Raw genomic sequence first — 144179 nt, forward strand, 5'->3', positions numbered from 1 at the left:
AGCTGGAGCACCTAGAGCCTGCCAATGCAGGGCACATGGGTTCGATCCCTGGGCCAGGAAGATCCCACATTCCCGGCGCGACTATGCCCGTGTGCCACATCTACTGAGCTCACCACGATCTAGAGTCCGTGCTCCTCGACAATGAGGAGCCTGAGCACAGCAAGTAGAGAGTAGCCCCCGATGGCTGCAAGCACAGAAAAACTGCACACAGTTAACAAGAGGCGGCACAGCCAAAAGTAAACAAATAATTTTCATGAAAAAAAATTTTTTTTTAAAGAGTCCTTGTTTCCAGCTATAGCCTTCTCAGACATGGACGATTTCAGTTCATTAAGTTCATCCCACACTAAGATCTGCTCTGGTCCTAAAGAGCCAACCTGAAAAAGTAAGACCCAAAAGGATCAAACTGTTTCCAAGCATCTTAACAGGATTTCACAATAAAGCTCAAGAATAAGTCTAGGAATAGAAAAATATCAAGCATGCAAGGGAAATTCGATAATGCTTGGCATCCAATGTAGAATTACCAGGAGGCAAAGAAGCAGGAAACTCCAATCCATTATAACAGAAATCAGTGTGTTGTTGTTCAGTCGCTCAGTCAAGTGTAACTCTTTGCGACCCCACGGACTGCTCTCGCTAGGCTTCCCTGTCCTTCACCATCTCCCAAAACTTGATCAAATGCATGTCCGTGGAGTCGTGATGCCATCCACCTATCTCGTCTTCTGTCATTCCCTTCTCCTCCCACCTTCAATCTCTCCCAGCATCAGGGTCTTTGGCAATGAGTCGGCTCTTTGCATCAGGTGGCCAAAGTGCCGGGGATTTAATTTTAACAGAAATCAGTTAAAATGCATCAATTAGAAAGGAAGAAAGAAATGTGTATTTCTTTACAGACAAAATGATTGTCTATGTAGGAAGGTCAAAGGGATCGACGAAAGAGCTATTACAATTAGTTAATGAGTTTAGCATGATTTCAGGATACAAGGATACTCTTGAGAGTGCCTTGGACTGCAAGATCCAACCAGTCAATCCTAAAGGAAATCAGTCCTGGATTTCCATTGGGAGGACTGAAGCTGAAGCTGAAGCTTCAACACTTTGGCCAGCAGATGCAAAAAGCTGACTCACTGGAAAAGACTCTGATGTTGGGGGAGACTGAAGGCAAAAGGAGAATGGGATGACAGAGGATGACATGGTTTGACAGCATAACCCACAGAATGGGCATGAACTTGAGCAAACTCCAGGAGACAGTGGGGACACAGAGCCTGGTTTGCTACAGTCCATGGGGTTGCAAAGAGTTGGACACTAGTTAGAGACTGAGCAACAACAGCGACGTTCTGGTATTATATCTTAATATATAAATGTAACTATAAAACTGACAAAATATTCCAAAATCAATAGTGAATGGCAATACACAACATTCTTATTCTCCCACTTCTTACATTGTCTTCACTTATGTTGTGCTCCTTGAATATCTGGATCTCAGAACCTCCCCTCCAACCGGAAGATGAATGCAGTATTAGGAAGTGAACAAGCTAAAACTAAAGTCAGAGACAGCACAGTAGCTCACTTTTATTTTCTGCAGTTAGCAATCACCAAACAAACCATGTGGACCCTGAGCCCCTCCCCCACCCCCGCCCAAAACAGCACCACAGGCACAAGCTGAAGCCCGATCAAACTACTGCAGAAAGCAATGCCCTCAGGAAGGACACTTGAGGCTAGGGCACATAGGCTAGGTTTAAAGCCCTCTTCTGTGCTGAGGCTGGGCAGGCACAAAGTTCAGCAAGGTCCACATCACCACGGAAAGCTGCTGCTGACAGAAGGCGATGGCCGTCTGGAGCAAGGCTTGGTCTTCAGCAGTCAATCGGCTAAAAGGGAGGGAAAATGAAATTCAAGTTCCCGCCGAGAAGGAAGAAGAGGAGCATGTCCTCCCTCTGTCCCCGCACACCAACAAGCCCAGAGCACCACACTTCTCCTCTAGGCTTAACCCTCCATTATGGCTCCTCCCGGGCCGAGACTGGTCACCACCCACCACCCTCCCTCGTCCCGGCCCCCTTTAGAACTGACAGAACCAACATGCGGCCACAAACGTAGAGCTCCCTCTGAACCGGCCATCGCAGTTGAGTAAGTCGAGTCAGGAGGTAGCGGGCGTTGTCCGCCTCCGCGTACGATGAGAAAGGCACGGCGAGGTTGCTGGTGGAGATACAGTTAAGGCACCATCCACACGAGTCATTTTGCCTGTACGTCAGGCTTCCTGCTCACGGAGACCTGCCTTCTCCCACAAGGCAGCCGCCGGACACCGGGGACATCACCGCCGGATCCTTTGGCTCCCTTCAGATTGTTTTTCCTCACCACCTTCCCCTGGCAGCCAGACCACCTCTGACCCATACCCTCCAGCCCCCCAGAGTACCCACGTCCTACAGTTTAGGCCCCACTGCCTGCTACCCCCCCAAACCACCCCTAGCCCACACCCCGACCCGCGCGGCCCTTTGGCCCCACCGGGGCTCCTGAAATAGGATACAACTGGAAGACTCGGTTACTCAGAACTCCAGCTCCGGGTGCAGTGTCTCCGCCAGGCCCTGGTGCGTGGGGTGCCCCCGGGGTCTGCGGAATGGCAGCGGCTGCGCCACCTGACTCTCCGGCAGTGCTGGGGTCTCTGGGATCAGCCATGTCGCCGGAGCCGGCAGGGACTCCTCGACTGACAGCGTCTCCAGGGCCAGCTGGGTCGCCAGGGCCATGGCGGCCACCAGCACCACCTGGCACACCTTGGCCACCATGTGCTGTGCCCGTTGCAGAGGCCACGGCGCCTGCGTCTTCATCGGCTGCCCTCATGGCTCCTCCACCGTGTGCCTCAGGGTCCATCTTGAACCGCTCTCCCCTGCCCTCCGTGGCGGGAAAGTCTGAACCGTCCCTACAGAACCCAGCCCTGTGATGAGACCTGCAATTCAGGATCGGCAGAGCGCCTGAGGAAACACACCCTGGTCCTGCCTCAAGATTGGTTCCCACCGACCGTTGGTTCCCGCGATGACTGCAGGCTCTCGGGCAAAACGGCGCCCCCTGCTGAAACGTCACATGTTTGCGCGCCATGTCGCCCCAATGTGCGTGCGCAGACGCCCACCCACGTGGTCTGGGCCCTCTGTGTCAGCCCTGCCTCGGGCCTGAAAGCTGGTAAACCACTCAGCCCTGAGGCCTCTGGGTGGCGCTCCACCCTTTAGTGTGGGGGCAGCTTCTCAGTGCGCATGCTCAAACAGACCCCGCCCCACTCCTCAGGGCCCCTGACTGTTTCCACTCCAAGCCTGCAAACCCCAAGTGAGCCCCGGTCCCCGTGCACCTCCAAGACTGTGTTGCTGCCAGCCTGGCGTCGCTCACAGGTGACCATCCTGCTGAGCGCAGGTCCTTGACATCGACTCCCAGAAGGGAGTCGGGAACCCCTGGGTCAGGGCCGGTCTGTCCCTCTGGTGTCTCACACATAGCTCACGTGCATGTATGTGCGTCTGTGTGCGTGAGCGCATGGGCAGGTGCATGCATATGGGCACGTGTACACGTGTGTTTGTGAGAGAGAGCACGTGCCCAGATGCATGCACATAGGTGTGTGTATCTGTGTGTGCGCCCAAGAGAGTGCCCTTAACACAGGTGCCTGCCCGTCGGCATGTGCATGGGTGTGTTTCAGAGAGAGAGAGCACAAGCACAGATTCATGCACATAGGCGTGTGCATGTGTTTGTGTGTGGAGGTGCTTGCACATGGGCATGTATGTGTGGTCACGAGAGAGCGTGTGGTCAGGTGCATGCACATGGGTCTGTCCCTGTGTGCAGGTGTGTGTGTGTGCGTGTCAAAGAGAGCACGGTTGAGTTGCATTCACATGGGCATGTGTGTCTGTGTGCATGCTTGCACAGGTGGCTTCACATGGGAGTGGGGTGGCCTGGCCCTGGAGGCATGATAGCAGGGATGTGGAGCCTGCCGTGCCTGCCTGCCTGGGGAGGGAAGCGGGGACTGCTGTTGGACACACTGGGGACGGCATGGGGCTGGGCTGCCTGGGGCTCCAGGCACACAGACTGCAGGGACTCCAGGCTGGGGGCTTGCCCGGGGCCCCTCAGAAGCACCGGAGGAACCAGATACACTCAAGGACTGGGGGAAGGGCAATGTTCCCCGGGACCCCGCCCAGTCTGTTGCCCTCCCCCGTCCCTGATCCCCATCCCCTGGGCTGGAGAGTCCTCTCAACCCTCACATCTAAGGCCTGCAGCATTCCCCCTCCACCAGCGCAGGGAGAGAGGCCCCGGGAGTGGCTGCCCAGGGGTGGGGCATCCCTGTCCTGCCTTCCCACCCACCCAGTTTCTCTCCATTCTGACTCCGAGTCAGTTTTAGGGTGTGGGTAGATCCTGTCTACTGCCTGTGTCTGTCCCCTGCTCCGTGGCCTAGAGGACCCCAGCGGGGAGCCTGGACACATCTCTCCCTCAGGGGCCCACTGTCAGGTTGGGGGGACATTTGTAAGGGCAGTTGTGCTGTAGAAGGGATCTCACAAGACTACGATGGACTAGAGGGCGAGGGGCTAAGCCACATGACCCACCAGTGTCCTCCCTCTGCCCTCTCCACATCTGCACCTGTGCTCTTCATCCATAGTGATAGCTAACACTTGCTACAGTCCATGCACTGTTTCATGTGCTTTCCATGTGTTCGTCCATCAGGTCAGCTTTCAGACATTATTGCCATGTTGATATCCTGTCTCCCATGATGCAGGTCTCCTCCACACAAATCACACACACCCACTCTCTCCCCAACACCAGCGGCTCAAAGTCTTGTGCATTTTGGTTTCTGCATTTCTCAAAATATGATGACCGTAGTGCTCCAGCAGGCACTGGGCTTAAGTTGGGTCTGAATGGTGAGATCTGCAAATGAAAATGATAGTGCCAATGACAAATAATGTGTGTGACAAGAGAGTGACAGAAGTATGAAGGAAAGACACTGTATGATAGAATGAGTTTCTCAGAGAGTTTACCACTGTGACAGGTGCATGGTTTTGAGTGAGTGTGACAGAGGGAATGTGTGATTGGGACAGGGATTTAAAAGGACAGAATGCGACGGGAAGAAACTAAGATGCAGTGATAGCAGTAGTGAGCGCCCAAGATGATAGATGATAACTTAACGTGTACGGAGAATGGTGAACAGTGCCGCCGGATTCGTGGTCTCCAAAGGAGAACTTTTAATTCTGGAACCAAGAGACGCAGTTTCAGTCACTCAGTGCTTTGTGTAGTAGAAATTTTATTAAAGTGAAAGGGATAGAAAAGGCTTCTGACATAGATATCAGAACGGAGTAGAAAGAGTACCCGGTTTGTTAGTTTAAGCAGAGCATTATATACGCTTCTGCTAGCTGCTGAGAATAGGTAAAAGGATGACTCAAGGCTACAAAAATGTTGCCCAGACCCTTTCCCATAACATACATCCCAGGATTTATCAGCAGGATATTAACCAGAAGAAATGGGTTAACCCAGAGCTCAAGGCCATGGAAGTTTTACCCAGACCTTCTCCCATAACATAGGTTCTGAGCTAAAAAAAAAAAAAAAAAAGCATGTCCTTGAGCAAGAGATTCTGCTGCCTACCAGGCCTCCGTGTCTAAGGAAAAAGAATGTGAAAAAGAAAGAATGTTCACCTCCTCCTTAAAGAGCCTTGGTCTCCCTAGCAACCTGACGAAAATAACTCTCTCAGAGATACCATGAGAGCATAAGTGTGTGGCCCACAGAGTGTCAGAGAGAGAGAGTCTAGGAGAGATCGGGTGTAGGGTTAGGGTTAGGGATAAGTGTGATGGAAAAGGCATTATAGAGTGACACGGGAATATGCCAGAAAGAGTGTGTGTGACAGATAATCTGACACAGTATGAGAAAGCAAATCTGAGAGATAATGTGTACGGAAGAAAATGGGTCTGTCACACATGGCAGAGTGTGACAGGGAATGAAGCGGACCATGGGAGGCAGCAGCCTGGGAAAGTGGATCAATCCTCGGGGCCCATGTTTTCCTGAGGCCGGCCATCCCCAGGTCTCCGCCAGTCTGGAGGAAGTCAGCAACTTGACTTGGCTCAGATGCCCAAGCCACGTTCTTCCCAATCAGTTTCATCAGTAATAAAGCTGATATTTAGGTTGAAACACATGCAAGGGGGGTGTGTCAGAGGCTGCAGATGCTAAGCTGGACCTGTTTGAAAGGAGTGGGAAAGGACTCGCAGCAGGCATGAGTGGATGGTGTCAGTGAACTTGTCGAGGAAATGATTCAGGTGGCCCAGTTTGTAAGTCATTTCAGTTCAGTCGCTCAGTCATGTCCTACTCTTTGCGACCCCATGAATCACAGCACGCCAGGCCTCCCTGTCCATCACCAACTCCCAGAGTTTACCCAAACTCATGTCCATCAAGTCGGTGATGCCATCCAACCACCTCATCCTCTGTCATCCCCTTCTCATCCTGCTCTCAATCTTTCCCAAATCAGGGCCCTTTGCAACGAGTCAGCTCTTTGCATCAGGTGGGCAAAGTCTTGGAGTTTCAGCTTAACATCAGTCCTTCCAATGAATATTCAGGGTTGATTTCCTTTTGGATGGACTAGTTGGATCTCCTAGCAGTCCAAGGGACTCTCAAGAGTCTTCTCCAACATGACAGTTGAAAAGCATCAATTGGCATAAGGCTTTGGCTAGTCAATAAAGCAGAGGTAGATGATTTTTTGTAACTTTCTTGCTTTTTTGACAATCCAGCAGATATTGGCAATTTGATCTCTGTGTTCCTCTGCCTTTTCTAAATGCAGCTTGAACATCTGGACATTCACGGTTCACATACTGTTGAAGCCTGGCTTGGAGAATTTTGATCATTACTTTGCCATGGTGTGAGATGAGTGCGGTTGTGTTATAGTTTGAACATTCTTTGGCATTGCCTCTCTTTGGGATTGGATTGAAAACTGACCTTTTCCAGTCCTGTGGCCACTGTTGAGTTTTCCAAATTTGCTGGCATATTGAGTGCAGCTCTTTCGCAGCAGCATCTTTAAGGATTTTAAAAAACTCTACTGGAATAGCATCACCTCCATGAGCTTTGTTTGTAATGATGCTTCCTCAGGCCCACTTGACTTCGCATTCCAGGATGTCCAGCTCTAGGTGAGTGAGCTCACCCTCGTGATTATATGGGTCATGAAGATCTTTTTTGTATAGTTTCTCAGTGTATTCTTGCCACCTCTTCTCAATACCTTCTGCTCCTGTTAGTTCTGTACCATTTCTGTACTTTATTGTTCCCACCTTTGCATGAAATGTTCCCTTGGTATCTCCTATTTTCTTGAAGAGATCTCTAGTCTTTCCCATCCTGTTATTCTCCTCTATTTCTTTGCATTGATCACTGAGGAAGGCTTTCTTATCTCTCTCTCTATTGTTTGGAACTCTCCATTCAAATGGGTGTATCTTTCCTTTTTCCTTTGCCTTTAGCTTCTCTGCTTTCCTCAGCTATTTGTAAGACCTCCTCAGACAACCATTTTGCCTTTTTTTGCATTTCTTCTTCTTGGAAGTGGTCTTGATCATTGCCTCCTGCACAATGTCAAGAACCTCGATTCGTAGATCTTCAGGCACTCTCTCTATCAGATCTAATCCCTTGAATCTATTTCTCACTTCCACTGGATAATCATAAGGGATTTGATGTAGGTCATACCTGAATGGTCAAGTGATTTTCCCTACTTTTTCATTTGAAGTCTGAATTTTGCAGTAAAGACTTCATGACCTGAGCTCCAGTCAGTTCCCATTCTTGTTTTTCCTGACTGTCTAGAGCTTCTCCATCTTTGGCTGCAAAGAATAGAGTCAATCTGATTTCGATTCTAACCATCCAGTGATGTCCCTGTGTAGAGTCTTCTCTTGTGTTGTTGGAAGTGGGTGTTTGCTATGACCAGTGCATTCTCTTGGCAAAACTCTGTTAGCCTTTGCCCTGCTTAATTTTGTACTCCAAGGCCAAGTTTGCCTGTTACTCAGGTATCTCTTGACTTTTGCATTCTAAGACTGGCCCAAGAATTTACTTTAAATGCTATCATCAACTAAAAATAAAAGGAGGAGGTTAGGGAATGGAAGAAGCCATTTAAGGGATATTATTAGGTAAAGCACAGTAAATTAGGGTATGGTGGTTTTGCCTATATGCATAGGTCCATATCTTAGACAAACTTTTCTTGATACATATTCATCATTCAATTCCTCACCCAGAGAGGGACACACCCTTTCAGATGGAGATATCCTTAATAAGTGTAAATCTGCTTCATACAATCTCTTTCTACTTGGTTTTCTAAGATTTTCCTGGTGCTGCTGTTTTTTAAAAATTAATCAGTACAAAATAATCCTTTTGTCAAATGGGCATGCTTTCAGTGTACTGTATTGGGCTCCCTTTGGTATGTCTGTGTCCTAATTTACTTATGAATGCATCTATAGAAGGACATGCTGATATCTTTAAGATTTTAACTATTATGAATAGAGCTCTCGTACATTACTTGATGATAGTTTTTCTTTCACAGTTTTGCTTACCAGTTGTCTAAATACAAGAGGTACACTCCTTGGATCTTAAGGTGAGAGTGTTTAGATTTGGAGAAAAGTGCCAAACTGTCTTCCAACGTTGACTGTCCATGCATTCCACCAGCATCTTGAGTGACCTCTTGTATGCTTGTTTACTATCTCTTTATCTTCTTTGGCCAGGTGTGTATTTCAATCTTTACCAAATTTTAAAGAGGTCATTTGGTATAATTTGAATCAGATCCTCATTCAGATATGTGTTTTGGAAATGGCACTAGTGGTAAAGAACCCACTTGCAAATGTAGGAGACATAGGAGTTGCGGGTTTGACCCCTGGGCTGGGAGGATCCCCTGGAGGAGAGTGTGGCAACCCACTCCAGTATTCTTCCCTGGAGACTCCCATGGACAGAGAAGCCTGGCAGGTTCTAGCACATAGTGTCACAAAGAGTATGGCATGACTGAAGCAATTGAGCATGCATGCAGTATGTGCTTTATCTTTTCATTTGCTGAATAAGGTGTTCCTTAGAGTAGAACTATTTTTTATTTTAGAAAGTCCACATTACTTTTTTTCTTTTGTTGATAGACTTTTTTAAAATTAAAAGTTATTTTTTGTTTTATTTTTTCTTTTTGGCTGCACTGGGTCTTTGTTGTACACAGGCCCACTTCCACTTTCACCTACTGTCCCAACTGTGTGAAGATATCTTTTTCCATCCAGATCCAGTTTTCTTTTCCTGGAACCATTCCTGAGTTTTCCCCTCATTTTTTGGCCTTGATGGATTTAAAGCAGACAAGATGAGTATGGGATCTTGGTGGCCTTTTATGCTATGGCTTTTCTCACTAAGGATGTTTTCAATATTCATTTATGTTGTAACAATTATGACTACTACACTTTTTTTCTGATTGTCGTTAAAAATACAAAACATGGCATTGACCATTTAATTCATTTTAAGTATGCAGTTTTGTGATATTAACTACTTTCACATACCTGCAAAAATAAGTTAAATAATGTGTGTACCTCATGTGTGCATGGGAGATGCTCATACACACACACACACACACACACATATGTATACACACACACATGATGATCACATGCATACATCTTTATCCATTCACCAGTTGTTGGAGAAGTAGGTTGCTTTCACATCTTTGCTGTTGTAATTACTGCTGCTATGAACATAGTGGTGAATGTATCTCTTTGAATTATAGCTTTTTCTGGATATATGCCCAGGAATGGGATTGCTCATTCATATGGCAACGTTTTAGTTTTTTGAGGATCCTCCATACTGTTTTGCAAAGTGCCTGCACTAATTTCCACCAACAGTGTAGATTTTGTTTTATCCACCCCCTCACCATCATTAATTATTTATAGACATTTTATCGATGCCATTCTGATGACTATGACTATCAAAACCACCTCATTGTGGTTTTGATTTGCATTGCTCTAATAAATAGCAGTGTGGAGTTTCTCTCCATGTGCCTGTTAATCATCTGTATGTCTTCTTTGGAGAAATGTTTATTTAGACCTGCCCACTTTTTGATTTTTTTTTTTTTGAGAAGCATGAGCTGCTTGTGTAATTTGGAAATTAGACCTTTTTGGTGGCATCATTTGCAAATATTTTCCCCCAACTATTAGCATAGGTGCTGGGACAACCAGATCCCTCATGCAAAAGAACATAGTTGGACCCCTATTTCCCTTGCTGTACAAAATCAACTCAAAATGGATCAAAGGTCTAGATATAAGAACCAATATTATACACCCCATAGAAAACAACATGACAGAAAAACTTCATGACCTTTGATTTAGCCATGATTTCTTAGATCTGCTACCAAATGCACAACCAACAAAAGACAAAAGAGATGAATTAGACTTCTTCAAAACAAAAGTTGTTGTGCACAAAAGGAGTAAGGAAAAAGATCCGCCATCCAAAATGGCACAAGATGTTTGAAGATCATGTGCCTGATAAAGGTCTGTAGCTTACCAGCCAAACCCCCACTGGTCCGGTGAGGTGCCCGTGGGGCCACTCGCATCCAAGGTGATAAGGGGGTTTCAGGCCCCACAGTACCCTTGAGGTGGACGCTGGTCATCCTCAGCACACTCAAGGAGTGAGTGCTGGATGGTTTTGAGCCCCATTCCTTCTCATCACTGCCCTCAAAGCCTGGAGGCTTCAATGTGCCTCCAGAACAACACAGAGTCTTTGCAAGTCTTTGAGAACCAAGAGACCATCCTTCACTTTCTTGAAAAGTACATCTTACTTCATGGCAGGGACCTTTTCCAATGTGGCTCCCATCGTGTTCTTCTACCTTCTTTATTTCTCTGAAAGTGGCCAGGGCAGTTTGGTCCTCACACCAGGTGACAAGGCCCATGGGGCCAGGTCCTGGTGATCCTTCCTTTCACCGGATACTAACTCAGACTCTCAGGTTGAGATTGAACATGGATGCCCCTGCTTATCCATCAAGAATTCTCATCTCCTCACCTTCTCTTTTCCTCTTGCTTTGCAGTCTCAGATTTGCCTGATAGTCCCCACTCACAGTTCCTGAAGAACCCAGAGATTTCTCCTGAAGGAAAGTTTCTGAAAGAAGCAGAGGGATAAATAAAGAATGCAGATAATTCCTACCTCATGCTGATGCCTAGAGGGTGATGAGAGTGAGTGTTTTCTCATAAGAATTGTAAAATCACCCAAGTAATAGATCATTGGGGGGGACATCTTGTGTCTTCCTGCTCATTCTAATAATGTTGTTCCTGAATTTTAATTTTGTAAAAATTTACCTTATAAATATTCCAAGGGGGAGATCCATTTAAAAATGTTATTCAAGTAACTCCATGGGTTTTACAACAAATAGGGACACAGAACCTGAGGTCAGACACTGGCTGAGAGATTCCCACCCTGAGCCACTGCCCCTTGGAGGGTGGGATGGCCGTGACCGTCCTCCTGTAGGTAAGCCACCTCAAGCACGTCTTATGTGGGACCACTGCATCACAGAATCTTAGACTGGCCAATGGCAGGCAGCTGGTGAGAGATGAGGAAAACAGAAAGATTGGAGCTTCAGCTTCAGCACCAGTCCTTCCAATGAATATTTAGGACTGATTTCTTTTGGGATTGACTAACTTGATCTCCTTGTAGGCCACGGGACTGCCAAGAGTCTTCTCCAATAACACAGTTCAAAGGCATCAGCTCTTCAGTACTCAGCTTTCTTTATGGTCCAACTCTCACATCCATACATGACTACGGGAAAAACCATAGCTTTGTCTAGATGGACAATTGTCAGCAAAGTAATGTCTTTGTTTTTTTTTTTTTTTTTTATGTCTTTGTTTTTTAATGTGCTGTCTAGGTTGGTCATAACTTTTCTTCTAAGGAGCAAAGGTCTTTGAATTTCACGGCTGCAGTCACCATCTGCAGTGATTTTGGAGCCCAAGAAAATAAACTCTGTCACTGTTTCCATTGTTTCCCCATCCATTTGGCATGAAGTGATGGGACAAGATGCCATGATCTTGCTTTTCTAAATGTTAAGTTTTAAGCCAATATTTTCACTCTTCTCTTTCAATTTCTTGAGAGGCTGTTTAGTTCTTTTTCACTTTCTGCCATAAGGCTGGTGTCATCTCTGTATCTGAGGTTATTGATATTTCTCCCGGCCATCTTGATTCCAGCTTGTGCTTCATCCAGCCCTGCATTTCACTTGATGTACTCTGAATAGAAGTTAAATAAGCAGGGTAATAATATACAGCCTTGATGTGATGTACTCCTTTCTTGATTTGAAACCTGGCAATTGTTCCATGTCCAGTTCTAACTGTTGCTTCTTGACCTGCATACAGATTTCTCAGGAGGCAGGTAAGGTGATCTGGTATTCCTAAGTCTTGAAAAATTTTCCACAGTTTGTTGTGATCCATACAGTCAAAGGCTTTGGCATAGTCAGTAAAGCAGAAGTAGATTTTTTTCTGGAACTCTCTTCCTTTTTTGATGATTGAACGGATGGAGGCAATTTTATTTTTGGTTCCTCTGCCTTTTCCAGATCCAGCTTGAACATCTAGACATTCATAATTCACAGACTATTGAAGCCTTCCTTGGAGAATTTTGGGCGTCACTTTGTTAGCATGTGAGATGAGTGCAGTTGTGTGGTAGTTTGAACATTCTTTGGCATTGCCTTTCTTTGGGATTGGATTGAAAACTGACCTTTTCCAGTCCTGTGGCCACTGCCAAGTGTTCCAAATATGCTGTCATATTGAGTGCAGCACTTTCACAGCATCATCTTTTAGGATGTGAAATAGCTCAACTGGAATTCCATCACCTCCACTAGCTTTGTTCATAGTGAGGCTTCCTAGGGCCCACTTGACTTTGCATTCCACGATGTCAGGCTCTAGATGAGTGATCACACCATCAAAATTATCATGAAGATCCTTTTTGTATAGTTTTTTGTGTATTCTTGCCACCTCTTCTTAATGTCTTCTGCTTCTGTTAGGTCCATAGCATTTCTGCTTCTTTTGGAGCCCATTTTTGCATGAAATATTTCCTTGGTATCTCTAATTTTCTTGAAGTGATCTCTATTCTTTCCCATTCTATTGGTTTCATCTATTTCTATGTATTGATCACTGAGGATGGCATTCTTATCTCTCCTTGCTATTCTCTGCATTCACATGGGTATATCTTTCATTTCTGCTTTACCTTTAGCTTCTCTTCTTATCTCAGCTATTTGTAAGGCATCCTCAGACAGCTATTTTGCCTTTTTGTATTTCTTTTTCTTGGGGATGCTCTTGATCACTGCCTTCTGCACAAAGTCATGAACCCCATCCATAGTTCTTCTGCCTAGAAGAACAGGCACTCTATAAGATGCAATCCCTTAAAACTATTTGTCACTTCCACTGGATAATCATAAGGGATTTGATATAGGTCATACCTGAATGGTCTAGTGGTTTTCCCCACTTCAATTTAAGTCTGATTTTGGTAATAAGGAATTCATGATCTGAGTCACAGTCAGTTCGCAGTCTTGTTTTTGCTGACTGTATAGAGCTTCTCCATCTTTGGCTGCAAAGAATATAATCAATTTGATTTTGGTATTCATCATCTGGTGATGTCCCTGTATAGAGTCTTCTCTTGTGTTGTTGGAAGAGGGGGTTTGCTATGACCAGTGCATTCTTTTGGCAAAACTCTGTTAGCAGGGCAAAGGCTAACAGCAAGAGTACCAGGGATTAACATTCTGCAACAGGACATTAATTAGGGCCAGAAACAGGGCCTTAATTAGGGACAGTGTTAGGACCTCAGAGATAAGTTCATGGCCTGAATAAGAGATAGTTCAGGCTGTTAGTTGGATGCACTTCAGTGACTTTCTTAAGGACATAGTCAGGGCCTTTGTTCTAGGATCAAGGTGTTATTTTGTGACAGCTTAGGCTATAAGGGACAGTATTATGGCCTCAGTTGGGGCAGTGTTAGGGTTAGGGATGGTATTAGGGCCTTCATAAAGTATAGTTCAGGCCTTGACTAGGGAGAGTGTCTCGAGGTTACTTAAAGACAGTTTCAAGGCTTTAGTTTGATATAACTTGAGGGCCTTAAAGAAGTTCAGGCTGTTACTTAGCAGCCATTTCAGGACCTTAATAGGGCTAGTGTCGGGGTGTTAGTTACGGACAGCATCAGAAACCTACTTTGGTACATATTCAAGGCCTTAATTAAGGACAGATTCATGGGAAAAGTAGGGATATTGAGGGTTATCATGGACATCATCAGGACATTAGGATGAGTATCGGGGTGTTATTTAGAGGAAAAACGAGGATGTTATTTAGGGAAAGAGTTAGGGAATTAGTTACAGACAGTATCAGCCCCTCAGGCGGAGACTTTTTCAAGGCCTTAGAAATAGCATCAGTGCCTAACTGAGGGAGGGCATCAGGCCTTCACTTAAAGACAGAGTTAATGGCTTAATTAGAGAGACTGTCAGGGCCTCAGAGAAAACTTGAAGGCCTTAGTTAAAGACACGTTAGACCATTTTTCCAAGGGATATTGTCAGGGTGTTCATTACAACCAGCATCAGGGCCTTAGAAAGAGAGAGTTAAGAGGACAGTTTGGGAAAGCTCAGGCCATCATAGACAGCTCAGGGCCTTATTTAGGGTCAGGGTCTGGTAGTGAAATCAAGCAGGACCCTGTGGGGCTCCTGGGCCCAGAAGCCTTTCCCATGTCTCCTGTTTCTTTGTTGGGGATAGACTTCCAGCTCCATGACCTACCCTGAGCTCCAAAGGGCAGATTGGAGGAGGTGCTAATCAGGGAAGGGAGGGGATGCAGAGAGAAGCAAAGAGCACTCAAGATAGACTATTTTGCCTTGTGTCAGGCTCCTGTTTCTGTCAAAGGGGATACACATAAAAATATCTCTAAAGTCTTTACCCAACTAAACATCCTCTCCAGCAACATGGAAAACTGTAGCATTCTTCATTCCAGAGAAGCTCACCAAGAGACCACCTGAGGCCAGATGAAGGGAGTTCAGGCCCTGTACACACCCTAATCCTTCTCAACAGCTCTGTCTTTTAACCATTGCTATAAAGTGAAAGTCGCTCTTCCAACTCTTGGTGACCCCATGGACTATAGAGTCCATGGCATTCTCCAGACCAGAATACTTGAGTGGGTAGCCATTCCCTTCTCCAGGGTATCTTCCCAACCCAGGGATCAAACCCAGGTCTCCTGAATTGCAGGTAGATTGTTTACGACTGAGCCACCAGGGAAGCCCAAGAATACGAGAGTGGGTAGCCTATCCCTTCTCCAGGGAATTGTCCCAGCCCAGGAATTGAACCAGGGTCTCCTGCATTGCCAGCGGATTCTTTCCCAGTTGAGCCACCAGGGAAGCCCAAGAATACTAGAGTGGGTAGCCTATCCCTTCTCCAGGGAATCTCCCCAAGCCAGGAATTGAACCAGAGTCTTCCAGATGTTCAAGCTGGATTTATAAAAGGCAGAGGAACCAGACATTAAATTGCCAACATCTGTTGGATCATGGAAAAATCAAGAGAATTCCACAAAATAAAATCTGCTTTGTTGACTACACGAAAGCTTTTGACTGTGTGGATCACAAAAAACTGAGAAACATTCTTACAGATTCATATACCAGACCACCTTACCTGTCGCCTGAGAAACCTGTATGCAGGTCAAGAAGCAACAGCTAGAACTGGACATGAAACAACCGACTGGTTCCAAATTGGGAAAGGAGTATGGCAAGGCTGTATATCATCACCCTGTTTATTTAACTTATATGCAGAGTACATCATGAGAAACCTTGGGCTGGATGAAACACAAGCTGGAATCAAGATTGCTGGGAAAAATATCAACAACCTCAGATATGCAGATGACACCAGCCTTATGGCAGAAAATGAAGAAGAATTAAAGAGCCTCTTGATGAATGTGAAAGAAGAGAGTGAAAAAGTTGGCTTAAAGCTCAACATTTAGAAAACTAAAATCATGGGATCCAGTCCCATCACTTCATGACAAATAGATTTGGAAACAATGGAAACAGTGAATGACTTTATTTTAGGGGGCTCCAAAAATACTGCAGATGATTACTGCAACCATGAAATTCAATGCAGCTTGCTCCTTGGAAGAAAAGCTATGACCAACCTAGACAGTACATTAAGAAGCAGAGACATTACTTTGCCAATAAAGGTCCGTCTAGTCAAAGCTATGGTTTTTCCAGTAGTCATGTATGGATGTGAGAGTTGGACTATAAAGAAAGCTGAGTGCCAAAGAATTGATGCTTTGGAACTGTGGTGTTGGAGATGACTCTTAAGAGTCACTTGGCCTGCAAGGGGATCCAACTAGTCAATCCTAAAGGAAATCGGTCCTGAATATTCTTTGGAAGTACTGATGCACTATGCCCTGACACTGCCTCTGACTATGCACTGACGTTTTCCTTGCTCTGTGCCCTGAAGCCACATCTCACTATGCCATGATGCTTTTCCTCTCTCTCTGTCCTGGCACTTTTCTGCTATCTATGCCCTGTCACTGCCTCACACGTTGCCCTGCCACCTCTTCTATGTTTTGACACTGCCTCACACTATGCCGTGACGTCTCTCCACTCTCTATGCTGTGACACCACCTGTCACTACACCCTGACACACTTTATCTCTCTATGCCCTGACACTCTCATCACTATGCCCTGCTTTCCTCTCTCTATGCCTGACTGCCTCACCACAACTAATGCATATTCTCTCTCTATGCCCTGACATTATTTGTCACTATGCCCTGATGCATAACCTCTCTCTATATAGGCCTGACCCTGCCTCTCACTATTAGTTCTCACATTAGCTCTCAATACACACTGACACCTGTCCTCTCACTGTATTCTGACACCTTTCCTCTCTATATACTCTAACTCTTCCTCTCACTACTCACTAACATCTTTCCTCTCTATGCCTGACACTGCCTGTGACTAGTCCTCATAACTTTCCTCTCTCTATGCCCTGAGACTGCCACCTCCCGGGTCTGCTCCACAGACCCCCGCCCTGTCCCCCCAGGTCCTCTCCACAGACCCCGTGCCCCGTTGCCTCATCCAATTCCAATGCCCCTCTTCCAGGTCCACTTGACTGCTTCCCTCAGGTCACCACCCCCCCAGATCCTCTCCATGGACTACCATCCCAGGTTATCTCTGCTAGTGCCCCACTCCCAGGTCCTCTCGTTGGCCAGAATCAGGACCCAAGTCCTCTGCTTGCCTGCTGCTGGTCCTCTCACTGGCCCGTTTCTGGTCTTCAATACATCCAGACTATGAATTCACTACATCCTGACCCTGGTCCTCACTACACCCCAACATTGGTCCTCACTATGGCACGTCTCTGGACCTCACTATGATGTGACTATGCTCCTTGCTATGCTCTTACTCTGCACCTGACTACACTTTGATGCTGGTTCTATGTCCTGACAGGTTTCTGCTTAATTTCTGACACTGCTTCTCACTTTGCCCTGACTCTGGGCTCACTACATCCTGAATTAGTTTACTCTACATCCAGACTCAGGCCCCACTGTGTCCCTTATTCTTTGCCTCATGTGGACATGACTCTGACCCTCACTCAACCCTGACTCTCTAACTACAGTCCTGATTCTGATCCTCACTCAACCCTGTGTCTGGTCCTCACTTGGGCCTGGCTCTAAAAGCACTGTACAGTTCAGTTCAGTTCAGTTGCTCAGTCATGTCCGAATCTGTGACCCATGAACCACAGCATGCCAGGCCTCCCTGTCCACCACCAACTCCCAGAGCTTACCTAAACTCATGTCCATTGAGTCAGTGATGCCATCCAACCATCTCATCCTCTGTTGTCCCCTTCTCCTCCTGCCTTCAATCTATCCCAGCATCAGGGTCTTTTCAAATGGGTCAGCTCTTCACATCAGGTGACCAAAGTATTGGAGTTTCAGATTCGACATCAGTCCTTCCAATGAACACCCAGGACTGATGTCCTCTAAAATGGACTGGTTGGATCTCCTTGCAGTCCAAGGGACTCTCTAGAGTCTTCTCCAACACCACAGTACAAAAGCATCATTTCTTTAGTGCTCAGCTTTCTTTATAGTCCAACTCTCACACCCATCCATCCAAAATATGCCATACAGTACCTAGATAAACAGAGTGAAGAGTTATTTGAAACACAAATGCAGATCACTTCAAAGCAAAGGAATTCAGAAGCACCTACCAGATGAGATTTCCTGGAATGAACAACCACCAAAATGGGAACCAAGATTACCCTAAGTCTACAGAACCACAGAGCGTATGTCGGAGACTTATCACACACTCTCTTAGTTCTCACAACATCTCAAGTGCTACTTTCCTGGTTTCCCAGATTAATCCCTTGGAGTAGGACATTCAGAACAGCACAGGCAGGATTACAAGAGAATCGTCCTCAAGGCAAAGTTGGATGTGGCAGCTGCTATGGCAGTCCCTCTTATGCTGTCTGCTCCTGCCCTGGAGTTCCAAATGTCAGATGGAGTATGACTAGGTCTCGATCTTTCCAGGCATGAATGCCAGGGGATCTGCCCTCTAATTGAATTCTCCAACCCTTCACTCCCTTGAAAGAGGCTGGCATGGAGAAAACCTTGGAGCATCTGATGAAGTCAGAGCGCCTAGAGGGGCCATCCCCAAGTCAGCCCCACACTGAGCACCAAATCTGATCCCAAAATGCCATCTCTGTGCACCTGTGCTAAACCAAATCCCAGAGACAGAGTTTCAGGTGAAGTAGAAATCCATAGCGTTGCTGCTTTGCCAGCAAAGAGGGACACAGAAAACTCATGCCCTCAAAAACTGTGCCCCAAGGCAGGAGGATTTGCTTAGGAGTTTTATAGCTATAGTTATATAGTTTTCCCTGGTAGCTCAGTTGGTAAAGAATGTGCCTGTAATGCAGGAGACCCTGCTTCAATTCCTGGGCTGGGACAATTCCCTGGAGAAGGGATAGGCTAGATTCTTAAGGCTTCCCTGCTGGCTTAGCTAGTAAAGGATCTACCTGCAATGTGGGAGACCTGGGTTTGATCCCTGGGTTGGGAAGATTCCCTGGAGAAGGGAATGGCTATCCACTCAAGTATTCTGGTCTGGAGAATGCCATGGACTCTATAGTCCATGGGGTCACCAAGAGTCAGACTGAGTGACTTTCACTTTATAGTAATGGTTAAAGGGCAGAGCTGTTGAGAAGGATTAGGGTGTATACAGGGCCTGAACTCCTTTCATCTGGCCTCAGGTGGTCTCTTGGTGAGCTTCTCTGGAATGAAGAATGCTACAGTTTTCCATGTTGCTGGAGAGGATGTTTAGTTGGGTAAAGACTTTAGAGACATTTTGTATGTGTATCCCTTTTGACACAAACAGGACCCTGAACCAAGACACAATACTCTATCTTGAGTGCTCTTTCCTTCTCTCTGCATCCCCTCCCTTCCCTGATTAGCACCTCCTCCAATCTGCCCTTTGGAGCTCAGGGTAGGTCATGGAGCTGGAAGTCTATTCTCAACAAAGAAACAGGAGACATGGGAAAGGCTTCTGGGCCCAGGAGCCCCATAGGTTCCTGCTCGACTTCACTACCAGGCTCTGGCCCTACACTAAGGCCCTGAGCTGTCTGTGATGGCCTTAGATTTCCAAAACTGTCCTCTTAACTCTGTCCCTAACTAAGGCCCTGATGCTTGTTGTAACGAACACCCTGACAATGTCCCTGGGACAAATGGTCTAATATGTCTTTAACTGAGGTCTTCGAGTTTTCCCTGAGGCCCTGAAACTCTCCCAAATTAAGCCGTTAACTCTGTCTTTAGGTGAAGGCCTGATGCCCTCCCTCACTCAGGCACTGAAGATGCACTCCTGATGCACTCCCTCACTTCAAGGCACTAAGGCCTTGACAAAGTCTCTACCTGAGGGGCTGATACTGTCTGTAACTAATTCTCTGATGCTTTCCCTAACTAACATACTCATTTTGCCTCTAAATAACACCCTGAGACTCATCATAATGCCCTGATGATGTCCCCAATAGCCCTCAAAATCCCTACTTTTACCATGATCCTGTCCAAAACTAAGGCCCTGAATATGTCCTGAAGTAGGTCTCTGATGCTGTCCCAAATTAACACCCCAACATAGGTCATAACTATGGACCTGACGCTAGCCCTATTAAGGTCCTGAGATGCTACTAAGCAACAGCCTGAACTTCTTTAAGGCCCTCAAGTTATCTCTAACTGAAGCCATGAAACTGTCTTTAACTAAGCCTCAGACACTGTCCCTAGCTAAGGTATGAACTATACTATATGAAGGCCCTAAGCCTGCCCCTAACCCTGACACTGCCCCTAACTGAGGCCATGATACTGTCCCTTATAGCCTAAGCTGTCAAAAAATAACACCCTGATCCTATTACGAAGGCCCTGACTATGTGCCTAAGAAAGTCACTGCAGTGCATCTAACCAGCCTGAACTATCTCTTACTCAGGCCATGAAGTTACCTCTGAGGTCCTAACACTGTCTCTAATTAACGCCCTGTTTGTTATTGTCCCTAAGTAATGTCCTGCTGCTGAATCAGAGTCCCTGATGTTTTTCCTGTTCACCTCTGTCCTGCTAACAGAGTTTTGCCAAGAAAATGCACTGGTCATAGCAAACACCCACTTCCAACAACACAAGAGAAGACTCTACACAGGGACATCACTGGATGGTCAGAATCGAAATCAGATTGACTCTATTCTTTGCAGCCAAAGATGGAGAAGCTCTAGACAGTCAGGAAAAACAAGAATGGGAACTGACTGGAGCTCAGGTCATGAAGTCTTTACTGCAAAATTCAGACTTCAAATGAAAAAGTAGGGAAAATCACTTGACCATTCAGGTATGACCTACATCAAATCCCTTATGATTATCCAGTGGAAGTGAGAAATAGATTCAAGGGATTAGATCTGATAGAGAGAGTGCCTGAAGATCTACGAATCGAGGTTCTTGACATTGTGCAGGAGGCAATGATCAAGACCACTTCCAAGAAGAAGAAATGCAAAAAAAGGCAAAATGGTTGTCTGAGGAGGTCTTACAAATAGCTGAGGAAAGCAGAGAAGCTAAAGGCAAAGGAAAAAGGAAAGATACACCCATTTGAATGGAGAGTTCCAAACAATAGAGAGAGAGATAAGAAAGCCTTCCTCAGTGATCAATGCAAAGAAATAGAGGAGAATAACAGGATGGGAAAGACTAGAGATCTCTTCAAGAAAATAGGAGATACCAAGGGAACATTTCATGCAAAGGTGGGAACAATAAAGTACAGAAATGGTACAGAACTAACAGGAGCAGAAGGTATTGAGAAGAGGTGGCAAGAATACACTGAGAAACTATACAAAAAAGATCTTCATGACCCATATAATCACGAGGGTGAGCTCACTCACCTAGAGCTGGACATCCTGGAATGCGAAGTCAAGTGGGCCTGAGGAAGCATCATTACAAACAAAGCTCATGGAGGTGATGCTATTCCAGTAGAGTTTTTTAAAATCCTTAAAGATGCTGCTGCGAAAGAGCTGCACTCAATATGCCAGCAAATTTGGAAAACTCAACAGTGGCCACAGGACTGGAAAAGGTCAGTTTTCAATCCAATCCCAAAGAGAGGCAATGCCAAAGAATGTTCAAACTATAACACAACCGCACTCATCTCACACCATGGCAAAGTAATGATCAAAATTCTCCAAGCCAGGCTTCAACAGTATGTGAACCGTGAATGTCCAGATGTTCAAGCTGCATTTAGAAAAGGCAGAGGAACACAGAGATCAAATTGCCAATATCTGCTGGATTGTCAAAAAAGCAAGAAAGTTACAAAAAATCATCTACCTCTGCTTTATTGACTAGCCAAAGCCTTATGCCAATTGATGCTTTTCAACTGTCATGTTGGAGAAGACTCTTGAGAGTCCCTTGGACTGCTAGGAGATCCAACTAGTCCATCCAAAAGGAAATCAACCCTGAATATTCATTGGAAGGACTGATGTTAAGCTGAAACTCCAAGACTTTGCCCACCTGATGCAAAGAGCTGACTCGTTGCAAAGGGCCCTGATTTGGGAAAGATTGAGAGCAGGATGAGAAGGGGATGACAGAGGATGAGGTGGTTGGATGGCATCACCGACTTGATGGACATGAGTTTGGGTAAACTCTGGGAGTTGGTGATGGACAGGGAGGCCTGGCGTGCTGTGATTCATGGGGTCGCAAAGAGTAGGACATGACTGAGCGACTGAACTGAAATGACTTACAAACTGGGCCACCTGAATCATTTCCTCGACAAGTTCACTGACACCATCCACTCATGCCTGCTGCGAGTCCTTTCCCACTCCTTTCAAACAGGTCCAGCTTAGCATCTGCAGCCTCTGACACACCCCCCTTGCATGTGTTTCAACCTAAATATCAGCTTTATTACTGATGAAACTGATTGGGAAGAACGTGGCTTGGGCATCTGAGCCAAGTCAAGTTGCTGACTTCCTCCAGACTGGCGGAGACCTGGGGATGGCCGGCCTCAGGAAAACATGGGCCCCGAGGATTGATCCACTTTCCCAGGCTGCTGCCTCCCATGGTCCGCTTCATTCCCTGTCACACTCTGCCATGTGTGACAGACCCATTTTCTTCCGTACACATTATCTCTCAGATTTGCTTTCTCATACTGTGTCAGATTATCTGTCACACACACTCTTTCTGGCATATTCCCGTGTCACTCTATAATGCCTTTTCCATCACACTTATCCCTAACCCTAACCCTACACCCGATCTCTCCTAGACTCTCTCTCTCTGACACTCTGTGGGCCACACACTTATGCTCTCATGGTATCTCTGAGAGAGTTATTTTCGTCAGGTTGCTAGGGAGACCAAGGCTCTTTAAGGAGGAGGTGAACATTCTTTCTTTTTCACATTCTTTTTCCTTAGACACGGAGGCCTGGTAGGCAGCAGAATCTCTTGCTCAAGGACATGCTTTTTTTTTTTTTTTTGAGCTCAGAACCTATGTTATGGGAGAAGGTCTGGGTAAAACTTCCATGGCCTTGAGCTCTGGGTTAACCCATTTCTTCTGGTTAATATCCTGCTGATAAATCCTGGGATGTATGTTATGGGAAAGGGTCTGGGCAACATTTTTGTAGCCTTGAGTCATCCTTTTACCTATTCTCAGCAGCTAGCAGAAGCGTATATAATGCTCTGCTTAAACTAACAAACCGGGTACTCTTTCTACTCCGTTCTGATATCTATGTCAGAAGCCTTTTCTATCCCTTTCACTTTAATAAAATTTCTACTACACAAAGCACTGAGTGACTGAAACTGCGTCTCTTGGTTCCAGAATTAAAAGTTCTCCTTTGGAGACCACGAATCCGGCGGCACTGTTCACCATTCTCCGTACACGTTAAGTTATCATCTATCATCTTGGGCGCTCACTACTGCTATCACTGCATCTTAGTTTCTTCCCGTCGCATTCTGTCCTTTTAAATCCCTGTCCCAATCACACATTCCCTCTGTCACACTCACTCAAAACCATGCACCTGTCACAGTGGTAAACTCTCTGAGAAACTCATTCTATCATACAGTGTCTTTCCTTCATACTTCTGTCACTCTCTTGTCACACACATTATTTGTCATTGGCACTATCATTTTCATTTGCAGATCTCACCATTCAGACCCAACTTAAGCCCAGTGCCTGCTGGAGCACTACGGTCATCATATTTTGAGAAATGCAGAAACCAAAATGCACAAGACTTTGAGCCGCTGGTGTTGGGGAGAGAGTGGGTGTGTGTGATTTGTGTGGAGGAGACCTGCATCATGGGAGACAGGATATCAACATGGCAATAATGTCTGAAAGCTGACCTGATGGACGAACACATGGAAAGCACATGAAACAGTGCATGGACTGTAGCAAGTGTTAGCTATCACTATGGATGAAGAGCACAGGTGCAGATGTGGAGAGGGCAGAGGGAGGACACTGGTGGGTCATGTGGCTTAGCCCCTCGCCCTCTAGTCCATCGTAGTCTTGTGAGATCCCTTCTACAGCACAACTGCCCTTACAAATGTCCCCCCAACCTGACAGTGGGCCCCTGAGGGAGAGATGTGTCCAGGCTCCCCGCTGGGGTCCTCTAGGCCACGGAGCAGGGGACAGACACAGGCAGTAGACAGGATCTACCCACACCCTAAAACTGACTCGGAGTCAGAATGGAGAGAAACTGGGTGGGTGGGAAGGCAGGACAGGGATGCCCCACCCCTGGGCAGCCACTCCCGGGGCCTCTCTCCCTGCGCTGGTGGAGGGGGAATGCTGCAGGCCTTAGATGTGAGGGTTGAGAGGACTCTCCAGCCCAGGGGATGGGGATCAGGGACGGGGGAGGGCAACAGACTGGGCGGGGTCCCGGGGAACATTGCCCTTCCCCCAGTCCTTGAGTGTATCTGGTTCCTCCGGTGCTTCTGAGGGGCCCCGGGCAAGCCCCCAGCCTGGAGTCCCTGCAGTCTGTGTGCCTGGAGCCCCAGGCAGCCCAGCCCCATGCCGTCCCCAGTGTGTCCAACAGCAGTCCCCGCTTCCCTCCCCAGGCAGGCAGGCACGGCAGGCTCCACATCCCTGCTATCATGCCTCCAGGGCCAGGCCACCCCACTCCCATGTGAAGCCACCTGTGCAAGCATGCACACAGACACACATGCCCATGTGAATGCAACTCAACCGTGCTCTCTTTGACACGCACACACACACACCTGCACACAGGGACAGACCCATGTGCATGCACCTGACCACACGCTCTCTCGTGACCACACATACATGCCCATGTGCAAGCACCTCCACACACAAACACATGCACACGCCTATGTGCATGAATCTGTGCTTGTGCTCTCTCTCTCTGAAACACACCCATGCACATGCCGACGGGCAGGCACCTGTGTTAAGGGCACTCTCTTGGGCGCACACACAGATACACACACCTATGTGCATGCATCTGGGCACGTGCTCTCTCTCACAAACACACGTGTACACGTGCCCATATGCATGCACCTGCCCATGCGCTCACGCACACAGACGCACATACATGCACGTGAGCTATGTGTGAGACACCAGAGGGACAGACCGGCCCTGACCCAGGGGTTCCCGACTCCCTTCTGGGAGTCGATGTCAAGGACCTGCGCTCAGCAGGATGGTCACCTGTGAGCGACGCCAGGCTGGCAGCAACACAGTCTTGGAGGTGCACGGGGACCGGGGCTCACTTGGGGTTTGCAGGCTTGGAGTGGAAACAGTCAGGGGCCCTGAGGAGTGGGGCGGGGTCTGTTTGAGCATGCGCACTGAGAAGCTGCCCCCACACTAAAGGGTGGAGCGCCACCCAGAGGCCTCAGGGCTGAGTGGTTTACCAGCTTTCAGGCCCGAGGCAGGGCTGACACAGAGGGCCCAGACCACGTGGGTGGGCGTCTGCGCACGCACATTGGGGCGACATGGCGCGCAAACATGTGACGTTTCAGCAGGGGGCGCCGTTTTGCCCGAGAGCCTGCAGTCATCGCGGGAACCAACGGTCGGTGGGAACCAATCTTGAGGCAGGACCAGGGTGTGTTTCCTCAGGCGCTCTGCCGATCCTGAATTGCAGGTCTCATCACAGGGCTGGGTTCTGTAGGGACGGTTCAGACTTTCCCGCCACGGAGGGCAGGGGAGAGCGGTTCAAGATGGACCCTGAGGCACACGGTGGAGGAGCCATGAGGGCAGCCGATGAAGACGCAGGCGCCGTGGCCTCTGCAACGGGCACAGCACATGGTGGCCAAGGTGTGCCAGGTGGTGCTGGTGGCCGCCATGGCCCTGGCGACCCAGCTGGCCCTGGAGACGCTGTCAGTCGAGGAGTCCCTGCCGGCTCCGGCGACATGGCTGATCCCAGAGACCCCAGCACTGCCGGAGAGTCAGGTGGCGCAGCCGCTGCCATTCCGCAGACCCCGGGGGCACCCCACGCACCAGGGCCTGGCGGAGACACTGCACCCGGAGCTGGAGTTCTGAGTAACCGAGTCTTCCAGTTGTATCCTATTTCAGGAGCCCCGGTGGGGCCAAAGGGCCGCGCGGGTCGGGGTGGGGGCTAGGGGTGGTTTGGGGGGGTAGCAGGCAGTGGGGCCTAAACTGTAGGACGTGGGTACTCTGGGGGGCTGGAGGGTATGGGTCAGAGGTGGTCTGGCTGCCAGGGGAAGGTGGTGAGGAAAAACAATCTGAAGGGAGCCAAAGGATCCGGCGGTGATGTCCCCGGTGTCCGGCGGCTGCCTTGTGGGAGAAGGCAGGTCTCCGTGAGCAGGAAGCCTGACGTACAGGCAAAATGACTCGTGTGGATGGTGCCTTAACTGTATCTCCACCAGCAACCTCGCCGTGCCTTTCTCATCGTACGCGGAGGCGGACAACGCCCGCTACCTCCTGACTCGACTTACTCAACTGCGATGGCCGGTTCAGAGGGAGCTCTACGTTTGTGGCCGCATGTTGGTTCTGTCAGTTCTAAAGGGGGCCGGGACGAGGGAGGGTGGTGGGTGGTGACCAGTCTCGGCCCGGGAGGAGCCATAATGGAGGGTTAAGCCTAGAGGAGAAGTGTGGTGCTCTGGGCTTGTTGGTGTGCGGGGACAGAGGGAGGACATGCTCCTCTTCTTCCTTCTCGGCGGGAACTTGAATTTCATTTTCCCTCCCTTTTAGCCGATTGACTGCTGAAGACCAGCCTTGCTCCAGACGGCCATCGCCTTCTGTCAGCAGCAGCTTTCCGTGGTGATGTGGACCTTGCTGAACTTTGTGCCTGCCCAGCCTCAGCACAGAAGAGGGCTTTAAACCTAGCCTATGTGCCCTAGCCTCAAGTGTCCTTCCTGAGGGCATTGCTTTCTGCAGTAGTTTGATCGGGCTTCAGCTTGTGCCTGTGGTGCTGTTTTGGGCGGGGGTGGGGGAGGGGCTCAGGGTCCACATGGTTTGTTTGGTGATTGCTAACTGCAGAAAATAAAAGTGAGCTACTGTGCTGTCTCTGACTTTAGTTTTAGCTTGTTCACTTCCTAATACTGCATTCATCTTCCGGTTGGAGGGGAGGTTCTGAGATCCAGATATTCAAGGAGCACAACATAAGTGAAGACAATGTAAGAAGTGGGAGAATAAGAATGTTGTGTATTGCCATTCACTATTGATTTTGGAATATTTTGTCAGTTTTATAGTTACATTTATATATTAAGATATAATACCAGAACGTCGCTGTTGTTGCTCAGTCTCTAACTAGTGTCCAACTCTTTGCAACCCCATGGACTGTAGCAAACCAGGCTCTGTGTCCCCACTGTCTCCTGGAGTTTGCTCAAGTTCATGCCCATTCTGTGGGTTATGCTGTCAAACCATGTCATCCTCTGTCATCCCATTCTCCTTTTGCCTTCAGTCTCCCCCAACATCAGAGTCTTTTCCAGTGAGTCAGCTTTTTGCATCTGCTGGCCAAAGTGTTGAAGCTTCAGCTTCAGCTTCAGTCCTCCCAATGGAAATCCAGGACTGATTTCCTTTAGGATTGACTGGTTGGATCTTGCAGTCCAAGGCACTCTCAAGAGTATCCTTGTATCCTGAAATCATGCTAAACTCATTAACTAATTGTAATAGCTCTTTCGTCGATCCCTTTGACCTTCCTACATAGACAATCATTTTGTCTGTAAAGAAATACACATTTCTTTCTTCCTTTCTAATTGATGCATTTTAACTGATTTCTGTTAAAATTAAATCCCCGGCACTTTGGCCACCTGATGCAAAGAGCCGACTCATTGCCAAAGACCCTGATGCTGGGAGAGATTGAAGGTGGGAGGAGAAGGGAATGACAGAAGACGAGATAGGTGGATGGCATCACGACTCCACGGACATGCATTTGATCAAGTTTTGGGAGATGGTGAAGGACAGGGAAGCCTAGCGAGAGCAGTCCGTGGGGTCGCAAAGAGTTACACTTGACTGAGCGACTGAACAACAACACACTGATTTCTGTTATAATGGATTGGAGTTTCCTGCTTCTTTGCCTCCTGGTAATTCTACATTGGATGCCAAGCATTATCGAATTTCCCTTGCATGCTTGATATTTTTCTATTCCTAGACTTATTCTTGAGCTTTATTGTGAAATCCTGTTAAGATGCTTGGAAACAGTTTGATCCTTTTGGGTCTTACTTTTTCAGGTTGGCTCTTTAGGACCAGAGCAGATCTTAGTGTGGGATGAACTTAATGAACTGAAATCGTCCATGTCTGAGAAGGCTATAGCTGGAAACAAGGACTCTTTAAAAAAAAATTTTTTTTCATGAAAATTATTTGTTTACTTTTGGCTGTGCCGCCTCTTGTTAACTGTGTGCAGTTTTTCTGTGCTTGCAGCCATCGGGGGCTACTCTCTACTTGCTGTGCTCAGGCTCCTCATTGTCGAGGAGCACGGACTCTAGATCGTGGTGAGCTCAGTAGATGTGGCACACGGGCATAGTCGCGCCGGGAATGTGGGATCTTCCTGGCCCAGGGATCGAACCCATGTGCCCTGCATTGGCAGGCTCTAGGTGCTCCAGCTTCAGTAGTTGCAGCTATTGGGCTCCAGAGCGCAGGCTCAGAAGCATTTATCCTTCAAGAAAAAAATAATAAAATTTTTTTTAAAAAGTGAGAAAAAAGAAACGAAAAAACAACTACACTATGTAACCTATGGTAAGGTGATGAGAACTCTGGTAGGAAGTGCAACAAGAGAAAGGAGAGGGAGCACTTGGAGGAGTGGTTTTCCATTTTCAACCGGGTGGTCAGAGTTGTCTTCGTTGTGAAGCAGAGACTGAGTGAACCTGGAGGAGGTTTGGGAGCGTGAGGAGACTAGCATGGCCAGAGCAGAGTGGGAGAAGAGGAGAGCAGCAGGACAGGGGGCTGAGAGTTGACAGGGACTGGATGTGGAGGCCTCAGGGGACATGCTGAGGGCTTGTGCTGAGAGTGAAGTGTGAGGTGGTGGAGGGTGGCTGTGGGTTGGATTGTGTCCACCTGAAAAAGATGTTGCAGTCCCAACCCCTCGAGCCTGTGGATGTGACTTGATTTGGAAATAGGGTTTTGCAGATATACTTAGTTAAGATGTGGTCACACTGTGTTACGGCGGCCCTAATCAAATGACTGGATGCACTTATAAGAAAGCCATGTGAACACACACAGAGAGAGGCTGTGTGAAGAAAGAGGAAGAGTTGGAGTGAAGTGTCTACAAGGCAGAGAAGTCCAGGCGTTGCAGGCCACCACCAGAACCTACCAGAGAGGCCTGGAACTGACTCTCCCTCGGTGCCACCAGAGGGAATCAGCCCAGCCAACATCACTCTCTCAGAGGCCTCCTGGCCTCCTGAAGCGTGAGAGAATAAATTTCTCTTTTCTGAAGGTATCTCCTTTGTGGTACTTTAGGATGGAAGCCCTAGGAAACTCATACAATTATCAACAGAGTAGTGATATCATCTGACTGATATTTTGATTGGTGAAGTCTGGGTTCATATTGTTCTTTTTGTTCTTCATGCTTATCGATATTGACTTCAAACGTGAAAGACTTGCTTACTGAAAGGTCACAAAGTTCTCATCTGAGTCCTTAATTTTTTATCCTTTTATAGCTTTTGCATGTAGAGCTCTGAGCATTTGAATGTAATCTTTGTGAATGATGGACAGTAAGTACACAAGGAAATGGAGGTTTGTTTCTCCCCATATGGATATTCCACAACCATTTGGTCAACAAAAGACTATCCTCCCTCCATTGAATTATCTAAACTGCTCTACCGAATATCCATTGACCGCATACAAATGTCTGGAAATGTTTCTGGGCTGTCAGTCCTGTTCCATGGATCCACAGCTCCAGTACCGAACATGTACAGTAAGCTATGAAACCAGGCTGTGTTAGTCTTTTTATTTGCGCATAGTCACAATTCTTCAGGCTATCATCGGGCTTCTGGTCTCACATAAATTTCAATATCAGCTCATCAGGGACTTCTCTGGTTGTCCAGTGGTTGAGACAATACCTGCCAATGCAGGGAGCACAGGGACGATCCCACAAGCTGAAATGCCACTAAGCCCAAGCACCACAACCACTGAGTCTATGCCCTAGAGCCCAACAGCCGCAACTATAGAAGCTGGAGCACCTAGAGCCTGTGCTCTGCAACAAGAGAAGTCACCGCAATGAGAATCTTATCTGCTGCAACTAGAGCATAGCCCCCACTCACCACAACTCAAAAAACCCCGACGGGTGCAGCAGCGAAGACCCAGCCAAGCCAAAATTACATAAAAAAACAAACACATCTTTTAAGAAAGAATCTGCCTCACAATGTGGGCAATATCACTTTGATCTCTGGTCTGGGAACTAAGATCCTACATGCAGTGGAGCAACAACTGAGCCTGGGCATCGCCACTGGAGTGTCTGTGCACTGCAACAAAAGACCCCGTGTGACACAATGACGTGTCCACATTCCCCAAATAAGGCCTGATGGATCGAAATAAAGAAAGAAAGTATTTGTTTAAGAAATCAGCTCATCAATTTCTACAAAAATGTTTGCTGGCATTTTGAGGCACTCTATAGGTGACTTTTGGGGAAACTGAGCCTTGAGCAATATCAATTCTTCTCATCAGACATGATTGAAGAACATGCATATGATACATCTCTGCATTTTTAGGTCTTCCTTCAATTTCTCCATGGTGGTGTCTGACAAATTTTCTTAAATGTACCCTAATGTTTCATAAAGGGCAAGGAGCCCTGTGTGTCTGGATCCAACTAGGCAAGGGGGTACTGGAAAGGGAAGTTGAGCTTTAAGCCAACTTTTCACTCTCCTCTTTCACTTTCATCAAGAGGCTCTTAGTTCTTCACTTTATGCCATATGGGTGGTGTCATCTGCATATCTGACTTTATTGATATTTCTCCCAGCAATCTTGCTGCCAGCTTGTGCTTCATCCAGCCCAGCCTTTCTCATGATGTACTCTGCATATAAGTTAAATAAGCAGGGTGACAATATACAGCCTTGACATACTCCTTTTCCTGTTTGGAGCCAGTCTGTTGTTCCATGTCCAGTTATAACTGCTGCTTCCTGACTTGCATGCAGATTTCTCAAGAGGCAGGTCAAGTGGTGGTATTCTCATCTCTTTCAGAATTTTCCAGAGTTTATTGTGATCCACACAGTCAAAGGCTTTGGCATAGTCAATAAAGCAGAAATAGATGTCTTTCTGGAACTCTGTTGCTTTTTTGATGATCCAGCAGATGTTGGCAGTTTTTATCGCTGGTTCCTCTGCCTTTTCTAAAACCACTTGAACATCTGGAATTTCATGGTTCACGTATTGTTGAAGTCTGGCTTGGAGACTTTTCAGCATTACTTTGCTTAGTAAATCTTTAATCCAAAATGACAAAATGGCAGAGTAGAAGGACATGTGCTCAACTTCTTCTGTGAGAACTCCAAAATACAACTCACTGTGAACAACCATCGACAGGACAATGTTGGATCCCACCAAAAAAAGATACCTCACGTTCAAGGGCAAAGGAGAAGCCCCAGCAAGATGGTAGGAGGGGCAAAATAGTGTTTAGAATCAAACCCCATACCTGCCAGAGACACTCAGAGGGCTGAAACAGAACCTTGTGCAACCAGGAGACCTACCAGAGACTGACCAGACCTGCCTTTGAGTGTTTGAGCATCCCCTGTGGAGGGACAGGTCAGCAGTGGCCTGCCACAGGGGCAGGGACTCTGGCTGCGGCAGACCTGGGTGTGGCATATGCCCTCTTGGAGGAGTTCACCATTAACCCCACCATAGAGACACTAAGCAGATGACCCGCAAACTGCAGAACAATTATACCAAAGAAATTCTCACGCTGTTAGGAAATTTGTAGGACCCACAACGGATTTCCCAACCTGGGGATCTGGCACAGGGACTGAGAAGTCCCAGGGAATTAGACTTTGGAGCCCAGTGGGATTTGATTACAGAATTTCTACAGGACTGGGGAAACAGACACTTGGAGGGCACAAACAGAACCTTGTGTGCACCAGGACCCAGAAGAAAACAGCAGTGTTCCCAAAAGGGACTGACCCAGACTTGCCCATGAGTGTCCAGGAGTCTCCAGCGGAGGCGTGGGTCAGTAGTGGCCTGCTGCAGGGTCGGGGGCACTGAGTGCAGCAGTGTGTGCACGGGATCTTTAAAATGAGGTCGCCATTGTCTTCATTACCTCCCCCACAGTTTGGTCTCAGGTCAGACAACAGGGAGAACCACAGCCCCGCCCATCAACAGAAAGCCACGTTATGGGGCATTTCATATTCACAAGGTCCAAGGGTTTCTAAGTAAACAACAGGTTTGCAAGGTCCTCTGGCCACTGTATGTCCCCTAGGCTGGGGTTCCTACCTCCAGCCTCCATCCTTAGGGTCACCCCGCCTACAGATGACAGCACCCTCTGCAGAGTGATCTTCCAAAAAACTGGGATGTGTCCTGGGGACACTGGGGAAGAGGGAAGGAGAAGAGACTCAAGCCTTGGGTGTTTCTTCTGGCACATTCCACTCTAGCTGACAATCCATGAACAGAGTTTTCCATGAGACTCAATGCCTGTGGACCAGAGTGGGGCAGGAAGCAATGCTGCTTCCTTAGGGCCATCTTCCAGAACAACAACGTTAAACCTAGTGCTGTTGGGCTCTTCATACTCACAAGGCCTACGGGACTATAAATGACACCTGCCATCCAGTCATGTCCCAGGGTAAATCATCAGACATGAATTCAAACAGGGCCACCTTTCAAGAAGACAATTTCAAGAGGTAAACTGTTATCACACTGTACAATATCGAAAAGCACCAGGAAAATTCCTCCAGCTCGCTATGTATTCAGCTCAGTCTCTCAGTCACGTCCTACGCTTCGCAATCCCATGGACTGCAGCACACCACCATGTATTACATCCACGCTAATCAAAACTCCCATGAAAAATCCCCTCACACAGGTCAGAATGGCCACCGTCTAAATATCTACAGAGAATACGGGCTGCAGACGATGGAGGCAAAAGGGAATTCTCCTACACTCTTGGTGGGGTTGAAATGGGCGCAGGAAATATCAAAACAGCAAGGAAGTTCCTTATCAACTAAACATCCAGAAACCACAAGGCCCAACAATCCCATGTCTGGGCTCAGACCCAGAAAAAATCAGAATTCACAGGGACCCGTGCACCCTTGTTTTCAGGGCAGGTCGACTGACAATGGCCAAACTAGCATTTCTGCTGGTCGAAACCTTGGCTTTCTCTGCCCAGTGAAGCCAAATAAAAAATACAGAGACAGGGTTGGAAGGAAATACGAAGGTGGCTTTTACTCTCAAGCCAGTGGAGAGGGGAACACAGTAGGGTCATGCCTCAAGGACTGTCCCCCCACCCCACCCATGAAGAGTCTAAGGGCTTATATAAGGCAAGGGCTCACAGTCAGGAGTCGGTGATGAGGAAAAAAGGGGATAGGATCTCCATTTCTTCCCCCTGCATGTTTTCAAAGACAGTCATAGACTGAAGTCAATAACCCAGTAACTGACTGGTAGTTGGGGTGGCTCTGCGGCCTTCTTCCTGATATGTAAGTACAAGGGGAAAGGTGTTGTAAAGGTAAACACCAGATAGGGGATGTATTTAGTATAGAGTCCAAGGAAAAAATGTTAATCGTAGCTCCTGCAGAGTAAGGGGGCAGAAAAGCAAACTTAGTTACAGACATTCAGATTTAAGAGCAGTTAAAGTGAAAAAAAAAAAAAAACAAAAAACAAAAGGTAAAACCAAACAAAACTCGGAATATTCAGGCCTGCTCACTGTTCTCTTTATCCCCATTGTTCTCAAAAAAAAAAAAAAAAAAAAAAAACAAAAGGAAAGAATAAAAAACTCACTCCTCTTTTTTTTTTTTTTCCCTTTGCATGCATTCTCAGTCACTTCAGTCGTGTCCAACACTTTGTGACCCCATGACCTGTAGCCCACCAGGCTCCTCTGTCCTTGGGATTCTCCAGGCAAGAAGACTGGAGTGGGTTGCCTTTCCCTTCTCCAGAGGATCTTACCCACTCAGGGATTGAACCTGCATCTCCTGCATTGGCAAGCAGATTCTTTATTGGCTGAGCCACCAGGGAAGCCCTTTTTTTCCTTCTCCCTGCAACAAATTCAACCAAGTGATCCATAGACAGGAAAATGAAGACAGAATGGTACACCTCTATACTACAAAGCTATCCAGCCCTGAATCAGAATGTTATAATGCCAGTGACAACAGCGTGGATGGATAGAGTGATTACCATACTAAGTAGAGGAAGGCCGAGAGAGAAAGACAAACATCACAAGGTATCACTGACAGATATCTTCTTGAAACTGATGCAAATGTAGGAATTTACGCAGTAGAAACAGACTCACAAACTTAGAAAACCAACTTCTGATTACTAAAAAAAAAAAGTTAGGGATGTAGGATAAATGAAGAGTTTGCAAGGAACAAACAGACATTAATATACATCAAACAGAGAATCAGAAAAAAAAAAAAAACTGTTGAACAGCAAAGGCAGCGTACTGGAGACACTGTAAACCTCTATCTTGGGAAAATGAACCCAAAAAAGAATTGATAAACGTCTGTGTATCACTGAATCAAGCTCCCATACTTCTGAAACAAACACAGTATCGGAAATCAACCCTACTCCAAAATAAAACAAGGAATGCACAGAAAAAGGAATAAAAAGAGGAACATGAAGAAATGCTGACGCCTTGTGGCCATTTTTTATAACAGCAACTCTACAGTTGTGTTCAGTGCAGTTCGAATGCTCAGTCGTATCTGACTCTTTGCGACCCTATGGACTGCAGCATGCCAGGCTTCCCTGTCCATCACCAACTCCCGGAGCTTGCTCAAACTCATGTGCATTGAGTCGGTGATGCCATCCAGCCATCTCATCCTCTGTCGTCCCCTTCTCCTCCCGCCTTCAATCTTTCCATGCACTTAATATTCACAAGGTCCGTGGGGCTATAAGTGAAAAACAACACCCCTCAAGAAGTCTCCTGGGGTGGTCAACGAACAAGAATTCAAAACGTGGCAGACGATCACAGAGCCAAGTTCAACAGGTACCCTTATAAGAGATGAAAGAGGACACAGACGAGAAGCCTCGTGAAGATGGAGGCAGAGTTGGGAAGGAGAGGGCCACAAACCCAGGGACCACTGGAGCCCCCAAAGCTGGAAAAGGCAGGAGACACCCTATCCTGGAGCCTCTGGAGGGATCTCAGTCCTGCACCACCTTGATCTCGGGTGTCTGGTCTCCAGGACTGGAGGATGAACTCCTCCAGTTTTAGGATGAACTCCTATTGTTTTAAACCACCCAACATGTGGTCATTTGTTAGAGAAGCCACAGAGAACTCACACAGCTTCTGCTCTGTAGGATCCTAGAAGTGTGGGTCTCACGAAAGGCAGATGGGGGCTGGATTATGGAATCCTTAGAGTCAACACTGGGCCCTCAGAGATGCTAAAGCTGTGGATGGACTCCAGAATGTTGAGGGGTCAAGTCTGAAGCCTGTCCCTAGGAGTACAGGCTGCACATGCCTCCCCAGGTTCTTACACATGTAGACGTGGTGTAGTAAGTATCTAGTACTGACAGGACATTTAATGTCACTGTTCACATTGCTCATTAAGAACCCATCAGTGACACAGGTGAAAACCCATGTAGGACACTAGGATGAACAATTCTGAAGATGTTCGGGGTGGGGACTTTCTCCCATGCAGCCAGCAGACCCTGTATCCCTGCCCCTGCAAGCAATGTCCTCACTGGGACGCTGGTGGGCCACAAGCAGCATCTGGGAGTAAAGGTTAGCTGCCCCCAGACCAGCTGCTCCTGAACCCAATCCATCCTTCCCAAGTAAAATGCTGAAATATGTGGAAAGAACTTACGGGCTGGAGGAAAGTGTTGGGAGTCACACTAGTGACAGCTCCCTTGCTGAGTTGGTACCTGCAGACCAGGCAGGATGGTCCTGGCCTGGGTGCTCTTCTGGAAGCTGTCACTTTACCTGAGTTGCCCCTTCCATTGTGGCCCCCACTGCCTTTTTTTCTTGCATCCTCACTTCTGCCTGGAGAGGCTTCAGAGAGCAAGCATGGGCAGCACATTCTCTTTCTCAGCAGGTGGCAGCCTTGCAAGTCCTGTGGAAGGTCCAGCAGAGCCCCACTCACCTCTTGCTGCCTGGATGGGGTGTTTATATAGACCCCAACCCAGGAATACCTGAGAAGGGCCGGCAAGCTAGGTCAGGCTGCCCAGGTCAGCCAATCTTCACCCATCAGGGGCTCACAGTTGCATAAAACAGGCCTTGCTGCACAGGTCAGGACCAAGGAACAGGTGTGGGGTCCTGAAGGTCAGGATGGACATGTGGCTGTAACTCTGGTTTCTTTTCTCATAATTTTAACTGGCCCATGAGTAGGGAACAACTTCACAAAGACCATCTCTGCACAAGAGCAATCCAGGACTCAGGGAGAAATGGGGTGGGGGGGGTGGAGTGGGGCGGAGATAGGAGCCCAGTGGCCTGGGTGCAGTGAAAGCCTTTAGAAGACTTGCTTCACTGGAAGGAGGCTGCAGAGTGAAGCCCTGGGCCATGGACCTGTGCAGGAGACTCTCCTAGTTCAGGTCCTGCTCTGAAGTGCCCAGGGTCAGCTCCGACCAACAGGTGGGCTGGGGGTAGCCTGCAACAAGCACTATGTGCACGCTTCCTGTGTGTGAAGCTGGAGGGGTGCCCCGTGGCCTGGGAGGGACCTGCCCTCGTGAGCCCTCCATGGCCTTTGGGGGACCGGTGTCATGAGCTGCCATGTGCCTGCCCAGGAGATCCCTAGGCCCTGAAAGTGTGTGTGAGCAAGCTTCTTCTCTTTGCAGCTGGCGCAGAGTTGCTTAGGAGGCAGGGTAAAAGCAGCCAAGGGCAAAGGTCAGGAGAAGGGTTGGGGTCCCTCAGGTGTGGCCCCCTGAGTCCTGAGGTGCAGGGTTCATTGAGTCCGTCACATCCACCTGGGGACCACCACGGGCCTGACCTCGGCCTCGAGCCCCCGACCCGTGGCATCAGCACAGACCAGCCTGATGCAAGGCCCACAAGTTCAGACACTTCCATCAGGACTCAAGGTGACCTCCTGGAGCCCGGAGCAGAGGCCTGACCTCTGTGCACAGGCGAACCCGCCCTGCAGAAGTCCTGGTGCAGCGCCCATTTGGTGCGGTCAGCGTGGGTGCCCTTGGGGTAGCCAGTGTCTGCGTCCCTCCCCCCATGACCACAGACCATGCGGCCCTGCTTGGCTCACAAAATCAGAGGCAATGGAAGGCCCACGGGGGCATGGGGTCCAAGGAGTGAGGACTCAGCTACGCTTGCCTAGTGACCCAAGCCATGCTGTCCACCCTGGGGTTGGTCAGACCTTCCCATATTCTGCAGGAGGGCTGCCTCTCCTGCATTTGGGGCAGTGTCACAGCTGGGTGAAGCATTGCATGGTGACTAGAGAGGGCCATCACCTGTCAGCCCAGGTGGATTGAGGACACCAACCAAGAACAAGCGTGTGAGTCAGGAGATTGGCCTGGGTCAGCCCTGAGGCTGGATGGAGGCTGTGGAGGGGGCAAGGGTCAGGGGATAGCAGTTGGAATGCAGAGCTGACCACCCTGTAGCAGACAAGACAGCAAGGCAGCAGGGGGAGGTGAAAATAGTACCCTATGGGAGTATGGAGACACCAGCAGGCCTAGCCATGAGCGTGGGGATCCAGGTTGTTCCTTCCTGGCCTGCACCCAGAGCGCCACCAGCATCCACCCAGGACCGCTGGAAACCACCTCGTGTCCAGCTAGACCTCAGCCAGGAAGGCAGGAAACCCGCAAACTCAACTGGACCATGCAGGAGTTGAGATGGGGAAGTGTGGGCACTTGGAGCCTAGAAAGCAAGGTTTCCTGAAGAGGGACAGAGATGGACACGGACAGGGTGGTGGGCCTTGGATAGATGGACAGACGAGGGGACCATCGGTGAGTGTCCCCCACTAGTGCACGTCCATCCTCCCTCAGGCAGGTCCCCTCCCCTCGAAGGTGGGTCCATAAACACAGAGACAGGCAGCTCCAGGTAATCAATGGATCAGTTTATTATCCAGTAACTTACACGGTGGAATCAGGATCCAGGGACGATCAGAAGTATTTGCAGCTGCTCTTTGCATGGCCGAGGGTCACTGGGACTGTTGATAGTTGACATGGCAGCAGGCAGTGCTTGGAAACAGGGCATACAGTCCTGAGTCAAGGTTCATGAATAGTTGACTGGTCCCATGGGTGCCAGGAACACTTCAGGGAAAGTCTTCATGGGTTGGGGACTAACAAGGCAGAGGGCCACCTGGCCCTAATGATTATTCAGTTCAGTTCAGTTGCTCGGTCGTGTCTGATTCTTTGCCACCCCATGGACTGCAGCATGCCAGGCTTCAACAGCCTTTATTAGATAGAAATGGGTTTGTTTAGGATAGTTGTTGAGGGAATATAAAACCTTTCCAGGGAAGTATTGATAATGCATGATGACTAACTCCTCCCAAACAAACCAAAACACAATGAAGCAAAAGTTTTTGTGATGTCTATCTAAATAAAGGCAACCAGAGAAGAGGGCGGCAGAGGATGAAATGGTGAGATAGCATCATCAACTCAATGGACATGAATTTGAGCAAACTCCAGGAGATAGTGGAGGACAGAGGAGCCTGGCATGCTGCAGTCCATGGGGTCACAAACAGTCAGACGTGACTTAGTGACTGACCAACAAGAAAGTGAAATGCGAGAAGGCAGAATGGTTGTCTGAAGAGGCTTTACAAATAGCTGAGGAAAGAAGAAAGTGAAACAGAAGGGAGAAAGGGAAAGATACACCCAACTGAATGCAGAGTTCCAGGGAATGGCAAGAAGGCCTTCTTCAATAAACAGTGCAAAAAAAAAAAAAAAAAAGGAAACAATATAATGAGAAAGAGTAGAGATTTCTTCAAGAAAACTGGAGATATCAAGGGAATATTTCATGCATGGATGGGCATGCTAAAGGACAGAAATGGTAAATAAGGACCTAACAGAAGCAGAAGAGATTAAGAAGAGGTGGCAAGAATACACAGAACTACTATACAGAAAAGGTCTTCATGACCCAGATAAACACGATGGTGTGATCACTCACCTGGAGCCAGATGTTCTGGAGTGTGAAGTGGGCCTTACAAAGCACTACAACAAAGCTACTGGAGATGATGTAATTCCAGCTGAGGTATTTCAGATCCTACAAGATGATGCTGTTAAAGTGCTGCACTCAATAAAAGAGCAAATTTAGAAAACTCAGCAATGGCCACAGGAATGGAAAAGGTCAGTTTACATTCCAATCCCAAAGAAGAGCAATGCCAAAGAATGTTCAAACTACTGTAAAACTGCACTCATTTCATATCCTGGCAGTCATGCTAAAAATCTTTCAAACTAGGCTTCAGCAGAATGTGACCCGAGAAATTCCAGGTATACAAGCTGGGTTTCAAGGAAGCAGAGGAATCAGAGATCAATTTGCCAACATTCATTGGATTATGGAGAAAGCAAGGGAGTTCAAAAAAAATTGACTTATGTTTCAGTGTTTACACTAAAGCCTTTGACTGTAGGGATCACAACAAACTGAAAAATTCATTTTTTAAACTTATTTTTAATTGGAAGATAATTGCTTTATTCTGTTGGTTTCTACCAAACATCAACGTGAATCAGCCATAGTTTTATCTATGTCCCCTTCCACTGTGCAAAATTCTTAGAGAGACACCAGACCACCTTACCTGTCTCCTGAGAAACTTGTATGTGGGTCAAGAAGCAACAGTTAGAATTGGACATGGAATAACTGACTGGTTCAGTACTGGGAAAGGATATGACAAGGCTGTATGTTGTCATCCTGATTATTTAACTTCTATGCAGAGTACATCATGCAAACAGCAGGCTGGATGAATCACAAGTTGGAATCAAGATTGCTGGGAGAAATATCAACATCCTCAGATATGCAGATGATACTACTCTAATGGCAGAAAGCGAAGAAGAACTAGAGTCTCTTGATGAAAGTAAAAGAGGAGAGTGAAAAAGCTGGCTTGAAACTCAACATTCAAAAAACTAAGATCATGGCATCTGGGCCCATCACTTCATGGCAACTAGAAGGGGATAAAGTGTAAACAGTGACAAATTTTATATTCGTGGGCTACAGAATCACTGCAGACAGTGACTCCAGCCATGAACTTAAAAGATGCTTGCTCACCGAAGAACTGATGCTTTCAAATTGTGGTGCTAAAGACTCTTGAGAGTCCCTTGGACAGCAAGAAGATCAAACCAGTCAATCCTACAGGAAATCAACCCTCAATACTCATTGGAACAACTGATGCTGAAGCTGAAGCTCCAATGTTTTGGACAGCTGATGTGAACAGCCAACTAATTGGAAAAGACCCTGATGCTGGGAAAGATTGAAGGCAGGAGGAGAAGGGGGCAACAGAGGATGAAATGGTTAGATAGAATCAATGACTCAATGGACTTGAATCTGAGCAAACTCCAAGAGATGGTGGAAGACAGAGGAGGCTGACATGCTGCAGTCCATGGAGTTGCAAAGAATCAGACATGACTGCACAGCAACAGTAGCTAGTTTTGTAGGCCAGTGGTTCTTAGCCAAGGTTGATTTTGCTCCCCTATTCCAACTTGGCAGGAACATTGGGGACATTTTTGGTTGTCACAATTGGAGAGTGCGCTCCTGACATTGAGTGGTTTGAGGTTAGGGATGCTACTGAACATCCTACAATGCACAGGACAGTCTCAAAGAACACCTGGTCCCAAACATCCACCGTGCAAAGACTGAGAAAGCCTGATTTATGCAAGACTCTTCTGACTATTCTACCAAATACCCTGGGTTCCTTCTCATTCTATTGTGACCAGAATATTCTCTCAATATAAGCTGGGGCAATAACTGGGTTCAGCCCTTTGAAACATCACTACCCCTTCATTGCCTGGAATCCAGTATCTTAAAAACGATCCCTTTAGTGGGTTATTTCAGGCAGGAGGGTAAATATACTGTTACTCCATCTTATCCAGAAGTGAAGTCTTTAAAGGGTATTACTGAATTTAATGTCCTCTCTCTGTGCATGATACTTTTATTTTAATTGGAGTATAACCACTTTACAAGGTTGTGTTGGTTTCTGCTGTACAACAACACGAATCAGCCATTAATATGTATGTCTGTGTGTGTGTGTATGTGTGTGTGTGTATGAACCTCCTCTCCTCTTGAGCCCATGAGACTTTTATTAGTTTTATGTTGGTCCAAACTTGGAATGTGAATTTTAAAAAGGTAAATCAGGGTGTCAACCTACGCATACAAATTTTCTTTCACAGCCATTCCTCTTTTTGGAAGAAATGTAACAAGTCACAATATATTTTGAATATAGATGTTTAATAAACAGTTTATTAAACAGTTTAATAAACAACACGAATCCACCAGTTTAATAAACAACACAAATCCAAAATAATCTTGTACAATGTACCATGACCAAAAGAATGCTTTAACTTCTCAAGTGGTCTTTCTCCGTAAGATGAAACAGCTGAACCATTCTTTAGAATGAATCCAGGAAGAGCTTGGCTGGGCTAGATTGGCAGCACTGTTCTGGCTAGAAGCTGGGAATTTCATTCAAACTCCTTTCCCTATATGCTTTTAGAATTCCATTTTGCCAGTGAAATGAACTCACGTGAGACTCGGAAAGCGGAAGGAAAGTGGAGGCCAATATTCTTTGCAGGTCAAGGCACTCAGACATGAAGATGCTAAGGTACCTGGCATATCTCCCGGCTTTGTCTCCATCTCCTCCATCCTGCATCCAGCTCATCCTCTTGACTACTGGCCCTCCTCACCAACTGGGGACACAGTAGGGCACTTGGCATCAAGTTTACTAAGACCATTGCTTCTTTGCCACAGTCTTTGTCACACACCTATTTTGGCAGACACATAGGGCTTTTCAGGTTTTCCAACTGTTCACCAGCACTAGTACATTAAGTGAAAATATTTAGGACTCTTCCTCTTATCCCCTGGCACCTCATTTCCAGACCATCTCTTCCTACTTTGTCATACACCTGTGTACTAAACCCCTTATTTCCATCATCCTTGTCTTGGCTGTTTTCCTCACTGAATTCAAACTGAATCATAGGCCAACCACCACCACCACAATGCCCCATTTATTATTACCACTCTACCCTATTTATTATTTTTCAAAAGAAAGAGTGGTCCAAACAGTTCTGCTTCAAATGTAAAATATCACACAAGGGTCTACGGCTGCTATTTTTGTTGTTATATAAATTTCCATTAAGAATCCCAGGCAAGCAACCCAATTTCTATGTCCATCTTGAGGCTGGGAAGGCAGAGTTAGACAAGGAAGAATCATTATCTGATGGAAGTCCTGCCCATTTATTCTGAAAGAAACATACGAAGTGTGATACTATTTGACCTTATGGCCAACAGTCTAAAGAGAAATAATTAGCTTGTGCCACTTCTTTTTCTGTTCATAACAACAAATAATGGTATCACCAACTCAATGGTCATGAGTTTGAGTGAACTCTGGGAGTTGGTGACGGACAGGGAGGCCTGGCGTGCTGTAGTCCATGGGGTCGCAAAGAGTCAGATATGACTGAGCGACTGAACAACAAATAAATAGCATTCCCGCAGCCCATCTCTAAGTGTCTGCCTCAAGGAAGCCTGGGGAAAGCTAAATGGGCTGTTTCTGAGTTGCCTTACAACAAACTAAAACATATTTTATCATTCTTTACTTCAGTTACCAAGATTCAAAGGCCCCAAGTGACCCATTATTATTTTGCTATGGCCCAGCTTTTTGTATATTTGATCTTTGCCATTCTATCTCTTTTTCTCTTTCCCTAAATCTGTTTTGCTATAACAAATTATTCGCTCTCACCCTTGTATGCCTTCCTTTGAGTCATCTATTTCAGAACCAGTCAGAGTTGAGTTGAAATGGATTACAATCCCTAGGGTTCTTTTGCTGTTCTGTCTCAACCATGGTCTCAGGATGATGGTTGTAGAGGCTGTGTGGTCATTTCATGATCTTTTTGTTGGTTACAGTATGGCCTACATATTTTTTTTAACTTTTGTGTCTGTTGATTTTGAAGAAAATTTCATACACCTGAGACATTGCTATAGCTCTTTAAGGCTCCAGGTCACATTTTTAAATGTATTTTCATCACAAGTAAAACACTTTTGTTCTGCAAACTATGGCAAAATGTCATCAGAAGAAATTAGATTCCATGAAGAAATTCTCAAACAAGCAATTCATTGTATTACTCTTAAATTTTTATTAATGTCTTCAGTTTGTGCATCATTTAAAATAAGGTATGTGCTTCAAAAAGCATTCCTATACATAAATAGACCAAGAGATGGTTAAGGAATTTATCCCTAAAACATGCACATCATTTTTATTCAGGTGTGTATAAGAAAGGGAAATGAGCTTTCAGTCTTTTTTGTTGAATTAAAGACATTTTGAAAATAAGAACGCCAAATGTTTTCATGGAACAAACGCTTTCCAATACAAAATGCTAATGGAATGAAAAGACATTAGTGTTGATCAAGAGAACTGAAAAAACATTTCCACTATACATGATCACAAGGAAAAGGGTTCCAGTGGGTTGAAAACATTATGTCAAATAAAGGAATCAGCATGAACTGAAAGGTTTAGATGGAAGAACAGGTAGCAGGATCCAGATTATGTGACATATATATATATATATGTATATATATATATGTATATATGCACATATTCAAGGCACATGACTAGGCTAAACAGGTGGCTAGGTTTCATAGACCAATTTGTTCTTTCATTGGGAAAATAGTCAAATGTAATATAATTTCCATTTACTGGCCTTTATTGATAAATAAATGCAATTAGATCTACAGAGCAAATGTTGTCCTTTCAGATACACACCAAAAGTACACACTAGCTAACAGATGCCAGAGTAGCCAAAGCAGTATGATTACATTCCAGTTTTTTTTCACACTACAGTTACATGGATGTTAGCTAAAATGTCTTTACATTGTTTCTAGATATCATACTGTCTACTCTCAAGTTACACAAAAAATAATCTTCAAAACTAGGCAGGTTAAAGAACTTACTAAACCACAAAGGATGTTCAAACTATTGTTCAACACCAGTTAAACCCAAACCCCGGAATTGATCGTTGATTATATTCAGCCTGGGCTTTTCCCAGGCTGAGAAAGTTCTCCTGCACTACCTCCCTTCATAAAGCGAAAATGCTAGCATGTTGGCTATGGTTCTCTTCTTTTTCTTTGGTGAATCAGAGGAATGCGCCTACCCACGCCCTCTATTGCCCATTCTATTATCTATACAATTGCCCTAAACATCCACCAAAAGAAAAGGAATATATAATAAACCCTAGCCTTCAACAATATTTAAACCACCATCTTCTGAAATCAACTGCAACAGGGAAAGAGAGGATATCAAGCTTTGTGAAGTTTGTGAATGATCAAAACTCTCTTCCTAAAAGTAATATGCAGACAAGGATAATTCTGTGTGCTTCTAACAGTCTAGCAAAACATTCCCCTTCTGACTGAGATAAACTGTTTAATATCAATATTTTACCTGCTTGGGTTCCTTGAAACACCAACAATTGCATTACAATTCCCCAAATAACAATTCTCCATGAACATTGTTTTCAAGCACCTAAAACCCTTCAAAATCAAAAGACATTGAGACGAGCTGTTAGCAACACTATCAGTCTTTTCAACTTTTGTGTGCATAAAGGTCATCCAGAATTTTAGCCAACAGCTCATAAGACAGGTGGTTTCTACCTTGGTGATAGCTTTGTGCAATTACAAACAAAATGTTTCTGCAAGTAGATGACACTAGTTTACAAACCAAAGAAACACAATGCTTTTTTTAAGGCTACTGCTACAATAAATGGTTCAGTCTGAAGTGCAATAAAATAAACAGGTTGACAGGACAAAGATAAATCTGGAGGCGTGGAACAAGATTTCAAAAAAGAGAGAAAGAAGCAGGTTGAAGAGACTGGCAGACACCATCTCTCAGTATTAAAAGGCCTGAATTACACGGATTGCTTTTAACTCCTTGGTCTCTCATATCCTTGGTTAATGATAACTTTTTTATTTCTTCACACAGCTTGGCCACGTAAATCCACCACAGAGAGGTGACACAATAATATAGATGAATACCTGGGGTGGGGGAGAAGGCAATTTTATTTTCTTGAATCACAGGCTCCTAAATAATATATAAAGGCAAGACCAATGAACAAATTTTGGTTCCATCAGAGTAGCAGTGGTATAATAATACAACACACGAATCAAGTATTTTCAAACATAGTAGTAGAATTAAAATGATCTTTTCTGATATAATTCACATCCACTTGAATTCCACTGTTTTTTTTTTTTATTGGTAAACAGCAGTGGGGTTGTTTCTCTTCACTGGGAAGTGAGCAGACTAAGAACTATATAAGCCACTCTACTGATAACATCATTGTCATAAGAATCACAAATTAACATAATTCCCTTGAGGTACGATTTTGTATTAAGTACATTTTTAGATTTTGCACATGGATTTATTTTTCATTATTAGGGTGATTAAAAATAATAAAAAGCATGAGTAGACTCTATATCTATACCACCTATGAGCAAGAATGTTGCCATGAACCTTTCAGTAGATGCCACTAATTGTAATTATTCAATTGTAAGTAACACAGTAAAAATACGAGTCCTATAAAGATGTATTCACTTTTTAATTATGATATTATAATTGTAAATTATGCTATTTTAATGGTGTATGTTTGCTCACATTACTATATTCCAAAAATAGGTTTACTATCAAATTTAGGTTCACTGCATTGTCAGTCATTTTGTTTTGATTTAAATTATAACCTTCTAAGATCTTTAAGTAACTGATTTCATTACTTACATGCTTAGAAAAAAATATGGATTTTTTTTTCTCTACAAATGTTGGGGAAAATTATGGTTATTAATGAATACAGTAAAGTGCTCATATTACATTCACACACACAGATATTCCAACTTGATATAAAGTTGACATCTGCCACAGCTAAAATATAAGGATTTTTAAAGCTGAAGTGCAATACTTGAGGTGATAGCACTTTTTGTCAAAGAGGTGGCAAAGTCCTCCAAATGTAACAAGTAATCAACAAAAATAATCAGTAATCGATTAAAATAATCTGAATGTAACAACTATCTACTTTTATAACTCAACCTAAATTCCTAGATCACGGAAGGAAGAGGAAGCTAAGCTGAGAAGCCAAGAATGTGCCAGCCTTGGATACCATGGATCCTGAACAAGAAGACACGCAAGGCGATAGCACAATTTCTAGGATAACATGAATAGATCTAGGGCTGCCCTTCTCGGTTAGGCAGGTCCAGCTGTCTAAGGCGGAAAGACCTTCAATAGAGGTCAAGGAGAATGGGAGTTGAGTCAGAGATACCTGCTCAGAGTTACCTTTGAGCCTCTGTAAATGACAAGAGGATGAGGAGGAAATGCTGCTTTGCCCAGACACCAACTACCCCCAAAGGAAACCGTTCCTCCCAAACTCCTTCAAGCAGCAGCTCTGGAGCTTTTGGTTCAGGACTTCTTTACCCTCTTAAAAATGAAGACTCCAGAGAGCTCCTGTTTAGAGGGGTTTATAACTACCAACCCCTGGAGAAGAGAATGGCAATCCACTGCAGTATTCTTGCCTGGAGAATTCCATGGACAGAGGAACCTGGTGGGCTACAGTCCATGGGGTCACAAAGACTTGGACACGGCTGATTAACTCACACACACACACACAACTATCAACACTTACTATATTATAAATAAAATTTTTAAATATACCTATTACACATAAACATAACTAACTACATTTCTGTGAAGTCTATTTTGTATGTCAACTTCGGGAGGCTACAATGTACTGTTACCCAAACACACACTAATCTAGGTGTTGCTGTATTCTGTAGATGTGATTCAAGCTCATAATCACTTGACTTTAAGTAACTGGGCTTCTCTGGTGGCTCAGAAGGCAAAGAGTCTGCCTGCAGTGCAGGAGACCTGGGTTGAACCCATGGGCTGGGAAGATCCCTTGCAGAAGGAAATGGCAACCCACCCCAGTATTCTTGCCTGGAAAATCCCATGGACAGAGGAGCCTGGCAGGCTACCGTCCATGGGGTCACAGTCGGACCCAACTGAGCACCTTCACAACAGCCTGCTCTGTGGATTTTGGACTTGCCTAGCCAGTTCCTGCCATTGCATAAACTAATTCCCTGTGATATATCTTTTAATATATATTCAAAAAATTCAAGAAGAGAGAATATCTGTTAACAAGTATAAAAGTTCCATGAAAAAATGTTAAAATATAATAAGCATCCCTAGAAATTTAAAACATGGCTTCCCTTGTGGCTCAGTTGGTAAAGAATCCACCTGCAATGTGGGAGACCTGGGTTTGATCCCTGGGTTGGAAAAATTCCCTGGAGAAGGGGAAGGCTACCCACTCCAGTATTATGGCCTGGAGAATTCCATGGACTGTATAGTCCATGGGGTTGCAAAGAGTTGGACACAACTGAGTGACTTTCACTTCACTTACAAAAATACAGCATACTAACACATATATATGGAATTTAAAATTAATCAATTAATTTTTTAAATGAAGACCTAGATAGCAGAATGAACAGGGCTGGAAGAGTTAGCTGAATGATTCATCCAGAATGTGATACAAGAAAGGAGCTTAAACATATTAAAAAGGCTACCAAACATGCAGGATAGTTCAAAGTGATCCAGTATCTGTTTGTATTAGAGTTCCAAAAGGAGAACAGCATATAGACTATATTTACGCACAAGAGAACTATTGCATTATAGTAAGTAAATACTAGGAAATGGAACTCACCATGCATTAAAAAGTACTTCTTAGTACTTATTCCAGAAATTAAAGAAAAGTTAATTATTACTGCTTTCATTAATGTCATTCAATATATTAATAGTAAATGTAGTTTTATTATCAATTCACTGGGTGGAGAAATATCATTTCTTAAACTGAAATGCCTATTCCTGATTAAAAACAAAAACTTTTAGTACTCTAGAAATAAAAGGTTCTTTCACTTCACAATGAAAGTCTAATACGAATTCATAGTAAATATCACTCATAAATATTAGAAGCATTCCAATTAAAACCAGGAACTAAATAAAAATTCTCAGTGATACTGTAATTATTCAACACTGCTAGTAAATATGTGATAAGGTCAAGATTATTAACAGACAGCACTAATCTAATTAATTAACCTGAGATAATTAACCTACAGCACGAGTCAGTAAACTATAGCCTTCACGTGAGCTAAGAATGGTTTTTATAATTTTCAACATTTAAAAAAAAAAAAAAAGAATATGTGACACAGACAGTATGTGACCTGCAAAGCCTGGACCTCACAGAACATTTGCTGACTCCTGATCTACAGCACACAGAGAATCAACTGACAAACTATTACAACTGATACCTGGTGCACTGGGAAGACCCAGAGGAATCGGGTGGAGAGGGAGGTGGGAGGGGGGATCGGGATGGGGAATACGTGTAACTCTATGGCTGATTCGTATCAATGTATGACAAAACCCACTGAAATGTTGTGAAGTAATTAGCCTCCAACTAATAAAAAAAATTAAAAAAAAAACTTATACAAGGTTGCCAGAAACAAAAAGAGGAATTAGAAAAGAAAAAACAGAAACAAATAGATAATAGAATTAACTAGAAAATAGAGAATATGGACTCAACTAGAAAATGTAATTTGAAAAGAATCCCATTTCAATAGTGAGAAAACCATGAAATAACCAGGAATATCATAGTAACTTCAGAGGAAAGTAAATGCCTAGTCATACATTTCACTGTTAAAAGTTATGCGTAGCTCATTTCAGAGTGCTAATCATTGAGAAGGAATTCCAACACCTAATTTCTTAGAGACTGAAAGATAAAATCACTAAAGGACAAAACTTACAACTGATATGATGATGATGATGATAGTGAGCTTGAGATTCTTCATGCACATGGCTCGGGCAAGATTTCTGCTGGTTGTTTTGAAGGTGACAGACTAGGAAAAAAAAAGCATGAATTGTTTGATCCCTGGCAATGACTACATGACGGATTTGCAATAATACCTACAAAACTTTTACTTTCAATAATTCTGTTCCAATGTTCTTTACACCTTCCCTCTCTTCACATGTAGACTGGCCACTTGTAATCTCTAGTTTCCCAAAGCAGGACTCTGCCATATATATGGTAAGCAGTAAGCCCATTGTGAAGGGTTCCCTCCTTTTTCTTCTGCACTGTAGCAGTGCATGTAACAATGACCACTAGAAGTAGTTCTCCCTACTAGCAGAAAAGCCTTTTTCTCTTTATGCTTCCAATAAGAAAGTTTCTTTATGAGCCAGTTGGCTGGAAACACATTTGCCTATTCTGCCCCGTTTAATCCTGCTATTGTGAAGCATAAGAACTGTTTAATTCCCACAGGAAGATATGTATTTACTCATATCAGGGACCAAACCCAAAGAACTTCACTCCTTCAGTTATCCATTTTCTTTTGCAGCATCAATTTCTCAATATATACCGAACCATTCCCACCAGGGCAAATGCAGTTTCTAACAAACAATAATCACTAATAATTCAGAAGTTCCACTCCTAGATATATACCCAACAGAGAGGTATGTACAAGTTCAGCTAAAGACATATATAGAAATGCTTCCAACTGCATTATTTGTTTCATTTCAAAACTGGAAACAACCCAAATGCCTACCAACTGTATTGTAAAGAATTTAACCTTGCCTGAAAAGGGATCTGACCTTTGCCCTCAGCTCCTGATAGACAACCTTTTCTTGCTTGGGAGCCATGGGCCCGCCAAATAGTAACTAGCTCAGTGCAGGGACTAGTCACTCCAGGAAGACCAACTATATGATTTAGGATAGGGGTTTAGGTCAGACCTAGAGGAGCTTAGACTGGAGACTGAGATTAAGCAAGTAGGCAATCGTAAGTCGATCATGCTTATGTAATGAAATTGCAATGAAAAATTAAACAACAAAGTCCTACTGTAGCACAGGGAACTATATTCAATATTCAATAATTAAACCGCAATGGAAAAGGATATGGAAAAGAACACATGTATATATACATATACGTATAACTGAATCACTTTGCTATATACCAGAAACTAGCATAACACTGTATATAAATAAATTATGCTTCAATAAAAAACAACAACGAAACTGAGCAATGAAGCCTGGGCAAGCTTCCATGTTGTACAATACCCTGCATGTGTTGTGAAATAAATTTATTTGATGGCAAGATAGGAAAAATTTAAACATAAAACATTTTCTCAATCCTTTGACTTCTTCCCTTCCCTCACTGTGCATTGTATATCTGCATTAGGCATCAACCAAATCTTCTCCATCAGCAAAATACCTGCTCAACCATAAAGACCAACATTCTACCAGCACCAACAAGACAACTTAAAGATAACATCTTGTAAGCGGCCACAATCTGGATTGTGTAAACTGTCAATAATACGTCATTTAATGTCCAGCCCTGTCTCAAAAAAACTTATAGAACTGTGCCTTGACTTCCAATGGGTGGAACAGTTCTCAGAACTTTCTGAGATGCTGTTCCCAGGTTATAATCCTCAAATTTGGCTCAAATAAAATTTTCAATTTCTTTGATCAACAGATTAATTTTCTGTTGACAATGTCACCACACATCTATGCTGGGAGAGTAACAAGCCCACAGGGAGAGAACAACAGAAACTCTGGGTTTGGTAACTCCCCTGAACTCCACCCCAATGTGCTTCTGCTCTTGGTTGAGCTTAATCTGTAACATTTGCCTGTAAAAAACCATAACTGTAGGAATAATAGTTTTCACAAAGCCCTTCTAGTGAGTTATCAAACCTGAGAGTGGTTTGGGGAATTAACAAACCTGCACTTGGTGTCAGAATTGAGGGCTGTTTAGGGACTGTGGCCTCTAAACTGTTTATAGTTGGTGAACTTCTCAGTTGCCTAAACTCTTTAGAATTACTCACAAAGTCACAATAAAGAATTCAAGGAGGAGGAAGATAATATGAAGAAGTAGTAACAGTGAGCAATGAGCTTCCCTGATGGCTCAGTCAGGAAAGTATCTGCCTGCAATGCAGGATACACAAGAGACATAGGTTTGATCCCTGGGTCAGGAAGATCCCCTAGAGGAGGAAACGGCAACCCACTCTAGTATTCTTGTGTGGACAGTCCCACAGACAGAGGAGCCTGGCAGGCTACAGACCACGGGGTCACAGAGTCGGATACAACTTAGTGACTACACCACCACCAGTGAGCAATAAAACTAATATAGGTTAAGTGATTCAACGGATTGAAGATTTCTCCACAAGCCTCAGGTTAATATCTGAACACTAATAAGTCACCTACTTAAAACCAGTTCAACTAAACAGAACAATTGTTACATCTTACCAAAGCTTTCCATGGAGACAGGTAGGGGTGGGTATAAATAGAAAAGAACAAGAATATATTAAAAAAGAAAAAAAAAAAAAACCCTGTGAAAATGACAAGGGCAAGCTGGCAAGCCTATGGCCTATCCACTCCATGTTGATGATTTCATTAGCAGCTGATGATGCCCTAAAATTGGGCAAAGGACTTGACTAATTTCTCCAAAGAAGATACACCAATAGCCAATAAGCACATAGCTTCCCTGGTGGTTCAGATGGTAAAGAATCTGCCTGCAATGCAGTGACCCAGGAAGATCACTGGAGTTAGGAAGATCCCCTGGAGAAGGGAATGGCTATCCACTCCAGTATTCAAATTGGGAAAGAAGTATGTGAAGGTCATATATTGTCACCCTGCTTCTTTAACTTGTATGCAGAGCACATCATGCAAAATGTCAGGCTAAATGAATCACAAGCTGGAATCAAAACTGCTGGGGGAAATATCAATGACCTCAGATATGTAGATGATTCTAATAGCAGAAAGGGAAGAGGAACTAAAGAGCCTCTTGATGAGGGTGAAAGAGGAGAGTGAAAAGGCTGGCTTAAAACTCAACATTCCAAAACCTAAGATCATGGCATCTGGTCCCATCACTTCATGGCAAATATTAGCCTGGTGAAAAAGTAACTGCAGTTTCAGATTGTGAATTTTAAATCATTATAACTAGGCTTAAACACATTTTTATTAATCAAAATAGGAACCGTTACAATCAACACATTTTTGCCATGTGAAATAAGCTTCTTTATTCCCGTGGCATAAAAATCTGTGCTTTGGGATTCACTGAATTCTTGGGAAGTATTTTCTACCTCCTGCTGGTTGTGGAAGCATTTTCCCTGCAAAAAGTTGTCAAGATGTTTGAAGAACTGGTAGTCAGTTGATGAGAGGTCAGGTGTTGAATATGACTGATGAGGCAACGCTTCGTAACCCAGTTGATTCAATTTTTGAAACACTGATTGTGTGGCGTGTGGTTGGGCATTGTCATGAAGAAGAACCAGGCCATCCTGTTGACCAATGCCGTGTGCAAGAGTTGCCAATTTTAGTGCATCTCATCGATTTGCTGAGCATACTTCTCAGATGTAATGGTTTTCTTGGGATTCAGAAACCTGTAGTGGATCAGACAGGCAGTAGACCACCAAACAGTAACCAAGACCTTTTTTTTTTTTTTTTTTTGGGTGCAAGTTTGGCTTTGGGAAGTGCTTTGGAGCTTATTCTCAGTCCAACCACTGAGATGTCCATCACCAGTTGTTGTATAAATCCACTTTTCATTGCATGTCACAATCCAATCAAGAAGTGGTTCATTGTTGTAGTACAGAATAAGAGAAGACGACACTTCAAAACAATGATTTTTTTTTATTTATGGGCAGTTCATGAGGCACCTACTTATCAAACTTTTTCACCTTTCCAATTTGCCTCAAATGCCAAATGACCATAAAATGGTTGATGCTGAGTTCTTGGGCAACCTCTTGTGGTGTTTTAAGAGCATCAGCTTCAACAATGCTCTCAATCAGTCATTGTCAACTTCTGATAGCCAGCCACTGTGCTCCTCATCCTCAAGGCTCTTGTCTCTGCAAAACTTCTTGAACCACCACTGCATTGTATGTTCATTAGCAGTTCCTGGGCCAAATGCATTGTTGATGCTGTGAGTTGTCACCGCTGCTTTATGACTCACTTTGAACTCGAATAAGAAAATTGCTCGAATTTGCTTTTTGTTCAACATCATTTCCCTAGACTAAAATAAATATAAAATAAATAGCAAGTAATAAGTCATTAGCCAAAAAAAAAACAAAGAAATAAGTGTGCATTAAAATGATGTATAACATAACCACATTTACTTAAGAATGTATTCAGTATCAAACAGCAAAGTGCAACAATGTAAAACCATAAATACTTTTGCACCAACCTACTAGAAGGGGAAAAGGTGGAAACAGTGATAGATTTTATTTTCTTGGGCTCTAAAATCATTGCAGATGGTGACTGCAGCCATGAACTTAAAAGAGACCTGCTCCTTGGAAGGAAAGCTATGACAAATCTAGACAGCATATTAAGAAGCAGTGACATCACTTTGCCAACAACGGACCGTATAGTCAAAGCTATGGTTTTTCCAGTAGTCAGGTATGGGTGTGAGAGTTGAACCATAAAGAAGGCTGATTGCCAAAGAACTAATGCTTTCAAATTGTGGTATGGAGAAGACTCTTGAGAGTGCCTTGGACTGCAAGGAGATCAAATCAGTCCATCCTAAAGGAAATCAGTCCTGAATATTCATTGGAAAGACTGATGCTGAAGCTGAAGCTCCAATACTTTGGCTACCTGATGCAAAGAGCCAACTCAATGAAAGAGACTCTGATGCTAGGAAAGGTTGAAGGCAAAAGGAGAAGGGGGGTGACAGAGGATAATATGGTTGGATGGCATCACGGACCCAACGGACATGAGTTTGAGCAAACTCTGGGAGATAGTGAAGGACAGGGAAGCCTGGCATGATGCAGTCCATGGGGTCTCAAAGAGTCAGACACGACTTAGTGACGATACAAAAACAAAAAGCACATGGCAAGATGATTAACATCACTAGTCATTGTTGTTGTTTCAGTTGCCAAATCCTGTCTGACTCCGTCCCCATGAACTTTAGCCTGCCAGGCTCCTCTGTCCATGGGATTTCCCAGGCAAGAATACTAGAGTGGGTTGCCACTTCCTTCTCCAAGGGATCTTCCCAACCCAGGGATCAAACCTGTGTCTCCTGCATTTCAGGTGGATTCTTTACTGTTGAGCCACCAGGGGAAGCCCCATTAGTCATTAGGGAAATGAAAATCAAAACCACAATGATACCACTTCATACCAATGAGCATGGCTATAACAAAAATATGGAAAATAACAAGTGTTGGTGAAGATGTGGAAAAACTTGTATCCTTGTACATTGATAGTGCGACTATAAAATGGTGCAGCACTTAAGAAAAAAATGTTTGATAGTCCCTCAAAAAGCTAAATACAGGATTACCATATGATCCAACAATTCCACTCCCCCAGAAATACCCAAAGTAACTGAAAGCAGGGACTTGAATGAATATTTGTAATGCCAGTGTTCATAGAAGCATTATTCACAAGAGCCCAAAGATGGAAATAACTCAATGGTCAATCAACAGATGAATGGATTTAAAAAAAAGTGGTATATCCATATGATGGAATATTATTCAGGCATAAAAAGAAATTAAATTCTGATACATGCAACAATACGAATGAAACTTGAAAATATGATGCTAAGTGAAATAAGCAAGGCACAAAAGGACAAACAACTATAGGATTCCAATTATAGGTGCCTAGAAAAGGAAATTCATAGAGACAAAAAGTAGATAAGAGGTTATCAGGGGCTGAGGAGAGTAAGAATGGGAAGTAATTGGTTAACAGTTGCAGAATTTCTGTTTGGAACAATGACAAAGTTTTGTACATTGATAGCTATGATGGTTGTGCAACACTGTAAATGTAATTAATGTCACTGAATTATACACTAAAATAGTTAAAATGGGAAATTTATTATATATATTTCAAAATTAGAAAAATATAATATGCCGAAGCCCACTGAACTGTATACTTTAAATGGGTCAACTGTATGGTCTGTGGTTTATTTATAAATAAAGAAATTTAAAAAGCTGTTAAAAAATCAAGAGGTGATAAAATGAAACTATTTTTTAAATACTTGAATAAAAAAAATAAAAAAGAGGAACAAAGAAGACGAAGCAAATAGAAACCAAAGCACAACATAGCTCACTTAAACCCAACTCTCCCAATATTTACATTACATGTAAGTGGAATAAACATTTCAATTATAAGCACACTTTATATATTCAAGAACATAAAGGAAAGCTTGCAAATGTTTAAAGAGATAACATAAAAAAGATCCTTGTAGAGACAAAAAATACATAAAATGGGAGTAACAGATTATAAACTGCAGAAGAAAAAGACAAGTAAACTCAAAGACATAGTAACAGAAACTATCCTAAATGAAACACAGAAAGAAAAAAGACCAAAAGATAATGAACAGAGCATCAGTGAGCTGTGGGACCTTCAAATAGTTTAATGTACATATAGTGAGACTACTAGAAGGAAAGAAAGACAGAAAAATATTCAAAGAAATAATAGCTGACTATTTTCATAATTTGATTAAAAACTACAAACTCACACTTCAACAAACCAAAAGCTAAAGAAACATGAAGAAAACTAAAGTATATTATAATCAAATATCTTAAAACCAATGATAGAAAAATGTTAAAAGGACCCAGAGGGGAAAAAAGACACATTATATATGTGAAAGCATCAGTGGAATTTTTGCCAGAAACAACATAAAAGACAGCAATGAAATATCCTTAAAATATTGAATGAAAAAATTAATGCAAAATTCTGTTCTGTGAAAATACCTTTTAAAAAAAGGAAATGAAAGACTTCAGATATACAAATACTGAAAGAATTCATTATTAGCAGACCTACAATGCAAGAAATTTTGAAAGATGTCCTACAAGCAGAAAGAAAATATCACCAGACGGAAATCTGGACCTACAGAAAAGAATGAAGAGAGTTACCAGAAATATTAACTACATGGGTAAACAGAAATGATGTTTTTTTAAAACTATTTAAATCTCTTTAAAAGATAATCAACTGCTTAAACAAATAAAACAACAGAAAGAGAAGGTGAGGAGAAGAAAGAATAGATGGTACAAACAGGAAACAAATAGTAACATGGTAGATTTTAAATCTTCCCACACAGAAAACTCCAGGCTGGGACTGCCTCACATTTGAATTCTTCCAAATAACTAAGGAATAGATAATTTCAATAGTACTAGCACAAAAACTCTTTTGGAGGACAGAGAGATGCAGGTAACACTTTTCAACCTGTTTGTTGGGGCCAGCATATCTCTGATACCAAAGCACCCAAATAAAAGTAAATGACATACCAACATCCCTCATGAACAAAGGCAAAATTCCTGAATAGGTCAATGGCAAATCCAGTAAGATATTATATAAAAAGGATAATGGATCATGACCTTGCAGGAATGCAAGGCTGGTTTAACATTCAGAAATAAATATTAATTTAGTAAGTTAAGTTCAATAATATTAACTGAATAAAAGAGAAAAACTATATAATTCTCTCAGTAAGTAGAGAAAAAATATTTGATAAAATTCATGAATAAAACTTTCAAATGAGGAACTGAAAGAACTTCTCTCGTCTGATAAAGTGTACCTATAAAAAATCTACAACATCATAACTGAAAATACTGAATCTTTCCCCACAAGATGTGCTCCATGCAAGAATGTCTATTCTTATGACTTGTCTTCACTATCATGTAGGTTCTAGTCAGTGTAATAAGATAAGGAAAAGAAATAGAAAGCAAGCATCTACCAAAAATGTTAGTAGAATAAGTGAATTTTGCAAAGTTGCAGGATATAAACCAGGTCAATATATAAAAATCAGTTTCAGGTCTGACATTTAGATCTTTAATCCATTTTGAGTTTATTTTTGTGTATGGTGTTAGAAAGTGTTCTAGTTTCATTCTTTTACAAGTGGTTGACCAGTTTTCCCAGCACCACTTGTTAAAGAGGTTGTCTTTTTTCCATTGTATATCCTTGCCTCCTTTGTCAAAGATAAGGTGTCCATACGTCCGTGGATTTATCTCTGGGCTTTCTATTCTGTTCCATTGGTCTATATTTCTGTCTTTGTGCCACATATATATGGAATTTAGAAAGATGGTAACGATAACCCTATATGCAAAACAGAAAAAGAGACACAGAAATACAGAACAGACTTTTGAACTCTGTGGGAGAAGGTGAGGGTGGGATGTTTCAAAAGAACAGCATGTATACTATCTATGGTGAAACAGATCACCAGCCCAGGTGGGATGCATGAGACAAGTGCTCGGGCCTGGTACACTGGGAAGACCCAGAGGAATCGGGTGGAGAGGGAGGTGGGAGGGGGGATCGGGATGGGGAATAAGTGTAAATCTATGGCTGATTCATATCAATGTATGACAAAACCCACTGAAATGTTGTGAAGTAATTAGCCTCCAACAAATAAAAAAATTTTTAAAAAAATCAACTTCATTTCTATATACAAGAATAAATATTGGAAAACAAAATTTTAAATTTACAGTAGTACACAAAACCATGAAATTCTCAAAGGTAAATTTCACAAAGTATGTGCAAGACTTGTATACAAAAAACTAAAAAACACTGGTAAGAAAAATTAAAGAAATCCTATGCAAAGCAGAGATATGCCAGGTTTATGCATAGAAAGACTCAAAGCTGTCAAGATTCCCAAATTTCCCTAAATTGGCCTATTAAATGCAATCACAATCAAAGACACTTTTTTTTTTAAAAAAAGGATGGAAAATAACAAGCTTATTCTGAAACATAAATGGAAATGCAAAGGACCTAAAATGGTGAAGACAATCCTGCAGAAGAACATAGGGAAGGACTTAGGGAATTCTATAAAGCCACAGTTAGCAATACAGTGTGGTACTGGCATAAAGGCAGACAAACAGAACAATGGAACAAAATACAGAATTAAAGCCCAAAGAGAAGAATGGATAAACAAACTGTGGTTGGTAGATTTATACAACGGAATATGTAGTACAAAAAATAAAAATAATAAATTATTACTGCACTCAACAACATGGATGAATCTCATAGGCATACTGGTGAGTGAAAGAGGCCAGACAGAAAAGAATATGTAACATATGATTCCATTTTTCTATACATTCTAAGAACAGGAAAAAACACTATCTAGGGTGATGTAAGTCAGAAAAATGACCTCTGTTAGGGATTGTTAACTGGAAGAGGCATGAGGCAGCTTTCTGAGGTGTTGATGGTGTTTTATATCTTGATGTATGTCTTGATCCAGGTGGTGTTTGGGATTCCCTGATGGCCCAGTCGGTAAAGAATCTGCCTGCAATGAGGGAGACCTGGGTTTGATCCCTGGGTTGGAAAGATCCCCTGGAGAAGGGAAAGGCTACCTACTCCAGTATTCTGGCCTGGAGAATCCCCAAGGACAGAGGAGACTGGCGGGCTGCAATCCATGGTGTCACAAAGAGTCTGACATGACTGAGCAACTAAGCACAGCACAACAGAGGTGGTATTAACATGGGTGTGTTATTGTTGTTTAGTCGCTAAGTTGTGTCTGACTCTTTTGCAACCCCATGAAACAGTAGCCTGCCAGGTTCTTCTGTCCATGAGATTTTCCAGGCAAGAGAACTGGAGTGTGTTGCCATTTCCTTCTCCAGGGGATCTTCCCTACCCTGGGATCGAATTTGTGTTTCCTACATTGCAGGTGGATTCTTTATCATTGAGCCACCTGTGAATCCTGCTCAGTTCAGTTCAGTTCAGCTCAGTCACTCAGTCGTGTCCGATTATGACCCCATGGACTGCAGCACACCAGGTTTCCCTGTCCATTAACAACTCCCAGAACTTATGCAAACTCATCCAATGACTCAGTGGTGCCATCCAACCATCTCATCCTCTATCCTCCCTTTCTCCTGCCCTCAGTCTTACCCAGCATCAGGGTCTTTTCAAATCAGTCAGTTCTTCACATCAGGTGGCCAAAGTATTGGAGCTTCAGCTTCAGCATCAGTCCTTCCAATGAACACCCAGGACTGATTTCCTTTAGGATGGACTGGATGGATCTCCTTGCAGTCCAGTGGATTTTCAAGAGTCTTCTCCAACACCACAGTTCAAAGGCATCAATTCTTTGGCACTCAGTTTACTTTATACTCCAACTCTCACATCCATACATGACTACTGGAAAAACCATAGTTTTGACTAGATGGACCTTTGTCAGCAAAGTAACGTCTCTGCTTTTTAATATGCTATCAAGGTTGATCATAGCTTTTCTTCCAAGGAGCAAGCATCTTTTAATTTCATGGCTGCAGTCGCCATCTGAAGTGATTTTGGAGCCCAATAAAATAAAGTCTGTCACTGTTTCCACTGTTTCCCCATCTATTTGCCATGAAGTGATGGGACCAGATGCCATGATCTTAGTTTTCTGAATGTTGAGTTTTAAGCCAACTTTTTCACCCTCCTCTTTCACTTTCATCAAGAGGCTCTTTAGTTCTTCGCTTTCTGCCACAAGGGTGGTGTTATCTGCATATCTGAGGTTAGTGATATTTCTCCCGGCAATCTTGATTCCAGCCTGTGCTTCATCCAGCCCAGCATTTCACATGATATACTCTGAATAGAAGTTAAATAAGCAGGGTGATGATATACAGCCTTGATGTACTCCTTTCCCAATTTTGAACCAGTCTGTTGTTCCATGTCCAGTTCTAACTGTTGCTTCTTGACCTGCATACAGATTTATTCGGACGGAAGTCAGGTTATCTGGTATTCCCATCTCTTGAAGAATTTTCCATAGTTTGTTGTGGTCTACACAGTCAAAGGCTTTGGTGTAGTCAGTAAAGTAGAAGTAGATGTTTTTCTGGAACTCTCTTGCTTTTTTGATGATCCAACGGATGTTGGCAATTTGATCTCTGGTTCCTTTGCCTTTTCTAAACCCAGCTTGAACATCTGGAAGTTCACAGTTCATGTACTGTTGAAGCCTAGCTTGGAGAATTTCGAGCATTATTTTACTAATGTGTGAGATGAGTGCAATTGTGCAGTGGTCCGAACATTCTTTGGCATTGCCCTTCTTTGGAATTGAAGTGAAAACTGACCTTTTCTAGTCCTGTGGCCACTGCTGAGTTTTCCAAATTTGCTGGCATATTGAGTGCAGCACTTTCACAGCATCATCTTTTAAGATTTGAAATAGCTCAACTGGAATTCCATCACCATGTACAGTATGAACCCCATGAACAGTATGAGAACCCCATGAGCAGTATGAAAAGGGAAGCCTGTTACAGGGGTATAAGCACATATATAAAAAATAACTGAGCTACACATTATTAATAGTACACTTGCTGTACTTTGCTGTATTTGTTATTCTTCCATAAAAAGAGGCAGCAGTTAGTTAATTAATACCTTTTTTTATTCTGGGTTATTCAATCAACAAACTTAAGAAGGGTTTTTTTTTTTTTTTTTTTTTTTTTTTGGGAAAAGTGCAGACTCTACTAGTACTGGTCAAACACAGGCAACTCTGGTTAAATAGGGTCATGTCCAGGGATTAAGGGGGCTTCCCAAGTGGCTCAGTGGTAAAGTATCTGCTCACCAATGCAGGAGACACCAGTTTGATCCTTGGGTCAGGAATATCTCCTGGAAAAGGAAATGGCAACCCACTCCAGTATTCTTCTGTGGGAAATCCCATGGACAGAGAAGCCTGGTGGGGCAATAGTCCATAGGGTCGCAAAGAATCAGACACGACTGGGTGACTAAATAATAACAACCAGGGATCAGGAATAACTAAGAGATGGACTGAGTGAGTGAGTGACAGTCACTCAGTTGTGTCTGATGGACTGGAAGTACCAAAAAATCTGCCAGCAGATTTACAATCAGATAACGTGTCTTCCCTCTTTGTCCCCAAGCAATGGTTTACAAAGTGAGACATTACAGAACCCTGGTGTTTTGACTTCCTCTATGGTGCCACCCTTCCTTCAATTTCCACGTACTTTGGCTAAAGACCACACTATTCTCCTAAGACCCACTGTTAACAGATGTCCCTATAAAACTAACAATGAACCTTTAAATAGCTCTTACTATATATATGACACTGTGTTACGGACTTTGCATGCATTGTGTGCTATAATCCTCAAAATACTATGAAAAAGCTACATCTCCATTTTATATACGATGATTGGAGGCACAGAGAGGTTAAGTAACTTGCCTAAGGCCACACAACTAGCAAGTGGCAGAGATGGAATTTAGTCTCAGGCAACAGACTCTAGAGCTTGTGCTGTAAACCACTACAATCTAGCTGTCAGTAAGAATGAACAAGATCACTCATTTATATCTGTTTCAAGGTGCAAACTTCTACTCTTCATGCAAATTTGTAGATCCAAACTGTGACTGAGCTCTGCCCTCCTTCTATTCACTATCTATTCACTCTTTCTATATCTATCATCTTTCTTCAAAACTTTCATCTGCTAACCAAATGGAAAATGCAGAGACACAAATTAACTGCAGCAAGAGTAGGTTATAGGGACATGTCAATCTCTGCCTCTTGCTTAATACAGGGAAAAGTCAAGCTCTCATGGTAAGCAAGAAATTGACTTTACTGTCTGGTTTTCAGCATTCATCATGGGTCACAAGTGGCCTGTACTTTTGTTCTGTGTGTTACAAAATGTACACTTCTACGCAGATGAAGTGCTAAGTTATGTAGGCACCAATCCAAAGCTTTAAAAAAAATGCTCTTTTACACTGAGTATATTTTCCAAACAAAAGCTTCCTTAATGGCTATTAATGAGTTGTGGGTTTTTCTATGCCTCATTGTTATCCTCATCTTCACAAAGTAGTCACGTAACGGGGGTTAGAAAGGAAAAAAAACTCCACTAAAGTATCGATTTTAAGACATTTCCCTATTATTTTAGCCATTAACCACAGTATCTCTACAATACTATCATATTCCATACTTACCGAATCCACAAGATTTTCTGTTTTATCGATTAACAATTCCAATCTTTCGCCTCGCTGAGCTACCAGATCTGAAAATGTCAGGAAAAGAAAAAATATCATGTTTATATTACAAAATTGCTAATTCTGGCTTTAACACAAATCTGATTTTAATTATAGCTGGTATTCATGACAACTCATATTTACTACAAAAGCACTTAAATCTTCAAGAAATAAAAGATTGTACTCAACTCTGGCAGACTTAAGGGTTTCCCAGGTGGCTCAGTGGTAAAGAATCTGCCTGCCAAGCAGGAGATGCTGGTTTGATTCCTGGTTAGGGAAGATACCCTGGAGGAGGAAATGGCAACCCACTCCAGTTTCTTGCCTGGGAACCCCATGGACAAAGGAGCCTGGTGGGCTACAGTCCAGAGTTGCAAAGAGCCAGACAAGACTGAGCAAAGGGGTGTACACATTAGACACAAACAGATAAATGAATGGGCATGATTGTGTTTCAGTGAAACTCTATGTAAAAAGACAGGCCAGATTTGATGCAAGAGCTGTAGTTTGCAAACACCTAAATGAAGGGTACGATCTGAGAGTAAAAACAAATAAGAGGTGGACATTTCCAAAATCACAGTGTGAGGTCCTGCCCAGAGTGTCTCTCCAATAAAACCATCACAACTGGTAAAAATTAGGAAAAAACAAAAAACAAAAACAATTCAAAGTCTGTGAAAACTGTGACTGTCCTAAGGGCATACAGCAAATGGAGAAACATTTATACAAGAAAATCAATGAACTCTCAGTGAGAACAGTGAGAGTCTCGGGCATTTGAGCTATGATCTACTTCATTCTTCAGTTCAGTAAAATGGCAGCTCTACTTCTGGCAAATAAAGCCTGGGAGCTCTCTTTTCCCTCAGGTCCCATTCAAAAGCTATGCTTTCTCCCCATGAGGGGCAACTCATCAACATTTCTCCTCCTTCCTCACCCCAGCCCCAGGTCCGTGAGGCAGAAGCTCTATTCAAGCATGGCATGGATGGTAGGTGTGAGGGCTCCTCCCTCTACCAAGCCCCCCCAACACACAGGGCAGAAGCTCTTCCACAGGAGGCAGGACAAGAACTCTGGGCTGTGAGTGCCCCTGCCCTGACATAACTCATAGAGCAGAGGTTCCACACTGGAAGGGGGCAAGCCAAAAAGACCGGGTTTACCCAGCACTCCAATGGTAGAGCAAGGGTGTCACTCTAGGAGAAGCACTTTGCTGCCCGTATCCACAGCATGAGAGCAGTGGTTCATAGATTGGTCCCAAGGGGAAAGGCAGGCCTTAGGAACAGATCTTCCCTGAGAGTTCAGACTTTATTTGGAACAGAGTATGGGCAAGTTCAAGCCTAAGAGTGCTGTCAAAAACAATGTTGTACACCCATGGCTGATTCATGTCAATGTATGGCAAAAACCACTACAATACTGTAAAGTAATTAGCCTCCAATTAAAATAAATCAATTAATCAAAAAATAAAAAATAAAAATTTAGAAAAAACAATGGAGATTTTGGATGTAAGCAATGATAATGAAGCTGGTAGCTTCATGAGAATAACAAGTTAAACTATGGGACAGCTGGAAGTTAACAGAGAGTATTTGGGGAAGAATCAGCTAAGAAGAACCCTCCTGAAGTCAAAACAAACACCTAAGACTAGCTGCAAAGACAAAGAAACACAAACCTAATTAGATCACTGGAGGAATTTATGTCTGGGGAACTGTGAGAAAAATAAAAATAGAGCAACTAGCCTGCAATTAGTGGAGGCTAACAGCTGGGTGAGATACTACAAAGGCAGGCTTAATAGTGAGATCAGGAAAAGAAACCAAGAGAACTCTGCCATTCCAGGGTGACTGTGGGCATGCCCAAGGCTGTTCCCTCTGAGAAGTGACACTGGAGGCTGCACACTGTGGGAGAAACAGACTTCAAAGAAAAAGTCCTACACAAGTAAACAACAAACCCTGAGCGTTGGGAAATAGAGCCCAGACTTGCTACATTATCTAAACTGTCCAATTTTTCAAAAAAAATATGAGAGATGAAAAGAAACAGGGAAGTGTGATCCAGACACAGAAAAAAGAACAGACATGGGGGAGCTCAGCTGTTTCACTCAACAAGAGAATGAAATTAGAAATCAGTAACAGAAGAAAAACTTATGAGATGAAGTAAAAGCAGTGCACAGAAGGAAATTTATAGCAGCAAACACCTACATTAAAGAGAAAATGTTATAGACTGAACTGCATCCCTACAAATTCATATAATGAAGCCCTAACCCCTAATTCAGAGATGGGGCTTTTGGGAAATCATTAGGTTTAGATAAGGTCATGCAGGATTATGATGAGGTTCATGTCCTTCCAAGAAGAGACACCAGAGAGCTTGTTCCCTGTTTTATTTCCAGCCATCTGAGGACACAGTGATAAGGCACAATCTGCAAGCTGGGAAGACAGTTCCCACCAGAACCCAACCATGCAGGCACCCTGATCTTGTATTTCCAGTTTCCAGAACTGTGAGAAAATCACTTTCTGTTTTTTAAGCTACCCAGTCTGTGGTACTTTTTATAGTATTCTAAGTTGACTAAGACAAAAGATCTCAAATTAATAACCTATCTTTTTACCTTAAGGAACTGGAAAAAGAAGAGCAAACTAAATCCAAAGCTAAAAAGGAGAAGCAGATAATAAACATCAGAGCAGAAAAAATATCAGCAAAACAACAGAGAAATCAATGAAACCAAAAGTAGGTTTGAAAACATCAACAAAACTGACAAATATTTGCATAAACAGACCAAAAAAAGGAAAGCAAATTATCAAATTACTAAAATAATCACTATCAACTTCACAGAAATGAAAGGGATCCTAAGAGAATACTATGAACAAGAGTATGTCAACACATTAGAAAAATGAAATGGATAAATTCCTAAGAAGACACAAACCACCTAAACAGACTCAAGAAGAAATAGAATATCTGAACAGAGCTACAACAAAGAAAGATATTCAATCTGTAATTCTTAAACTTTGCACAAACAGAAGTACAGGCACAGATGGCTTTAAGGGTGAATTCTACCAAACATTTCAAGAATTAATACCAATTTTCACAAATTTTTATAAAAATAGAAGAAGAGGGAATACTCACAACTTATCCGATGAAGTCAGTAACAGTCTAGTATCAAAACCAGACAAAGATATTACAAGAAAATAATACATCAATGTATCTTATGAATATACATAAAAAAGCCCTCAGTTAAGTACTGGTAAAATGAATCCAGCAAGATATAAAAATGATTATAAACCATGATGAAGTGGCATTTGTTTCAGAAATGCAAGGTTACTTTCATATTCAAAAATCAATGATTGCAATGTATTAATAAAATAAAGGACAATACAACATGAACATCTCAACAGACGCAAAAAGCACTTGATAAAATCCAACACCTTTACATGATAACTCAACAAACAAGAAATAGAAGGAAATTTCCAGAATCTGATGAATGGCACCTATGAAAGAACCACAGCTAACATCATACATAACTGTGAAAGTCTTCCTAAGATTAGGAATAAGACAAGCATATCCACTGTTGCTGCTTTTATGCAACACTGTACCAGAGGTTCTAGTTAGGGCAATTAGACAGGAGAAAGAAATGAAAATTATCAAGATTGGAAAGGAAGAATTAAAACTATATTTTCCAATGGTATGATCCTGTACATATAAAATCATAAGGAATGATTAAAATAAATGAGTTCAACAAGGTTGTACAAGATCAAAATACAAAAAACCAACTGTATTGCTATACAAAAGCAATGAAAAATCCAAGAATGAAAGAAAAATTCCATTTACAATAGCATAAAAAATGGAAACAAGGCAAGAAAGATGATGGAAGAGAAATATTATTAAAAAGAATTAATTCTGCTCATCAAAAATGGTAAGAAAGACTTTATTCAAGACTACTGCAACAGGGACTTCCCTGGCAGTTCTGTGGTTGAGTCTATGCTTCCAATGACAGTGCATTGGTTTGATCCCTGGTAGGGGAACTAAGATCCCACACACCATGTGGTGCAGCAAAAAAAAAAAAAAAGCACTACTGCAATAGAGGAGAGTGAGTGAGCTCAACTCTGAATACAACAAGGAAAAGTGGGGTGATGTCAGCAACATAGTGGCATAAGACATTCCTTCTTTTCTCCCTCCTTTTAAGCAACTAATTAGACATCTATCCATGAACAAGAGTCTCTCTGTTAGAATTTTAGGGTCCAGCATCATATGCCAAGAGCCCTGGGAGGATTCTCATCCACCTATACATTGGTAACAGGCAGACAGACCATGACATGGGCTGTAGAATCAGCAGGACTGGTGATTTGCCCCAACCCCTCTTGGTCATGGTGGGGTTAGGGAAAAGCTGAATAGTGCTGACTTGGGCAGGCACCCAAGGACAAAAGAGAATTTGTAGAAGTTTGGCCTTGCAGAGGGAGAGTCCAGCATGCCACTTGAGCAAAACAAAACAAATTTGAGGCTGGATTTCCATGACTCTGGGGAGGGGGAATGGAGGCGATCAGGAAAGAAGCAGGTAAGAATATCAAACATTATCAAAGGATATGGTTCCTCATGATTGTGTTCAGGACTTCAGCAGAAAGTCCATTCACAAGTTTATGGGAAACCCTCACCCCATGATCCCTTCACCAGTCCCACAATCACCTGCAATGCCCAGAGTGCAAGACTCACACCTCTCCCCCCTCTCCAGCTATCTCCTTATACATACTCCTGAGTTCAGTGGCAAGAGCAAGCTCCAATAAAAAGAGTGCTCTCAAAGTATCTGACCAGGGTCTGTGTGCAACGGAGAAACCATAAACTTGAGTTGTAGTGCTACCTTCAGCAAAACAAAAGAGATGTTTCTAGCAGACACCCTGGTGAGCTGTAAGACCAGAGAAGACACAAAAGCTTAAAAATTATGCCACAAGAGGGAGCAAGAAGCATGGAGCATGGTATGTCAACACAAAGTCAGAGAAAATCCCAGATATAACAGGGTTTATGAATAGAATTTCCCACCTGAAGGGAATAAAGATGTGAGGAGATGTTTGATACTTCGTATATGAAAGCAGTGACACAAAACTCCAAGGAGGATGAAGAATTAAGAAAACACATGACATCACCAAAAGATAATCATTCACCAATAACCAAAATCAAAGACATGAAATTTTGTGATTTAGCTGATAAAGAATTCAAAACAGCAGTTTTGAAGAAACCAAAGAGCAGCAAGAAAACACAGAGAGACAATTCAACAAAATAAGGAAAACAGTACATGAACAAAATCTGAAATTTAATGAAGAGATAGAAATCATGCAAAAGAACTAAACAAATTCTGGAGCTGAAGAATTCAATGAATGAGATGAAAAATGCAATAGAGAGCATCTATCTCAGAATAGACTGAGTGGAAGATACAACAAATGAGCTAGAGGATAGGAAATCTGAAGTTAAAGGATAACAAAGAAAAAATAATGGAAAAGGATGAAGAAAGCCTATGTGATCTATAGGATTCCATCAAGCATACACATATTAGAATAACTGGGGTTCCAGAGGGAAAAGAGAGGGATAAAAGGCAGAAAAGTAGCTGAGAACTTCCCAAACTTGAGAGACTTGGACATCCAAATTCATGATGCTAATCACCCTTTTATCTTAATGCAAAAAGACTTTATTAAGATAAATCATAATGATATTGTCAAAAAACAAAGATAAAGAGAAATCCTAAAAGCAGCCAGAGAAAAAGACTGTTACCTACAAAAGAATCCCCATTAGGTTATCAGCAGTTTTCTCAGCAGAAACCCTACAAGCCAGGAGAGAGCAGAATGACACATTAAAAATGTTGAATCAAAAACATTGCCAGCCAAGAATAGTACAGAAAAGTTATCCTTCAGATATGAAGGAGGAATACAGACATCCCCAGACAAACAAAATCTGAGGGATTTCATCACCACCAGACTCGCAATGCAGAAATGCTGAAAGGAAAAGATGCTAACTAGTGACATGAAGACATATAAAAATATATAATACACTGGTAAAGGTAAATACGCTGATTTAGAAGACTAATTCTGTAATATGATGGTGTGTTGAAAAACTATAGTATAAAACTTAAAGCAAAAGAGTATTAAAAATAACTACAGCTACTATATTTGTTAATGAATACACAATATAAAAAGAGGCAAAGTGTGATAGCAAAAATATAAGAGGGACAGAAAACGGGTGGAGCTTTTGTATGCAAAGTTAAGTTGCTATCAGTTTTTTTTTCCATTTATTTTTATTAGTTGGAGGCTAATTACTTTACAATATTGTAGTGGTTTTTGTCACACATTGACATGAATCAGCCATGGATTTACATGTATTCCCCATCCCGATCCCCCCTCCCACCTTCCTCTCCACCCTATTCCTCTGGGTCTTCCCAGTGCACCACAGATCACCAGCCCAGGCTGGATGCATGAGACAAGTGCTATCAGTTTTAAATGGGCTGCTTCATCTATAAGATTCTTTATTTAAGCCCAATGGAAGCCATAAAACAAAAGTCTATATCAGACTCACAGAAGACAAAGAAAGGGGAAATAGAGGACACTACTACAGAAAATCACCAATTTTTAAAAAGTAAGCAGAAATAGAGGAAAAACGGAACAATAAAACTATAAAACAGCCAGAAAGCAATGAATTAGATGCAATCAGTAAGGCTTTTCATATCAATAATTAATCAAACTATAAATAGATTGAATTCACCAATCAAAAGGCACAGAGTCGTTGGACAGATTAGAAAAAAAAAAGGAAGACCCAACTATATACTGCCTCCAAGAGACTCATTTCAGAGTGAAGTACACACACAGACTCAAAGTGAAGGAATGGGAAAACATATTCCATGCAAGTTGAAACCAAAAGAAAGTGGGGATAACTATACTTAGTCAATTAGTCAGTTCAGTCACTCAGTTGTGTCCGACTCTTTGCGACCCCATGAATCGCAGCACGCCAGGCCTCCCTGTCCATCACAAACTCCTGGACTTCACTCAAACTCATGCCCACTGAGTCGGTGATGCCATCCATCCATCTCATCCTCTGCTGTCCCCTTCTCCTCCTGCCCTCAATCTTTCCCAGCATCAGGGTCTTTTTAAATGAGTCAGCTTTTCGCATCAGGTGGCCAAAGTATTGGTGTTTCAGCTTCAGCATCAGCCCTTCCAATGAACACCCAGGACTGATCTCCTTTAGGATGGACTGGTTGGATCTCCTTGCAGTCCAAGGGACTCTCAAGAGTCTTCTCCAACACCATAGTTCAAAAGCATCAATTTTTCGGCGCTCAGCTTTCTTCACAGTCCAACTCTCATATTCATACATGACCACTGGAAAAACCATAGCCTTGACCAGACAGACCTTTGTTGGCAAAGTAATGTCTCTGGCTTTTTAATATGCTATCTAGGTTGGTCACAACTTTCCTTCCAAGGAGTAAGTGTCTTTTAATTTCATGGCTGCAGTCACCATCTGCAGTGATTTTGGAGCCCAAAAAAAAAAAAGTCTGACACTGTCTCCACTGTCTCCCCATCTATTTCCCATGAGGTAATGGATCCAGATGCCATGATCTTAGTTTTCTGAATGTTAAGCTTTAAGCCAACTTTTTCACTCTCCTCTTTCACTTTATAGTATTAACTATACTTAAGATCACACAAAATAAGACTGTACATGGAATTCTCTAGGCCAGAATACTGGAGTGGATAGCCTTTCCTTTCTCCAGGGGATCTTCCCAACCCAGGGATCGAACCCACGTCTCCCACATTGCAGGCAGAGTCTTTACTAGCTGAGCCAAAAGGGAAGCCCCCCAAAATGGTATTAAGAGACAAATAAGGTCATCATAAAATAATAAAGTGGTCAATTCATTAAGAAGATATTAACAATCACATTGATATGCTCATACAACATCAGAGAACCTAATTATTTCTGGCTAATATTAAAAGATCTGAATGGAGAAACAGACAATACAATAATATTAAGGGACTTCAATACCCTCCTCAGCAATGAATAGGTCATCCAGACAGAAAATCAAAACAGAAATACTGGATTTGAAACATACATTAGACCAAGTGAACCTAACAGACATGTAAAAAACATTCCATCCAACAGCAGCAGAATACACATTCTTCTCAAGTACACACAGAACATTCTCCAGGATAGACTACATGATATGATACAAAGCAAGTCTTAACTGATTTAAGAAGATTGAGCCATACTATCTTTTCTGTCCACAATGGCATGAAACTAGAAATCAACACTAAAAGAAAAGTAGAAAATCTTCAAATATGTGGAACCTAAATAACACACTCCTAAACAACCAATGGGTCAAAAAATAAATCAAAATGGAAATAAAAAAAAACTTCAAACAAATAAAAATGGAAAGACAACACACTAAAACATATAGGATGGTGCAAAAACAGTCTGAAAGGGAAATTTATAGTGATAAATGAATATATTAAAAAATTAGAAAGCTTTCAAATAAGCAACTAAACTTTACAATTCAAGGAATCAGAAAAAGAACAAAGCAAGCCCAAAATTAGCATAAGAAAGGAAATAACAAAACTTATGGTGGAAATTAACTGAAATAGAGGCCAAAAATTGCAACAGAAAATACCAAGAAAACTACGAGCTGGTTTTCTGAAAAGATAAACAAAATTGACAAAGCTATGGCTAGACTAAGAGGACCCAAATAAATAAAACCAGAAATAAAAGAGAAGACATCACAACTGATAGCTCAGAAATACAAAGAATCATTAGAGACTACTATGAATAGTTATATGCCAACAAACTGGATAACCTAGAAGAAATGAATACATTCCTAGAAACATACAGCCTACCGAGACTGAATCAGAAAGAAAGAAACTATGAACATTCTAATAATGAATAAAGAGACTGAAAGTGAAAGTTGCTCAGTCATGTCCGCCTCTTTGCCACCCCATGGACTATACAGTCCATGGAATTCTCCAGGCCAGGGTACTGGAGTGGGTAGCCTTTCCCTTCTCCAGGGGATCTTCCCCGCCTAGGGATCAAACCCAGGTCTCCTGCATTGCAGGCGGATTCTTTACCAGCTGAGCCACAAGGGAATCCCAAGAATACTGAAGTGGGTAGCCTATCCTTTCTCCTGGGAATCTTCCCAACCCAGGAATTGAACCAGGGTCTCCAAAGAAGACTGAACCAGTAATCAAAATCCTAGTACCAAACAGCTTCACTGGTGAATTCTACCAAATATTTAAAGAAAAATGAATGGCAATTCATCTCAAACTCTTCGAAAAAACTTAGAAGGGAACACTCACAAACTCATTTTACAAGGCCAGCACTATCCTGATACCAAAGACAGATAGGGACACTATGAGAAAAGGAAATTAAACCAATACTCTTGATGAATATAGGTACAAAAATTCTAAAAAAAAAAAAAACACCAAATTGAATTTGACAACACATCAAAACAATCACCATGACTAGGTGGGATTTATCCCTAGGAAGGAAGGATAGTTCAACTACACAAGTAGTTCAACATACACAGGTCAATACATGTGATATACAATGTTAATAGAATGAAAACTATTTATGATCATCTCAAAAGATGCAGAAAATACAACTGACAAAATACAGCATAATTTCATGACAAAAACTCTCAACAGCTTGAATATTGAAAGAACTTACTTCAACATAATAAAGGCTATATATGTCAGACCCAGAGCTTAACATCATGCTCAATGGTGAAAGATTGAGTCTTTCCTCTAATATCAGAAACAAGACAAGAGTGCCCACTTTCTCACTGTTATTCATAAAGTACTAGAAATCCTAGCTAGAGCAATCAGACAAGACAAAGAAATAAAAAGGATCCAAAATGAAAAGGAAGAAGAAAAATTGCCATTATTTAAGATAATATGATATTATACATCAAACATCTCAAAGATTCAACCAGAAACTAATCCATGAATTCAGTCAAGTTGCAGGATATAAAATCAACATACAGAAACCAGTTGTTTCTATATAACAACAAAATATCAAAAAAGTAATAAAACTATCCCAATCACAATACCATAAAATAAAAAATATTTAGGAATAATTTTAACCAAGGAAGTAAAGATCTGTGTGCTAAAAAACTACAAGACGTTGATTAAAGAAATTAAAGAAGATACAAACAAATGGAAATATATCCTATGTCCATGGATCAGAAAAATTAATAGTTAAAATGCTCATATTAGCCAAAGTCACCTACAGATTCAATGCAATCTCCATCAAAATTCTAATGGCATTTTTGACAGAAATAGAAAAAAAAAAAATCCTAAAATGTGTACAGAACCGAAAAAGATCCCAAATAGCCAAAGAAATCCTGAGAAAGAAGAACAAGGGCAGAGGCATTAGACTTCCTGATTTCAAGCTATACTAATAAAGCTATAGTTATTAAAATAGTATTACTGGCAAAAATAGATACATGGACCAAAGTAACAAAATTGAAAGATCAGAAATAAACCCCCATGCATATGGTCAACTAAGATTTGACAAGAGAGTCAAGAATACTCAATAGAGGAAAGGATAACTTCTTCAAAAATGGTGTTCAGAAAACCACATGGATAACCACATGCAGAAACTGGAAATTGGACCCCAATATACATCACTCAAAAATTAATTTGAAATGGAGAAAAGACTTAAACGTAAGACTTGAAGCCAATACACACCTAGAAGAAAATATAAGAAGAAAGTTCTTGACACTGGTCTTTGCAATGATACTTAGGATATCAAAAGCACAAGCAATGAAAGCAAAATCAGTAAGCTGGACTACATCAAACTAAAAAGCTTCTGGACAGGAAAAGTAACAATCAACAAAATGAAAAGGTAACCTATAGAATGGGAGAAAACATTTATAAACCATATACTGGATAAGGGTTTATCATCCAAAATATATAAGGAATTAATACAACTCAATAACCAAAAAAAAAAAATCTGATTTAAAAATAGGCAGAGGAACTGAATAGAATTTTTCCAAAGAAGATATACAAATGGCCAGCAGGTACATTAAAAATGCTCAACATCACAAATCAACAGGGACATGCAAATAAAAACCACAATGAAATATCAACTTTATACCAATTAGAATGGCTATCAGCAAGAAGATAAGACATAAGTATTGATGAGCATATGGAGTAAAGGGAAGCCTTATGAACTGCTGGTGGAAATGTAAATTGGTTCAATCATCATCAAAAACAGCATGGAGTTTCCTTAAGAAATTAAAACTATAACTAACACATATATCTAGCAACTGCATTTCTGGGTATCCATCTAAAGGAAATGAAAGCAGGATATTGAAAGGATATCTGTACTCCCATGTTTAGTGCAGCATTATTCACAACAGTCTAGATATGTAAATGAACTAAGTGCCCATCAATGGATGAATAGATAAAGAAGGCATGGTGCATATATATAATGGAATATTACTGAACCATGAGAAAGATGGAAGTCCTGTCATTTGCAACAGGGATGAATATTGAGGGCACCATGCTTAATGAGATAAGTTAGTCAAAGAAAGACAAATTTTGTATGACATTACTCATATGTGGAATCTAAAAATGTAAACCTTGTTGAACCAGAATGGTGAGTACCAAGACTGGGGGGAAAAGGAATCGGAGAGATGCTGTGAAAGGGTATAAATTTGCAACTAGAAGATTAATAAGTTCTGGACATCTAGTGTACAGCATGCTAATCATCATCAATAATATTGTATTATATACTTCAAAATCACTAAGGCCATATTTTATATAACTCCATTTATATGAAATGTCAAGAACAGGCAAATACATATACAAAGAAAGGAGATTAATTGCTGCTTAGGTCTGGAGGTTGAAGAGAAAAGAGGAGTGACTGTAAATGGGTACAGGATTTCTTTTGGGGATAATGAAAATGTTCTAAAATTGATTGTGAGATGATTGTCACACAACTCTGTGGATATAGTAAAAACAGTTGGATTGTATAGGTTAAAAGGGTGAATTGTATGGTATGTGAATTGCATCTCAATAAAGCTGCTAAAAAATGAAAAGGAGAAGATTTGACATGTTTTTCCTACATTTTAAATTTGCTATTTCTATAATTCTAAAAATAAGTCATTTAAGAGGAGTTGATTAAAAGAGTTCATTTTCTGGGAACATTATGCATCTGCAATAAATAATATTTCAGCAGTTGGCTGCTTCCACTTTCAAGCAAAATAAATATATTTGGTGACCAAAAAGAAAAATATTAGTAGTTTTTCATGAGGTTCTCTAGTCTGCATCTAGACATACAATCAAAATTAATATCAATGAAAGAAAATCCCTTCAAATAACCAACAGACATACATATTAAGAAATGCAAAAATGTTTCTGGCTTTTGATTATTAATCCCATTTCTTGGAATTAATCTCAACAAAACAACAAGAAAAACAAGCATGATGCTCAGTTGTTAAGCTGTGTCTGACTCTTTGCAACCTCATGGACTGTAGCCCACCAGGCTCCTCTGTCTACGGGATGTGTCAGGCAAGAACACTGAAGTGGGTTCCCATTCCTCCTCCAGGGGATCTTCCCAACCCAGGGATTGAACCTGTGTCTCCTGAATCTACTGCATTTACAGGCAGATTCTTTACCCCTGTGCCACCTGAGAAGCCCAAGAAAAAATCATAGGCATAAAAATATTTATAACAGTACTATTACTATAACAGAAACCTCTAAATCAGTGCTACCTAAGAGTGTCTGCTACTGCTCAACTAAGCCTCAAATACACTGTTCACTCGAATTGATGATTTCATAGAAAGATGTTCTCAGTGAAGGAAGCAGAGCATTGACTTACATTCTGGAGCAAGCTCCTTAAATTTTGAGTAATACTACTCTGCACCAAAATGTCCAACATAAAGACATGATTGGCAAACTGTGATATAACTCAAAGAAATACTGTACAAGCATAGAACAGACTAACAACCAATAATAATTCAGCTCTTACTATGTGCCAAGCACTGTACAAAGTATTATATATATATATTACCATTTTTTATGCTGGTAAACTTAGGTTTTATTATCTCCTTTTTTTGCAGATAAAGGTCAGAGAGGTTAGAAGATTGATGAAGGCCTACCAGAAGGTAGGAAGTGAAATAAGGATTCAAACTCAGGCATATATGACTCCAAATCTTGATTACTATATTACACTGCCTCCATAAAACTGAATATAAAATATGACTTTCAACTATGTAAACATATGAATAAAAATTTAAAGTAAATGGAAATAAATTTTAGGATGGTGAGACAATAAATTTTTTAAAACATCTTTTCATTACTTTTAAGTGTTCTAATAGTAAGTGTAAAAGTAATTTAAATTGTAAATTCAAATTTTTAAGCAGACATTTATAAAATGACATCGAAGGTAAACATTTTATAAAGCATTTATGTACTAATTTTTGTTCAATTTTATAAAAAATTTATTGTATGTAAGATATTCCTTTACAAGATATATTTAACAGTGGTTCTATAACTTGAGTATGCATTTGAATCCTTTGGAGGGCTTGGAAAACACGGATTTCCCACTCTAAGAGTTTCTGATTCAGTTGGCTTGGGGTGGGGCCTGAAAATCTGCATTTCTAGCAGGTTCCCAGAGGATGGGATTAATTTCTAGGTTGTCTTTGGCCAGTCATTCTGACTCAGAGTCCTTCCCAGTGGTGAAAGCATTGCTCAGCCAAGATGGATGCCAGCGAGAAGGATTCTAAGGAGGTTGTTGGACACATGCTGTCCCCTTTCCTGAACTATTCCAGCTAGTGGTGGCATATTAGTTCCGTGTTCCTTACCGGGACCTCCTGTTGTAAAACAACTCCTGCAAACAGTTACTCTGGTGCCTGGCCAGGGTGGGCAGTTTCAGTCACTGTGCTTCCCCTAACAGAAAGGAGGTGGGAAGATGGTGGCCAGTGGTAGAGTCCAGCCACGAGGAGCAGAGGGAGTGAGATGAGATGGCACTGGAGGCAGAGCCTGAGACCAAAAAAAAGCCAAGGAAGAGCCTGAAGCTTTGGGAGCCATTTTACCTTTCACTGTTCACTTCAGTTCATTTAAAAATTTTATTTTAGAGAGGCAATTTTTGGGAGACTCCTGATAATCTTGGGAAGCCCCAAAATACCAAATGAAATAAGCATTCCACTTAGGTCTGGAAATTTTTGAGCTATTGTAATTAAATCTGGCTTTGAGGATATTAAGTTTGAGAATTTCAAAAGTTCCCCATTGGCCATTGGTATTCTAAATTGCCTTTGGGCAAGTCAGTCCATTTAGTTAGAAGGCGCATGAGCAAGGACCATTGCTTTTAAACATAAGATCAGCTGAAACCCTGTTGGGGAGAGTACCCTCAAAATATTTAGATAACTGGGATCTCAATTCTTAGAGGTTTTTCCCTAGAGTTTAAGAAATGATTTTAAACAGCTCAAACATTTTACTATTCAGACAGCTCAATTCAAACTACTTGCAAGTTAATCACAATCAACTCTAAGGAAACAGATTGGTCCTGGATAAGTCAGGTGATACGCTTCTTAAAGCCAGTTTCCAGCTGTAAAAACCTGGTACATGAAGCCAACAAAGGTCTGTCTAGTCAAAGCTATGGTTTTTCCAGTAGTCATGTATGGATGTGACAGTTGGACCATAAAGAAGGCAGAGCACTGAAGAATTGATGCTTTTGAACTGTGGTGTTGGAGAAGACTCTTGAGAGTCCCTTGGACTGCAAGGAGATCCAACCAGTCCATCCTAAAGGAAAGCAGTCCTGAATATTCATTGGAAGGAATGATGCTGAAGCCGAAACTCCAATACTTTGGCCACCTGATGCAAAGAACTGAATCAATGGAAAAGACCCTGATGCTGGGAAAGATTGAAGGAGGGAGGAGAAGGGGGTGACCGAGGATAAGATGGTTGGATGGCATCACCGACCTGATGGACATGAGTTTGAGTAAGCTCCAGGAGTTGGTGACAGACAGGGAAGCCTGGTGTGCTGCAGTCCATGGGGTCACAAAGAGTCAGACATGACTGAGCGACTGAACTGAACTGAACCCAGAGGATACTGATGCTGCTAGCCCAAGAACTACAATGTGAGAACTGGAGCTAGTAAAAAAATTAACATCATCCTAAATCTAAATACCATCATTATAATCAATCAAAAAATAAACTTGATGTATTTTATTGGATTATTTTAATGTGCTATATAGGTTCTTGACAAAACACAGGCCAATGGAATTTATGTCACAGTTCATTCTCTTGAAGAATACAACAGTCAGTTTTCTGATCCAATTATTTCTTTCAGTCAAGAGCTACAAACTTTATAAGGAGGTCAAAGAGTTATACTCTAAGTATCTATACCAATAATAGCAACTATCTAGGTATTTCTAGCCCAAACTGACTGAATTATTCTAAATTGCTGCACTATTTAAGGGTCTTAGACATAAGTCTTGCTAAGTAAACTAACATATTTATTTTTAAAAAACATCTTTACGGAATTTGTTACAACACTGATTCTGGTTTATGCTTTGGTTTTTTTGTCTCAAGGCATGTGGGATCTCAGCTCCCCAAACAGGGGTTGAACCCTCATCCATTGCATTGGAAGGAGAAGTCTTAACCACTGGACCTCCAGGGAAGTCCCTAAACTAACCAATTTAGAATGAAGAAAGTAATAAATGCTAAAAAAAGAAACTATTCATATAGCAGGCAGTATTAGAGGTAAGAAATATCCACAACTCAGCTGATAATTAGCTTCCAATATTAAGAATAAAGAAGTGCTATTTCAGTTTCTCTAGAATGATCTGACCCCAATCAAGTAATCTGATATCATTTTTGCCCACATACATGCAGAGTATGTCATGAAACATACCTATGTTTCTGACCATGATTCCTTTAAGTTCATCCACTTGGGCTTGAGTCTCCATCACTTTATCTAGGCCCTTATTCTCAGAGTGATGCTTCTATAAAAAAAAATATATGATTTAACTTATGATACCCAGAAGCTATTCACAATACAAAAACAAAAAGAAGAGGAATGACACTGAGGAAAGCTACAACATAGGCACAAAAGAGATGTTACCAGACCTAGGGAAAAAAAAAACACAAGCATAAAATTTGCTACCATATGAAATATAAGTGTTATAAAAAGATCACCTTATTTCAAATGAAATAAAGCTAAGTATATTATATCAAATATATATCTGAGATTCCTGGGCAGAAGTAGGGTGTTATATAATCTGTGTTCAGACAAGGAAGAAAGGAAAAAAGACTGTAGTTGAAGCAGAGGTAACAGGTTAGGGAAAAGGTACTCTTAATCTTTTCCCATTTCTTGGGTGTGATGAGGTAGGGACTGGCCCAGCTTCTGGGCATCTATTTTTGTATCTGTTGGGATCAGAGTATGCATGCTATTTTCATTGGCTTCTTATAGGATCTAAAAATGTAAGACATTGATGACAGTATATATTTTGAAGTTATTATCTATAGCAAATAATTGTGGACTTCTTAATACACAATATTCCAGTCACTTCACTGTGCTAAGTGCTTCAAATATGGGATATTATTTAAACCATGCAAAAACTCTATGAAGATACCATTATTATTATTTTATTATTTCCATTTATAGACAAGATCCTGGCACAGATTTGTTTAGAGGTTCACACACATATCTGGAGCTAAAGACAAACTGGCTAAATTGAAAGTTTTGCGGCCAGCTGAACCTATATAACTTTTTTCCCCTTATGATGTGAACTGTTAGGATTTACTCTCAATGATGTTCATATATAACATAAAGCACTGTTAATTATATTTATCATGTTGTCCACTATATCCCTAGTATTTATTTATAACTGGAAGTTTGTACTTTGTGACCACTTTCATCCAATCATCCCTCCCCACAACCCCAGCTCTCTGATCTCTTTTTCTATGAGTTTGTTTTGAGAGTATGATTGACCTACAAGAGTTTGTTAGTTTCTGTTGTACAACACATTGTTGTTCAGTCACTAAGTCATGTCTGACTCTTTGAGATCCCATGGACTGCAGCACGCCAGGTTCCCCTGTCCTTCACTATCTCCAAGAGTTTGTTCAAACTCATGTCCATTGAGTAGGTGATGCTATCTATCCAACCATCTCATCCTCTGTCACCCCTTGTCCTTTTGCCTTCAGTCTAACCCAGCATCAGGGTCTTTTCCAGTGAGTTGACTGTTGCCATCAGGTATCCAAAGTACTGGAGCTTCAGCTTCAGCATCAGTCCTTCCAATGACATTCAGGGTTGATATCCTTTAGGACTGTCTGGTTTGCTCTCCTTGCAGTCCAAGGGACTCTCAAGAGTCTTCTCCAGCACCACAGTTCGAAAGCATCAGTTCTTCGGCACTCAACCGTCTTTATGCTGTGCTTAGTCACTCAGTCATGTCTGAACCTTTGAGACCCCATGGACTACAGCCTGCCAGACTCCTCTGTCTATAGTGACTCTCCAGGCAAGAATACTGGAAAAACCATAGCTTTGACTAGGTGGATTGTGTCGGAAAAGTGATATCTCTGCTTTTTAATACACTGTTTAGGTTTGTCATAGCTTTTCTTCCATGGAGCAAGCATCTTTTAATTTCATGCCTGGAGTCACTGTCTGTAGTGATTTTGGAGTCCAAGAAAGTAAAATGTGTTACTGATTCCACTTCCCCCCACCTATTTGGCATGAAATGATGGGACTAGATGTCATGATCTTTGCTTTTTGAATGCTGAGTTTTAAGCCAGCTTTTTCACTCTCCTCTTTCACTTTCATCAAGAGGCTCTTTAGTTCTTCTTCACTTTTTGTCATTAGGGCAGTATCATCTGCAATATCAGAGGTTTTTGATATATCTCCCAGCAATCTTGATTCCATCTTGTGATTCATCTAGCCTGGCATTTCACATGATGCAGTCTTCATGTAAGTAAAATAAGCAGAGTGACAATATACAGCCTTGACGTACTCCTTTCCCAATTTGGAACCAGTTCATTGTTCCATGTCTGGTTCTAACTGTTGCTCTTGACCTGCATACAGGTTTCTTAGGATCCACACAGGTAAAGGCTTTTAGCACAGTCAATGAAGCAGAATTTTTTCTGAAATTCTCTTGCTTTTTCTATGATACAACGGATGTTGGCAATTTGATCTCTGGTTCCTCTGTATTTTCTAAATTCAGCTTGTACATATGGAAGCTCTTGGTTCATGTATTGTTGAAGCCTAGTTTGAAGGTTTTTGAGCATTACCTTGCTAGCATGTGAAATGAGTGCAACTGTGCGATAGTTTGAATGTTCTTTGGCATTGCCTTTCTTTGGGATTGGAATGAAAACTAATGTTTTCCAGTCCTGTGGCCACTGCTGAATTTTCCAAATTTGCTAGCATATTGAGTGCAGCACTTTCACAGAATCATCTTTTAGGATTTGAAATAGCTCAGCTGGGTTTTGTCCCACTACAATATTGTAAAGTAATTAGCCTCCAACTAATAAAAATAAATGAAAAAAAAAGGAAAAAAAAAAGAAATAGCTCAGCTGGAATTCCATCACCTCCACTAGCTTTGTTCACAGTGATGCTTCATAAGGCCCACTTGACTTTGCATTCCAGGATGTCTGGCTCTAGGTGAGTGATCACAACATCATGGTTATCCAGGTCATTAAGACCTTTTTTGTACAGTTCTTCTGTGTATTCTTGCCACCTCTTCTTAATATCCTCTGCTTCAGTTAGATCCATACTGTTTGTCCTTTATTGTGCCCACCTTCCCATGAAATGTTCCCTTGGTATCTCTAATTTTCTCGAAGAGATCTCTAGTCTTTCCTATTCTATTGTTTTCTTCTATTTCTTTGCATTGTTCACTTAAGAAGCCTTTCTTACCTTCCATTGCTATTCTTTATAACTCAGTATTTCTATACATTTCAAAATGATCACAACAGTAAGCTTAGTTATCATATGTCAAAATTCAAAGACATTATATAGTTACAACTATATATTTGCAACATGGCATATTTCATACCTGTGACTCTTTTACACTGCAACTCGAATTTTTTACTCAGTCTCCTTCACCTCTTTCTGTCCTACCCCCCCAACATTTTCCCTCCAGCAATAATGTATTTCTTCTCTGTATCTGTATTTCTGTTAGTGTTTTATTATGTTTCTTTTTTTGATTCTACATATAAGTGAAATCATACATTACCTGTCTTTCTCTGACTTTTTTTCACTTAGCAAGACATCATCTAGATCCATCCATGTTGCTGCAAGTGACAAGATTTCCTTCTTTTTTATGGCTGAGTAATACTCATGTGTGTGTGTTTGTGTGTGTGTGTGCGTGTGTGTGTGTGTGTGTGTATACACATATCACATCTTCTTTATCCATTTATCTATTGATGCACATTTAGGTTGTTTCCATATCTTGTCTGTTGTAAATAATGCTTCGATGAACATAGGGGTGCATGTGCCTTTTCTAATTAGTGTTTCTGTTGTCTTCCGACAAATATCCAGGAGTAGAATTGCTGATAATATGATAGTTCTATTTTCAATTTTTGGAGGAATCTCCTTATTGTTTTCCATAGTGGCTGCACCAATTTACACTCCCATAAACAGTGCAGGAGGGTTACTTTTTCTCTACATCCTCACCAACACTTGTTAATTTCTTGCCTTTTGGACTACAGCCATCCTGACAAGTGTGAGGTAGTATCTCTCACTGTGGTTTTGATTTACATTTCCTTGACAAATAGTGATATTGTGCATCTTTTTCATGTGCCTGTTGGCCATCTGTCTTCTTTGGAAAGACAGCTATTCAGCTCTTGTGTCCACTTTATAGTTGGTTTGTTTTTTAGATGTTGAAGTTTTATCAGTTCTTTGCACATTGTAGGTATTATCCCCTTATCAGATATATTGTTTGCAAATATCTTCTCCCTTTCAGTAGGCAGCCTTTTCATTTTGTTGGTAATTTCCTTCACTGAGCAATAGCTTTTCAGTTTGATGTACTCCCATTTGCTTATTTTTACTTTTGTTTCTCTTGTCAGAGACATATCCAAAAAAACTATCAATACCAATGTCAAAGAGCATACTATGTTTTCTTCTAGATGTTTTATGGTTTCAGGTCTTATATTTAAATCTTTAATCCATTTTTAATTTATTTGTGTCCACAGTATGAGAAAGTAGTCCAGTTTGATTCTTTTGCATGTAGCTGTCCAGATTTCCCAACACCATTTAGTGGAAAGGGAAAAAAACAGCTTTTTCCCCCCACTGTATATTCTTGCCTCCTTTGTCATAGATTAACTGACCATATAAGCATGGGTTTATTTTGGGGCTCTCTATTCTGTTCCATGGGCTTCCCAGGTGGCTCAGTGGTAAAGAATCCACCTGCCAATACAGGAGATACAAGAGACACAGATTCGATCCCTGGGTTGAGAAGATCCCCTGGACAAGGAAACAGCAACCCACTCCAGCATTCCTGCCTGGAAAATCCCATGGACAAAGGAGCCTGGTACAGTCCATGGGGTCACAAAGAGTTGGACAAGGCTGAGCATGCATGCATTCCATTCCACAGATCTATGTGTCTATTTTTTCTTTACAGTAGCATACTGTTTTGACTATTGCAGCTTTGTAGTATAGCTTGAAATGAGGGAGTGTAATACATCAAGTTTTGTTCTTCTTTCTCAAGATAGTTCTGGCCATTCTGCCATCTTTTATGTTTCCACACAAATTTTAGAATTATTTGTTCTAGTTCTTTAAAAAAGAAAACCCGTCACTGGTATTTTGATAGAAATACCAATGTAGAAGGCATAGCATAGTCTTTATTTTTAGTATAGTCATTTTTAACAATATAAATTCTTCAAATCTATAAGCACAGTATATCTTTCCAACTTCTTCAATATCATTCATTAGGTTCTTAAAGTTTTCAGAGTACAGGTCTTTTACCTCTTTAGTTAAATGCATTCCTAAGTATTTTATCCTTTTTGATGTGATGGTCAGTGGGATTGTTTTCTTAATTTCTTTTTCTGATAGTCTGTTGTTAGTATATAGAAAGGCGAGAGGTTTCTGTAAAATTTTGTATCCTGCAATTGTACTGTATTATTTCTAATAATTGCTTTTTTAGTGGTATCTTTAGGATCTTCTATAGATAGTATGATGGTTACCTACAAAGAGAGACAATTTTGCTTCTTCCTTTTGAATTTGGATTCCTTGCATTTCTTTTTTGTATCTGATTACTGTAGCTAGGGGTTCCAACACTATGTTGAATAAAAGTGGCAAGAGTGGCATCCTTGTCTTATTCCTAATTTTAGAGGGAATGCTTTCAGTTTTTCACTACTTAGTATGATGTTAGCTGTAGGCCTGTCATGTGTGTGTGTGTGTGTGTGTGTGTGTGTTAGTTGCTTAGTCATGTCCGATTCTTTGCAACCCCATAGACTACAGCCCACCAGGCCCCTCCGTCCATGGAATTCTCCAGGCAAGAACACTGGAGTGGGTTGCCATTTCCTTCTCCAAAAGAAACTATAGAAAGAAAGAGTGAAGTCACTCAGTCGTGTCCTACTCTTTGCGACCCCATGGACTGTAGCCTACCAGGCTCCTCCATCCATGGAATTTTCCAGGCAAGAGTAGTGGAGTGGATTGCCATTTCCTTCTCCAAGGCCTGTCATATATACCCTTTATTATGATGGGGTATGTTCCCACTTTGTTGAGAGGTTTTATCATAAATGGATGTTGAATTCTATTAAAAGCTTTTTTTGTACCTATTGAGATAATCATATGGTCTTTATTCTTTAGTTTGTTATCATGGTGTATCACATTGATTTCCAGATACTGAACCATCCTTGCATCTCTGAAATAAATCCCACTTGATCATGTGTATAATTCTTTCAATGTATTGTTGAATTCAGTTTGTTAATATTGTGATTTCTAAATCTATGTTCATTAGCTATAATGGCCTGTAATTTTCTTCATTTGTGATATCTTTGTCTGGTTTTTGTGTCAGGGTGATGCTGACCTACAGAATGACTTTGGATGTGTTCCTTTTGCTGCAATTTTTGGAAGAGTTTAAGAAGGATAGGTGTTAACTCTTTTCTAAATGTTTGGTAGAATTCACCTGTGAAGCCATCTGGTCCTAGACTTTTGTTTGTTGAAGTTTTAAAACTTCAATTTTCAATATCATTACTGGTAATTGTTCTGTTCATGTTTTCTATTTCTTCTTGGTTCAGTCTCGGGAGACTGTGCATTTCTAGGAATTTGTCCATTTCTCTTAGTTTGTCCATTTTATTGGCATATAGTTGTTCATAGTAGTCTATTATGAACTTTTCATTTCTGTGTTATCTGTTTAATTTTTCCTTTTTCATTTCTTATTTTATTGATCTGAGCCCTATTTCTTTTTTCTTGATGAGTCTGGACAAAAGTGATCAGCTTTGTTTATCTAATCAAAGAACTAGCTCTTAGCTTCACTGATCTTTTCTATTGTTTCCTCATCTCTGATTCACTTATTTTTGCTCTCATTTTTATGATTTCTTTCTTTCTACTAATTTTGGGTTTTGTCTTTTCTTCTTCTCCTGGATCCTTTAGGTTTAATGTTTGTTTGATATTTTCCTTGTTTCCTGAGGTAAAATTCTATTACTATAAACATCCCTCTTAGAACTGCTCTTGCTGGGTCCCAGAGTTTGAATCACTGTGTTTCCATTTTCACTTGTCTCCAAGTATTCTTTTTCTCCAAGTATTTTTTGATTCCCTCTTTGGTTTCTTCAGTAATCCATTTATTGTTTAGTAGCATATTGTTTAGCCTTCAAGTGTTTGTGTTTTCTGCAGTATTTTTTTTTTCTTATAGTTGATTTCTAGCCTCATAACACTGTGGTCAGAAAAAAAAACGCTGGACATGAGTTCAATTTTTCTTAAATTTACTGAGGCTTGTTTTATGCCCAGCATGTGATCTGTCCTGGAGAATGTGCCATGTGCACTGGGAAAGAATGTGTATTCTGCTGCTTTTGGACAAAACGTTCTATATATGTCAATTAAGCCCAACTGGGTGTAATGTGTTGTTTAAGACCAGTGTTTCCTCACTGAATTTCTGTCTGGATGCTCTGTCCATTGAGGTAAGTGTGGTGTTAAACTCTCCTACTGGATGTGAGAGTTGGACTGTGAAGAAAGGTAAGCACTGAAAAATTGATGCTTTTGAACTGTGGTGTTGGAGAAGACTCTTGAGAGTTCATTGGAATGCAAGGAGATCCAACCAGTCCATCCTAAAAGAGATCAGTCCTGGGTGTTCACTGGAAGGACTGATGCTGAAGCTGAAATTCCAATACTTTGGCCACCTCATGCGAAGAGTTGACTCATTAGAAAAGACCCTGATGCTGGGAGGGATTGGGGGGCAGGAGGAGAAGGGAACAACAGAGAATGAGATGGCTGGATGGCATCACCAACTAAATGGGCATGAGTTTGAGTAAACTCCGTGAGTTTGTGAGGGACAGGGAGGCCTGGCGTGCTGCGATTCATGGAGTTGCAAAGAGTTGGACACGACTGAGCGACTGGACTGACTGACTGACTGACTATTATTGTGTTGCTATCAATTTCTCACTTTATGTCTATTAATATTTGCCTTATATATTTAGGTGCTCCTATGCTGGGTGCATATACATTTACAGTTGTTGTATCTTCTCGGATTAATTCCTTTATTATTAAGTAATGTCTTTTTCTCTTACAGTTTTTGTTTTAAAGTCTATTTTCTCTGATATAAGTATTGCTATCCAGTTTCCCTTTCATTCCTATTTGCATGGAATAACCTTTCCCATCCTTTCACTTTCTGTTTTTGTCTTTATAGCCACAGTGAGTCCCCTGTAGGCAGTATATATATGGGTTTTGTTTTGTTATCCATTCAGCCACTCTGTGTCTTTTGATTGGAGCATTTAGTCCATTTCCATTTAATTATTGGTAGGTATGTACTTACTGCCATTTTGTTAATTGTTTTTCAGTTGTTTTTGTACTTTTCTTTTGTTCCTTTGCTTTCATCCCTTATGATTTGATTAGTATCTTTTGTGTTATATTTGGATTTCTTTCCCTTTGTGTGTATCTAGTAAAGGTTTTCTGGTTTATGATTATCATAAGGTTTGTATATAATAATCTGTATATATATATATGATTACTTTAAGTTGCTCATCTCTTAAGTAAAAATGCATGTTAATAACCCTACATTTTTTATGCCCCCTCCCACAGTTACTGTTTTGACATCATAATGTATACCTCTTTTTGTTTTGTTTTGTTATTGTTTTGTTTTGTATTGTTTTGTTTTGTTATTGTTTGTTTTGTTATTGTTTGTTATTGTTTTGTTTTGTATTGTTTTGTTTTGTTTTGTTATTGTGGTTATGGGTGATCTTAGTCCTTTTGTAATCCTCTTCATAGCTTTATATGTGGTTGGTTTAGTACCTTTACGGTGTATTTGCCTTCACCAATGAGATTTCTCCTTTCATAATTTTCATATTTCTTCTTGCAACCTTTTTTCCAGCTTGGAGAAGCCCCTGAAACATTTCCTTTAAAGCAAGCCTGGTGGTGATTAACTCTTTTAGCTTTTGTTTATCTGTAAAACTTTCTATTTCTCTATCAAATCTGAGTGAAAGCCTTGTTGAGGATTCTTGGTTGTCAGTTTTTCCCTTTTACCACTTTAAAAATATCATGCCATTCCCTTCTGGCCTTCAGGGCTCCTGTTGCAAAGTCAGTTGATAGTTCTATGGGAATTTCCTCGTGTGCAACATTTTGCTGTTCCCCAGCTGCTTTTAATATTCTCTCTTCATCTTTAATTTTTGCCATTTTAATTACAATGTCTTGGTGTGGTCCTCTTTGGGTGGACCCTTTGGGAACTCTCTGTCCTTCCTGGACCTGGATATCTGTTTCTTTCCCCAAGTTAAGGAAGTCTTCAGTTAAGTTGCTTTCAAATATGTTCTCTGCCCCCCTTTTCTCCCTTCTTCTGGGAGCCCTATCATGCAAATGTTGGTACATCTGATGTTGTTTCAGAGGTTTCTTAAACAGTACTCATTTCTTTTTATTCTTTTTTCTTTTTTTCTGTTGAGCTTCAGTGATTTCCACTACTCTGTCTTACAGCTCACTGATCCGTTCCTCTGCATCATACAAATCACTGTTGATTCCTTCTAGTGTATTTATTTCAGTTATTGTATTCTTCATCTTTGCTTGGTCATTCTTTACATATTATAACTCTTTGTAAGAAATTCTAATTTCTCACTCTGTTAATCCAATCATTTCTTAGGTTCTTTGATCATCTTACAATCACCACCTTGAGTTCTTTATTGGGTAGGTCGCTTATGTCCACTTCACTTAGCTCTTCTTATGGGCTTTTCTCATTTGCAACATGTTCCTCTGTCTCATAGTGCCTAATTTCCTTTTTAATTTCTATGTATTTGGTAAGTTGATTATTTCCTGACCTTGAAGTGGCCTTTTCTAGGAAACGTCCTATGAATCCTAGCAGTGCACTTCCTTCTGGTCACCAGAGCTGTATGCTGTAGGGACAATATCTACACAGGCTGTGTGGGTCCTTATGTTGTGGACAATCTGGTAGGCATGGCTGGCCCCCAGTCTGGTTGGTTTCCAGACCTTACCTTGTGCAGAGGCTGTCAGCCACTGGTGGGCAGGGCCAGGTCACAAGGCAGCTGGCTACAGAGACCCAAGGGGTCCTGGGATCTCTGGCTGAAGGCCCTTGGGGGGTCCCAGAGCTGGTGTTGGCCTGTTGCTGGGCAGGGCAAGCGCCCAGTGGGTCCTGGGACTTCTGCTTCTCCACTGGCTGGTAAGACCTACTGGTTTGTGGAGCTGGGCCCTGGGATCTCTGGCTGAAGGTTTCTGAACGTCCCAGAGTTGATGTGCCAGCCTACTGGTGGGTGAGGCTGGGGTCCAGGGGGTCCTGGGGTGGCGCTTGCTCACTGGTAGGTGATCCTGGCCCTGGGATAGTGCTGGCTTACTGGTGGGCAGATCCAGGTTCCAGGATCTCTGGCTGCAGGGCCTAAGTGGGGGTTCCCAGGGCTAGTGCACACACGCTGGTGTGCAGGGCCATGTCCTGAGCCCCCTGTAGGTTCAGGGATTCTTAAAGCAACCAGCCTGCAGTGAGTGAGGCTGATTCCCTGCTTGGCTAGTTGTTTGGCTTAAGATGTCTCAGTATTGGTGCAGATAGGCTGGTGGGTAGGGCCACGTCCTGGCATTAATATGCTAAAGGGAAGATTCCTAAATTGTGCTTATGGGCTCCATTGGTAAAGAATGGCAGAATGAGCTCCCAAAAATGCCTACCACCAATGTCTATGTCCCTAGGGTGAGCTCCAGTGGCTTTCCACCTTTCCATGAGACTCTCCAAGATCAGCAGGTGGATCCGATCCGGGCTCCTTTCAAATTACTGCTTCTGCCCTCATTTCCTGAGCATGTGGATTTTATACACGCTCTTTAAGAGTAGAGTCTCTATTTCTCACAGTCTTTCAGCACTCTTGAAATTAAGCCCTGCTGGCCTTCAAAGCCAAATATTCTGGGGGCTCTTATCAATGGAGGACTCCAGGGCTGTGGAGCCTCATGTGGAGCTTGAGCCCCTAGCTGCTTGGAGAGAATCTCTGCAATTGTAATTATCATTCCACTTGTGGGCCACCAACTCCAAGGTATGGATCTTGATTATACTGTGTGTCTGCCCCTCTGTCTTGTTGTGGTTTCTTCTCTATATCTTCAGTAGTATAAGATCCTTTCTGCTAGTCTTCTGATCTTTCTCATCAATAGCTGCTCTGTAAATAGTTGTAATTTTGGTGTGTCCACGGAAGGAGGTGAGCTCAGGGTTTCCTAATTCACCATCTTGGCCATCAACCTGACCCTATTTATTTTCAAATGGGCATTGGTATATATTTTGCTGATGGTGTTTTACATAGATGTATGTATATAAGTATTTCCTAGTGGAAGTATGAAACAAACCAACTGAATAATAAAGACTCAACTATTTAAATGAACTTCACCCCAACAGGATGCATATTTAGAAGTATAATCCTCAAAAAGGTATTAAAAGCAACACTTACAGGAGAAATAAAGAGGAAATTATTCAATGACAGTGAGTCCTTTTTTCTCATTCACAACACTATCATTGATAAAACTTATGTCTTTGCACTCATACAGTTTGATGAATAAAGAGTAAGCATTCTTTAATACAAAATAAGACCACAATGAGATATCATTACACATCCACAAGAATGAATAACATTAAAAAGACAGACCATAACAAGAGTTGGCAAGTATGCAGAAACACTGGAAGTGCTAGTGGGAATATAAACAGTACAACCACTTTGGAAAAAAGTTTGATGATTCGTTATAAAATTAAACATCATTCACCATATGACCCAGCAATTCCACCCCTAGGTATTTACCAAAGAAAAATAAAAACACATGTCTGTGCAAAGACTTGTACATGGATGTTCATAATAATTTTGTTGGTGATAGCTGAAAACTGGAAGTAACTCAAATATCCAGCAACAGGTGAATGGATAAACAAATTGTGTTATATGCATACAATACTACTCAGAAAAAAAAGGCAACTACTGATTTATACAATATGGATCAATATCAAAAAGTTTACGCTGAGCAAAACAAGGAAGATACAAAAGGGTATATAATGTATGATTCCATTTATAAGAAATTCTAGAAAAGATAAAACTAATTTGTGGTGACAAAAATAGAGCAGCAGTTGCCTCAGGGAAGGACCTGACTGCATAGGAACATGAGGAATCCTTTAGGGTCATGAGATGTTTTGTATCTGAAAAAAGTATATACATATGTATAAATTCACCAAACTGAGAATTAAGTATTCATACAGATAAACAGACTTTCAAATGACTAACTGAGCTACCCAAAAATTAAATTTACCTTGTGGGAGGGTAGAGGTTAATGTACAGGTTAAGACACCATTTGGCATGTTGAGTGGATTTACACATTAAATGGGTAGTTGAAGGAAATGATCTTTAATCTCCTTCCCAATCATGAGATACTCTGACCACCATTTATAGAGAATATCACTTTCCATCCTAAAATGTCCCATTCCAAGATAGGAAAGTGTTTTATACTATGATTATTTACCTTGGACATTAATGAGAAGGTTTCATGACATTTTTTTTCTAATCAGACTGCTTTTTATATAATTTCATGCACACTCATTCAATGTGGTTTCACTGAGTATGAAACTTTCCAAAAGTTCCTATTATTATTAAGTGAGGCTATTTAGTGGCATTGTGGGTAGCACTGAACATTTTTTTACAATTTAATTGCCTTGTTTTTGCTTTAAAACTTTTCTAGTATCTCTAGCAGTACAGGCCAAAGGCCCAGAAGATGGCTAGAGAAACCAGGGTTTCGCATCTTTAAGAGGTTTTGTGTTTTAAGGGACCATTAAAACCTGTAGAATTCTTTTTGTGTGTGTTTATTCTAATGATTTTTCCATTTTTTTGTGTGTGAAAATACCTATTTACTAGTTTTATCATTTTAGTAGCTTTTAAAACAAAGAATGGTTTTATATAAGATAAATTGATGGCTCACAGAGAAAAATTCCAGAATGTAAAGTATTACAAACATGATTTTATTATTTTTTAATTTATTTATTTTAATTGGAGGCTAATTACTTCACAATATTGTATGCCAAAACATGATTTTCAGTTCAAAAAAGAAACAATGTCTTTAGGTCCTATGCCTTTTCAGATGACTATATGAGTATAAGTCATAATAGCACATTAAAAATCAGAATGCAAATAGCCCAAGTGAATGTTTAGCAACAGAGGATTCTCTCAGCTGTTTATTAAGTGCAATCCAAAATCTAAAGCAGCTGAGACAGGTGCTTATTTCATTCCTGTTATTAGTAATTAGTGATGAAATTTAATGGTGTTTGTAAGTAGCTCTCGAGCATTTGCCATATTAAATAGGGTTTAAATATAAGGGGCCATTAAAATATAGTTTTTAAGCCTAACAGACTTGGACAAACAGGTATTTTGAATAATCAACACCTCTGGAGCATATGCCAAGTCTAAATGGCAAAATTGCTCCATTTATTGTGGGCACAGAGGTGACCTTGTAACTGCTGAATACACTGCATTTATGGAGATTGAACGGTATCCAGATGGTAGATAACTATTCTGTTTACTAAACTGTGGATACCTGATACTCCTGTCATTGTTTTGCCATGACATAACTATGTTTTTAGTCTCCTATATTCACAAAAATTGCCATTATCATAGCAATTGTCTGTTGACAGACAGCTATCAAGTGAATGAATATTTCATCATCCCACACCTTTCCTATGAATTAAACAGACATTTATATAAAAAAAAAAAAACAAAAAAAAATAAAATAAAATGGCCCATTCATATATTTTTTTTTAAATCTGGGAAGTTTTACTATCTTGGCATATAACAACAGTCAGAAAAATACACTGCAGGTCAGGGTCCCCTACATCCATGGTTCTTTAAAGTAATAAAGAAGATATGAATCAAATACTATATCCCAAGAAATATCTTACCAGCTGTGCAGCCAAGACACTTGAGAACTCACTATTCATGGCATATGGGAGTGCTGTTTGTGCTCTTGAACCATATGTAGTCTGGAACCTCTTCTTTATCTCATTCAGAAAATTAAAGGCTCGCGAACGCTCAAAATCCTGAGGAGATGAATACAGAGTTAACACTAAACAAAAATGATATGGATGATTAACAACAACCATAAGAGCAGCTAATATTTACTGAGCAATGATTCTATGAGGAGGAACTGACCTCATTTTACAGATAAAGAAACAAAGGCTCTGAAAAGAAACTAACTTGCTAAAAGTGAAACTAGTAAATGAAAGAGCTGAGTTGAATCCAAATGTTAAATTACTGCCAACTAAGATAACAGTACCTAGGTTACCGTCTTAAGAGCAGGAATTGGGTTTTACCCCATCCATATCTTTCACAGGATCTATTAGAAAGCCCAGCACAAGAAGATGCTTGAGAAATCCATAGTCATAGTACAGTCTTTCACACACAAAGATAACACTATTGACATAAATTTTTAATTAACTTTTTTCAATAGTGGTGGTATATTTGAAAAGATCAAGGAATGTATTCTTGTCTAGTTCCAGTCAAAAAGTGTGTGTGTAACCTATACACAAAAGTACAATTATAGATTAAGAAATGTAAGACTCAACTCTGACCATCCCAAATTCAGTGCTATTTCTCACCTACTCCCAGAACTCACATCAGTCATTTCAGATATAACTGGATTTTTAAAATAATTTTAGAAGATACTGTGAAACCAGGGAATATAAGTCGTTGTGATAATCACTGTGGTTGACACACATCTCCATTTCACCTAAGATGAGTAGTCTAAGCCAAAAGTTCTTAAAGTTGGGTCAATGGTCCAAATTCAAGGGGCCAATGTACTTGGATTTAAAAAAATTCTCATCATTATTTTCACCAATCTTTAACTCAAATTTCAACTGTGAATGTAGTAACAAAATAGAGTAGTATTAAACAGTACCTGGGACTCTGTCACCAAGAGAAGTCTTTTTTGCATATATCATCAGTTACAGACATCTCTCAAAATATCATTAATACTTATCACCACATCAAAACTAGGTTTATTAAACCCATGACTATATCTTGTTATTAGTGAATTCATAAAGAAGCATATATTACTAAATCAATATTTACACTATTTTGAATACTGTGAAAATGAAAGTCACTCAGTTGTGTTCGACTCTTTGCGACCCCATGGACTGTAGCCTGCCAGGCTCCTCTGTCCATGAAATTCACCAGGCCAGAATACTGGAGTGAGTAGCTGTTCCCTTCTCCAGGGGATCTTCTCAACTCAGAAATGAAACCCAGGTCTCCTGCATTGCAGGCAGATTCTTTATCAACTGAGCCACCAGGGAAGCCCTGAATACTGAATTTGATTATAACTGTTATTACCAGGTTGGTGCAAAAGTAATTTTGATTTTGCATTGTTGAACTTTGCCATTTGATTTTGAAATACATTTTTAAATACATGTGGTCATGTTACATATCATTTTAATGAGCATTTCTTGCTTTATGATTTTTGCTAATTAATTATTACTTGCTAACTATATGTATTTTAGACTATGGAAATGATATTAGGCAAAAAGCAAATCTGAGTGATTTTCTTATTTGAGTTCAATATGGGTCATAGCTGCAGAGACAACTCACAACATCAACAACGTGTTTGGCCTAGGAACTTCTAAAAAATGTACAGTGCAGTGGTAGTTCAAGAAGTTTTCCAAAGAAATCAAGTCTTGACAATAAGAACCACAGTGGCTGGCCATCAGAAGTGTACAATAACTAGCTGAGAGCATTATCAAAGCTGATCCTCTTACAACTACATGAGAAGTTACCCAAGAACTCAATGTTGATCATTCTATGGTCATTTGGCAATTGAAGGAAATTGGTAACGTGAAAAAGTTTGATAAGTGGTTGCGTACTGTGGTTGTTGTTCAGTCACTCAGTTGTGTCCGACTATTTGCAACCCCATGGACTGCAGCACGTCAGGCTTCCCTGTCCTTCACCATCTACCAGAGCTTGCTCAAAATCATGTCCATTGAGTCAGTGATGCCATACAACCATCTTGTCCTCTGTCATCCCCTTCTCCTTCTGCCTTCGATACTTTCCAGCATGAGGGTCTTTTCTAATGAGTTGGCTCTTTGCACTAGGTGGCCAAAGTATTGGAGCTTCAGCATCAGTCCTTCCAATGAATAGTCAGAGGTGATTTCCTTTAGGATTGACTGGTTTGATCTCCTTGCAGTCCAAGGGACTGTCAAGAGTCTTCTCCAACACCACAGTTCAAAAGCATCAGTTCTTCAATGCTCGACCCTCTTTATGGTCCAACTCTCACATCCATACATGACTACTGGAAACACCATAGCTTTGACTATATGAACCTTTGTTGGCAAAGTAATGTCTCTGCTTTTTAATGTCTAGGTTGGTCACACTTTCTCTTCCAAGGAGCAAGGTCCTTTTAATTTCATGGCTGCAGTCACCATCTGCAGCAATTTTGGAGCCCAAGAAAATAAAGTATCACTCTTTCCATTGTTTCCCCATCTATTTGCCATGATGTAATGGGAACAGATGCCATGATCTTTGTTTTTTCAATGTTGAGTTTTAAGTCAGCTTTTTCACTCTCCTCTTTCACCTTCATCAAGAGGTTCTTTAGTTCTTCTTCACTTTCTGCCATAAGGGTGGTGTCATCTGCATATCTGAGGTTATTGATATTTATCCCAGCAATCTTGATTCCAGCTTGTTCTTCATCCAGTCTGGCATTTTGCATGATGTACACTGCATGTAATTAAATAAACAGGGTGATGATATACAGCCTTGACATACTCCTTTCCCAATTTGAAACCAGTCTGTTGTCCCATGTCCTGTTCTAAGTGTTGCTTCTTGACCTGCATGCAGGTTTTGCAGGAGGCAATTAAGGTGGTTTGGTAGTCCTATCTCTTTAAGAATTTTCCACAGCTTATTGTGATTCAGAGTCAAAGGCTTTAGAGTAGTCCATGAAGCAGAAGTTGATGTGTTTTTTTTTTAATTCTCTTGCTTTTTCTATGATCCAACAGATGTTGGCAATTTGATCTCTCTCTGGTTCCTCTGCCTTTTTTAACTCCAACTTGAACATCTGGAAGTTCACAGTTCATGTACTGTATAAGTCTGACTTGGAGAATTTTGAGCATTACTTTGCTACATGTGTAATGAATGCAACTGGGCAGTAGTTTGAACATTCTTTGGCACTGCCCTTCTTTGGAACTGGAATGAAAACTGATCTTTTCCAGTCCTGTGGCCACTGCTGAGCTTTTTAAATTTGCTGGCATATTGAATGCAGCACTTTAACAGCATCATCTTTCAGGATTTGAAATAGCTAAGCTGGAATTCCATCACCTACACTATCTTTGCTCATAGTGATGTTTCCTAAGGCCCACTTGACTTTGCCCTCCAAGATGTATGGCTCTAGGTGAGTGATCACACCATCGTGGTTATCTGTGTCATGAAGATCTTTTTGAATAGTTCTTCTGTGTACTCTTGCCACCTCTTCTTAGTAGCTTCTGCTTCTGTTAGGTACCTACTGTTACTGTCCTTATTGTGTTCATCTTTGCGTGAAATGGTCCCTTGGTATCTCTAATTTTCTTGAAGAAATCTCTAGCCTTTCCCCTTGTATTGTTTCCTTCTATTTCTTTGCATTGTTCACTTCGAAGTCTTTATCTCTTGTTGCTATTCTTTGGAACTCTGCATTCAGATGGGTATATCTTTCCTTTTCTCCTTTGCCTTTTGCCTCTCTTCTTTTCTCAGTTATTTGTAAGGCCTCCTCAGACAACCTTTTTGCCTTCTGAGCTGACCACAAATCAAAAAAAAAAAAAAAAATCATCATTTTGAAGTGTTATTCTACACTTCAAATAAGAATAAGTCTATTCTTATTCTACACAACAACAACAAACCACTTCTTGGTTGGATTGTGATGTGTGACAAAAACTGGATTTTACACAACAACCAGCTCAGTGGTTGAACTGAGATGAAGCTCCAAAGCACTTCCCAAAGCCAAACTTGCACCAAGGAAAAAAAAAAGGTATTAGTCACTGTTTGGTTGTCTGCTGCCCATCTGATCCACTACAGCTTTCTGAACCTTGGCAAAACCATTAACATCTGAGAAGTGTGCTCAGCAAATTAAGGAGATGCACTGAAAATTGCAATGCCTGCAGCCGGCATCAATCAACAAAAAGGGCCCACTTCTCTGCAACAATGCCCGGCCAGTCACATAAACAATGCTTCAAAAGTTTAATGAATTAGGCTATGAAGTTTTGCCTCATCTGCCATATTCACTTACCTCTTGCAAACTGACTACCACTTCTTCAAGCATCTCAACAACTTTTTGCAGGGAAAATGCTTCTACGACCAGCAGCACACAGAAAAAGCTTTCCAAGAGTTCATCAAATACTGAAGCATGGATTTTTTTGCTACAGGAATAATCAAGCTTATTTCTCATTGGCAAAAATGTGTTGACTGCAATGGTTCTTATTTTGATTAATAAAGATGTGTTTGAGCCTAGTTATAATGATTTAAATCTCAGGGTCCAAAACCACTATTACTTTTGCAGCAACCTAATAAAATCATGCATTTAAAAAATTCTGGGAGAGATCCACAAACAGCAAAGAGGTCTGTGATACAATAAACGTTAAGAACCATGACCTATGGCAATCATGACAATTCCATGCCTCTTGTATGTGATCAATTTAAAAATAAGTACATAACCTAGTCCTAGCCAATAAGGCATGAAAAGTCCACTTTGAAAGTGGGAGAAGAGAAAGGTGTGCCTCTGGGGAGTCTCCTCATTCCTGCGGGAAGAGACTTGGGAAGACATAGCCCCTCTTTTTGGGACACAAATAAATAAGCACATAGCTCTTTGAAACCATAAGGGAAACGTGTCCAAGAATAAGTCGACACTAGGATTGCAGAGAGGAGAGAGGACCTTGATGACATTATTAAGGTATTGAGCATTTTGCATCAAGCTACGAATACTCAAAAAACAACCTATCAATGTAAACTATGGGTTTACAAAGTTGATTATAATGTGTTGTGATTTTATTTTCCCAAAGTCCACATACATTAAAAAATTCACTAACTACTGATTAAAGGAATGAAATAACCTATTTACTATTTCAGATAAATTTTGAGAGGGTCTGATACTGAAGAATCATAATAATGAACACCAATTCTCACTACACAATAAATTAAGTGTAGAAGTTATAATAAAAGGTTCAGTTAAAACTCTACAAAACCAAACTGATTTGTGTATACCCAGATATCAACTTTTTTCTGTGATTTGCTGCTCTATATGACAAATGCAAAGCATAAAAAAACAATTCTGAGCTACAGAAAGTTATATTTGCATCAACTTTACCCACCACAGATACAGATAATTAAGAACTAACTCTACTAATATTACACACAGTTAAAGAGCAACATGTCCTCAAATTACTTACATCATCAGTGATACAAAGATATACAATCCTGTCTTGGCAGATGTAATGAAACAGATAACTGTAGAATAAAAGATATAAAACTTACTGTGGTTATGAGCAATATCTCTTTCACTTCTATCTTCTATCTACGTATAAGAAATTTTAGAACTGCCAACATGACCATATTATTTACAAATACTGTCTATTTTCCCTCTCCCCTATAGTCAAACTTGATAGAAATAAATAAGAAATTAAAACAAGGTCTCTATCTTATCTAAGTAGTGCAACATCATGCACATTATCCATAAAAATAATATCTAAGAAAGCATACTTGGACTGTTTTTGCTCTGCTGCATGGCATGCCAGATCTTAGTTCCCTGACCAGGGATTGAACCCAGGCCCTAGCAGGGAAAGCACTGAGTCCTAACCACTGGACTGCTAGGGAAGTCTCAGATTCTTAAGGTTTGAACAAAAGATAACATCTGAAGGACACATAATTAAGATAAACACCCAAATGGGCCACACAGAGCAAACATTTTTTTCTACCAGATACTCAACAATAACATATATTTGGCATCGACTAGGAGCCAGTTACTGGGCTAGGTGCTGAGGATACAAATAAGCAAAATCATCAGTCCCTGCCTTCAGAGAATGAAAGTGCAGGCAATTGTGGAACTGCATAGTAAAGACAATGATAAAGAGTTAGAGGGGAGGGGAAGAGTTAAAGGCAGTACATGGTGCTATGGGGATATAGAAGAGACACCTATATCTATATAGAGGAGTTTGGCAAAGTGTAACTGGAGGACATCCCGGAGCACATGTCTGAGCTGAACCTGAAGACTAAGTAAGAGATGGCAAGAAGAAGAACAAGTGAAGAGAGTTCTGGAATGAGAGACTAACAAGCTTAAGGGCTTTGAGATAAAACAGCACATAATGGGTTTGAAAGTAAAATTAATTAACATGGCTAAAATATAGAATGTACAGAACAAAAATAAATGGCTTCCACAAAGGAGGCTGTAAGTAAGCAAATACTTTCAAATCTTGTATAAGGTTTTCAAGTCTCACTATATCTATATAATCCTAAGAACAATGATCAAGCATCAGACGGTTTTAGCAAGGGGACAGTGTGATCAGAACTGCCACAGAAAAGGATGCTTTGGCTAGAGTATGAGAGCTGACCAAAAGGAGGAGCAGACAGGAGACTACTGAAGTAGAACATTGAAGGAAACAAACTAAAGTACTATGGGCAACAAAGAAGGAGGAACAGAGAAAAGAACTTGAGGACTGGCTACTGGGGCTGAGGCAGAGGGATAACTCGATTTTGCTTCCCAGATTTCTACCCTGGTCAAGCAGATAGACAAGAGTAGCTGATGAATTGTATCATTAATGTTCACGTAGAGGTTTGATGCGAATTATAAGGAGATATTGGAACTCAAATGTCTTCCTCCACCACTCTGAAACTGTTCACATCAACTCTACCAATGATTTCCACACTCCACATCCAGTGGCGCTCTCTGATACATTTGATACTGCTGACCACTTCCTCTAGAAACTGCTCTCTCTTCACTAGATTTCTTGACACCAGGCTTGCCCGGTTTATATGGTAATCGCTTTCCCTCTCTGTTGATGCTTTCCAGCATCCTCAGCCCCCTGCTTTTCTCACAAAGACTCCTTGGAGGGTGACACCCACTTTCATGTTTTGCTGTCAATACCTGTTTTCAGCTAATACAATTACACTGATTTCCAAAACTAAATTTGACCTATCTCCTGAGCTCAAGGCTTGAATATGCTACTGTTGGCTAGACATATCTAACTAGACATACCATAGACAAACACAGCAGGTGCAAAAATGAAAGTCGTCATTTCCCCCACAAAATTTGTTTCTGCTAAACCACACATTTTGCCTTTTCATACTGTTCATGGGGTTCTCAAGGACTTTGGAAGTTCTTTGAAAGGATGGATGCTGAAGCTGAAACTCCAATACTTTGGCCACCTGATACAAAGAACCAACTCATTGGAAAAGACCCTGATGCTGGGAAAGATTGAAGGCAGAAGGAGAAGAGGACGATATAGGATGAGATGGTTGGATAGCATCACCGACTCGATGGACATGAGTTTGAGCAGGCCCCGGGAGCTGGTGATAAAACACGGAAGCCTGGTGTGCTGCAGTCCATGGGGTCGCAAAGAGTTGGACACGACTGAGCAACTGAACTGACTGAACTGAAACCACACTTAGAATTGATGCTTTAGAACTGTGGTACTGGAGAAGACTCTTGAGAGTTCCTTGGATAGCAAGGAGATCAAACCAGTTAATCTTAAAAGAAATCAATCCTGAATACTCATTGAAAGGACTGATGCTAAAGATGAAGCTCCAATACATAGGCCACCTGATGTGAACAGATGACTCATTGGAAAAGACTCTGATGCGAGGAAAAATTGAAGGCAGAAGAAGAGGTCGACAGAGGGTGAGATGGTTGGATGACATCACTGATTCAACGGATGTGAACTTGGGCAAACTCCAGGAGATGATGAGTGACAGGGAACCTGGCATGCTGCAGTCCACTGGGTCACAAAGAGTCGGACACAACTTGGTGACTGAACAACAACAACAAAACCACACTTGGCAGTACCTTGGGGCAAAAACCATAGGAGGTAATGACGTATAGTTGTTGCCATCAAGGAGCCTATAGTCAGGGGACAGAGACAAAAAATGATGATTGCAATTATAACACAGTGTCAGAAGTGCTATAATGGATAAACACAGGATATGATGGAGACACACAAAAATGGGGCACCTGGCACAGTCTTGGAGTTTTCAGAGGTTTATAGAAGAGGAAACAGGAAGACTAACTCAAATTTTGAAAAAGTAACAGCTATTGCAGAGGCTAGAAAGAGAGAACGAACCCAGAATTGATATGCACATAGCTAAGTATGGCTGAAGAACAAAACTGAGGGCTCAAGTAATGAGAGATGAAGCCAGAAGAGGCAGATTTTGAGAAATTTTTCAAGTTGTGTTAAGACACTTTACCCTGAGTACCTGCTGAAGGAAGGGACATTATTAGAATCACCCTTTTAGAAGGATTAAAGTGAAAATTAGAAAGTATTTCATTTGGGACCTGTAAAATGAGCAAAAATGTACCAGGGGGCCTAGGAGGGGAAGGACATTCCAAGGTGCAAAATAAAGAAAAAAAAAAATATACCAACGCTTAAAATAACATAGATAGGTCTGGGAATGACAAAGATATCTATAGAGACAAAGATAGAAAAGTCAGAAATAGACAAAATAATGAAGGCTTAGTTTGGGTTTTAAGCAAGAAAGTATCATCTTAGGAATGTTGAATACAGATTTAAGGAGGGACAAACTAGAAGCAGAAAAACCAGTTGTGGTTTAGTCACTCAGTCGTGTCCAACTCTTTGCAACCCCATGGACTGCAGCCTGCCAGGCTCCTCTGTCCATAGAATTCTCCAGGCAAGAATACTGGAGTAGGTTGCCATTCCCTTCTCCAGGGGATCTTCCTGACCCAGGGATCAAACCCGTGTCTCCTGTGCTGCAGGTGATCTGCATTGCAGGTGGATTCCTTACCGACTGAGCCACCAGGGAAGCCAAAAAACCAGTTAGAAGGAGGTCATTAGGAATGAGAAACAATGAATGCCTGAACAAATACTATGATGAATGTGGAGAGAGGAGACTGAAATACCTCTTGTAGCAGAATGGCAAAGATTTGGTGAAGAAGTCAAATGTGATTCTGAAGTTTTAAGGTCAGCCAGCTGAATGACTGGTGATGCTATTAATGAAAGAAAGAAATAGCAAGAAGGTCAGATTTCAGGAAGAAATGATTTTCATACAGTAAAATGGAACTTTTTCTTTTGGTATATAGTAATAACACTGGAAAAGACCCTGATGCTGGGAAAGATTGAAGGTGGGAGGAGAAGGGGATGACAGAGGATGAGATGGTTGGATGGCATCACCAACTCGATGGACAAGAGTTTGAGTAAGCTCCGGGTGTTGGTGATGGACAGGGAAGCCTGGCGTGCTGCAGTTCATGGGGTCACAAAGAGTCGGAAATGACTGAGTGAACTGAACTGACTAAAATAAAAGATATCTTTGATTGGGATGACAGAACATGATTATAGGAAAGAAACCAAGGTAGAAGCTTAAAAAGAAAGAAACAACTCAGTGATGGATACTTACTCCAAATGAGACCAGGTAGGACTGGGTAAGGGTGCAGGTAGAAAGACATAGCAGATGAGTAACACTGCTTTCTTGCAGTATAACCACATTTTCACTGGATTACATAGTCTATCTTCCCTTAGAGTTAGATATGGCTATGTGATAAGTTCTGCCTGATAAAATGTGAGTAGAAAGTACATACCCTGCTTCCCAGTCTTGCCTCTAAAAAGATGACACATGCTTTCCTTGAGCATTTTCCTGGGAACTGACTAGAAACACGATTGTTAAGCCCAGCAAATTTTTTAAGAAACCCTAAAGCCATACTCACAAGCAACTGGGGTCATTTAACCCCCAGGAAACTTCTCAGACCCTAAACTACACCAGCAAGTAGTAGACTACAGAACCTGTACAGTTCCCAAAGATGACAAACTCACTAATACCCATTTTGGACGTGGCCACCGAGGATAATGTACCAGGAAGAGTCTCCGGGAGAACAAAGGGAGAAAAGATGAAGAAATTCTTCCAGCAAAGCAGAACCACTCCTGGGTCAGAACAGGAGTCTCTGAAATTGCTGTGGGGTAGTTATTTGAATCCTGCTGGGAAGCAGTGACATCTACATGTCAATAGGCCACAGGAGTCACCCCTGGGTATGATGGAGAGGACCGTATCATCCAGATTGTCTGGACCTGGAGTTGGACAAAGCGATAAGATAAATTTTGGGGGCCACTTCCTGCAGAGAGGAAGTGTGTTCTTTGGGAAGAAGAGTACATCCAAATATTTTGGAGGCCCAGAACAGTAGACTGGAAGATTGTGAGCTGTCTCCTGATACCCTATAACTTCTTCCAGAGTAATGGAGTTTTAGCTGAGCACATGGCTACATAGCTACAAATGACAAATTCTAGTCTCCATTTCCAGCTAGGTCAGCTACATAATGATGTCGTGAACAATACTATCAGCCACTTCTGGACTGTACCTTAAAAAATACCAGAACTGAAGAAGCTGCCTTGGCCAGAATTGGAAGGCACTAATTAAAACTGGCAGAGCCACTCCAACAGTCCCAAAGTCCTCATCTCTGGGTTATCTCATAAATTAACACGGTCTTTTAGGATCTCTCTGTTGCAGTAGCTTACACTAAATCCTAAATGATACAAGGAGTTAGTTCTGGAAACCAGCAAGGACCTCCTCCTGAGATAGGGTCTAAAGAAATTAGGATGAGTTAGGTAGCAAAAGATTTTTTAAGTATTAAGGAGGAAGGCTGAGGCAATATTTATGATTACTAAGATTTCCCACCTATGCCCCCTTCAATTCATTCTCCAACCAGCCACAACAGTGATCTTTCTAAAGCAAAATCTTACCATGTCATACCCCAGCTGGAAATGTTCAATGCCTTCCCACTGCCCATTGTGCAATGTACAACCCCTTAGCATGGCCTATGAGGCCCTATAGGACTTCTCTTCTGTCAATCTCTCTAGCTTTATTTTCATGATGTTGGGCACCAGTCACAGAGAATCACCCAAAGTTCGCTAAATATGCACTATGAGCTCATGTCTCCATACTTTTCTACCAGCTGTTCCTTCTACCTGGAATACCACCCCCCTACCCACTACCTTCTACTCTCTACTATAATTATCTATGAATTTGACCATCTACTTCATTAAACTATAACCTCCTTTAAACAACAAGGACAAATACTGAGTAATTTCTTGTATCTCCAGCACCACCAAAGTGTCTGGTGACAGTCAAATGCTCAGTAAATATTTACAGAAAGAATGAACAAATAATTATTATTTATCATAACTATATCAAGTTTTACATATCCTAGAGCTCTATAGCAGAGTCACTTTTACATCTAACATTTCCATATTGTTCTTTAAAATACGAGTATCACTTAGGTGACAGAATAAAATAATTTTTAGTTAAATTTAAAATTAATAGAACCAGACATTTTCTAAGCTGGTAAAGATTATTGTTCTGTCAGCTTATTCAAATTATCTACTGAGAAGCTTGCTTTTCTAGTTTTCTACTGTTCTGAGTATAATAATATAATTCACTTCTTTTACCCGCTACCCACACAGAGCAGAACTCACTTGCCATGTGAGTACGTTAGTTTGTTATTTTCAGAAGGTATCTTGGCCAGAATCTGCTCTGTCACCTCCAGGAAGTTGCCTCCACACCAAGCATGTTTGGCAAGGATAGTGGTTCCCCTGGCAACGACAGCAAAAAGAATGGCCATGGCTTCAATCTATCAAAAAAAAAAAAAAAAAAGACACATAAGACTTAGAATATTTCTTTGACATAATCTTTCAAAAGTAACTTACTATCATTTACCAACATCCATCTGGAGACAATATTGAACAGACTTAACAGGGTCACAGTCTTGTACAAGCCTAAAACACACTGATGTGCATTCAAATATAGAGACAAATCAAATGGATACACATATATACTTTTATGTATATGTGTGTGTATACACAATGCAATGCACATGATACATACATATACACACAATTACACTGATAGATAGGCTGCATTTGCAAATTATACAGCACAGATATCACCCCCTGAAAAGCAATGACTATAGATGGCAAAGGGACAAAAAGATATCTTCATCCTTTAATGAAGTGATCTCATCTTGAAAATTTTATCCTAGGGAAATAGTTCAATAAAAGTTAGAATCTAGATTCACAAATACATGTATTATCAACAATAATATCCCATATTATTAAGTACTTACTATATACCAGGCACAATTTTAAGCACTTTACATTTATTAACTCATTTAATCCTTACATCAATTAAATTAATACCCTATTATGACACTTACAGTAAAATGAGGAAACTTAAGGATAGATGACTTAGATAATTTATCCAGAATTACAGAACTAAAATTACAGTGGCAAAAGTTGTGATTTAAACTGAGGAAATATGATTCTAGAACCCACAATTTTATCTATATACTGTATACTGCCTCTACTATGAAGGCATTAAACATCACAGAAACAAAGTGAAAATAACCCAAATCTTCCACAAGAGAGGAATGGTTCTATAAATTATTGTAAGATCTTTTATAAACAAAATATTTCAAAAAAAAATACAGTATGAGTTTAACACTATAGTAATACCTCGGAGATAATGCAGATTCAGTTCTAGACTACCACAATAAAGCAAATATAACAATAAAACAAGTAATATGAATGTTCTGCTTTCCCAATGTATACAGAAGATATGTTTATAATATGCTGTAGTCTACTAAGTGTGCAATAGCATTATATCTAAAAAAATAATATACATGTCTTAAATAAAAATACTTAATTGTTAAAAAATGCTAACCATCATGTGAGCCTTCAGCAAGTCATAGTAGTAACATCAGAGATGACTGATCACAGATCACCATAACAAATAAAATGAAAAAGTTTGAAATATTGTAAGAATTATTAAAATGTTACACAGGAACACGAAATGTGCAAAATATCATTGGAAAAGTGATGCTGACAGACCTGTTCAATGCAGAGTTGCTACAAACCTTTGATTTGTTTAAAAAAAAAGGCAATATCCATGAAGCACAATATAGCATACTTCAATAAAAAGAGGTCTGCCCATATTTTCCTCACGTTTATGAATTTATACTATCTTTCCCCATAGAACAGTCAGGTTTCTCTTATTTAATGCCATAAACTTATAAAAGGGATGAACAAATGTCTTCCTATTCTTCAACTAACTCTTCAACCTAATGCTACTTGTTAACATGTTCCATTTCATCCAATAAGCCAGAGTCATCCTGGGTGGCAGAGTGAGAATCCCTTATTAAAACTTCAAATCCCTGGTATAATCTGAAATTCTGATTCAAGTAGGCCTGAGGTAGGGCCCTGAACATTTAAGCCAACCCAGTCTAGATGCAGGTGATTCACAGGACCACATTTTGTGAAACACAGCAATTATATTGAGGTGAGGGAATCCACTGATTCCCTCTTGGAATGTCCTTGGTAAGAAGGACACTATACAGAAGTGCTCATCTGTCTCTTGAGCTGAACTCCTCTTGAGGTCTCTTCATTTCACTCTCTATATGAAAGTGTTTCCAGGGTTGTGTTCTCAGCCATCTTCTTCCTGGGTTTCTCCAAACACATATGTAGTAGCATGTCTTAATTTCCAAATGACTCGCTCATACATTATATCCCTTGATTCTAAAAGCCTCAACTGGTGGAGGAATAGGATGGGGAAACCACTTTCTCCCCCACAAATTCATCAAAAGATCATTTGAATGCTGAGCAACTTCCACAAAACAACTTCTGAACGCTGGCAGAGGACACCGAGCACCCAGAAAGGCAGTCCATTCTCTATGAAAGGAGGTAGGACAAAATATAATAGAAAAAAAGAGAGACAAGAGTCAGGGATGGAGACCCATCCCGGGGAGGGAGTCGTGAAGGAGGAGAAGTTTCCAAACACCAGGAAACCCTCTCACTGGCGGGTCTGTGGGGAGTTTGGAATCTCAGAGGGCAACATAACCAGGAGAAAGAAAAAGAAAACCCACAGAATACAAGCCTAACTGCAACTGCCAGTGGAAGAAGTAGCCCAGATGCTCGCATCTGCCAGCAGCGAGGAGGTGCTGAACAGGGAGGTGCGGGCAGCATTGCTTAGGGTAAGGACAGGGCCTGAATGCCCTGAGGGCAATCTGAGGGAGCTAAGGTGAGATAGCAACCCAAACCATGGGATAGCCAGAGAGAGGAAAAAAGAGAGAGAGAGAACTTCCCCACAAAAAGTTCTAACCTAATGCACAGCCTGGCCAGCCCACAGAACAAAGACTGAATAATCACCAAAAGAGAGCTGGCTGGCTGCGGACCGGCCCCTCACCCTCCGGAGGCAGAGAGGCAGGAGTGCAACAGCCATAGCCTGAAGGCGAGGGGCCATCTCAGTCCCAGAGACGGCATCCTCCACCAAACTGTGAGCAGGCTCCCAGTTGCTAACCACATCTTCCTGGGATCCTGGACAGTTGACATCTGCCAGGAGGATCACAGCCTAACATCAACCCCCCAGAGGAGACACACGGCACACCTGAGATGGTGCTCTCACAGTGCACCCGGGAAACCAAGGCACCAGGACCAGGGAGGAGATTAAGATGAACAGCCCACATGGGACAGTGCGCTCACTAAGAACCTGGTCACCTGAGCTGCTTGGACCTGGGAAGGGCACAAAACGCAGGGCCTGCTTTGGACAGTTCCCCTGCAGAGCAACCTGGAGCCTGAGCAGTGTAGACTGGGAAAGCACAGGCCATCGCGAGCTGGGGCAAACCCAGTGTGGTACATACACTGCGAGCACTCCCCACACACACCAGTGATATCTGTTTGCCATGTTCCTCCCTCCCCACAACATAACTGAACAAGTGAGCCTAAATAACTGACCACCTTCACCTCCTTCTGTCAGGGCGGAAATTAGACACTGAAGAGACTTACAGACAAACAGAAGATGCCAAAATAAAGAAAGAACAGGGAGCCACTCTAAAAGTTACAGGTGCAACAGATTAAAACCCTGTAGTTAGCACTGACTAAGCATTGGAAGGGGCCTATAGACCTTGAGAAGAAATATAAGCTGGGACAAGGAACTATCTGAAACTGAATTGACCCCACACTGCCCTCAGCAGCTCCAGACAAATTCCTAGATATATTTTACTATTAACATGTTTTAACTTTTTAAAAATTTTTTATTTTTAAATTCTTTATTACTCCCTTAATTTTCATTTTTATAATCTACCATTACCTTGCAAAAAAATACTCTATTTTTAAAGCAAATTCCACATATATATTTTTTATAATTTTTGTGCTTTTGTTTAGTACTTTTAATATTGTTTTTTGAGAGTCTAACCTCTACTCTAGATTATTAATCCTTGCTTTTTGTTATTTGTTATCAATTTTGTACCTTTAACAATCTAATCTTCCATACCCGTTTTTACTTAGGGGTGTGATTACTGGCTTGATTCCTCTCTCCCCTTTAGACTCGCCTTTTTCTCCCACAGGTCACCTCTATCTCTTCCCTCCCCCTTCTCTTCTCTACCTAAATCTGTGAATCTCTTTGGGTATTCCAGGCTGTGGAGAGCACATGGGGAATTGATTACTGGCTAGATTGCCCTCTCCTCTTTTGACTCCCTCCATTCTCCTCCTGGTCACTTCTGTCTCCCTCATCCCTCTTCTCTTCTCCATGCAACTCCGTGAATCTCTCTGGGTGTCCCCCACTGTGGAGAATCTTTTCACCATTAACCTAGATGTTTTATCATCAGTGCTGTGTGGATGGAGAAGTCTTGAGGCTACTGTAAGAATAAGACTGAAAGCCAGGGGCAGGAGGCTTAAATCCAAAACTTGAGAACACCAGAGAACTTCTGACTTCAGGGAACATTAATCAACAAGAGCTCATCCAAAAGCCGCCATACCTACACTGAAACCAAGCTCCACCCAAGAGCCAACAAATTCCAGAGTAAGACATACCGCGCTGATTCTCCAGCAATGCAGGAACATAACCCTAAGCATTAATATACAGGGGGCAAAAAGTCACACCAAACCCACAGACACCTCAAAACTCACTACTGGACACTTCATTGCAGTCCAGAGAGAAGAAATCCAGCTCCACCCACCAGAACATGGATGCAAACTTCCCTAACCAGGAAACCTTGACAAGCCACTAGTCCAACCCCACCCACAGGGAGGAACCTCCACAATAAAAAGGAACCACAAACTTCCAGCCTACAGAAAGGCCACCCCAAACACAGCAATCTAAACAAAATGAAAAGGCAGAGAGGAATAGTCAGCAGGTAAAGAAACATGATAAATGCCCACCAAACCAAACAAAAGAGAAGGAGACAGGGAGTCTACCTGAAAAAGAACTCAGAATAATGACAGTAAAGATGACCCAAAATCTTCAAAACAAAATGGAGTTACAGACAAATACACTAGAGACAAGGATTGAGAAGATGCAAGAAATATTTAACAAGGACCTAGCAGAAATAAAAGAGAGTCAATCAATAATGAATAATGAAAACTGAGGTCAATAGCACCTGGAGGGAACCAACAGTAGAATAACTGAGGCAGAGGATAGAATAAGTGAGGTGGAAGATAGAATGGTGGAATTAAATGAAGCATAGAGGAAAAAAGGAGTAAGAATTAAAAGAAATGAGGACAACCTCAGAGACCTCTGGGACAATGTTAAACGCCCCAACGTTCAAATCACAGAAGTCCCAGAAGAAGAAGACAAAAAGAAAAGCCATGAGAAAATACTTGAGGAGATAATAGTTGAAAACTTCCATAAAATGGGGAAGGAAATAGCCACCCAAGTCCAAGAAACCCAGAGGGTCCCAAACAGGATAAACCCAAGGCAAAACACCCCAAGACACATATTAATCAAATTAACAAAAATCAAACACAAAGAACACAAATTAAAAGCAGCAAGGGAAAAGCAACAAATAACACACAAGGGGATCCCCATAAGGATAACAGCTGATCTTTCGATGGAAACTCTTCAAGCCAGAAGGGAATGGCAGGATATACTTAAAGTGATGAAAGAGAAAAACCTACAACCCAGATTACTATACCCAGCAAGGATCTCATTCAAATATGAAGGAGAAATCAAAGCTTTACAGACAAGCAAAAGCTGAGAGAATTCAGCACCACCAAACCAGCTCTTCAACAAATGTTAAAGGATCTTCTCTAGACAGGAAACAAAGAAAAGGTTTATAAACTCAAACCTAAAACAACAAAGTAAACAGCAAAGGGATTCTACTTATCAATAATTACCCTAAATGTAAATGGGTTGAATGCCCCAACCAAAAGACAAAGACTGACTGAATGGATACAAAAACAAGACCCCTATATATGCTGTCTACAAGAGACCCACTTCAAAACAAGGGGCACATATAGACTGAAAGTGAAGGGCTGAAAAAAGATATTTCACACAAAGGGAGACCAAAAGAAAGCAGGTGTAGCAATACTCATATCAAATAAAATAGACTGTGAAATAAAGATCATGTAAAGAGACAAAGAAGGACACTACATAATGATAAAGGATCAATCCAAGAAGAAGATATAACAATTATAAATATATAGGCACCCAACATAGGAGCACTGCAATATGTAAGGCAAATGCTAACAAGTATGAAAGGGGAAATCAACAGTAATACAATAATAGTCAAAGACTTTAATACCCCACTCACACCTATAGATAGATCAACTAAACAGAAAATTAGCAAGGAAACACAAACTTTAAACGATCCATTGGACCACTTAGACCTAATTGATATCTATAGGACACTTCACCCCAAAACAATGCATTTCACCTTTTTCTCAAGTGCACACGGAACATTCTCCAGGACAGATCACATCCTGGGCCATAAATCTAGCCTTGGTAAATTCAAAAAAATTGAAATCATTTCAAGCATCTTTTCTGATCACAATGTGGTAAGATTAGATGTCAACTACAGAAAAAAAAACTGTTAAAAATACAAACATATGGAGGCTAAACAACATGCTTCTGAATAACCAACAAATCACAGAAGAAATCAAAAAAGAAATCAAAATATGCCTAGAAACAAACAAAAATGAAAACACAACAACCCAAAACCTAAGGGACTCAGTAAAAGCAGTGTTAAGGGGAAGGTTCTTAGCAATACAAGCTTACCTTAAGAAAGAAGAGAAAAATCAAATAAACAACCTAACTTTATACCTAAAGCAACTAGAAAAAGAAGAAATGAGAACCCCAGGGCTAGTAGAAGAAAAGAAATCATAAAAATCAGGGCAGAATACTGTATTGGTGTTTTTCTTTCTGGCTTACTTCACTCTGTATAATGGGCTCCAGTTTCATCCACCTCATTAGAACGGATTCAAATGAATTCTTTTTAATGGCTGAGTAATATTCCATGGTGTATATGTACCACAGCTTTCTTATCCATTCGTCTGCTGATGGGTATCTAGGTTGCTTCCATGTCCTGGCTATTATAAACAGTGCTGCGATCAACATTGGGGTACACATGTCTCTTTCAGATCTGGTTTCCTCGGTGTGTATGCCCAGGAGTGGGATTGCTGGGTCATATGGCAGTTCTTTTTCCAGTTTTTTAAGGAATCTCCACACTGTTCTCCATAGTGGCTGTACTAGTTTGCATTCCCACCAACAGTGTAAGAGGGTTCCCTTTTCTCCACATCCTCTCCAGCATTTATTGCTTGTAGACTTTCGGATAGCAGCCATTCTGACTGGCATGTAATGGTACCTCATTGAGGCTTTTTTTTGCTTTTTTTTTTGTTTTTTTTTTTTTCTCACTGAGGTTTTGATTGGACTCCATGGGAGAAAGTGAGGGTGGGATGATCTGAGAGAATAGTATTGAAACATGTATATTATCAAGTGTGAAACAGATTGCCAGTCCAGGTTGGATGCATGAGACAAGTGCTCAGGGCTGGTGCACTGGGATGACCCAGAGGGATGGGATGGGGAGGAAGGTGGGAGGGTGGTTCAGGATGGGGAACACATGTAAATCCATGGCTGATTCATGTCAATGTATGGCAAAAACCACTACAATATTGTAAAGTAATTAGCCTCCAACTAATAAAAATAAAGGAAAAAACAAAACCAACAAAAAAAATTAGGGCAGAAATAAATGAAAAAGAAACAAAGGATAATATAGCAAAAATCAACAAAACTAAAAGCTAGTTCTTTGAGAGGATAAATAAAATAGACAAGCCATTAGCCAGACTCATCAAGAAAAAAAAGGGAGACGAATCAAATCAACAAAATTAGAAATGAAAATGGAGAAATCACAACAGACAACACAGAAATACAAAGGATCATAAGAGACTACTATTACCAACTATATGACAATAAGATAGACAACTTGGAAGAAATGGACAAATTCTTAGAAAGTATAACCTTCCAAAATTGAACCAAGAAATAGAAAATCTTAACAGACCCATCACAAGCACAGAAAACAAAACTGGAATCAAAAATCTTCCAACAAAGAAAAGCCTGGGACCAGAAAGCTTCACAGCTGAATTCTACCAAAAATTTAGAGAAGAGCTAACACCTATCCTACTCAAACTCTTCCAGAAAACTGCAGAGGAAGGTAAACTTCCAAACTCATTCTGAGGCCACCATCACCCTAATACCAAAACCAGACAAAGATGCCACAAAAGAAAACTACATGCCAATATCACTGATGAACATACATGCAAAAATCCTCAACAAAATTCTTGCAAACAGAATCATACAGAAACAACATATTAAAAAGATCATACATCATGACCAAGTGGGCTTTATCCAGGGATGCAAGGATTCTTTAGTATTCACAAATCAATCAATGTGATACACCACATTAACAAATTGAAAGATAAAAACCATATGATTATCTCAATAGATGCAGAGAAAGCCTTTGACAAAATTCAACATCCATTTAGGACAAAAATCCTCCAGAAACCAGGCACAGAAGGAATATACATAAACATAATAAAAACCATATATGATAAACCCACAGCAAACATCCTCAATGGTGAAAAAATGAAAGCATTTCCCATAAAGTCAGGAACAAGACAAGGGTGCCCACTCTCACCACTACTATTCAACATAATTTTGGAAGTTTTACCCACAGCAATCTGAGAAGAAAGAGAAATAAAAGGAGCCCAGATTGTAAAAGAAGTAGTAAAACTCTCACTGTTTGCAGATGACATGATCCTCTACATAGAAAACCCTAAAGACACCACCAGAAAATTACTAGAGCTAACTAATGAATATAGTAAAGTTGCAGGATATACAATTAACACACAGAAATCCCTTGCATTCCTATACACTGAGAAAACAGAAAGAGAAATTAAGGAAAAATTCCATTCACCACTGTGACAAAAAGAATACTTAGGAATAAATCTACATAAAGAAACCAAAGGCCTATATATAGAAAACTATAAAACACTGATGAAAGAAATCAAAGATGACACAAATAGATTGAGAAATATACCATGTTCATGGATCAGAATAATCAATTAAGTGAAAATGAGTATACTACCCAAAGCAAACTATAGATTCAATGCAATCCCTATCAAGCTACCAATGGTATTTTTCACAGAACTAGAACAAATAATTTCACAATTTGTATGGAAATACATAAAACCTCAAATAGCCAAAGCAATCTTGAGAAAGAACAATGGAACTGGAGGAATCAACCTGCCTGACCTCAGACTATACTACAAAGAAAGCTACAGTCATCAAGACAGTATGGTACTGGCACAAAGACAGAAATATAGATCAATGGAACAAAATAGAAAGCCCAGAGATAAATCCATGCACCTATGGACAACCTATTTTTGACAGGCAAAGATATACAGTGGAGAAAAGACGATCTCTTTTAACAAGTGGTGCTGGGAAAACTGGTCAACCACTTGTAAAAGAATGAAACTAGAACACTTTCTAACACCATACACAAAAATAAACTCAAAATGGATTAAAGATCTCATTGTGAGACCAGAAACTATAAATCTCCTAGAGGAAAACATAGACAAAACACTCTCCGACATAAATCACAGCAGGATCCTCTATGACCCACTTCCCAGAGTAATGAAAATAAAAGCAAAAATAAACAAATGGGACCTAATTAAACTTAAAAGTTTTACACAACAAAGGAAACTATAAGGTGAAAATACAGCCTTCAGAAAGGGAGAAAATATAGCAAACGAAGCAACTGACAAAGAATTAATCTCAAAAATATACAAGCAGCTCCTGTAGCTCAATTCCAGAAAAATAAATGACCCAATCAAAAAATGGGCCAAAGAACTCAACAGACATTTCTCCAAATAAGACTAACAAACACATGAAAAGATGCTCAACATCACTCATTATCAGAGAAATGCAAATCAAAACCATAATGAGGTACCATCTCAGGCCGGTCAGAAGGGCTGCTATCAAAAAGTCTACAAACAATGAATGTTGGAGAGTGTGTGGAGAAAAGAGAATGCTCTTTCACTGTTGGTGGGAATGCAAACTAGTACAGCCGCTATGGAGAACAGTGTGGAGATTTCCTAAAAAACTGGAAATAGAACTGCCATATGACCCAGCAATCCCACTGCTGTGCATACACACCGAGGAAACCAAAATTGAAAGAGACACATGTACCCCAATGTTCACTGCAGCACTGTTTACAATAGCTAAGACATGGAGGCAACCCAGATGTCCATCGGCAGATGAATGGATAAGAAAGCTGTGGTACACAATGGAATATTACTCAGCTATTAAAAAATGCATTTGAATCCGTTCTAATGAGGTGGATGAAACTGGAGCCCATTATGCAGAGTGAAGTAAGTCAGAAAGAAAAACACCAATATAGTATATTAACACATATATGTGGAATTTAGAAAGATGGTAACGATGACCCTATATGCAAGACAGCAAAAGAGACACAGATGTAAAGAACAGACTTTTGGACTCTGTGGAAGAAGGCGAGGGTGGGATAATCTGAGAGAATAGCACTGAAACATGTATGTTATCATATGTGAAACAGACCACCAGTCCAGGTGTGATGCATGAGACAGGGAGCTCAGGGCCAGTGCACTGGGATGACCCTGAGGGATGGGATGGGGAGGGAGGTGGGAGGGGCATTCAGGACGGGGAACACATGCACACCCATGGCTAATTCATGTCAATGTATAGCAAAAACCACTACAATATTGTAAAGCAATTAGCCTCTAATTAAAATAAATTAATGTTTTTCAAAAAAGCCTTATCTGACCCTCTAACATGCTCCAGGTACTGCTCCATTTCTTAAAATCATTTACACACTATCACTGCATCTCTATCTCCTTGTAGTTCTTCAGCTTCCTATAATCTGGCTTTTGCTCCCAACACTCTAGAAAACCATGCCTGTGAAGATCACCGACAGTCTCTACATAGCAAAATTCTGTATTCACTTCTCTATTCTCACCTCAATTGATCTCTCAAGAGTACTCAACACAGCTAAATAACCCTCCTTCTGGAAACACTCCTACAGGTCTGGCTGCTCCTTCTGTCTCCCTGCTGAATCCTCCTTTGCTAGCTGACCTCTAAATGCTGACTTCCCATGGGGATTGGTTCTGCACTCTCTTATCCCTAGATAAGCTCATCTAGACCTGCCATATTAAACATGCGTTCTTTGCAGAAGACACATTGCATACAGAAAAAAACAAAAGGCATAACTAAAGCTGAGGGAAAAACCGAAGACAAAACCCAAGGTATACCAAATAGTTGAGGCAAAGGTAGATGAATAGAGACCCACAAAGAAGACAGAGGAGGACCAACCAGGAAAGTGAGAGGAAAGCCGGGAAAGTGTGGTGATCTTGAAGCCAAAGGGGAAAAAAAAAAAAACAAAACTTCAAGAAGGAACAAGTGTCACCTCCCAGCTCTGTTCACTGATAGACAGTATTAAGACTGTAAAACAGTCACTGAATTTTTACAAGGAAGGAGTCCATTGGCAAGGGTCAAAGATACATGCTGTGGAGTGGAACAAAAACACAAAAGATAAACAGAGATGACAAATCATATGGTTCCTGAGACAAAGATTAAAAAGTAGCAGCCTTCAAGAAGAAAACTGAGTTTAGCAACAATACAAAGATATCTAGGGTCTTAGTGGACCATAAGTTCTTTATGAAGGGTTATGAGGTAATTGCTTAAAATGCTTATGCTTATGAAATCTTAAAATTACATTAAGTAACAGAGTGTCTTGATCTCTTTAAGTACTCTTGCCATTATACCCTGTGTTGGTTAGAACGCATGCGTAATACTGAGTTCAATTCTGGGACAGTCTATTAAGACTAGACAGAAGTGCAAAGTATGGTGAGAGACCTGGAGACTGTTATCACCCGAAAAATGGCTAGAGGAACTAGAAATATTAAACATGAAAAAGACTTAGATGGAATGTGACAGCAATCTTCAAGTTTATATAAAGTGTGATCCAACGGCTCTGCAGGTAAAGAATCCATCCGTAATGCAGGAGACACAGGGGATAAGGGTTCCATCCCTGGGTCGGGAAGATCCCCTGAAGGAAGACATGGCAACCCACTGCAGTATCCTTGCCTGGGAAATTCCATTGACAGAGGAACCTGGCAGGTCACAGTCCATATGGTCACAAAAGAGTCTGACATGACTGAGCAACTAAGCACAAGCATAACAAATCACCTAGAAGGGGGATGACATTATTTGGAGTATAACTAGGAACAGTGAATATAAGGATAGCTATGGAAGCTATGCATACAGCATTTTAGTCAATTAAAAAAGTCCTCAATTTTAAAAATGCCTGGCTATTACATACTGGGTAGAAAGCCACAGAAACTTTTTTTCCTCTCAGATGTCACTAACAAGCATTTCTTATTCTCTCCTATATTGCTAAAACTCACACCTATAATCAAGTCTCACTTGATTGTACCCCCACTACAATCCTCTTTCAACAGAATCTGTAATATCTAAAGGAATACTGGGATAATGGAAACAACTATGGTACAAAGAATATTGCATATGAAGTCAGAAAACATGGTTCTGCTAATAATGAAGAGTATGTGAATGACCGATAAATGATGAAGCACTATATAAGATCATAGTCAAGAAAAAAAAGAATTAAATTCTAAGCCATAGAAAGAAGAGAAAAAAAAAGATAATGGAATATAAAGGAAAGTCGTCTTACCACAGTTCTTCCCTGTTCTCCTACTCACTCCTTAGTTAGTCCCACAGCCATTAACCCTATTCCACTACATTTCTGCTAAGAATCCTGAATGAGTTTCCTGGGGCTTCTGTGACAAAATACCAAAAGATGCAAAGTTGAAAACAACAGAAATTTATTGTCTTATAGTTCTGGACGCCAGAAGCCCCAAATCAAGATGTTGGCAGGTGCACGTTCCCTCTAAAATCAGTAGAGGGGAATCCTTCCCTGTCTCTTCCTAGTTTCTGGTGGGTTTGCCAGAAATCCTTGGTGTTCCTTGCTGCATCCATGTCTTCACATGCGAGTCTCTGTATCTCTTCTCATAAGGACACCTACTCCAGTATGACCTCATTTTAACTTACATCTTAATTATATCTGCAAAGACCCTATTTCCAAATAAGGTCCCATTCACTGGTAGCAGGGGTCATCAGGATTCAACACATGTTTTTTGAGGACACAACAAACCCCCATCTTGGAAACTCACCATGCCTCCCAAATCATTCCTAGTCTCCCCCCTCTACATATTCATTATCACCCCAACTTGCCTCCCTGACCTCTCAAAAACCTCTATCTAATCCCTTTCCTTAATCATATTAGTGGCATGTCCTTAGAACAATGGACCAGAAGGGCAACCTCCAATTAAAAAGACCTGTTTCTTCTGCCTAGAAAGTTCCAAGGAAAGAACATTTTTGGTTCAGTTGCTGGGGTTACCCCCCCTCCCAAAAAAAAGATATACTATTGGGGAATCCAAGTGAGAATTCTGAATGCAGTTTTTTCTCATAGAGGAATTATTAGAAATTGTGGTGAAGGTCTTTCAGTCCATTAAATTAAAGGTTATATTAGATGCAACTGGTTGACCTAACAAGCGAAATGTCATGAATACCCTTATGTATAGAAAAAAATGCATCCAGACTTTCAAAAATCTTACAAAGGAATTTTTGGGTTATATCAATTTATAAGTAAAAGGCTGCTTGCATTTTTAAAAAATGCTAACAAAATAGCACAGCAACAATATAAATGCTCCACCTCAGTGGAAGCATCTTCAAATTGAAGTTGAAGTTGTTTTCAGAGAACTGAGTATTGAAAAAGGATCAGTCGGTGTTTGTCACACTCAAATCTAGGTGGTAGAGAATTTTTTTAATTGTTATTTTTATTTTGATAACATTAAAAATATATAAAGTATCCTGGATTATCTACACATATACCCATTAAATGAGTGATGGCACACAATTCAGTGCTGCGTTTGAATTACAAAGGCATAGGTGCCAAGAAATTCCCTAAAATAACAGTGCTTAATTTTTAATGTACTGGAAGCATGTCTGGCTGCTATTAGGTTGGCACATCCTAAAATCATAATGACAATCATGACTCAAGCACTCTTGTATTCCTGCTGTGTTTTTAAATCTGTTATAGAGACAAAATTTATCTCTTGCAGTAATGATTTACAAGAGCTGAGACTTTTATCTGGTAGTCTGAAAATGACAGTGTGGAAAAATAACTAACACATAAACTATCTCAAGCTAAGCAGAAAATAATACTGAAAGGTGTCTGTATCAAGTGGAAACCAAGTAATTACAATGTGCTATATGAATAAAGGTAGTGCAACTATTCAAACAGAACAAAGAAACAGAAAAATTAACTTGCCACATAGTGCCTGGTAATGGCCAATGCTAAATCAAAAGAAAGCATTCCGTATCATTAATTGTATTACTGCATGGAGATGTATTATGTTTAATCCTTACAACAGTTTATTAGCAGGATGTTTCACAGAGTATATGTTAAGAAAATTAAATTTTCCACCCTTGTATCATGTGCCATACTGTTAAACTGGCCCATTAAATTAAATGCAGGGAGACATGGAAGGTGCTCAGGAAGGTGGTGCTAGTGGTAAAGAACCTGCCTGCCAATACATGAGACACAAGAGGCCCGGATTCGATCCCTAGGTGGGGAAGATCCCCTAGAGGAGGGTATGGCCACCCACCCTGGTATTCTTGCCTGGAGAATCCCATGAACAGAGGAGCCTGGTGGGCTAGTCCATGGGGTCATGAAGAGTGGGATGCAACTGAAGCGACTGAGCACACTGCATGGAACAAGAGAAGGCATAGAAGTGAGAACATGCTAGAGAAGGTTCATGAACTAGCTGGATGAGATGGAACGGTCGGCATTTGGCAAATGAGACGATTTAGGGATAAGGATAATGGCCATATGTAAAAACAAGGCCTTGCATAAATTAAGTACTTTGTATTTGCTCAAATAGTCTTTTGATTTCAGTTCAACACATGTTCTAAGCACTCAGTATAGCAGACATTGGAGGCATGAAGACCAGTGAGAAAGGATAGCTATACTCAACGGAGCCAGAGTACAATATGGAAGACAGAAAGAAACAAATAAATGCAATAAAATTTAAGAGTGAATAATCTAAGAATGTACACAACTGCTCAGAAGATTTCTTGTGATTATCTCATCTTGGACAATGAAAAAAAAATGCAGCTGTCAGACTGTATATTGGGAATTTCCTCAGTATACAATTATTTCTTCTTGGAAGAGAGGTCAAAGTGTATGTTTTATCCTCACTAGGTTCTCAAGACCCAGCACAGTGCCTTACATATAATAATCCCTCAAATATTTAATAAATTAATAAACACTGAGCATCTTTTGGTTTTATGGGGGCTTCCCTGGTGGCTCAGATGGTAAAGAATCTGCCTGCAATGCTGGAGACCCAGGTTCAATCCCTGGGAGGGGAAGACTCCCTGGAGAAGGGAATGGCTACCCACTCCAATATCCTTGCCTGGAGAATTCCATGGACAGAGGAGCCTGGTGCACTTCATGGGGTCACAAAGAGTTGGACACATCTGAGTGACTTTCATACACACACATAAATGGTAGATAACTTTATATCCAGTAGGACCTGGCAAGAACAATATTTTGATTACCAAGCTATCTCCCTAAGTAAGATAAATGAGTTGAGCTGAGAGTAATGCAGTCCTCAACTCTTCTCAGGGAGGAAATAAGCAAATGACAGAAAATCACCAATTGTGATGCAGTAACCTTGGAAGAGACAGAAGAATGAAGAACAATCATTTATATGGGAGAAAAAGAAGATATGTTTACGAAAATCCTGAAATCTGGTCTCAGATCAAGAATATTCTTGTTGGTATTGCAAATATTCTTTTGGGGTAATGCTCTGAGACCCAACCTAATCCTTGTCACTTTCTCAAGACAGGAGATTACCCTGTCAAGTAAAAAATACCTGTTCTATTTTGCATTCATCACCACCACCATATAACATCATCTTGATTCTTCCTGTTGGCCCCTTCCACACACTCACAAATATGTAAGCTACTGAGAGTAGCGATCTATCTTATTACCAGCTATATCCCCTGCAGTTAGAACAGCATCTAGCTCATATTAGCTGTTCAATAAATATTTGTAAAACATATGAGTGGCTCTGCTTTCAGTCACAGTTATTCAAAGTGAAAGAATGTCCCAAACATGACAGTATCCTCTGGGCTCAAGGATGAGACCATGAAGTTACAGGTAGCTGAAAGCAATTCATAAAACATAAAGATAACTGTTTGTGAGCGTTATGGAGGAGGGAGGTGTAAAGCATTTCCTCAAAAGTCTAGTATGCGTTTGGTTTGTTAAATATCGGCCAATAGTAATAACAAGAACGTCACCATACAGGTCTGACGCTGAGGAAATAAGTCTGGGCAGAGAGAGAGAGTTCCTATTTGAACTGAGGAAGAAGAAATGACAACACTGGGCCTTGGAGGAAGGGCTCGCAGAGGGTTACAAACCCAGAAGTAAAAGGTAAGGCAGAAAGTGACGTCATCGAAACTAGAGCGTAGAGAGTTTTTAGAAGATTCAAGAATCTCAAGAGATTCGAAAGCTACAAAGGGGTCTTGTGGAATACAAAGTGAGGGAAAACTTAACATTTTTTTTTCCCTTCTGTAAGAACTTGTGACGCATTCGGACTCTTTCGCTCGAGGCCTTTTTCGCTGCATAAAACGCACTTCACCCAAAGTGGACCTGTCTGACCATTCGAACTGTCGACACCAGAGAAGCCCTAGTCACCCTTCCATTGCCTCCTAATTCCACCTTCCCGTGGGCATCTCTGCGGTCCCCCTGCCGTCGTCTCCCCGCCTTCCACCCCGTTCTCCCCGCTGCTTTTACCTCTCCGGGCACCGTGCGAGAACTCGCCGCGTCAGGACAGAGCCGCTCGGGTCAGCACCGGGTCGCAGGCTACCCGTTCCCAGAGGAGGCTAGACCCGACGCCGCCGGCTTCCGCAAAAAAGCGCCCCGCCCGCGCGCGGCCCCCTGGGAATGTGAGCGCTCGTCCAATGGGAGCGAGAGGCGGGGCGGAGCCGGCGGTGTTCCCAGTCCTCGTACTTCCCAGGAGCCGCACTGCATCCTGGGAGTGGTAGTTTCGGCTGGCCTATCGCCTACGCTGTCGGCTGCCCCATCAACAATTCTCATCATCAACCACATCAAGCGCTATTCCGTTGAGAAAACGAGAGAAGGTAGGGCCACCAAAAGCCCAGCATTGAGTTGGTAGGATCAATGAAGAGCTGAGCTTTACCTACCGTCTCCCTGCTTAGTCGCAGCAGGTAGCGTCACCTGTTACTTCATAGACAAGAAAGAATTCATCTGACAGGAATTCCCTCTACTTTCGCCACATTTTTTAACCGCTTTGGGTCGCTCAACAATCCTTTCTCCCATTCCTTTCAATGATAGTTGCAGAGTAGTAGTAGTAGTAGTAATAATAATCAACTAATCTCATTGACTGTAAACTCCCTCATCCCTTTTATATCCCTATTCCTTCTTACCAACTTGAGCTCCACTAAGAAACTCGTCTGTCTCATGTCTCAATGGCTCTCTGCTGACTTGCTCTTTGTTGTTCAGTCGCCAAGTCGTGTCCAACTCATTGCAAGCCCATGGACTGCAGCACACCAGGCTTCCCAGTCCCTCACCATTTCCTGGAGCTTGCTCAAACTCATGTCCGTCGAGTCGGTGATGCCATCCAACCATCTCATCCTCTGTCGACCTCTTCTCCTTCTGCCTTCAATCTTGTCCAGCATCGGGGTCTTTTCCAATAAGTCATCTGTTCCCATCAGATGGCCAAAGTATTAGAGCTTCAGCTTCAGCATCAGTCCTTCCAGTCCTTCCAAATCAATTCAGGATTGATTTCCTTTAAGATTGACTGATTTGATCTCTTTACTTTCCAAGGGACTGTCTAGAGTCTTTTCAAGCACCACAGTTCAAAGGCATTAATTCTTCCATATTCTGCCTTCTTTATTGTCCAGCTCTCACATCTGTACATGACTACAAGAAAGATCATAGCCAGATAATATGGACTTCTGTTGGCAAAGTGATGTCTTTGCTTTATAACACATTGTCTAGATTTGTCATAGCTTTCCTGCCCAGAAGCAATTGTCTTCTAATTTCATGGCTGCAGACATACAAGATGAGAGAAACCACCCCAAGCCTCTAACTGCACACAAACTTAACCTCCCCTTTCCAGTCAAAATTCTCAAAGGTGTTGTTAAAACAAATAGACATTTTCCAACCAACAGTGAAAGATACTATTTTCTTGGGCTCCAAAATCACTGTGGATGGTGACTGCAGCCAGGAAATTAAAAGACATTTGCTCCTTGGAAGAAAAGCTATGACAAACCTAGACAGTGTATTTAAAAAGCAGAGACATTACTTTGCCAACAAAGGTCCTATAGTCAAAGCTATGGTTTTTCCAGTAGTCTGTGTGGATGTGAGAGTTGAACCATAAAGAAGGCTGAGTGCCGAAGAATTGATGCTTTTGAATTGTGGTGTTGGAGAAGATTCTTAAGAGTGCCTTGGACTAAAAGGAGATCAAACCAGTCAATCCTAAAGGGAATCAGTCCTGAATATTCACTGGAAGGACTAATGCTGAAGCACCAGTACTTTGACCACCTAATAGGAAGATCTGACTCATTGTAAAAAACCCTGATGTTGGGAAACATTAAGGGCAGGAGGAGAAGGGGGTGACAGAGGATGTGATGGTTGGATGACATCACCAATACAATGGACATGAGTTTGAACAGACTCTGGAAGATAGTGAAGGACGGGGAAGCCTGGTGGGCTGCAGTCCATGGGGTCACAGAAAGTTGGACACAATTCTTTTTTTGAAGTACTTCTGGATATCCACACTAGAGTGTATGCAGAACCACTTAAATAGGTGGCTTTATAATTTTATAATTTTCAAATTTAGAAGTTCTGTTACCATTTCTCCAAGTTATTGAAGAGTGGAATCTCTTTTTATAATACGTGATTTTAGATAGTTTGAACTTCTGTAGTAAAGATTTCAATTTCCATTTCAGTTCCTGCAGTTAACAAGCCTAGAATTATAGAACTGATGATTTATATAATCTAATGTAATCTCCCAACAGTATGGACAACAAAGATTACGAAGCCAAGAAGAGATGGAGCCGGGATTATGAACTATCTTTCTTACACTAGAGGCTCAAGAAATGTCTGTTGGGCTAAAATAAGATACCTATATCACACAGAACTCTAGTCATATCTGAGAGATCTTGGATTTACATTCTGCTTATCAGGATTGGATCCTGATATATTATTTTGTAGTTCACAAACAAATTCAGTGACTGTTGCTTTGGCAACATCAAAATCATTCACATTATTGCAATGTATCACTGATCATCTGTTTATGCTTCTTTTTTCCTGGATATGTGGACTTGGGGACATTTTCCTCCTGTTCGTGCTCAAAATAGAATTACCTCGAGAACGCCTGTTCTCCTTCAAAATTCACAGTCACTAGAGGGAGCGAACACATTATCAATATCTACAAAATCATTGCCATTTAAGTATGGAACAGTTTCTCTTTGCAGCTCATTCCAGTCAGTGTCGCGACATATCCTGTTCTGCTGGTCTGAGCCATCAATGATTCCAACATCAGCTTGGGTGAAGCAGCTGTGAATTACTTCTAAGCTGTCTATCCCATTTGCAAAAAAAGCAAAATGGCTGTCTAAGGAAGCCTTACAAATAGCTGTGAAAAGAAGAGAAGCTAAAAGCAAAGGAGAAAAGGAAAGATATACCCATTTGAATGCAGAGTTCCAAAAAATAGCAAGGAGAGATAAGAAAGCCTTCCTCAGTGATCAATGCAAAGAAACAGAGGAAAGCAGTAGAATGGGAAAGACCTCTTCAAGAAAATTAGACATACCAAGGAACATTTCATGCAAAGATGGGCTCAATAAAGGACAGAAATTGTGTAGACCTAACAAAAGCAGAAGATATTAAGAAGAGGTGGAAAGAATACACTGAAGAACTGTACAAAAAAGATCTTCACGACCCAGTAATCATGAAGGTGTGACCACTCACTCACCTAGAGCTGGACATCCTGGAATGTGAAGTCAGGTGGGCCTTAGGAAGCATCACTACAAACAAAGCTAGTGGAGATGATGGAATTCCGGTTGAGCTATTTCCAATCCTAAAAAACGATGCTGTGAAAGAGCTGCACTCAATATGCCAGCAAAGTTGGAAAACTCCGCAGTGGCCACAGGACTGGAAAAGGTCAGTTTTCATTCCAATCACAAAGAAAGGCAATCCCAAAGAATGCTCGAACTACCACACAATTGTACTCATCTCACATGCTAGTAAAGTAATGCTCAAAATTCTCCAAGGCAGGCTTCAGCAATATGTAAACCGTGAACATCCAGATGTTCAAGCTGGTTTTAGAAAAGGCAGAGGAACCAGAGATCAAATTGGCAGCATCCACTGGATCATCAAAAAAGCAAGAGAGTTCCAGAAAACATCTATTTCTGCTTTATTGACTATGCCAAAGCCTTTGACTGTGTGGATCACAATAAACTGTGGAAAATTCTGAAAGAGATGGGAATACCAGACCACCTGACCTGCCTCTTGAGAAACCTGTATGCAGGTCAGGAAGCAACAGTTAGAACTGGACATGGAACAACAGACTGGTTCCAGATAGGAAAAGGACTACGTCAAGGCTGTACATTGTCACCCTGCTTATTTAACTTATATGCAGAGTACATCATGAGAAACGCTGGGCTGGAGGAAGCACAAGCTGGAATCAAGATTGCCAGGAGAAATATAAATACCCTCAGATATGCAGATGACACCACCCTTATGGCAGAAAGTGAAGAACTAAGAGCCTCTTGATGAAAGTGAAAGAGGAGAGTGAAAAAGTTGGCTTAAAGCTCAACATTCAGAAAACAAAGATCATGGTATCTGGTCCCATCAGTTCCTGGCAAATAGATGGGGAAACAGTGGCTGACTATTTTTCTGGGCTCCAAAATCACGCAGATGGTGATTGCAGCCGTGAAATTAAAAGAGGCTTGCTCCTTGGAAGGAAAGTTATGACCAATCTAGACAGCATATTAAAAATCAGAGACATTACTTTGCCAACAAAGGTCTCTCTAGTCAAGGCTATGGTTTTTCCAGTAGTCATGTATGGATGTGAGAGTTAGACTATAAAGAAAGCTGAGCACCAAAGAATTGATGCTTTTGAAGTGTGGTGTTGGAGAAGACTCTTGAGAGTTCCTTGGACTGCAAGGAGATCCAACCAGTCCATCCTAAAAGAAAGCAGTCCTGGGTGTTCACTGGAAGGACTGATGTTGAAGCTGAAACTCCAATACTTTGGCCACCTGATGCAAAGAGCTGACTCATTTGAAAAGACCCTGATGCTGGGAAAGATTGAGGGCAGGAGGAGAAGGGGACGACAGAGGATGAGATGGTTGGATGGCATCACCAACACAATGGACATGGGTTTGGGTGGACTCCCGGAGTTGGTGATGGACAGGGAGGCCTGGCAAGCTGCGGTTCATGGGATGATAAAGAGTCAGACACGACTGAGCAACTGAACTGAACTGAACTGTTTATCCCACATAGCAGTGAAATTTCTCATCACACCAAGGACATGCCATTTCTTTCCACCTGCAATAGAACAGTGCTTCTCATAACGTACCAAGCATTTGCAGCATCCAACTTTTGATGATTTATTATTTTTCAGTCAAATGGCTACACATAGCCATGGTGCTGGTAGGCAAATAGATTTTGTTGTCGTTTAGTTGCTAAATCATGTCCCACTCTTGGCGACCCCATGGACTACAGCATGCCAGGCTCCTCTGTCCTCCACTATCTCTCAGAGTTTGCTCAAATTCATGTCGATTGAATCGGTCATGCCATCCAACTATTTCATCCTCTCTTGCTCCCTTCTCCTTTTGCCTTCAATCTTTCAAAGCATGAGGGTCTTTTCCAGTGAATCAGCTCTTCCCATCAGGTGGACAATGTATTGGAGTTTCAGCAAAACTCCTTCCAGTGAATATTCAGGGTTGATTTCCTTTAAGATTGACTGGTTTGATCTCCTTGCAGTTCAAGGGACTCTCAAAAGTCTATTCCAGTATCAAAATTTGAAAGCATCTATTCTTTGGCCTCCAACCTTCTTTATGGTCCAAGATACACATCCACACATGACTACTGGAAAAACCATTGTTTTGACTATATGGACCTTTGTCAGCAAAATGATGTCTCTGCTTTTTAATACACTGTCTAGGTTTGTCATAGCTTCCCTGGTGGCTCAGATGGTAAAGAATCTGCCTGTAATGCAGGAGACCTGGGTTTGATCCCTGGGTCAGGAAGATCCCCTGGAGAAGGGAATGGCTACTGACTCCAGTATTCTTGCCTGGAGAATTCCAAGCACAAAGGAGCCTGGTGGGCTATAGCCCATGGGGATCACGAAGAGTCAGACACGACCAAGAGACTAAAACTTCCTTCCAAGGAGCAAGTGTCTTTTTATTTCATGTTCCCAGTGATTTTGGAGTCCAAGAAAACAAAATCTGTCACTGCTTCCATTTTTTTCTCTTCTAGTTGCTTTGAAGTGATGGGACCATCTGCCATGATCTTGTTTTTTAATTGTTGAGTTTTAAGCCAGCTTTTTTACTCTCCACTTTCACCCTCAAGAGGCTCTTTAGTTCTTCTTCCCTTTCTGTCATTAGAGTGGTATCATCTGCATGTCTGAGGTTGTTGATACTTTTCCCAACAATCTTGATTCCAATTTGTGATACATCCAGCCTGGCATTTCTCATGATGTACTCTGCACATAAGCTAAATAAGCAGGGTGACAACATACCACCTTGATGTACTCCTTTCCCAATTTTGAACCAGTCCATTGTTCTATGTCCAGTTCTAACTGTTGCTTCTTGATTTGCATACAGGATTTTTGGGAAACAGATAAGGTGGTGGCACTCCCATCTTTTTAAAGAATTTTCCAATCTGTTGTGATCCAATATTACATAGGGAACTGAAATGATAGGTCCATGAATCAAGGTAAATTGGAAGTGGTCAAGCAGGAGATGACAGGAGTGAACATCAACATTTTAGGAATCAGTGAAGTAAAATGGACTGGAACGCACGAATTTAATTCAGATGACCTTTATATCTACTACTGTGGGCAAGAATCCCTTAGAAGAAATGCAGTAGACCTCATAGTCAACAAAAGAGTCCAAAATGCAGTACTTGGGTATAATCTCAAAAACGACAGAATGATCTGTTTTTTTCCAAGGCAAACCATTCGATAGCACAGTACTCCAAGTCCATGTCCCAACCAGTAATGCTGAAGAAACTGAAGTTGAACAGTTCTATGAAGACTTACAAGACCTTCTAGAACTGACACCAAAAAAAAAAAATGTTCTTTTTTTTATCATAGGGGACTGGAATGAAAAAGTAGGAAGTCAAGAGATACCTGGAGTAACAGGCAAGTTTGGCTGTGGAGTACAAAACAAAGCAGGGCAAAGGTAACAGAGTTTTGCGAAGAGAACGCACTGGTCATAGTAAACACCCTCTTCCAACAACACAAGAGAAGACTGTACATGTGGACCTTTGTATTTCTGATGTATTTGACATCATCAGATGGTCAATCGCAAAATCAGATCAGTTATATTCTTTGCAGCCAAAGATATAGAAACTCCATACAGTCAGCAAAAACAAGACTGGGAGCTGACTACGGCTCAGATCATGGAATCCTTATTGCCAAATTCAGACTTAAATTGAAGAAAGTAGGGAAAACCACTAAACCATTCAGGTATGACCTAAATCAAATCCCTTATGATCATACAGTGGAAGTGACAAAAAAGATTCAAGGGATTAGATCTAATAGATAAAGTGCCTGAAGAACTATGGACAGAGCTTTGCAACATTGTACAGGAGGCAGTAATCAAGATCATCCCCAAGAAAAAAATGCAAAAAGGCAAAATGTTTGTCTAAGGAGGCCTTACAAATAGGTGACAAAAGAAGAGAAGCTAAAGGCAAAAGAGAAAAGGAAAGATATACCCATCTGAATGCAGAGTTCCAAAGAATAGCAAAGAGAGATAAGAAAGCCTGTCTCAGTGATCAGTGCAAAGAAATAGAGGAAAACAATAGAATGGGAAAGACTAGAGATCTCTTCAAGAAAATTAGAGATACCAAGGGAATATTTCATGCAAAGATGGGCACAATAAAGGACAGAAATGGTATGGACCTAACAGAAGCAGAAGATATAAAGAAGATGCGGCAAGAATACACAGAAGAACTCTACAAAAAGGATCTTAATGACCCAGATAACCACGATGGTATAATCACTCACCTAGAGCCAGACATCCTGGAATGTTAAGTCAAGTGGGCCTTAGGAAGCATCACTATGAACAAAGCTAGTGGAGGTGATGGAATTCCAGTTGAGCTATTTCCAATCCTAAAAGATGATGCTGTGAAAGTGCTGCACTCAATATGCCAGCAAAGTTGGAAAACTCAGCAGTGGCCACAGCACTGGAAAAGGTCAGTTTTCATTCCAATCCCAAAAGGAAGGCAATGCCAAAGAAAGTTCAAACTACTGCACAATTGCACTCATCTCACACACTAGTAAAGTAATGCTCAAAATTATCCAAGCCAGACTTCAACAGGACTTGAACCATGAACTTCTGGATGTTCAAGCTGGATTTAGAAAAGAGTCGGACATGACTGAGCAACTGAACTAAACTAAGTAGTGAGAGCATTGAATGCTATCGAAGTGAATAATGAGGGCATGATGTCGTCTTCAAGGGACCAGAGCCATAAGTTATAGTTAACATATCTAAAGAATGAGCTGGAGTAAGCTATGTGAAGAGGATTGATTAGATAGTCCAACATGGGCAAATGCCTGAGCAGGAGAAAACTTAGCATGTTCAAGGAAATGAAAGAAGGCCAAAATTCCTGGAATAAAGTGAGGGGAGAATGTAAGACATGAAATAGGAGAGAACTAGGCAGTGACGTGACAATGTTAAGAAATTTGATATAGTAATTAGGGGGCCACAAAGAAAAATGAAAATCAAGTTAATGACATAATCAAATTTGAATTATTTTTTTTAACTTTTTGCTATGTAGAGGAAATATTGTTAAGAACTAGTTAAGAAAGTATTGGAGTAGTACAATTAAGCATTATTAATAACTTTGTGGTTAGTAGGTATGGTTTTGGAGACCTAGGAAAGTTAATAAATTGGAGAGTTTTTTAAAGAGTGTAAAATTGACAGAACTTTTTTGATCCATTGTATATATGGGATAGCCATTCCCTTCTTCAGGGGATCTTCTCAATCCAGGGAGAGAACCCTGGTCTGTCACACTGCAAGCAGATATATGAGATGGGCTTCTCTTGTGGCTCAGATGGTAAAGAAACTTTCCGCAATTTAGGAGACCCAGGGTCAATCCCTGGGTCAGGAAGATCCCTTGGAATAGGAAATGGCTACCCACTCCAATGTCCTTGCCTGAAGAATTCCATGGAGAGAGGAGCCTGACAGGCTACGGTCCATGATGTCACAAAGAATCAGACAGGGCTGAGTGAATAACACAAATACACACATATGGGATGAAGAAAAAGGAGAAAATAAGACTGATTCATAAGCTTATGGCTTAAGCAATTGAATGGATAGTATTGCCATTTATGAAGCTTCCCTGAAGGCTTAGCAAGTAAAGAATCTGCCTGCAATGCAGGAAACACTGACAAATGCAAGTTCCATCCTTGGGTCTGGAAGATCCCCTGGAGGATGAAATGGCAACCCAATCCAGTATTTTTGCCTGAAAAATATTATGGACAGAGAAGCCTGGTGGGCTACAGTTCATGGAGCTGCAAGAGTCAGACACGACTAAGTGTGCTCACAGCACCATTACCATTTAATGAGTTTGGAAACCCCAGAAGATGAGAAGCTTTCAGGGGAAAAAAAAGTTCAATTTTCAACATATTGAACTTGAAATATGCAGATGTAGAGTATGCAATTAGATATATTATGGAGCTTAGAAAATGGTGTATGCTGGAGATACAAAGGGGGAAGTCATCAGCATATCAGGTGGTAATTAAAGTCAAGAGTGGATGACATTTCTTAAGACATGTGTGTAGAACTGAAAAGCAAAGTGTCCAGAAGAGTTCTGGGTACTCCAACATTGAAGGATCAGGTATAAGAGAGGGACCTAGTAAAAGAGACTGGGAAATAGACACATTGATAGGAGGGAAACCAAGAAAATGAAGTTTGATTGAGGCTAAGGTAGGAAAGAACTTCAAGGAAGGAAGGGTCATTTGTGTTGAAAGCTCCTGATCTGGTATAATAAAATGAAAAGATGTGTTTAATTTTCGTACACATATTCTACACGGATATAATTAACAAAGAAGGTGGCATTATAGAGTGCAAAGAAAATGACATTTGGTTGAGACAAACCAGGTTTAAAAGCCTAGCTCAAGAATATAACGTCAACAAGACAGTGAAATAGGGGTTTTAGCTCTCCTCCCTCCAACAGAAACACAGATTTTTGACAATCACCCATGACAAGAATACCTTTGTGGGCATGCAGAAGTCCATAGAGAGGTTCCAGCACCTCATTGGAGCAAAAATCCAAGAATCAAGTCATTGATGAGAATAGGAACAGTCTTACTTTATCTGAGTATCACTCCCCTAAAGGGAGCACAGCTCAGTGCCAAGAGAGATCCCCTTGGCCTGAGAGTTTTCTCATGGAGGGGAAGTGAGTATCTGGCTTCTCTAGCTGCTCCAGAGGACCACTTTATTTTCACTCCACCCATAACATTTAGGATTTTGGCAGAGTGAGTAGTCAGGAGGCAGCAAGGAGCAGGGAAAAGGAATAGGGACTCAGAGGAACTGATGTATAGAATTCAACAAAAAGTCATGGAGTCTACTAGCCACCTCATGGAATCCACCAAGAGGCCTATACACTAACCTAGGAGGATACATCACCTGCAGACTCCACCAACTGGTCCACAGGTACCTCCAGAACTCCATGCATCCCTCATCCTCCCCAGAACTAGTGCCCTGTGCCTGCCCCATAAAAGGTACATGTAAGCTTCTGCAGACCATGCACAAGTACATGAATTTAGCCGGCTCAACTCTGCTGGTTCGAGAGAAGGTACATAATCTTGAAAGCTTCAGGGCACTGCTCTAGCAAAATAAATGGGAGACCCTCAGTACTTGGCCTGTCTTTGCAGGATTGAGACTAAAACTCCCCTACCCTCCAGAAGGAACTAGAGGAATGGAGTGGATAAATCCATCAGAAAGATCCGAGAGGGCCCCAGAGTCCCTAGTGAGGCTGACTGGTGAAGATCTTTTTCTCCCAGAGTCAGTTAGTAAAGACCAGAAGAAGTGATGGTTTCTTCAAATACAAAGAAGGCAATGCAAGTATTCAAGGGAATATAAAAAAAAAAAAATCATGGAAACATATCACCACCAAAAGAATGCAGTAATTTCCCAGTAACCTGCCCTAAAGAAATGTAGATATACAAATTTCCTGACAAATAATTCAAAATAATTGTTTTAAGGAAGCTTAGAAAGCTATAAAAGAACATAGACAACTCAACAAAGTCAGAAAAACCATAAGAACAAAATGAGAAATTCAACAATGAAGGAAAAGATCATAAAAAGAGAACAAAACAAATTCTGGGGCTGAAGAATATGATGAATGAAATGAAAAATGCAATAGAGAACTTCAACAGCAGGTTTGATCGAATGAAAGAAAGAATCTGTGAACTCAAAAACAGACCATTTGAAATTATCTAGTCAAGAGGAAAAAAGAATAAAAAAGAGTGAAGAAGAAGTGAAGTGAAGTAAAAGTCACTCAGTCGTGTCCGACTCTTGTGAACCCATGGACTATACAATCTATAGAATTCTCTAAGCCAGAATACTGGAGTGGGTAGCCTTTCCCTTCTCCAGGGGATCTTCCCAATTCAGGGATTGATCCCAGGTCTCCCTCATTGCAGGCGGATTCTTTACCAACTGAGCCACCAGGGAAGCCCAAGAATACTGGAGTGGGTAGCCTATCCCTTCTCCAGCAGACCTTCCCGACCCAGGAATCAAACTGGGGTCTCCTGCATTACAGGTGGATTCTTTATCAACTGAGCTATCAGGGAAGCTTCATCCTGTAAAACATGAGGCCTCATCAAATAAACTAATAAACACATTGGACTCCCTGAACAAGAAAGAGAAAAGGCGGAAGATGTTTTATTTAAAAGTATAATAGCTGAAATTCCAAATCACAACATCCAGATCTAGGAAACTCAGATCATCAAACAGGATCAACCAAAAGAAGATTAAACCCAAACATACTATACTTTGGCCACCTGATGCGAAGAGCCAACTCATTGGAAAAGACCCTGATGCTGGAAAAGATTGAGGGGAAAAGGAGAAGGATGAAATGGCTAGATAGCATCACCAACTGGGTGGATATGAATGTGAGCAAACTCCAGAAGACAGTGAAGGACAGGGAAGCCTGGTGTGCTGCAGCCCATGAGATCTCAAAGAGCTGGACATGACTTAGCCATCGAACAACAACAGCAAACATATTATAATCAAATTCTCAGAAGTCAAAGACAGAATTTTGAAAGAAGCAAGAGAAAACAACTCATAATATACAAAAGAAATCTCATAAGGATATCAGTGGATTTCTTAGCAGAAACCTTATAGACTAGGAGAGAGTGAGATGATATATATTCATATTCAAAGTTCTGAAAGAAAAAAAAAAAAAAACCCTGCAAACCAAGAATAGTATACCTGGTAAAGATGTCCCCCAGACATGGAGAGATAAAGTCTTTCTCAGGCAAACAAAAACTGAGGGAGTTTATCACCACTAGACCTGCCTTACAAGAAATGCTAAAGGGTATTCTTCAAGTTGAAATTAGAGAATGCTCATTAATAGCATTGATACATATGAAAGTATAAAGCTGAATGGTAAAGATAAGTATGTAGTTAAATTCAAAATACTCTAATACTGCAGCAGTGATGCTTAAATGACTTTTAAAAGTTAAAAGAGTTAAAAATAATTACAGCTACAATAGTTGACAACAGATACACATTATAAAAATGATGTAAATTGTGTTATCAATAACATGAAATATGGGTTGAGGAGTAAAAGTATAGAACTTGTATGCAGTTGAAACTAAGTTGCTATCAGCTTAAATTAGACTTTTATAATTTTTATAAATTGTTTTATATAATCCTAATAGTGGGTGGCTCAGTTGTAAAGAATCTGCCTGAAATGCAGGAGACATGGGTTTGATCCCTGGGTTGGGAAGATCCTCTGGAGAAGAAAATGTCAGCCCACTCTAGTATTCTTGCCTGGAAAATCCCATGAACAGAAGAGTCTGGTGGGCTACAGTCCATGGGGTCACAAAAGAGACACTACTTAGCAACTAAAACAACAATAGTAACTAAAAGAAAAAAAAAAGAAAACTCTAGCAGAGTCACAAAAGATAAAGAGAAAGGAATCAAAGCACTGCACTGTCAAAAGTCATCAAATCATAGAGGAAGACAGCAAGAGAGAAACAAAGGAACTTTAAAATCATCACAAAACAATGAACAAAATGGCAATAGTAAGACTCTGTGCATGCATGTGTGCATCCTGAGTTGCTTCAGTCACGTCCTACTCTCTGTAATCCTATGAACTGTGGCCCACCAGGTTCCTCTGTCCATGGGATTCTCCAGACAAGAATACTGGAGTGGGTTGCCATGCCTTCCTCTAGGGGATCTTCCCAACCTAGAGATCAAACCTGAGTCTCTTACATCTCCTGCATTGACAGGTGGGTTCTTTACCACTAGTTCAGTTCAGTTCAGTTCAGTTGCTCAGTCGTGTCCGACTCTTTGCAACCCCATGAATTGCAGCACGCCAGGCCTCCCTGTCCATCACCAACTCCTGGCGTTTACTCAAACTCATGCTCATCGAGTCAGTGATGCCATCCAGCCATCTCATCCTCTGTCGTCCCCTTCTCCTCCTGCCCCCAATCCCTCCCAGCATCAGGGTCTTTTCCAATGAGTCAACTCTTCGCATGAGGTGGCCAAAGTATTGGAGTTTCAGCTTCAGCATCAGTCCTTCCAATGTTACCACTAGTACCACCTGGCAAATCCAGAAAGTCCTTACCTATCTATAATTAACTCTAAATAGGTTAAATTTCTCCAGTCAAAAGACTCAGAGTGCCTGAATGGATTTTCTTAATGTTATGTGGCAGCCTGGATGGGAGGGGAGCTTGGGGGAGAATGGATACATGTATATCCAAAAAAAAAATAGACTTTAAGTCAAAAACTGCCTGAAGATTAGAAGTAGGCTAATTATAAATGGGTAAGTTCATCAAGAGGATATAGTTTTTGTAAATATATAAGCATCTAACCCTGGAGCACATAAATATGTAAGGCAAATGTTACTGAAATGAAGATAAAAGAGAGAACGTTTATGGCTGAGAGAGGACTACAAAAGCAAGGTCTGAAAATTATGCTAAACAGAGACTGCTGCTGGGTTAAGAGGCTTTGTGTCTTAAGATGTGTCTGTGGAGCAACACATACCAAGCAGGTTAGAAATATGTGAAGCAGGGATTGGTCTCAAGATGGCAGAGTAGAAGGATGCTCACCCTCTTCTTGATGGAGCACCAAAATCATGACTGAGTGCTAGACTGCCATCAATAAAAAATGCTGGAACAAAAAAGACTGACTCATTGGAAAAGACCCTGATGCTGGGAAAGATTGAGGGCAAGAGGAGAAGGGGACAACAGAGGATAAGATGGTTGGATGGCATCATTGACTCAATGGGGATGAGTTAGACCCCACAGTGTGCTCCAGCCCATGGGGCCGCAAAGATTCAGGGTGACTTAGCGACTGAACAACAACAGCACTTACAATGAAAGGTCAGAAAGAGAAATTAAGGAAACAATCCCATTTACAAAAGCATCAAAAAGAATAAAATATCTAGAAATAAACCTACTTTAGGAGACAAAAGATCTATACTCCTGCAGTTAGAAAGTAAAATGGCTCATGAGAATGTGAACATTCTATTACCACTAGCTGCACATAGACACCAGAAGCTTAAATTAAAATATTTGTATTCAATGAAGCTATGAGTCCTGCCTTGCAGGGCCACCCAAGACAGGTCATAGTGGAGAGTTCAGACAAATTATGGCCCACTGGAGGAGGAAATGGCAAACCACTCCTGTATTCTTGCCTTGAGAACTCCATGAATAGTATGAAAAGGCAAAAATATATGACGCCAGAAAGTGAGCCCCCTAGGTATGCTACTGGGGAAGAGCAGAGGGCAATTACTAATAGCTCCAGAAAGAAAGAAACGGCTGGGTCAAAGCGGAAACGATGCTCAGTTGCGGATGTGTCTGGTGGTGAAAGTAAAGCTGATGCTGTAAAGAACAATATTGCACAGGAATCTGGAATGTTAGGTCCATGAATCAAGGTAAATTGGATGTGGTCAAGCAGGAGATGACAAGAGTGAACATCAACATCTTAGGAATCAGTGAACTAAAATGGACGAGAATGGACAGATTTCATTCAGATAATCATCATATCTACTACTGTGGTCAAGGATTCCTTGGAAGAAATGGAGTAGCCCTCAGAGTCAACAAAAGAATCTGAAATGCAGTACCTGGGTGCAGTCTCAAAAAGAACAGAATGATCTCGATTTGTTTCCAAGACAAACCATTCAACACCACAGTATTCCAAGTCTACACCCCAACCACTGATGTCAAAGAAGCTGAAGCTGGTTCTATGAAGAAATACAATGCCTTCTAGAACAAACACTTAAAAAAAGATGTCCAGTTCATCATAGGGGGTTGGAATGAAAAAGTAGGAAGTCAAGAGATACCCAGAATAACAGGAAAGTTTGGCCCTGGAGTTCAAAATGAAGCAGGGCAAAGGCTAATAGAGTTTTGTCAAGAGAACATGCTGATCATAGCAAACACCCTTTTCCAACAACCCAAGACAGAAGTCTACACATGGACATCACCAGATGGTCACTACTGAAATTAGATTGATTATGTTCTTTGCAGCAGAAGATTGAGAAGTTCTGTACAGTTAGCAAAGTGGAAAAAAAGATCTGGAGCTGACTGTGGCTCAGATCATGGTCTCCTTATTGCAAAATTCAAGCTTAAATTGAGGAATACAGGAAAATCACTAGGCCATTCCAGCACAACCTATATCAAGTCCCTTATGATTACACAGTGGAGGTGATGAATAGATACGAGGGACTAGACTTGATAGACAAAGTACCTGAAGAACTAAGGATGGAGGTTCATAACATTGTACAGGAGGAGGTGGCGAAAACAATCCCAAAGAAAAATAAATGCAAGAAGACCAAGTGATTGTCTGAGGAGGCTTTCCAAATAGCTGAGAAAAGAAAAGAGGCCATCTTTCTAAATCTATGGCTGATTCATATCAATGTATGACAAAACCCACTGAAATGTTGTGAAGTAATTAGCCTCCAACTAATAAAAAAATTAAAAAAAATAAAAAAATAAAGCATGTAAGAAAAGAGGCCAAAGGCAAGAGAGAAAGAGAAAGATATACCCAACTGAATGCAGAATTCCAGATGATAGCAAAGAGAGATAAGAAAGCCTTCTTAGAAGTTACTAGGCTTCTGGTTCAAGATGGAAGAGTAGAAGAATGTGCACTCATCTCCTGTGAGAGCACCAAACTTGCAACTAACTGTTAAACAACCATCAACATGAGGATGCTGTGTGTGTTAGACACTTAGTCATGTCCCACTCTTTGTGACCCCATGGATTATAGCCCACCAGGCTCCTCTGTCCATGGAATTCTCTAGGCAAGAATACTGGAGTGGGTTGCCATGCCCTTCCCCAGGGGATCTTCCTGACTCAAGGTTTGAACCCAAGTCTCCTGCACTGCAGGCAGATTCTCAACCAGTTGAGCTGACTGGGGAGAAGGATGCTGGAACCCACCAAAAAAGGATAGCCCACATCCAAAGACAGAGATGAAGCCTCAGCAAGATGGTTGGAGGGGCACAATCATGGTAAAATCAAATCCCATACCTGCCAGGGTGACCCACAGACTGGAGAACAATAATACCAAAGAAATTCTCATACTACTGTGAAGGTTCTGAACCCCATGTCAGCTTTCCCAGCCTGGGGGTCCAACAAGGGGACTGGGATTCCCCATGGAATCTGGCTTTGAAGGCCAGTGGGATTTGGTTATATGCTTTCCATAGGACTAAGGGAAACAGAGACTCCAGTCTTGGATGGCACAAACCAAATTTTGCATGCACCAAGACCCAGAGGGGAGGAGCAGTGACTCCATAGGAGACTGAACCAAAATTATTTGCTAGTGTTGGTGGGCTTCCTGCGGAGGCATGGGTCAGGAGGGTCTCAACACAGGGACAGGGACACTGGAAGGTCCCCCTTGCTGTAAACCCTTTGGAGTTCACCATTAACCCTACCATAGAGCCCATAGACCCCAGGGCTGGGTCGCCTCAGGCAAAACAACTACCAGGGAAAGAGTGCAACCCCACCCATTAGCAGATAACTGGATTAAAGCTTTACTGAGCAAGGCCCTGTCCGCCATAGCAAGACCCAATCTTTCCCATTGCCAGTCCCTCCCATCAAGAAGTTTACACAAGCCTCTTAGCCTCATCCATCAGACGGCAGACAGAAGAAACACAGTCTCACAGTGGCTAAAACAAAAACCATATTGCAGAAAGTCAATCATGATTAAAAAAAGCAGAAAGTTAAGTCCCAGATGAAGGGACAAGATAAAACCCCAGAAAAACAAGTAAATGAAGTGGAGATAGGTAACCTTTCAGAAAAAATATTCAGAGTAACGATACTGAAGATGATCCAGGATCTTGGAAAAATGATGGAAGCAAAGATCGGGAAGACATAGGAAATGTTTACCAAAGACCCAGAAGAAATGAATAATACACTAGAAGGAATCAATAGCAGAATAACTGAGGCAGAAGGACAGATAAAAGACCTGGAGGACAGAATGGTGGAAATCACTGCCATGGAACAAAATATAGAAAAGAATGAAAAGAAATTAAGACAGCCTAAGAGACTTCTGGGGCAACATTAAAAAACACTAACATTCACATTATAGGGGTCCCAGAAGGAGACGAGAGAAAGAAAGGACCCGAGAAAATATTTGAAGAGATAATAGCTGAAAACTTCCCATACGTGGGAAAGAAAATAGCTAACCAAGTCCAGGAATCACAGAGTCCCAAGCGGGATATACCCAAAGAGGAACACATCGAGACACCTAGTAGTCAAACTGACAAAAATAAAGACATACATAAAATATTAACAGCAACAAGGGAAAAATGACAAATAACATACAAGGGAACTCCCATCAGGCTATCAGCTGATTTCTTAACAGAAACTCTACAAGCCAGAAGGGAATGGCATGATGTATTTAAAGTGATGAAGGGGAAGAACCTACAACCAAGAATACTCTACCCAGCAAGACTCTTCTTCAGATTTGATGGAGAAATCAAAAGCTTTCCATACAAACAAAAGTTAAGACAATATTGTAAAGTAATTAGCCTCCAACTAATAAAAATAAATGGGAAAAAAAAGACAATTCAGCACCACCAAACCAGCTTTACAACAGATGAAAAAGGAACTTCTCTAAGCAGGAAACACAAGAGAAGGAAAAGATATGCAGGAAATAAACCTAAAACAATTAAGAAAATAGTAATAGGATCATGTGTGTTTGCATGTGCTCAGTCGTGTCTGATTCTTTGAGACCCCATGGACTGTAGTCCACCAGGCTTCTCTGTCCATGGGAATTTCCCAGCAAGAATACTGCAGTGGGCTGCCATTTCCTTTTCCATAAAAGCACCATGTGTGTGGGTATTGGTTGCTCAGCCTTGTTGAACTCTTTAAGACGCCATAGACTGTAGCCTTCCAGGCTCCTCTGTCCATGGGATTCTTCAGGCAAGAATACTGGAGTGGGTTGCCATTCCCTTCTCCAGGGGATCTTCCTGACCCAGGGATTGAACCTGTGTCTCCTGCGGCTCCTGCATTGCAGGCAGATTCCTTGCCATCTGAGCCACCTGGGTACATATCGATAATTATCTTAAATGTAAGTGGATTCAATGCAGCAACCAAAAGACAGAGACTGACTGGGTGAATGAAAACATGTGCATGTATGCACTTCCACTTACCACATTACTCTGCTTGACACCTCTCCAAATTGTATGTACTTATCTTATATTGTTAAGTTAATCACGCTCCCATAATGGATTGAAATTTTAATTACCTTTTACTTTTTGTCTGGCTCTTGATTGTCAAAACTGGTAAACACCTTTTACTATTGTGATTATATAACTGTTACTCACTTAATACCATTTTATTATGATTGGTCAACAGAAACATAATAGAACTCTATCACCAAAACTAAGATCTAATAGAAAAACTTGTAATGAGTTTTTAAAATAGATATGCATATCAGAATTATCTTGAAATTTTCTGAAAAATATAAATGCTCAGGTATTACTTTTTTCTCCAGAGGTCCAGATATGTTTCTAATGAGCAGTCATGTCTAAAAACAACTAGACTATATGAGGATCTTTTACTTTTATCTACTTTGTTTCACTTTTTTAATTTCATGTACCGTGCTCCCATTTCATTTAGTTTATATTCTCCAGTTTCTCCATCTTTTCTTTTTTTGATGTTCTTTTTCAAGCCTTTATCAAGTATAGTAGAAAAGCTTTTATATACATATATACATAAGTATGTATAACATATATACTTTAGAAAACATATGAATTTTTGCCTAACAAAAAAAATGACATTTCGAGTCTACTTGTTTGACTCAGTATGAATAGGATGCTAGACTTTTAATGAAAAAATAGATATTCAACAAACAACAAAGGTTTACTGTATAGCTTAGGGAACTATAGTGAATATATTGCAACAACTTAGGATGGAAAATACTTTTAAAAATAATATATGTGCTTTTGAATAACTGAATCACCTTGCTGTGCACCTGAAACGTTGTAAGTCAACTATACTTCTAAATATATATATATATATATATATTATATATATATATATATATAAAGAAAGAAAAGACTTCAAGTTTCTAAAAAGATTTTGGAAAATATTTTAATTAAATGTACCATAAACATAAAAAAGAAAGCATTTTTTTTTCATTTATTTTTATTAGTTGGAGGCTAATTACTTTACAATATTGTAGTGGTTTTTGTACATATACACCATGGAAAAGAAAGCATTCTTAAATGAAGGATACAAAGAAATACAGAGAAACAATAGAGTGGGAAAGATTAGAGATATTTTCAAGAAAACTGGAGAAGTCAAGGGAACATTTCATGAAAGGGTGGGCATGATAAAGGACAGAATAGTAAGGACCTAACAGAAACAAAAGAGATTAAGGTAGGTTGGCAAGAATACACAGAACTATACAAGAAAGATTTAATGACCCAGATAATCACGATGGTGTGGTCACTCACCTAGAGCCATGTATCCTGGAGAGTGAAGTCAAGTGGGCTTAAGGAAGCATTACTGTGAACAAAGCTACTGTAGGTGATGGAATTCCAACAGAGATATTTCAAATCCTATAAGATGATGCTGTTAAAGTGTTGCACTCAATATGTCAGCAAATTTGCAAAACTCACAGGACCACAGGACTGGAAAAAGTCAGTTTTCATTCTAATCCCAAAGTAGGGTAATGCTAAAGAATGTTCAAACTACCATACAATTGTGCTTATTTCACATGCTAGTAAGGTCATGCTCAAAATCCTTCAGACTAGGCCTCAGCAGTATGTGAACAGAGAACTTACAGACATACAAGCTGTGTTTTGAAGAGTCAGAGGGACCAGATCAAATTGCCAACAGTCATTGGATCATAGAGAAAGCAAAGTAGTTCTAGAAAAACCTGTACTACTTCTGCTTCATTGACTAGGCTAAAGCCTTTGGTAGTATTCAGTTGAGTTCAGTTGAGTCACTCAGTCATGTCCGACTCTTTGCGACCCCATGGACTGCAGCATGCCAGGCTTCCCTGTCCATCACCAACTCCCAGAGCTTGATCAAACTCATGTCCATTGAGTCGGTGATGCCATCCAACCATCTCATCCTCTGTCATCCCCTTCTCCTCCTGCCTTCAATCTTTCCCAGCATCAGAGTCTTTTCCAATGAGTCAGTTCTTCGCATCAGGTGGCCAAAGTATTGGAGTTTGGCCTTCAGCATCAGTCCTTCCAATTAATATTCAGGACTGATTTCCTTTAGTTGGATCTAGTTGGATCTCGTTGCAGCCCAAGGGACTCTCAAGAGTCTTCTCCAACACCACAGTTCAAAAGCATCAATTCTTCAGTGTTCAGCTTTCTTTATAGTCCAACTCTCACATCCATACATGACTACTGGGAAAACCATAGCCTTGACTAGATGGACCTTTGTTGGCAAATTAATATCTCTGCTTTTTATTATGCTGTCTAGGTTTGTCAGAGCTTTTCTTCCAAGCAGCAAGCGTCTTTTAATATCGTGACTGCAGTCACCATCTGCAGTGATTTTGGAGCTCCCCCAAAATAAAGTCAGTCACTGTTTCCATTGTTTCCCCATCTATTTGCCAGGAACTGATGGGACCAGATACCATGATCTTCATTTTTTTAATGTTGAGTTTTAAGCCAACTTTTTCACTCTCCCTTTGCACTTTCATCAAGAGGCTCTTTAGTTCTTCTTCGCTTTCTGCCGTAAAGGTGGTGTCATCTGCATGTCTGAGGTTACTGATATTTCTCCTGGCAATCTTGATCCACCCTGTGCTTCATCCCCCCCGGCATTTCACGTGATGTAGTCTCCATATAATTTAAATAAGCAGGGTGACAATATACAGCCTTGATGTACTCCTTTCCTGATTTGGAACCAGTCTGTTGTTCCATGTCCAGTTCTAACTGTTGCTTCTTGATCTGCATACAGATTTCTCAGGAGGCAGGTAAGGTGGTCTGGTATTCCCATCTCTTTCAGAATTTTCCACAGTTTGTTGTAATCCACACAGACAAAGGCTTTGGCGTAGTCAATAAAGCAGAAATAGATGTTTTTCTGGAATTCTCTTGCTTTTTAGATGATCCAATGGATGTTGGCAATTTGATCTCTGGTTCCTCTGCCTTTTCTAAATCCAGCTTGAACATCTGAAAGTTCACAGTTCACGTACTGTTGAAGTCTGGCTTGGAAAATTTTTAGCATTACTTTGCTAGTGTGTGAGATGAATGCAAATGTGTGGTAGTTTGAACATTCTTTGGCATTGCCTTTCTTTCTAATTGGAATGAAAACTGACCTTTTCCAGTCCTGTGGCCACTGCTGAGTTTTCCAACTTTGCTGGCATATTGAGTGCAGCCCTTTCACTGCATCATCTTTTAGGATTTGAAGTAGGTCAACCCAAATCCCACCACCTCCACTAGCTTTGTTCATAGTGATGCTTCCTAAGGCCCACTTGACTTCGCATTCCAGGATATCTGGCTCTAGGTGAGTGATCACACCATCATGGTTATCTGGGTCATTAAGCTTTTTTTTTGGTATAGTTCTTCAGTGTATTCTTTCCACCTCTTCTTAATATCTTCTGCTTCTGTTAGGTCCATACCATTTCTGTCCTTTATTGTGCCCATCTTAGCATGAAATGTTCCCTTGGTATCTCTGATTTTCTTGAAGAGATCTCTAGTCTTTCCCATCCTATTGTTTTCTTCTCTTTCTTTGCAATGATCACTGAGGAAGTTAATTACATGTACTTACATATTTCAGTCTTCCTTCTGCTAAAATAGTAATTGTGTTGTTAATTGTTGTGTACTACCTATCTGGTATATTTTTAAACTGCTGGAAAAAAATAACACATATCAATGTGCTATAGTCTATTCCACTGATAAATCAAGTTTTAGATTTCTCATTACAGGTCGTTGATATCTTTGCTCCCTTATACTAAGGCATAACATGAAGAGATATCTGTGTTTCAATTGTGTCTGTGACTTAGACCTATACTTCATTCTCTAATGCAACCTTGTTATAAAATGTACCTGAGATGTTGACTCAAAATTTTTAATTTGTATTATATGCTGCTTGAAAGTCATGCATTATTCATTCAGTGTCAAAATGCCCAGAAGCATTTTTAATTTTTCCTTATTTCTTACTGTGATTTTTTAAATCCTGTTTGGTCAGGTGGCATTGACTCATCTTGGAAAACATACTGATTTGACTTCATTTACTTTGACTTTGAAATAAGAGTTCCTTATATTATAAAGGAAAAGATATATTTTCTCCTCTCTTAGATCTAAAATCAAGATGCAGTTATATGTTGTCTATAAGAGACTCACTTTATTAAAAAAACACAGAAAGGTTAAAAGGAAATATGTGGTAAATTGTACATAATCCAAAAATAATTCAAAGAAAGATTGAGTGGCTATATTAATATCATATAAAATAGATTTCAGAGTAAGAAATATTATTAGGAATAAAGATAAACATTTCACAATGATAAACAGTTTCATTCTCTAGGAAGATACAGCAATCCTAAATATGTATGCACATAACAGCAGGGACTGAATGCACATGAAGCAAAAACTGACAGAAATACAAGGCAAAATAGACAAAACATGATTATAGTTGGATATTCCAACTGGTTTTTCTTTGTAACTGATAGAGCAAGTAGACAGAACATCAGTATGGGTATAAAATATTTGAAGAACTAGATCAACCAACATGATTTAATTGACATTTATAGAGAACAACAAAACACACAACAGCAAAACACAGATTCTTTTCAACTGTATGTGAACTATTAGCCACCAAAATAGCTATATTGGGGGCCATAAAACAAGTCTAAATAAATTTAAATGGAGTGAAATCATACAAAGTATGTTTTCTGACTACAGTGGAATAAAATTAGGACTCTATTGCCATAAGCCAAGAGATTTCACAACTAGATGAAATTGAAAAATTGCTTGAAAAAAATCAAATTTTTGAAACTGACTAAAAAAAAGAAAATTGGAATAAGCTTATATTATAGAAAGACACTGAATTCATCATTTAAATCATTATAGGACCAGATGGACACGAAAATTCTATGAAACATTTAAGGAAGAAGTATTGATTCCTGGGTCAGGAAGATCTCCTGGAGAAGGAAATGGCAACTCACTCCAGTATTCTTGCCTGGAAAATCTCGTCGACAGCCCATGGAGTCACAAAAGAGTCAGACATGACTTAGCGACTAAACAACAATGACAACAAAATATCAATCCTACACAAACTCTTCCAGAAATTAGAAGAGAGGACATTTTAAAAATAATCTTTAGACCAGCATAACCTTGATATTAAAACCAGACTAAAATAATATAGGAATAGAAAGCTACAAAGCAACCTCTCTTATAAACATATATATAAAATTACTCAACAAAACATTATCAACTTGGATCCAGAAATATGTATTAAAAAATGTATCACAACCAAGTGGGGTTTATTCTGGGAGTGCAAGGTTGCATTAATATTTGAAAATAAATTGTCATAATTCACCATATGAACAGAGTAACAGAGAAAAACCATATGATTATCTTTATATGCAGAAAAATCATTTGAAAAACTCAAGGCTAATTGATGATTTTTTAAAAAGTCTTAGCTAAAAGAAATAGAAGAGTAACCTGACAAAGGTCATCTACAAAAAAGGCCCTGATGTTTTACCCTTAAAATTGAGAACAATGCAAGGATGCCTACTCTTGCCATTTCTTTTCGACATTGTACTGGGGATCCTAACCACTATAATGAGATCAGTATAAGAAATAAAATCATGAAAATTGGAAAGAAAAACACATCTTTATTTACAAGTGACACTTTGTATAAATGGAAAATCCTAGTGAAAATCCTAATAGTGAAATGCTATTTAATACACAATTGAACAAGGTCACAAGATATAAGATCACACACAAAAACTGATTTTTTAAATAAATTAGCAAATAACAATTGAATATTGACATAAAAACAATTACATTTAAAATAGTATCTAAAACATGACTTACTTAAAGCTACACTTAGCAAAATATGTGAAAACCTGTATATTTAACAGTTCAAATTTTGTCGAGAGAAAAAAGTTAAATAAATGGACAGATCCACCATATTCATAGATTGGAGGACTCAGTTGTGTCAAAGTTGTGTCAAATTTTCATTAACTCATAGATCA

The 144179-nt window shown here is 41.0% G+C and overlaps 3 protein-coding genes and 1 long non-coding RNA gene across 8 annotated transcripts; 1 reads left to right on the forward strand and 3 right to left on the reverse strand.

Annotated features, from left to right (window-relative positions):
- Positions 1-1535: 1535 nt before the first annotated feature.
- LOC122689786 (cancer/testis antigen 1-like) lies at positions 1536-2999 on the reverse strand. Of its 3 annotated transcripts, none has more exons than XM_043896518.1 (3): positions 2510-2999; positions 2065-2181; positions 1536-1856 (listed from the first exon to the last, which is right to left on the reverse strand). In XM_043896518.1, exons 1-3 carry the CDS (start codon positions 2848-2850, stop codon positions 1727-1729), a joined length of 588 nt encoding a protein of 195 aa, XP_043752453.1. In that variant the 5' UTR covers positions 2851-2999; the 3' UTR covers positions 1536-1726. The 3 variants fall into 3 exon arrangements, with proteins under 3 accessions (XP_043752453.1, XP_043752452.1, XP_043752454.1); XM_043896517.1 differs by having other exon boundaries at positions 2056-2181; positions 2510-2994; XM_043896519.1 differs by having other exon boundaries at positions 1725-1856; positions 2061-2181; positions 2510-2996.
- A 3478-nt stretch (positions 3000-6477) lies between these two features.
- Positions 6478-11743, reverse strand: LOC122689787. The gene is made up of 3 exons (XR_006339924.1): positions 11549-11743; positions 8248-8250; positions 6478-6514 (listed from the first exon to the last, which is right to left on the reverse strand). It is a non-coding gene; the product is annotated as an uncharacterized LOC122689787 (long non-coding RNA).
- A 13673-nt stretch (positions 11744-25416) lies between these two features.
- LOC122690824 (collagen alpha-1(III) chain-like) lies at positions 25417-26886 on the forward strand. Of its 2 annotated transcripts, none has more exons than XM_043897784.1 (3): positions 25417-25913; positions 26242-26358; positions 26567-26886. In XM_043897784.1, the coding sequence occupies exons 1-3, from the start codon at positions 25573-25575 to the stop codon at positions 26637-26639; spliced, it is 531 nt and encodes a 176-aa protein (XP_043753719.1). In that variant the 5' UTR covers positions 25417-25572; the 3' UTR covers positions 26640-26886. The 2 variants fall into 2 exon arrangements, with proteins under 2 accessions (XP_043753719.1, XP_043753718.1); XM_043897783.1 differs by having other exon boundaries at positions 25418-25913; positions 26242-26367.
- A 16237-nt stretch (positions 26887-43123) lies between these two features.
- Positions 43124-120020, reverse strand: VAMP7 (vesicle associated membrane protein 7). Of its 2 annotated transcripts, XM_043896244.1 has the most exons (8): positions 119887-120020; positions 103127-103281; positions 96890-96947; positions 91394-91531; positions 77770-77860; positions 61891-61958; positions 48840-48932; positions 43124-45038 (listed from the first exon to the last, which is right to left on the reverse strand). In XM_043896244.1, the coding sequence occupies exons 2-8, from the start codon at positions 103270-103272 to the stop codon at positions 44970-44972; spliced, it is 663 nt and encodes a 220-aa protein (XP_043752179.1). In that variant the 5' UTR covers positions 103273-103281; positions 119887-120020; the 3' UTR covers positions 43124-44969. The 2 variants fall into 2 exon arrangements, with proteins under 2 accessions (XP_043752179.1, XP_043752178.1); XM_043896243.1 differs by lacking the exons at positions 43124-45038; positions 48840-48932 and adding an exon at positions 51928-53086.
- Between the last annotated feature and the right edge of the window lie 24159 nt (positions 120021-144179).

The sequence above is a fragment of the Cervus elaphus genome, chromosome X (assembly GCF_910594005.1).
Source record: "Cervus elaphus chromosome X, mCerEla1.1, whole genome shotgun sequence".
Classification (NCBI taxonomy): domain Eukaryota; kingdom Metazoa; phylum Chordata; class Mammalia; order Artiodactyla; family Cervidae; genus Cervus; species Cervus elaphus.

Bases quoted from the DNA above. Each gene is read 5' to 3' on its own strand.
- LOC122689786 (XM_043896517.1), bottom strand. From the start codon at position 2,850: ATGGACCCTGAGGCACACGGTGGAGGAGCCATGAGGGCAGCCGATGAA. The intron at 2,182-2,509 runs GTATCCTATTTC...TATCTCCACCAG, and splicing joins AGTAACCGAGTCTTCCAGTT to CAACCTCGCCGTGCCTTTCT. The intron at 1,857-2,055 runs GTCAGTTCTAAA...CCTCCCTTTTAG, and splicing joins TGTGGCCGCATGTTGGTTCT to CCGATTGACTGCTGAAGACC.
- LOC122690824 (XM_043897783.1), top strand. From the start codon at position 25,573: ATGGACCCTGAGGCACACGGTGGAGGAGCCATGAGGGCAGCCGATGAA. The intron at 25,914-26,241 runs GTATCCTATTTC...TATCTCCACCAG, and splicing joins AGTAACCGAGTCTTCCAGTT to CAACCTCGCCGTGCCTTTCT. The intron at 26,368-26,566 runs GTCAGTTCTAAA...CCTCCCTTTTAG, and splicing joins TGTGGCCGCATGTTGGTTCT to CCGATTGACTGCTGAAGACC.
- VAMP7 (XM_043896243.1), bottom strand. From the start codon at position 103,272: ATGGCCATTCTTTTTGCTGTCGTTGCCAGGGGAACCACTATCCTTGCC. The intron at 96,948-103,126 runs GTGAGTTCTGCT...TTTATTCTACAG, and splicing joins CTAACGTACTCACATGGCAA to TTATCTGTTTCATTACATCT. The intron at 61,959-77,769 runs GTATGTTTCATG...TGACATTTTCAG, and splicing joins AATCATGGTCAGAAACATAG to ATCTGGTAGCTCAGCGAGGC.